Below are 144,179 nucleotides of genomic sequence, written 5' to 3'. Positions count from 1 at the left end.
ACTTGAAATAAGCAGACAAACGCACAGCACTGCGGAGTTATTCAAACTGAAGTTAAAGAAATACGTAATACTTCCTATTTTAAATGAGCAATGTATATGACCAATGTAGCTGCAAATAACCAGAACTGCAGATGGCAATAAATGGTGCAGACAAAAGGATCGCCATATTTCCCCAGTGCGGTGTGTCAACTTGCCATCTACTGCAACCACCAGGTAACAGTGGAACACTCGAAATGAGTTCATCTTATTTCGCAATTTGAGTCTCACAGAAAATTGTTGGAAGTAACAGATGTCTCTGTTTCTATATCAATTCCGTATTTCTGGTTTGTTAACTACATTTCTATAAGCAGGCATGTCTCTAAACCATTTATGGTGAGAAGAGTTCAGAACCAATAACATTTGTGGTAAACCATGGTAAATATGCGACAAAACTGAACAAAATGCCAGACCACTTCCAGACGGTGCCACTAAGGCCAACCACTTCGCATCCTACCTAGATGACACATTCAGCATCCCACATGATTACATGATGGATCCTCTTTTGTATGAACGTACCAGCACAACTGTCCCGCCCCTCACACCAAACGTCCAGTACTTATACAGCACTCCATGAATAGGACTAAATGCGTCAACAACAGTCGGCGACTTTACACAAACACTCACTAGGAAGTGAGTCACGATACAGTTACCTACCGCCCATATTGAGGAATGTCCTAGACCTTATAATGAAGCCCCCGCCATCCTTTACACTACCACCCTGAACACTGTTTTTTACCCAGAGCAGTGGAAAACGTTCAAAGTCCTCATCTTCCTGAAACCTGATAACCCTCCCTCGCAGACCTCATCGTATTGACTTATCAGTGTCATGTCAGTTTTCAGCAAGATCTTTGAAACTACTCATATCCAACGAATCTCTAAGCACCTCACAACTCACCTACTCATTCCCAATACCCAATATGGCTTTTGTCCAAACTAATCCAGCGATGACTAACTTATTTACCTTACCCATATAATGTCCCCCCAACTGAATTAACGGAAGTCCAACATATTTGTCTCTCTCGACATCCAAAAAGCCTTCGACCGGGTACGACATTCTGGACTACTCTTCAAGCTACAGACCTAGTTAACTATGCCCACCTTATATCATCCTTCCTCCAATATCATCCTTCATATGTCACAATCAACCATGCCTGTTCCTACATCTTTTACCCTCCTTCACGTGTGTCTCAAGACTGTGTCTCTCACCACTCCTTCACACCCTGTACACAATGGACATTCCCAAACCGCCACCCCCAACATACCTCCAACAACATGTTGACAACACTGCCTACCTACCCGTTCGTCATATCCTTCAACCATCCCATGTCTCCCTCCAATGCCACCTGAATCTCCTATTTCAGTGGTGTAACACATGGAAACTTCAAGTCAACTCACAGAAAAGCCAAGCCACCATCTTTGGTCACACCATTCAGAGTTTCTGTCCTGCAGATTTCCACTTCTCCATCCACAAACAGGCCATCCCTCTGACTAACACAGTAAAGTAATCAGGACTAACTCTCAACAGAAAACTAACATGGAATGCACATCTCCTTACCATCCAACACAAAGCCCAACACTGATTAAAAGTACCAACAAGACGCATAGGGGGTCTAGATCCTTCTAGAATTATCGTCACCTCATTTGCTACCTACGCTAACATTGCCTGGATCTTTGTCTCACCTAAATTATATAAGTCAATTGAAACCTTGGAAAAATATGTACTCTGCCTCGTCTTCCACATCTGCCTACGTTCCCCAACTTGCGTCCCATACCAACTAATCCACTTCCCACACCTTCTTCTCTTCCTAGAGCACCTTCTAATCTGATACATTAATCGCAAAACACAGTTCCAGCTTCCAATTTACCACCTACTAAACACCAATCCAGTTACCCTGCTGCATCACTACATCTGTATTCCACCTTGTATGAGTCTCCATTCCTCATTCATCCTCTCCCTCCAGAATTTTGACCAACTCCCACTCCCGAACAATGAAGTCCGTCCAGCTGTATTCCCAATGCTTCACCTCACACCATCCTCCCATTTTCTGCTTCCTTCTTCATTCACATTGCTGACTTCAAGTCGCTACCTGCAGTTCTACAGGGCCCCAGAGTTATACTCATCATCGCATTTTCATCATGACAACTTTTTCGCATGTCACCTTGCATCGCTGTTACACTGTGACATCATAACATTTTGAACACGGCTGCATCGTCAGCGACCGTCTACAAAGTAAAATTAAAGCAATAACAGCCCTCAGTCGCAAAAATGAAGTCTTTTGACCTAGATTTCGGAAACTACTAAGAGTGTCATCGTCAGAAGTAGAACATTCAAACTGGCATGTTACGACTAACGCAAATATTAAGCGATAAAGCTTTAGTCACAAAATTTTAAAATAAAAAACATAGGAGGCAAGCCACTATGGGCTGCTCACACGACGAGCTATAGTAGCATCGTACTGAGGAGCTAACATTTCTTAAGTGACACTCATTTTTCACCCACATTAAAATTCGCACAGTTTTTTTTTTTTTGTAGTAACAAAACGATGTTTTGTACAGGATGGAAAAGTTCTATACATGTTGACTGTCAAGTAAATCAAGTTGAAGATATTAAATTTTATGCAAAAATGCTCTCTATGATGTGCTATTTCCTTCAAATTCTAAAATCAGTACATAATATCGGGGCAGACTTCTTTGCTTATGTATTATTGTGTCGAATATACAGAGTATGTTTAAATGTCGAAATGAGTAACATATGTGATGACAAAACATGGCAGAAAGGCAATGGTTAATGTGACAGAAATTCTGACTTCCTTTCGAATGTAGTTTAAAGAAAAGTATTGATAACTGTGTTATAAATAACACAATAGACGGTCTAGTAGAGGACAAATTTTATACTCACTTTCAATGAAAATAAAGTATTGTTAAATGTTACAGCAACTTAACCTTGTCAGCAAAAAAGTACACACTCTCTGTAAGGATTAGATGTATGTACGGGGGTTGGAACATAAATAGGGGCAACCATTTATTCATAACTGATAAAAAAAGAGTTACATGTTTGCACCTGTTATGTCATTCAAAGTAGTCACCAGCGTTGTGTAGAACCCGTTGCCAGTGATGTGGAAGGTGTAGAATACCGTTAGCAGACCCCGTTCTGTTGATGGTGCAAATGGAACCGTTCTGAAGCGAATGCCACAAAGTGGTTCCTTCATCTTTGGAATCAAATCAAAGTCACAAGGACTCAAGTCCGGGGAGTACGGCAGATGGTACAGTACTTCCTAGTCCCACTGACCGAACAGAGCAGCCACAGCTTGCGCTGTATCTGCCCGCGCATTGTCGTGCAATATGATGTCTGGGCTGCGCAGAAAATGTCGCTGCTTCTTTCGCTAAGCTGGTAGCACGTGATACTCCAAAACTGAACAGTTATACTGTGCACTGACAGTCTGCCATGGAGGAATGTAATGCATTAGGATGACACCCTGACAGCCGTACAAGAGAATCACGGTACCTTTCACCATGCTGGGGCTCTGGTGCACTTTCGACTTTCGTGGCGACCCATAATGATGCCATTCGTTGGATTCGCTAGTTCGATGTGGCCCATTTCTCATCCAGTCTTAGGATAGGGTGCAAGAAAGCCTCTCCTTCTCGCTCCTAATACTCCGAGCAGCGTCGTAACGCATCCATTTCTGCATTTCGGTCGAGTCGTGCGGAACCCATCATGATGCAATTTTTTCGCATGCCCCGGCGTTCCCTCAGGATGCTAAGCACAGTCATATGAGCTAATCTGGTTCTGTGGGCGAGTTCACGAGTCGTATGGCGTCAATCACCGTCCACTGGCGCGGCAACAGCCATGCACCTTTTCTTCGGAGACGACCTGCCTGATGCGTGTCTGCCACAGTTTTCCGACCTTCGTTCTTGGCTTTTACTCAGTGTGCCACTGTTCTGTACAGCAATAACAATTACCCGCGCGCCTCTTGAAGACATCAACGATACTGTCGTGCTGTACAACCTTCGGCACATTCAACGTTGATCCAACTCCGTAGTTCCTGTTTCGAAAACGTAGTGACACTGTCACGTTAGACTGCTCACTCACAAGTGACTCAGTTTCCCTCGACTGTGCACACGCCATTGACGTCGGATGGGGGAGTCCATTTGCTCGGAGGTAAGGCAGGTATGTCAATAACGTGTGCTATCAGTGACAAAAGTAGATTCCACAGCATAGTGTCTCCAAAGCAAAGTTGCCACTGTCTAAGTTAGAACCTATGTATTAATATGCAACTCATCTCATTACCTAGTTATGGCGAACTGTTTTCAGATGTCGGAGTCTTCAAAATTTGCAGGAGAGCATATTCGCTCAGTAGTGTGGATTCTTCATTGGTCAGGCAAAAGTTATAACTACCTACGTGATAGCTGGTACGTCGACCTCTGTCGTGGATATCAGCAGCGACACGTTTGTGGCATGGAGGCACTGAAGCCTTGATAGGTTGCTGGAGGGAGTTGAAACCACAACTATACGTACAAGTCACCTAATTCCTGTAAATTCTGGGGAGGAAGTCGATGAGCTGTGACGACACTTTCAATGACGTCCCAGATGCATTCAATTGGATTCAGATCTGGGTAGCTGGGGGCAAGTACATCAGTTGGACCTCACCACTGTATTCCTCAAGCCAGTTCATCACACTCCTGGCCTTATGACATGGCGCGTTTTCTTGTTGAAATAATGCCACTGCTATCAGGAAAGATGTTCAAATGTGTGGGAAATCTTACGGGACTTAACTGCTAAGGTCATCAGTCCCTAAGCTTACACACTAGTTAACCTAAATTATCCTAAGGACAAACACACACACACCCATGCCCGAGGGAGGACACGAACCTTCCGCCGGGACCAGCCTCGCAGTCCACGATTTGCAGTGCCTTAGACCGCTCGGCTAATCCCGCGTGACAAGCGTGGCCGTCATCAAGGGATGTATGTGGTCTACAACCAGTGTACGATACTTCTTGGCTGTCATGGTACCTTGCTCAAGGTCCACTTGGCGCGTGGATACCAACGTGAATGTTTCTCGGAGCACAGTGGAGCTGCCACCGGCTTATCTCTGTGCCACAGTACAGGTGTCGGGGAGCGTCCTTCCGAGGGCACGATGAAGAATGTGTCGAGATTCATCAGGCTCTGCAATGCTCTACCACCAGGCCATCTTCCAGTGCTGAAGGTCACGCTCCATTCCAATTGTAGTTGCTGACGTCTTGGCACTATCATTGGCACACGCACTGGTTGTCAGCTGTGGGGGCCGATTGTTAGGAGTGTTCAGTGCACTGTGCCTTCACACACACTTGTAGTTTGTGCAGCGCTGAAGTCTGATGTTAACTCTGCCACAGTATGCCGCCTGTCTTGTCTTAAACAGGCTGCCCAACCTAGGATGTCCAGTGTCTGTAATGAGAGGTGACAACATCTGGACGTGGTTTCACCTCGGACTGGCCACGTGTTGAAGACACATCACAGCTCTCCTCGAACACCTGACTGGTTGTGGAGTTTCCGAAATGCTCGCGCCGAGCCTCCAGGCTGTCACAATCTGACCTCAGTCAAAGTCTGATAGATAGTGTGCCTTCCCCATTCTACACCTGGACGGCATACTCACTGATTCCCTGCCAGGTGACGCTGCTGTTGCCTAGATGGGTTTATATCCGGGGAAGGTCGTTGGCTACAATGTTCTGGCTGATCAGTGTACAGTTCATCCTCATCGAGTTTAATGTGGACTCTGTACTGCAGGGCAACTTGGCGACTTTTTTTAGCATAAACTAGAAAAAGCTCTTTCACCATCATTCACCACCACTTAATTGGCTGTGCCATTTCTTAATTAAAAATGTTTACTGTACGATACTGAAAAACCATTAATTTACAATGTTGTACAACCCACTACCATCTCGTACTTCGGTGCACCACATCAAACTAAGAATAATTGACAAACGTTTAAACAAGCAAGAAAAAAGAGGCAGTTCCAGTGTACACTTGTATCCACAAGCCTATGTAATCATTCTTTCAAGAAACATGTTGATTTTTCGTTGCAGAATGTTTTATTCCCTTCGGTGCACAACTGTTTCTTCAAGCTGCTTACCGCTACAACGACGGCATTTGTACTGGGAGGCATCATGGTTATAGAAACACCAACATTCCACGAGATTGTGAGAAAGCTGCGGTGGTTGAGAATGTATGGGAACAATGCCACTGTAGGTGTCGAATCCACTATGACAAACCGGAACAATGACACCGTAGGTGACGAATCCACTGTGACAAACTTCGTTCTTCATGTGTACTGTGAAGGAATCCATTAATGATCGAGCCATGGTGACACATCACGTTTGGCTGTTTTGTCATTTACATACTTTATTTTTATTTATTTATTTATTTATTAATTTCATGTTCCGTAGACCCAGTTAGTGAGTCAATCACAAGGATATGGAACGTGTCAAATTGTACAGGTTTCAATTTAAACTTACAATAAATACAAGGGCAATTCAATGCCAAATTGTACCTAGTCTAAGTAAGACATACTATAAATACAGTAATATATACAATGTCAGCTAAATAACATAACAACTATTTAACAGAAAAAAGTTTCAAATAAAGGTTACAAATAAGAGCACAAGGTTAAATCAGACATTAGGCCTACATGAGTAAATACAGGTACAGCCAATTTGTTGTTGCAAAAACTGTGATTATGCTCAAATGCTCAATAAAATCAATTGAACTAGTTCTAGACACATTAAGTTTAGTAATGATGTACACTTTCTTTCAAATATTCATCCACAGTATAAAAAGGTCTCTCTGTCAGGTAATCTTTGAGAACTTGTTTAAATTTTGGCAGTTCTGTATGAACACATTTGATATGTAGTGGGAGAGCATTGAACAGCTTAATGCTGGAGTAGTAAACTCCTTTTTGTACCAGAGTGAGACGTTTCATTTCGACATGTAGATTGTTTTTTGTTTCTGGTGTTATAGCCATGGAATTTACTGTTGTCTTGGAAGATAGAATAATTTTTGCACACAAAGGTCAGCAAGGAAAAAATATACTGTGAGGCAGTTGTTAAGAGACCTATCTTTCGAAACAAGTGCCTGCAAGTGTGTCTTTGATGGACCCCACACATTATTCTGATTGCTTTTTTTTTTTTTTTTGATGGTGAAAACTTTTTTTGCAAGTGGTTGGTTCCCCCAGAACATGATAGCATATGACATCAATGAGTGGAAGTAGCCAAAGTAGGCAACCTTAATGGCGTCAACTTCAGCCACTGAAGAAATTACCCGTAATGCAAATGTTGCCGAGCTAAGTTTCTTACATAGATGTAGAATGTGAACTGACCAATTACATTTACTGTCTATATAAGCACCCAGGAATTTTGTATCTTCGACTTTCTGTATTGGTTGATCTCTACATTTTATGTTAATTTCATTGAGATTACTTTGTGATGTATGGAACCTGATATAATGAGTTTTATTTGCATTGAGTGAGAGACCATTTGAGGAGAACCCATTTAAGATGTCATTAAAGACAGTATTTGTAGTTTGTTCAAGATTGTGATCTATCAAATCATAAATTAGAATTGTGGTATCATCAGCGAACAGGGTACATTTGCTGTTTGTCTCAGAACAAAGAGGAAGATCATTGATGAAGATGAGGAACAGCAATGGGCAGAAAACAGAGCCTTGAGGCACCCCACATGTTATTGTGCCCCACTCAGACGAGTCAGGTTTTCCAGAAGAGCCATTTAGCATTACTGTCTGCTTCCGATCCTTCAGATACGATTGCAGCCACAAGCCAACAGTACCACCTAAACCATAGTATTCTGCCTTTTTCAAAAGAATTTGGTGGTTTACACAGTCAAAGGCTTTCGTAAGATCACAAAAAATACCCACTGGAGACATTTTTTTGTTAATGGCTTCCAAAACTTGGTTGCTGAAAGAGAATATTGCCTGTTCGGTACAAAGACCAGCACGAAAACCAAACTGATTTTCACTTAAGATACTGTGGAATTGAGATGATCCACAATCCTCCCGTGTATGAGTTTCTCAAGAATTTTCGAGAAGGTAGTTAATACGAATATTGGGCGATAGTTTGTTAGATCGTTTTTATCACCTTTTTTAAATAGAGGAATCACTACAGCCAATTTTAGTCTGTCAGGGACAATCCCTTCTTGTAGGGATGTATTGTACATGTTGCATAAGACGGGACTAACAAATTTATCAGTGTTTTAGTATTGTACTAGAAATATTGTCCACACCAGCAGAATTTTTATTTTTTAATGATCTGATTACTCTTATGACTTCACTTACAGTAACTGGAGGTAAAGATAACTGTGGGATTCTGTTGCTAATAGCTTTCTGTAGGAGGGACAATGATTCTTCCATAGAACCATTACAGCCTGTCTTCTCTGCTGCTCTTAAAAAGTGGTTATTAAATATTTCTGCAACCAACTCAGGTTTCTTTATGATACTGTCCCCTGTTATAATCTCTACCTGAGACACGTTCTCTGTTTTCCTGCCAGTTTCCCTCTTTATTACATTCCAAATAGTTTTAATTTTATTTTCTGAGCTTTCAAATTCTGATTTTATGCACATACTTTTAGATTTATTAATAACCTTCTTGAGAATGCTACAGTAAAGTTTGTAGTGTTGTCGTTTCTTTGGATCATTACAAATCCTGAGAGAACTGTATAATATCCTCTTTGTTCTACATGATGTTATTATCCCTGTAGTAATCCGAGACTTGTTGGCATTGCCTGTATGACTATTTCTAACTTTTTTTTTTTTTTTTGGGAAAGATGGACTCAAATAAACACATAAATTCATTTAAAAATGAATTGTACTTTTTGTTTACATCTGTTTCCCTATATACTGTGCTCCAATCTATCTCTTTTAGGCTCTCATTGAATTTCATAAGGCCCTCTTCATTTATTATCCTAAACGATTTCCAGGAATGCTCAGGACTGTTGCACACACTGACGTATTTGAGCCTAAGTAATTGACCACCATGATCAGAAAGGCCAAGGACTGGATGTACAGTGATCTCATTGCATTTAGACTTATCTATAAATATATTATCTATCAGACTTTTACTGTTAACCGTAACCCTAGTTGGGAAATCTACAATTGCCATCAGATTATAAGACTCCATTAAATGTACTAAATCAGCTTTACATACCACTGTCTCTCTCAAAGAAAGAAAAGCCAGAAGGCATGGCTTCCAAAATTGGAAAGATTATGACAATGAGATAACGAGCTGCTCCCTTAATTCGCCTTCAAGAATGGCTGCCTCAGTTTAACGTCTCCACCCATCACAGACGTCGATACAGCGCTTTTGTCGTCTTCGAAACAGGGTGCGTACACGTGACAATGACGTCACACCTGAGTTTGACAGAGTGGATCCTGCTGTGGAGGGACAGATGAGCATCAACTAGCAGGAGGTGGCGTGGAGCCCGCGCTGCCATCTTTTGGCGACAGTCTGTACTATGCGGGGCCAGCTGCTCACCACTCCTGCCCTCTCGCGTCCCTTCCCTACACTACGTGCAGCCGGACGGAAGTGGAATTCCCGCCATAACACCTCCATCTGTCTGCTGCATATATGGTACTCCACAGCCGAACGTGACCGACGGAGCACGGAAATCATTAACGAAAAACGTTCGATACTGGAGCGAGGGAAGACTGATCCTAAATCGGTAGGTACGAACACAGAAGAAATTCATGACGTTTAACCAGCACTTTACGTCGTAAGCCGCTTACTGGCTCGTAGCAGTCAAAACAGGGAGGGGGAAGGGTTTTACATGAAGCACGCACACACATTCTTCCTTTTGAATGGTGGCATTTTGCTGTTTACATCTGGACTAAATGAACCTCAATGAACGAGCTTAGAACCTAAGACAGTTTGAAAGTATGCTTGAAATCCAATTACAACAAAACTAAGATAACAAATCAGTAAGAGTCATAGGAGCTAAGGACGGCTTGTTGTCACTGAAAATCATGATCGGCTGGGCAGGGTAGAAAATATTCAGGAGAGTAAAAAAGATCTGGACCGCTATACTGTGAGCTTAATAGGCTTTGCAAAATTAAGCTGCGGAATTGTAAGAAACGCGAAGTTTAGGAATGCTATGACAACCAGTTTTTACTTGTAGCAATGACATGTGCCAGTGTGCTGTAAATGAGACAACTGTTCAGAATCTGAGGGTTGGTCTAACAGCAGTCTGATAAGATACGTGTTGGCTGTTACTGACGAAGTTACTAAGATACACAAGTGACTCAGCCAGCAGTTTGGAGTAGCACACGTAATTACGGCTGTAAGATAATGAACCGGATGTTGTATGTAGTACGAGTAGCCAGGCATATGGACGGTGAGGTTATTGGCAGCATTCGGACATGTAAGAAAATAAGATGGATATACAGATTTTTCCCTCATTATAACAAGTTACACATTCTTGTTGTAATTACCCACGCTATACCACCCAAACTACCAATTTACGTCTTTTGTTTTTATGGCATTTAGGGGCTCAGATCGGTTGATCCGAGCACTCCAAAAATTTACATAGCTAGTTATTCAAAATACATACAGAAAAACATACATATAACACTAATCGTGGTATAGTTGAAGCATGGTTAAAAGGGTGAGTTAATCAGAGCAGTTGCCATTTTGTTAAATGCATTACCACGAAAGTTGCGGAGTTTGAAATATTATCTTCATAAATAGTTTACAGACACGAACTTTTAAGGTAATTTTGTTAACAAGCTAAAAATAAGTAACTGTTGCCGATATGGACATGTTTGTTACGTGCAGTATCTTCCTGCTAATCTCGTAATTGCGAAATGAAGTAAACTCCTGTCGGGTTCTGCTCTGTTACTTGTCATGGCCGACAGATGGCAGGCGTCTGCACCGTCTGATTGGCTGAAATCGAGTCACATTATACGTTATTGTAGCTAATTTAAAACAGGATATACTGTGTATTTTCGTATATTTCGAGATGAATAATTCAACAGTGTGTGTGTAATTTTCAAGCACAGCAGTAGGGAACAGTTTACAGACTTGATCAATAAGCGCAGATACGGCGAGAAGTAGTATGTGTGGGGATCACAGTCTATATTAGACTGTGGTGTGGATCGTGAAAGCCATCCTCTCCCACCCCAACCCGCTGCCGCGCCTGCATTCCTATATCCCACCTGCTCTCCATCTTTACACCCTCCACACCCTCTCCCTCGGTGGCTTCCGTCAACTCCCCCTCCCTGATGATGCCCTCCTCCCCTCCATCTACCCCTCCTACCAACGTTGAGCCTTACCTTCCCTCTCCTCTCCTTTTCCTGTGGGCACCCTCTCTCCCTTCTCTCCCTCCCTCCCCTCCCCTTTCTCCTTGGGCTTCCACTCCCCCTACCCTCCCCCTTCTCCTCCATCCCTCTCCTCCACTGGCATCTTCCCCTCCCCCTCTCTCTCCTCTTCCCCACACCTTTTCCCCTTGGCAGGCCACGACTCTGCTGTCTTCCATCAGTTACTTTCATCGTCCTACGCCGAAGACCATCGCATGTGTTTGTGCCTCGACTCTCCTGCAGTGTGTTTGTGTTTCGTCGTTTGTGCTCCGCTGGTTCACGTGTGGCCATCTGCCATCTGCGTTTGTGCACCGTGTTTCTCCGCTTTTATCCATTGTGCTACGCACGTGACCGACTCCGTTTTAACTCTGTTTTGTCTACTGTTTGTACCCCGCCGTCTTGATTGTTTTTATATCTCACTCATCTCTGTTCTGTGTATACTCTGAGGCCGAAGAGCGGCATACTTGGTCCGCTGCCGGCCTACCTGTTTGTCACAGGTATTAAAATCACAATAAAGGAAAAAAAAAAAAAAAAAAAAGATCGTGAAAATCCCCAGAGAAAACCTGCAGCTCACAAGGCAACTTCAAGCCTACATCTATATTTATACTCTTTAAATTTTTGTGCTGAACAAACAAAACAAGATGTATTGGTATTTTTTGGCTTAAAATATATTTTATACTCTACTTGAGGGTATTTTAATAATTTTGGGTAATTTAAAAAATTTACCATTGGCAATGCTTGAGGTTTTGTAAACCTTTGTTTTGATGGGTGATTTGTTTACCTCCAAACTTTTCATCCTGAACGAATTTAGTAACAAGATAAACATAAGGCAAGTGTCAAAGTATCATCTTTCGTAATCTGTTACCAGTGTGTGCTAATTGTTTTTCCTTATTCTTTTTTTTTTAAACACTGCATGTTTAACTTTTTGTAAACTTCACCTTAAAATTAATTTTTTGGGGCTACCTACTTTGTACCAGAGCTAATTTGGACTAAAGTAGCCCCATCAATTGACAAATACGTTTTTTACTTCCAAATTAAAACAAAAGTATTTTTATTAACATTGTTGTATACATTACTGTTGTGCTATATTATTTTGGTTGTTTTTGTTCCAGCTGATGATTGCAGAATGATGAGAACCTACAAGAGAGAGCCAGGTTCAAGAAAGTACACTGATTATAATGCTGAGACCTTTGGAAGGTTGTTTGAAGGACATACGAAGTGGAGTAATAACAGAGTGCAAGTCAGTATTACAATGTGAGTAGAAGCACAATAATAAATAAGCTTAAAACTTATGGGTTTCCGGCACGGGTAGGCCTACACCAAAAAATAAATAAATAAAAATAAAAAAATTTTAAAAAAAATATGGCCATCCTACAGTCTTCAATCAAGAAGAGGAACAAGCCTTTGAGGTTCATATCGACAAGTTAGCTACATTTGGATTGCCTATTACTGGTCTTTATTTAAGATATTTGATAAAATAATATTTTGACAAACAGTTGCATACAGTAAAGAGTTCATTTAGAAAACGTCACCCCAAGTTAATGGTGCGTACAGAAAATAACATTAAATGATTAAGAACTGCTATTGATGAAACGGTAGTCAATGATTATTTTGACAGCATGCAAACTGTTCTCAGTAAGGTTCCAGATGAGAAGATATGGAATTCTGACGAGACGAACCTGCGAGATGACCCTGGAGCAAGCAAGATCATTTGTAAAAGGGGGCAGAAGTACATTGAACACAAAATGGAGTCAGCAAAGGCTTGTGTATCATTAAGGTTTTGTGTAAGTGGCTGTGGAGAGCTGTTACCACCCTACATCGAATATAAGTCTGAGCATGTATGGCCTACATGGACTGAAGGTGGTCCTTCAGGATGCAGATACAACATAATAAAAAGTGGTTGGTTTGATTCAGGGACATTCGTAGATTGGTTTATGACCACCTTACTTCCTCAGTTGAAAAAGCTGCCTGGTGTCAAGATTGTGATTGGGAACAACTTAAGTTCCCATTTCAACTTATAAATTGTGAAATCTTGTGAGGATAGCGATGTAAAGTTTATGTGTCTGTTCGACACATTTCACCCAACCATTGGACGTCACCTACTATGTGGTCCTATAAAAATGGAGTGGCGTAAGGTATTGACTTTATGGAAGAAAAAAAAAGGTCAATAATAGGCTTGCCCAAGGATCAATTTCCTAAACTGTTAAAACAGCTGGTTGATTGTTTGTATGTAGAGAAGAAGGAAAATATGATATCTGGGGGAAAAAAAAGATGTCACCTATTGACAGAACCAAAGTGCTGGAGCGCTTGCTTCAACATGGTAACTTCAACAGACCTATGAAAAGTCTAATTGGAGAAAGTTTCATGCAACACCTTGCAGAAAGGAGGAAGAATGTGACAAAAAGTACTAGGTCAACTCAGAAATGTAAGAAGCTGGATGTTCCAGTTGGAAAAAGTTTTTGTTCAAAGTTGTTTGATGAGTTGGGCGAAAATGAAATGGCCTTTGAAGGTGCATCAACTTCTACACCTAAGCAAAAAAAAAAGGGACCTGGCGTGGAAAGCAAGAACCAGCAAAGTGAATCATATAACTCTAGTGCTCCTGATGATGGCTATGACCTTTCTGTAACTGAAAGTGAATCTGAAGATTTTGATGAAGAAGTTGGTACCATCGAACCTATCAAGGAAACACAACTGGTACTGGACTAAGAGTTATTAAACTGTGACTTAAACAAAGGCAACTTTGTTACTGTCATGTGCGGAGGAAAGCACTATCCAGGTTTGATAACAAAACTGTGTAATGGGGGACAGTTAGGCCCTAAAGTAGACTGTATGAGCAAGACCAAAAAATCCAGGAACTGACCCGACAAAAATGATATTCTTGTTTACGAGTGGACTGACATGAAGAAAAAAATCAACCCTCCCAAGCTCATGAAACGAGGACACTTTAATGTTCCTGATTTTGAGTTGGTATAAGAAATGAGCATTAAAAAAGTCGGTAGAACAAAAATAAGTTTTTCATATCAAATCAAAAATTTTGTATTCTTTACAGGTATTTAAATAAGTTAATAATTTTTTTGCTTCTTTGTGTTATCATTTCATTACCTGATCGTTGTGTAAGGGGTTACAATAGTCTGACATGTGATTTGTATCAAAATAAGTGAGTGGTCCAAGGTAGCCTCGGGCAAGGGTTACTTCATTCCAACGTATAAAAAATAGCAAACAAAAAACAATTTCTTTTAAAAACGTTGATACAGTTTACTTCTTTATACTTTGTTAACTGGTTAAAATTCAATTTTGGCGTTTAAAATCCATGTATTATATTTTTTATTAAATAATATCCAAGTGAAAACATGAAAAATTGGCCCAAATTAACCTCAGTCGACGGTACACTTACTCGGGATAGATTACACCTATCTTCAAGAGTCTGCCAGCTCAGTTCCCTTCAGTATCTCTGTGGCGCTCTGCCACGGCTTAAATAAACCTGTGACTTTTTGTACTGCCGTTCTCTGTACACGTTCAATATCCCTTGTTAGTCCTATCTGCTGTGGGTCAGACACACGTTAGCAATACTGGTATTCTAGTGCCAGCCAAAGTGATTTGTAAGCAATTTGTTTTGTAGACTGATTGCACTTCCCCAGTATTCTATTTTTAAACCAAAGTCTACAACCTGCATTAACCATAATTGAACCTGTGTGGCAATTCCATTTCATATCCCTACACAGTGCTACACACAGGTATATGTGTGAGCTGGCTGATTCCAACAATGACTGATTGATATTATAGTCATAGGAAACTAACTGTCGTTCTACGAAGTGGAAAATTTTACATTTCTGAACATTTGGAGCAAGTTGCCGATCTCTGCACCACATTAAAATCTTACCAAGATCTGGCTTAATATCTATGCAGTTTCTCTCAGATAGTACTTACTTATAAGTAACTACATCACCAGCAAAAATCCTGTTTTTACTATTAATATTGTGTGCAATGTCATTAATACAATCATCAACAGCATAGCTTCCCTGGGGCACACACGAAGTTACTTCTACATCTGACAATGACTCTCCATCCAATACAGCAAGCTGTTTCCTCCCTACCAAAAAGTCCTCAATCCAGCCACAAATTTTACTTGATACCTGTATGATCGTACCTTTGACAATAAACATAGGTGTGGTATTGAGTCAAATGCTTTTCAGAAATCAAAAAACGCTGCATTATCTGGTTGCCTCAATCCAAAGCTTTCACTATGTCATGTGAGAAAAGTGTGAGTTGGGTTTCACATGATCGACGTTTTCGAAAACCATGCTGGTCGGCATTGAGGAGATTCAAGATACCTTGTTATGTTTGTGCTCAGAATATGTTCTAAGCTTCTACAACAACTTGATGTCAAGGATATTTGACGGTAGTTTTGTGGATCACTTCTGTTGTCCTGTTTGTAGAGAGGGCTTACCTATGCCTCTTTCCAAGAACTGGGGATCGATTTTTTGTTTGAGGGATCTGTGACAGATTATAGTTAGAAGAGAGGCTAACTCAGCCGCAAATTCAGTACAGAATCTGACAGGGATTCCATCAGGCGCTGGAGCTTTCTTCAGTTTTAACGATTTCATGTTTCTCAACACCACTGACAATAATACTTACTTTATTCGTCTTCTCAATGGAACGGGGATTGAAGTGGGTAATTCTCCTGCCTTTTCCTTTGTAAAGGAGCACTTGTACACGGAGTTAAATATTTTAGCTTTTTTCCCAATTTTAGTTCCCATCTTATCTGCTACACTCTGGACTAACAGGCTTTACATACGACCACAATTTCTTTGGGTTCTATGAAAGATCAATTGACAATTTTCTACTATGGTAGCCATTGAAGGCATCACATATTGCTCTCTTGACAGTGTCTCTCTATCTATAGCCCTACTCATTGTTTCAAAACTATTGTGGAGTAATCTCTGAGTCCTTAGAAGTTTCTTTACAGTGACTGTATACAATGGAGGTTTCCTCCCATTACGAACTCAGATTTCTTGGAGATGACTTAGTTATCTATAATGAAGCTTCTACTAGAAAAAGCTGCACAAATATTCAATCAGATTTTGGAAAGATTTCAGTGTGATGCAGAGATGGGCAACTTGGTTTGAAGGATTAGATATGTAAAACTGCACACTTCACAAAATATGCACTCATAGTAACCTACGATTGTAATTTCAAGAAATTGCAATTTGTATTATTCGGCTCATATTCAAACTGGAGTAACATTCAGTGGGGGTATGCAGTAGAATGATCACATATGTTCAGTCTTACATAAAGCAGGTAGCAGATTTTAGTTCATTGGCAGGATACAAGGACAATGGTCTCTGTTTACAGAAAAGATGGCTTACAGAACACTCATGCAACCCATACTAGATTATTGCTAAAGTATGTGGGACCCATACCCAACATGACCAACTGGGGAACATATATGCATACCAGATTATTCTGCTGATGAAACTGAAAACTATAGAGAAAACCTCAGTTCACTTGTATGTATATTTCCCGATCACACTGTAATCATTGGTGGACACTTTAATCATCCAACAATTAACTGAGAAAATTACAGTTTTGTTAGTGATGGGTATGATAAGACATCATGTGAAACTTTAGTAAATGCCTTCTCTGAAAACTACCCAGAACAGATAGTTACGAACCCCACACAAGATGGAAATATGTTGGATCTAATGGCAACAAATAGATGTGGACTCTTTGAGAATGTCCATATCAAAACTGGTATGAGTGACCACGATGTGGTTGTGGGAGCAATGGTTATCAAAGTGCTTACAGCAGCTATAACAAGTATAGAGATACGTATGTTCAATGAATTAGATGAAACTTTCAGCCCAGATCAGGGGCATGTAGAGGTACTCTGGCTCAAGTTGAAGAGAATAGTTGGCCATGCACTGGATGGATATGTACCCAGTAGAACTGTTCATAATGGTTGTGAATCTGCCAGTCATTAATGTACAACATAAACAACAAGGATCCCGGCAAAGATCCATGGGGTGCATCTGGAATTGCTTCTACTTCTGTTGCCATTGTTTCGCGTGCTACATCCTCCGTGCCGAGAAATATACATAGTAGTTGGAAATTTTGTTTGATACAACATGCGGCCATCCTTATGTTGCTAATCCTGACCAGGTGCCAAGTAAAATGCTTCATCCTTGGGTGTCAGGATGCCGTGGGAGAAAAACGCAAATTAAGTTTTTATTCATGGCTGGTGGTTTTTGAACTGATAGTGATTGGCATGCAGAACTTCGTCCTATTTGATTTACCTCATTATATTTGAGTGCAAAATACAACGCCAGAAAAAAATAGTGCGCCTTTGAAGAGGTTTCCAATCCACTCAAGATCTTCCATTGCCACCGTGCATATGGACTAGCTGAAATGATTACACTTAGAGATCAACGGCAGAAGTGGTCCTGAGGTGCCAGGTATTGATCAGTGCTGAAACACCTGTATGAGTACGTGATGTAGCGTCCACAGATGGCAATTCTGGCTCTGGCATCCAGTCACTCGTACACATGGCCCATACTGCCCCGGGATACGTTAGGCTGTGCCTGCTCGATAAGTTTGTGTAGTTCTGTAAGAGATGTTGGCTGACCACCCACCACATCCCACACGTGGTTGGTTGGAGACCTATCCAGAGATTGTGCTGGCCACGGAATTTGCTTCACATCTTGCAGAGCACGTTGAGTTTCACAGGCAGTGTGCAGGTGAATACTGTCCTGTGCCAACAACACATCACCTTTCTGCTGTGAGAAAACCATTAGAATGGGTCTAACAACATTCTTCGCATGCCGAGCAACGGTCAGTATCCCCTGCGAGAACACCAGAGGTGAACGAGAGTTATAGCTTCTTGCAGCCCAGACTGTGGATTGCACTCCAGTCTATAAGGTCTGGGCTAGGGGGTGTACGTAGTACGTGCAAACGATTATCTTTGCTTGCAGGCAGAATCTGTTTTCATCCCTGAAGAACACTGTGCAGCATTCCATCTTCCAAGTGAGCCTCTGGCGGCACCAGTGTTGCTGTGTGTGTGTCGCTGCTGTGGCATGCGTGGAAGACAGGCTAGGCAACCCTTCTTTCCACGAACAATACGAGACTGGAATAGAAGGGAGAACCGATAGAGGCACTCAAGGTACCCTCCGCCACACACCGTCAGGTGGCTTGAGGGAGTATGGATGTAGATGCAGATGTAGATGTGTGCCTGCTGGTAGTCCCACCGTAAAGAACGGGTTCCAAGCATTTTGTGCTGATACGTCTGGGCTCGCAAGCCCTCTGCTTTGTGGTACCTCTATGATCTAGCACTGCTGCCCTTTGTATTGTATGGAAGCAGGCGCCTAGAAACAACAGAGAGCCTTCGTCCCTGCTTTAGCCCTCAGTGGCAAGCAACTTTACAACAGGCTACAGCAGTCCATTCACCCCACACCGAATGTAGGTGTGCCCGCATCTCGTGGTCGTGCGGTAGTGTTCTCGCTTCCCACGCCCGGCTTCCCGGGTTCGATTCCCGGCGGGGTCAGGGATTTTCTGTGCCTCGTGATGGCTGGGTGTTGTGTGATGTCCTTAGGTTAGTTAGGTTTAAGTAGTTCTAAGTTCTAGGGGACTGATGACCACAGATATTAAGTCCCATAGTCATCAGAGCCAGTTTTTGAATGTAGGTGTGGTTCGGTCACCAGTAGAACCACGTGGGAACATCTCACACCAGATGAGTGTAACCCCAGTGTTTGTGTGGTAGAGCAATTATGGTGTATGCATACGTGGAGACAGTGTTTGTGCAGCAGTTGCTGAGATAGTGTAACTGAGGCGGAGTAAGGGGAACCAGCTTGCATATGCTGATGCAGATGGATAAACACCTTAAAAGCCATCCACAGACAGGCCGGCACACTGGACCTCGATACTAATCCGTCGGGTGGGTTCGTGCCAGAGACCAGCACACCTTCCCGCCCAGAAAGCAGTGGGTTAGGCAGAACGGCTAACCGGGCGGGCACTGCTGCCCTTACAATATGACAATCCTGGCAGGCATCTGCTCTGCGTGGGTGCTTAGAACCCCTCTATGGGTGTGAGAATATTCACGCGACCACCGCTACCAGCATCATTGCACTGCTGACGCAGCATGTCTAACCCACGTGGCACTTGTCAAAAATGACCATCCCACCACCCAGAAGGCCACAATTTGACCACTTTCAGACCTGGTCAGTTGGATGTAGCAACGACGAGTGCATCTCTGTGGCATGGTTGCCTGCTTGCTTCACGTATTTCCACCACACTGACCCTTCTGGTTTGCAAGCATTCCCTACTAAAAGCTAGACACATATGGCGCTCTACTAGCTATGCCACTACGCTATATACTGGTCGAGGATGTCAATACTTTTATTAATACATCTACTATGCCTCATGTGGTATAAGCTATCATCAGATGAAAGTCCACATCATCTTTCCAGGTGTAATAATTGTTTTCTGGCATTGTTTGTTCTAGGAATCTGTCCCAGATGGTAATTTCGCAGATCATTTCCGCCAAATTTCTTGTAGACAAATGTGATGCAAGTTTTCTTCCAGATATTGGGCACAGTTTGATTTTCGAGTGGTCCACGGTGTGTTCTGGTTCAAAGAGAAGCTAACTCGGCTATAAATTCTGTATAGGACCTGACCGTGATTCCATTGAGCCCTAGGGCTTAGTTCAGTTACAACGACATCAACTTCCTCTCAGTGCTACTAATAATAAAAATGGAAATGAGTGTATGGCATCGTTTTGGGGAAGTTCGGCCACCGAGTGCAAGTCTTATTTCAGTCGACGCCACACTGGGGTGACCTGTCTGCTGGTGATGAGGATGATATGATGATGAAGACAACACAACACCCAGTCCCCGAGTGGAGGAAATCTTCAACCTGGCTGGGAATCGAACCCAGGCCTGCTTGCATGAGAGGCGGGCACGTTACCACCCAGCTACGCAGGAGGACTCACTAATACTAATATCCTTGCCATTCAGCCTTGCAGTGATGTGGTGACTAAACTAGGGCAGTAGTCTCGGAGCTTCCTTTGTAAAGTAACATCTGAAAGCAAAGTTTAGCACTTCTTTTTATTACACGAGTATACACGGAGTAGTGATTAGTTTTAAAGTTTGCCCAGGGTGACAATCAACAAAATACTCCTCACTATTACTTTTGAAGTATCAAGTGATTTTTCATTAATAAATTGAAGGTACTAGTAGGGCTAGATTTCTACTGTCTTAGAAAAATCATTAATATGAACTGTGCATCTGTTAAACCGACTGTTAATTTTGTGGCAGTCACTTTCCATATTAGGTCAGCCTTCACAGAAAGTCTGATGTCATTTTTTGTGGAGGAAAGATATCAAAACGTCATTATTCAAATACCAAAAACTTGATGTAATTGCCATGTACAGTAGATGTAACTGTCCTGCTTGTGTAAATATTTGCACAGCGGGCTAGTTTGTGAGACAGGCAGGCCAATCGGCTTGGCAGGTCAGTTATTATTGTTCTCTACCCCTCTCAGCCTGAATGTGCTTTTCAGGTGGTTTCCCACACTTGTGTGGACAAATGCTGGGGTGCTCACCAGTCTCTGCCATAGAAGACACAGCACACAAAAAGTTAAAGTACTGTCACAAACAGAACAAGGTTTACACAGTTTACATGCAGCCAGTGAGATTTCCATGCTCTGTGTCAACTGGTAACAGTGGCAATGGGAAGGAATTCCAAGCACGCAATGTCAGATTTGACTAATTTTTCCAGGTAGTGAATATAGCAAACCTTGTACTATGGGATACACATTACAAAGGACAAACAGTGATGATAATTACTTCTTTTGTAAGTATTTTTTCATGTATCTTACATAACTTGTGTAACAAAATTGCTACTAGATGTATTGTGTTCGTGTTTAAAATTAATAATCTGTATGTTGCTGTAAGCAATTTATAAAGCATATTACAAATTTAAAATTACATTGTAGCAAGATATTATGAAATCACTTTCATCTTGTTCGCTAAGTGTCATTATGTATGCACATTGAGTGTCATCATTATCAGTAATTTTTCTGAAGGTTGTTTTGTTTTACAAATGAATTTTTTTTGCATCTTAAGATAATTGTAATGGGCAGTTAAGAAGTTTTTTACACCTTTAATTACACAGTTGTAATGAGATCAGCTAATACGAATTTTACAGTTTATCAGACACGTTTGAAACAAAGGGAGCTGAAGGATTAGTGGAACTTAAACCAACACCCTAACAAACATTTTTGTCATCAGAAAGCACTGAAGTGAAATGTAGATTGGTGAGTGCCTCCCGGCAGGTAGACCTGATCACCTGGTGCAAGACTTTTGTGGAATTGTATGCAAGGCCATATTGAGAGGAACCAGTGTTTGAAATACTTCTGCCCTGTGGTAACAGGTTACACAGAAAATAACTTTTACAGGTTCAGTAACTTTTAAATCATGGTCATCCTATTGTTTGCTTCCAAATCACAGTTCACGATACCACATTTTTAAATAAAACTAAAAGGCAAGAATGATATATCCCAGCCTGATACAGACAGTCATGCAAATCAGTGAGTGTAAATTTTTAATGGCTATAAAAATAAGTGTAAGATTTAAACTGGAAAACATGCTGTATCTACAATAGATAATTCATGCACGAATGGTTCATCTCTTTGCTTTTAACTATTGGATGCAAATATTCCATAACACACTACTGAGTGGAAATGTGCAAAATGCGTGTGTATTATTTTTTTTTTCTGTTAGGAGACACATATTTCTGGACATTTTAATGACTTCCCTTAAAGTATTGCAGTAGTTTTTGGTGAATACAGTATCATCAGATGTTAATTCGTTCTGGTCTATAAATAAATTCCCTATTTTTTAAAAAACCTGCATTTCTGGATACATGTTTAGCTAAGTTACTGTCAAATATTGACACAAATTTACTGTGGAATACATTGAACTTCACATTAACGTCTCTTTCTCTATATACCTCAGCCCATACTACCTCTTTCAACTTACTCTTAAAACAGTGTACCCTGTTATCAGCAATAAGCCTGATAGTTTTGTATGAGCATGTCTCAGATATGTAATGTGCCACACTTTTTAGTTTTTTTAAGTGTGCGTCATTACAAGATAGTCCATTAACAGTTTGATATGCATTCATTGATCCATAAAGATTTCATCAAGCAGGGTCCTACTACCTGATTGCACACAAGTAGGAAATTTCGACACTGAAATCACCTTGAAACTCCCGAATAATGATTCCAGTTAATTTTATTTTCAGAATCTTTTAAGATATCTGAATTGAAATCTCCAGTAATTACTGACTCTTTCTTCTTGTTTGACAGGCAGCTCAGTAATGCATCTAGATTTCTCCTAAATAACTGAATGTATCATAGAAAGGATCTGTAGAAGCTGCAGTCAGAAGTGTAGTGTTCTGCAGTAACATCTCACAAGTACTTGCTTTGTGGTTATGATCTACAAAAAATAAATGTTTGCTTCAATATATTTGACCTTGTGTCCCACTTTGACATATTTTGTAACTTTATCTTTTAAATCTACTCCAAAGTGATGCTAGTCATTAATCAGGGGCAGTGTCAAGGGGGGGGGGGGGGGGGAGGGAGGGCACCTCCCTCCCCTCCCCCAGTGGAGCATCTTATTACACTGGATAAAATGACTAGAAATCAGCTAATATATTACTTCAACACATTGAATCTTTTTTTTTTATAATTATGTAGCAATATTGGCTTCAATGTATTTTAAAAACATTGTAACAAAAGAATAAGTGCGGCAAATAGTTTACTATCTAAACCAATAAATATCATTTAACTTAATATGGGTGTCTTATTATTTATTAATATACACTGGATGTATATTAATGTGCGAGCACCACTTACAATAATCAAGAAAGATAATCATGCTGGGTGTGCCTACCAACACTTAAATTGCTGACCCCAGACAAAAACTTTGAAATTTGCTGGACATCTGGGTCAAATCGTATTATTTTCCTTGGGCACACACATTCTAAAGACAGATTTTTACCCTGAACTCCAAAACAGTTACCAAAAACTACTTTAAGCAACACCAAATTTTACCAGTTTGTCGGTGGAGGAATCCAGCTCTCCAACAGTTAGGTGATATTCCACTCCTTCAACTTGCAACCCCCCCCCCCCCCCCAACCCTTAGCTCCCACCCTAGCTTGACCGACTTCTAGAATCACCCCTGTTGCTATTGCCTTGTATTTGACTTCTCAACCCCTGTGGTTACATGGTGTTCAGAGAGGTACAGATCTATCACTTCTGAATTTCCCACATGTTACTGATACACAACAAGCTCATGTACCTTGCTTTCTTAGCCCTCTAATGTACTGATGAAACAAACTACTTTTACTTTTCTGGAAACTGTTCCACATATTTTGGTCCTTTCTGTTCCAATTTCTTTCAAGCCTGTCTGTATATAACCACACTCTCTTCTGAAAATCACCTGCAAGATGCTCAGCTAACCTGTCCCTCTCCCTCCTATTCAAGTGTAGGCAACAATTAGTGCATCCCCATTTCACAACTGGAGCAACAGGGACAGCACAGATATAGCCGGCTGCTGCGGCTGAGTGGTTCTAGGTACTTGAGTCCGGAATCGCGAGCCTGCTACGGTCGCAGGTTCGAATCCTGCCTCGGGCATGGATGTGTGTGATGTCCTTGGGTTAGTTAGGTTTAAGTAGTTGTAAGTTCTAGGGGACTGATGACCTCAGATGTTAAGTCCCATAGTTCTCAGTGCTCAGTGCCATTTGAACACTTTTTTTTTTTTTTTTTTCCTTAGTAAGGATCAATCTGCTCATAACTTTGCCTACACAATTGACAGCTGTATTAACTCGGGGCTGGCCATGGTGATGCAAATCCTTGACAAGCCCCACATCAGCATGTTCTGTTGTTTCTCTTGCTTTCTCCACATAAACTTCAATACTCTACACTAAGCTGACAGAACTGTTTAAGTTAAACAAATCTGAAGCTTTTTCTGGTCACTGTGTTTCATTCTCTGTGTCTGTGAATTTTTTTGTGACTTCTGTACAACTTTTGTTATTTGAAGGACTGTAACACAGTTGTTAAAATTTGCTGAAAGAAAAGATGTATATAAAGTTGGTAAACACAAAGGCATCCGTTGGAATCTTCATTAATGATGATAAAAGACTCAGGAGAAGAACAAACACTTGGTTGAAATTCCAAGGAGGTATTGTATTGTGGTGAACTGTATTGTATTGTATCTTTATTGATCCACTCAGTCATTCAATGTATGGAATTGTACAACATAATTTGGGTCAAGTCAAACAGATCGCCGGCGGGAGTGGCCGTGCGATTCTAGGCGCTGCAGTCTGGAGCCAAGCGGCTGCTACGGTCGCAGGCTCGTATCCTGCCTCAGGCATGGATGTGTGTGATGCCCTTAGGTTAGTTAGGTTTAATTAGTATTAAGTTCTAGGTGACTGATGACCTCAGAAGTTAAGTCGCATAGTGATCAGAGCCATCAAACAGATGAGGTAAGAACATCATTTCATTTAGCATACAGCACACTACATATGTATTACACATGCATTCATACTAATGTAAGACCAAGTGTAAGACCGTATATTAATTCTGCTCAAAATCACATGGCAAAAGTTTATGAATAGACAGCTAGTTCCATTTATAGTAAAACAGTTACTTTTGAAAGGCAATAGAATTATATTGGACATATTGATCTGATGGAATTGCATTTTCCAGGAGACTTGTAGGTCTCAACTTTATCTTTGATAAACGTAGAAGCTGAAAGAATAAAAATTTATGCCGAGGCATGCAGCTGTGGTAGCCACAATGCCACAGTGATGTAGCAGTCAGTACATCTGTCTAGTAAGTGGGAGACCTGGATTCAGACTAGGCACAAATTATAATCATTACTTCAGATTCTGTCATTATTGAGTATTCATTAGAAGTACTAATAATGTTTTTCTTTTTTCTTAAATATTTGCTACTCCTTTTGGGAGAAGATTGTAAAGTTTGATTCCCATACATTTAACATTACACTATACAATTTTGTTGAATGGGGATATAATATTAATAACTTTTTGGCCCTGTGTCTTGGTGGTGACTGCCCAGGTTCCTGTACAATCTATTTATGTTTAATAGAAGATAGTAGTTCATATATATATATATATATATATATATATATATATATATATATATATATATATATATATATTGACTAGTGAGGGAAAGTGTGTTTAATTTTTTAAGAAGAGGGTTACAGATTTTTCTTTGCTGTTTGTACAAGAATATTCTAATTGCTTTTTTTTTGCAATTTAAATAATTTCACTGATACAGTACTATGACTCAAAAATATAATTCCATAGGGTAGTACTGAATGAAAAGGAGCATAACACATACATGCCAATATGTTAGCATTTAGCTCATCCATCACAATGTGGATCATGACAGACTTTGTTTAGCCTGGGACTAATCGTGTGGATATGGTTTTTCTATGTGAATGTGTCAGTGATGTGGGTCCCTAAGAATTTCACTCATTGACAAATTCAAGACTTATCTCACTCACTGTTACTGTTTGAACCTAGTTAGTACTTTTCTGAATGGTGTGGATGGTTATGTATACGGACGTTTTTGCATTGAGAAGAAATTTATTTGTTGCAACCATAAGTCTAGTTGGGCTCTATTTCTATTTACTGCTGACAGTAGAGATTAATATATATCTGAGATATGGACTGACAGTATCTTGGCATACGATGGTTCACTGCTGATACTCTAAAGTTCTAAATGATTCAGCTTATTCTTAACTTCCTGTAATTTATGAAAATAATGTTTTGAGGCAGAGTAATGTTTCACACTAATGAATACATTTATGTGTGGCACTGTTTCATTAGTTGAAACAGAATATTTGGACTTGTTTGTACTATTAATGTGAGTTTGCACTTTAACTGAAGTTTTTAAGACTGATCCTTTTTTTAGGGGGAATAGTAAAACATCGTCCTCCTTTGCTGGAGGCCACCTTGGCTTTAACTTAGCACTTTATGCAGCTGATGTTCTTGGTGCCTCTACTGTGGCTGAAGAAGTTGCTGCTGATGGTTTTGCTGCAGAAAACTCTGCTTTTGCTGCCCTGTGTGGTTTCTTTTGTGGCACTGTTTCTGTCACCTCTTTGACATCAGGTTTCTGTGCAGAAACCACTTCTGCATAGGAAGGGATCACGGAAGAACCTGTTCTGTTCGATTTATCTGATTTTGTTGCTGCTTCCTGTGCTGTCCTTGGTTGCAAAATACTTGCTCTTGATTCTCTTTTTACTTCTGGTTGTATTGCAGTTACTAACCCATTAGTTCTCATCAGTCTGACACAAAGGCTGCATCCAACATAAACTTGCACATAAGACAGGAATAGGTTTCACATTCAGAACATATAAGTCCTAAGTTTTAGACACTGTTATTTCTTCAGATCTGTGGATTGGTTTTGGAAGAGTGAAACATCATTATATGCATACTTTTTAGAACTACAACAGAAGTAGCAGATGTTACTATAGCTGCTTTGTAAAAGCAAAATGAAACTGATTCTTCCATAATTAATATACACTCCTGGAAATTGAAATAAGAACACCATGAATTCATTGTCCCAGGAAGGGGAAACTTTATTGACACATTCCTGGGGTCAGATACATCACATGATCACACTGACAGAACCACAGGCACATAGACACAGGCAACAGAGCATGCACAATGTCGGCACTAGTACAGTGTATATCCACCTTTCGCAGCAATGCAGGCTGCTATTCTCCCGTAGAACGATCGTAGAGATACTGGATGTAGTCCTGTGGAACGGCTTGCCATGCCATTTCCACCTGGCGCCTCAGTTGGACCAGCGTTCGTGCTGGACGTGCAGACCGCGTGAGACGACGCTTCATCCAGCCCCAAACATGCGCAATGGGGGACAGATCCGGAGATCTTGCTGGCCAGGGTAGTTGACTTTCACCTTCTAGAGCACGTTGGGTGGCACACGATACATACGGACGTGCATTGTCCTGTTGGAACAGCAAGTTCCCTTGCCGGTCTAGGAATGGTAGAACGATGGGTTCGATGACGGTTTGGATGTACCGTGCAATATTCAGTGTCCCCTCGACGATCACCAGAGGTGTACGGCCAGTGTAGGAGATCGCTCCTCACACCACGATGCCGGGTGTTGGCCTCGGTCGTATGCAGTCCTGATTGTGGCGTTCACCTGCACGGCGCCAAACACAGATACGACCATCATTGGTACCAAGGCAGAAGCGACTCTCATCGCTGAAGACGACACGTCTCCATTCGTCCCTCCATTCACGCCTGTCGCGACACCACTGGAGGCGGGCTGCACGATGTTGGGGCGTGAGCGGAAGACGGCCTAACGGTGTGCGGGACCGTAGCCCAGCTTCATGGAGACGGTTGCGAATGGTCCTCGCCGATACCCCAGGAGCAACAGTGTCCCTAATTTGCTGGGAAGTGGCGGTGCGGTCCCCTACGGCACTGCGTAGGATCCTACGGTCTCGGCGTGCATCCGTGCGTCGCTGCGGTCCAGTCCCAGGTCGACGGGTACGTGCACCTTCCGCCGACCACTGGCGACAACATCGATGTACTGTGGAGACCTCACGCCCCACGTGTTGAGCAATTCGGCGGTACGTCCACCCGGCCTCCCGCATGCCCACTATACGCCCTCGCTCAAAGTCCGTCAACTGCACATACGGTTCACGTCCACGCTGTCGCGGCATGCTACCAGTGTCAAAGACTGCGATGGAGCTCCGTATGCCACGCAAACTGGCTGACACTGACGGCGGCGGTGCACAAATGCTGTGCAGCTAGCGCCATTCGACGGCCAACACCGCGGTTCCTGGTGTGTGCGCTGTGCTGTGCGTGTGATCATTGCTTGTACAGCCCTCTCGCAGTGACCGGAGCAAGTATGGTGGGTCTGACACACCGGTGTCAATCTGTTCTTTTTTCCATTTCCAGGAGTGTAACTGTAACAAAAGACATAAATCATCATTCAGGAATGACATTTGCACAGTTCACGTTGGTGAATACTGTATTACTATACTCTTAAATAGTCCAGGAAATATCTGAGGTGAATAATGTAGCTGAATCACTCCATCTATAAATGGTTCAAATGGCTCTGAGCGCTATGCAACTTAACTTCTGAGGTCACCAGTCACCTAGAACTTAGAACTAATTAAACCTAACTAACATAAGGACATCACACACATCCATGCCAGAGGTAGGATTCGAACCTGCGACCGGAGCAGTGGCCCAGTTCCAGACTGTAGTGCCTAGAACCACATGGTCGCTCCGGCTGGCAACTCCGTATATCGAAACCAGAAACACGAAGATGCAATTAAAACAGGAAATTAAAACTAATTGTTTTATCTAAGATTGTGTGTGTACTTGCCCTTGCAAACTAAGTGTTTTTCACTGAAAATTTAGTTTGATCACATTCGAGGTCCTATTGTGATCAGGTTGTTGCTACACCAAAAACTTGATATTTCTTCTGCAACGAACACATGAAAATAATGTAGAATCAGCTGCTCTGCTTATGTTCCCACTACTGTTCAGGGTGTCCTCTCTGCATACACATCCAAGTGATGGTGGCCTCTTGTAAAGTATTACCCCTTCCTTTCTAGAAAATGGGATGATATAAGGGTTCCTAATAAACTGTACATGTTTTTTTTTAAATTTCAACTTGCACTTAATTCTTTCGGTAAGCCAAATTTTTCTTCTGTAAACACTTTACTATTTTGCATCAACACCCTCTGCACAGCATTCTTTTCACTATCTGTGTATCCTCAGAGTCCTTAATTTTCCACACAGGATGTTCATTCAGGAGGACAACAGTTCAAACCCTTGTCCGGCCATCCTATTGTGTTTCTCTAAACCACTTCAGGCAAATGACACTGTGGTTCCTTTAAAATGGCATGGCCATCTTGCTTCCCCATCTTTCCCTTATATAATGGAACCAATGACCTTACTGTTTGATTCCCTCCACCAAATCAATCAACCAACCAACCTCAATTTTCCATGGTATCTTGATAAAAAGTCGAGCTGTGTTGAAGTGTGTATTTCCACTCCTATTTTCTGCAGAAAAGACATTCCATAAAAGTTTTCATTACATACAAATCTGAATGTCCCACTAGCAAAATCAGTATTTACATTCCACTTACAGAAAGATTCAGTACCCCATTTCACATTTATACTAAGGTCAGGTATCACAAAGTTATAATCTAATTGACATGTTTCTAGTTGCAGTTATAAATATGATCCCTCAAACATGCATTACTAGTACTCAGATGTTTTTAATTGACTCAAAAAATGAACAGGAAACGCCATTTAATTCACTGCTGCTATCCACCAAATATTAAACAGATATACCTAGAATATTAGCTACAATAACAGGATGCTACTATACCTCATTACTCCTTCACACTTTCTCATGGTAATCTGATATCTCTGTTTGAAGTATTCTGCACGAACCATTTCCAACCTCATTAATTTTCTATGTTATTATGCCTGCCTCTCTTGATATTTTAAGTTTCATTTACTTAGCATATGATATGATTTAGCTTCTCTACTATTGTAATTGTTTCTATCCACATGGAGATTTTCTGAAACTAAAGTACACAGTATTTATTTACAGGCGTCTCATTTCAGTATGTTCAACAAGTAGGAGTGTCATATGGAACAACTATCAGTTTAAACTAATGGATCCATAATAATTATTATTCACCACACTTCTGTCACTGGAATTTTCCACACTACTTTTACTTCCATTTGGTCCATTGGCCACCTTGTTGTTCCTTGGACCTCCAGTATTTCTTCCAGACTCTACTCTACTCAAAGGCGACCCCACCTCAGGTGGCCCCTATCTTTAATATTTCTCACAGTGTTTACTACTATGGATCTGAGCCTTCATGCATTCCCCAAGTACTTCAGGAAACCATTAATATTACTCCTCAGAAGAGGCAAATCTCTCCTTTTCTTGTCCAAATACTGAAGTTTATTAATCCAATAATGACAAAAACCAGTAATGGTACCTTTACTTTCATCATATTTATCACCTCCTCCAAATTCTCCTAAAATCCTTGGTTGTTCTTCTGTATAACAATAATCATTAAAAACAATTTCTTAAACTGTCACCATGAATTACATAAATGCACTGGGCAAATGGGCTGCAATATTGTGACACCGGCAGCTGAAATACTGAGCAGCCACTGAGTGGCAGCCAGCTTTAGCAGCCACCTGACAGTCAGTCGTGATCAATCATCAGAGTGAGAGGGATGTGGAAGATTTTATGGTTGCCTGTCTTTTGCCTCAAAAGAAATGCAAATCCAAAGAAAAGATATCGAGCTCAACCTCTACTTCTTGAGTGGTATGAAGAGGGTTTATTTTAAAATTACTTCAAGAATCTTCAAATCTATCTGGATAGATTTTTTTAATGTCAGTGAAATCATTTAATAACTGTTTGGAAAATATAAGAGACTGTGTTATGGGTGTTGCTACTTGGATGCAAATTTGTGTACCTCCAGAAGAGACGTTGTTGATTACTTTGAGGTTAGTACAAATACAAATGTGATGGTCTATTTTTAATAACATTTGAAAATAATGGAAGGATTGAGGGATAAATCAATAAGACACATTTTGATTATTTCTTTTTTGAAACAAAGACAAATTTTCGTCAAAATTCTGTAGCAACTAGCGACACCAAAAATTTGAGGTATCAACTGATAATGGTTGCAAATTAAAAAAAGTTAATGACACTGAAACACCAAAATTGTGGAAAAAGTTATTTAATTGTCTTAGTTTTCTTTCCTGATCCTTCAGTTCGAATGTTATGAAGAACAAATTGAGAAGGGACAGATTTGGAAAACAAATGAGTGTTTGAAAATGGGACAACATATTTGATGATTTAACATTGTTATTTTAATGTTATGTGCTAAATTTTAATAATATTGGAAATGAACTGTAATATCAAAGTTCTTGTTATACTGATGACTGGAACAGAGAAAGTATTTTAGAATTCTGGGTTGATGTGGTTGAGACAGTGAGTGATAACAGCAGTGTCCTGACTTCTACACCAGGCACAGAATAACCACAGTGACTTTCCATCTGCTGTCTGGTGAAGTCTCCCCGACCATCATTTTCCTCTGTTATGTATACACCCTGAAATTGCTGTTGCTGAAGGCTTCTGCTTCATACCTGCTGCCACGTGGTCCATCGACTGATGTCACGTGGTATGTGGTTACGAATAGCTTTGCGATGCGTTTTCAGTGTAAGGATTTGTGCTTTTCTTTGTGACATTGTGGCGGTCATCAACCACAAGAATCGAGTGCCAATGTAGTGTGATATCTTTGAACTACCAGTATATATGACTATTCATAGTAGTGCCGCCATTGCAGTTTGTTCTTCAGTCTTTTTCCGGCACTTGGCATGTGATGGTGTAGTCTGTACACTTTGCTGAATAAATACAGAGTTTATATATAAAATGGTTTTCAGGATTTTAATATGACAATTGTATGACCTGTTCCCCACAGTGTTGACCCTGTGCTTGTTACATACGACCACACACCTGTTTTCACTGCACTAGTTTCGCATTTCCATGTGTCGTAAAGTACTAATGAACCTCCATGTCACGTGTGAGCCAGAAATGGGGCTGAGTTTGCCTACCATCTCTTTCACTGATGAGGTGCTGGTGGATGAGACTTCAATGGTTCTGAGTGCATTTTCACTCCTGTGTGTACCCATGCCAGCACCATATAACCTTAGCAGCACTGTCTATAAGCAATGTTGCACACAGACTGCACCGTATCTACATGTGGAGCAGTTCTCAGGCTTCGTACTGCATCTGAAACAAGAACTACCTTCGCCACAGTACTCATAACATTTGAAGGGAACATATTTACTGGCAACCGTATCAACAACGTGCAACTGCATACACATCTGCAAGGATGCCTGTGCCTCCCATATTTTCTCTCACACCTCCCACACCTTGTGTGTTGTGTGGACAGAAGCTTACTTGTACAGATCTAATACCAGTAGCTGCCACCCCCACTGCCATCTTCCAACGACACTACAACAGCCACCTGTTGGGCGGTTTCCAAAGCTTCCACAACTTCAAGAGGACAACCCTACAACATGGTTCATGCTGGTACATAATATCCTGGACATCCATGGCATGTTGGGAGATGATGCACGCTTTATCCGTTTGATGAGCCATCTACACGTCAAGCCGGACACGGTCATTGATCTATTGCTCACATCACAGAGCCAGCATAAATACGCAAACACAAGAGCACACATCTTCAAGAGTTGAATGCATCCTCCTGCGGAAACCATCCACTCTGTCATTCAATAAATGTGTTTAGGGGGCAATATGCCGTCTCAACTTCGGCGCCACTTATGAACTCAGGTCAGCATAGATGAACTCACCAACCTTGTACTCTGGTCATTGTGGCTCGTGATGTTGCCATCAGATCTTCAGCTACATTCGTTGGCTCATAAAACGCCACCCTGGAGGGAAAGCTGCACCTGTTGGACCAGACATATAGCATCATTAATCACTGCCAATGCACGTCTTCCAGTTTCTGAGGTACACCAGAAGTTGGTAGCACTGCACCATCCTCAAGTCCTGCGTTTCATCAGCTGGCTGGCAGAAGTCGTGCACCCAGCATGTAACAGCAGCTGACAGAGTCACCTGGTGGTGAGATCACTATACCTTCTGCTACTTCTTGCCTAGCTGCCCTACCCACCACCATGTCACAGCAGAATGCCCCATCCACGGTGGCAGCTCATCGGAGCAGGTGCCACAAACAGCACATCCCCTATGTTGGTACCACGTTACGTTTGGGGACGCTGTGCATTCTTGTCGCATGCTCTGAAACTACCCAAACGCAAAGTGCAAGTCCAAATAGGCGCCACGGCTCGCTCCGACATTTCAGGGCGCCAGTCACATCCTTGGCCAACCACTCCCAATGCCCATCACGCTGGCAGACTATACATCTATGACATAGACACCAGAGTCGATGTCAGCGTTATTCCCAAGTTGATCGCCCTGGTGGCGCTCTTGCCATCTGCTATATCACTCCAGGCAGCCAACAACTCCAAATTGGCTCTCATGGCTCAGCTGAACTTCAGCTACATCTCTCATCAGCCTGCATGGCAGAAGTCGATTGCCCTGTTATTGGTATGAATTTCCTATAAAAGTTTGGGTTCTCACCAGGTCTCAAAGCAGCAGCAGCCCTCTTGCACCACACTACCATCAGCCAGATACCAGCGGCCTTTGCTCCCAACCCACCAACATCCACCACAGTTTGTGATGCCCTGTCTGCTGCTACAACTGAATGTACCCACCTCACTGCAGAGCTCGCCACTGCCCTGGCATGCATACCATATCTGCGCTGTGAGACCACTGACCTTCACAACCTAGAACACGCATGTACAACAGCTGATTGCTGCCACATCAGCTGACCTGACACGCACACTTGAGCAGTAGAGGATGTAGCTGCACCGTGGGGACATGACCACAACTATACCGCCGAGGAGCAAATGCTGCAGAACTCTTGCAGTGATACTTGCTGCCACAGGTCAGTGACATCCCAGCCTCCATTGACACCATGGAGGGCCGTCGCCCCCCCCCCCCCCACCCCGTACACCACCAGCCTCAATGCCTTAATGCCACAAAATTGCAACATGCAAAAACAGCTGTACACGAACTGCTGGACTCTGGTACTGTCTACATGTCCAACAGCAATTGGTCCTCACCGATCCACTTAACTACTGAGGGGCATGGTTCATTTCGTTTGTGTGGTGAGTACCGATGACTGAACGCCTGGAAAATCTTAGGCCGTGACATTGTAATTCTGTCAGAGACAGCAAAGGACTTGGAAGAGCAGTTGAATGGAATGGATAGTGTCTTGAAAGGAGGGTGTAAGTTGAACATCAACAAAAGCGAAACGAGGATAATGGAATGTAGAGGAATTAAGTCGGGTGATGCTGAGGGAATTAGATTAGGAAATGAGACACTTAAATTAGCAAAGGAGTGTTGGTATTTGGGGAGCAAAATAACTGATGATGGTCGAAGTAGAGAGGATATAAAATGTAGACTGGCAATGGGAAGGAAAGTGTTTCTGAAGAAGGAAAATTTGTTAACATCGGGTATAGATTTAAGTGCCAGGAAGTCATTTCTGAAAGTATTTGTATGGAGTGTAGCCATGTATGGGAGTGAAACATGAACGATAAATAGTTTGGACAAGAAGAGAATAGAAGCTTTTGAAATGTGGCGTTACAGAAGAATGCTGAAGATTAGATGGGTGGATCACATAACTAATGAGGAGGTATTGAATAGAATTGGGGAGAAGAGAGGTTTGTGGCACAATTTGACCAGAAGAAGGGATCGGTTCGTAGGACATGTGGTGAGGCATCAAGGGATCACCAATTTAGTATTGGAGGGCAGTGTGGAGGGTAAAAATCGTAGAGGGAGACCAAGAGATGAATACACTAAGCAGATTCAGAAGGATGTAGGTTGCAGTAGGTGCTGGGAGATGAAGGAGCTTGCACAAGATAGAGTAGCATGGAGAGCTGCATCAAACCAGTCTCAGGGCTGAACACCACCACAACAACAACAACAACAACAACTACTACTACTACTACTACTACTACTACCCCATACCGCTCAGACAGAATTTCGCCCAATAGCTGCATGGTGCACGGGTATAGACAGTCAGAAAGCGTACCATTAGATCCCAGTGCGTAAGGACGACATCCTCTAAACTGCAATAATCGCCCATTTCGTACTCTATGAGTACTGCTACATACCATATGGCCTAAAAGCTGCCACACAGACTTGGCAGCGCCTTATCATTTCCATGCTATTGTCCCGTATTGGTACACGTATCTAGATGCTAGTCTTATTTCGTCAGCAACCTCCAAGAAGCATGAAGGACGTCTGTCAAGAGTCCTCAATATACTGGCCGAGAATTGCGTCACGGTCAACGACGATAAATCGCAGTTGTGAGCTGCTAGTGTGACTTTCCTAGGCTATACTGTCTACTTGGAAGGGTTCTGCCTCATGTCAGAATGAGTCACTTTTATCTGTGACCTTCCTCTGCCTGCTTGAGACTCTTCACTGTTTCCTAGACATGATAAACTTTTTCCGGCGATGCATCCCACACGCTGCGTCCATGCAAGCGTCGTTGGCTGATGCAGTTGTGGGAAAGAGCACCTACGGACTTCACAAGTATTCATGGTGCAGTAAAATGCAACGCATGTTTGTCGCATTAAAAACTGCACTAGTGAACGCTGTCACTCTCCCGCAACCAGTCTCTGACAGTCGGCTATCGATCACTGTGGACGTGGGTGACACAGCCATTGGCACGTTGCTTCTTCAGCAGGTCTAGGGTAACACACAATCACTTTGTTTCTTCTTGTGAAGGTTGTCTGCCTCCCTGCATAAATGGCCCACTTTCGACAGACAACTTTTTGCCATTTACGAAGCAGTTCGACATTTCTGTGAGGACATAAAGGGTAGGTGAGTGACCAATATACGGACCACAAGCTGTTGGCCGATGCATTTCGTAACCCCACAGCCGACCTCTCTCCCCAATGCATGGACGTAATATGTCAATTTACAATCTGATGTCCATTACCTAAAGGGCACGGTCAACATCCTCGCCGACTACATGTCACGAGTTGGAACAATCTCGTTTTCTTGGGACTAATTAGCGGCCCAGCAACAAACAGATGGTGACATGCAGCAGTTGCTACAACATGAGCCTACCTCATTCTCAACTGAGCCTCGCTCAATTTCGGGCTCTTCCCTACTTGTTCCTCTGGACTGTTTCCACAGGCACGGCTCACCTGCTAGTTCTGGCTGTCTTGCCCCAAAAGATATTTGCAGCTATCCATGACCTTGCACATCCTATTATTCGGGCTGCCACACGCCTAACAACGGAGCGTTTTGTATGGACAGGGGCTAGGTCAGACTGCAAAAACTGGACCTGCGCATGATTACCCTGCCAACACTCCAAGGTCGTTCAACATACGTAACCACTGATGTGCTCGTTTGACATTCCTAATGGCAGGTTCTGTGACTTACATCTTGACCTGGTCTGACCGCTTTCCCCATCAGAGAGTTTTTGATAGATCCTGGCTATCGTCGACCACATTAGCCAGTGGGTTGAGGCCATTCCTTTCACAGATATAACAGCCAACTCTGTCGAATGGGCCTTTGTCACCTCCTGCGTCGCACAGTTTGGCTGCCCGTCTTCTGTCCCGGTTTACCAGGCACGACAATTTGAAGCTGTTCTTTTCTCAAAGCTGTGTGACCAGCACAGTGCAAGCAAACTATGTACAACAGCCTACCACGCACAGAAGCAATGGGTTGGTCGAATGCTGGGACAGCACTTTAAGAGGTGCTTTGATGTGCCAGAACAAGTCCTGGTCAGAGGCTCTCCCCTGGGTCCTGCTTGGCGTCAGTACCGCCTACAAAAAGGATTTAAAAGCCTCCCTAGCCGACTTATTGTATGGGTAGCCCTCTCGTCCTTTCAGCGCAATTTGTGAGAGACTCCAACCATCACGTGCAGTCAGAACTTCTTATATTAGTAGAGTGCATCTGACACTTCACTGCGCAGAAGGGCACATATGGGTCCTCATGTCTTCATGCACAGAGAACTACACGTTTCTATGTGATGTTGCATGATGACACAGTGCTACCCACACTGCAGCCCCCCCCCCCCCCTTGCTCGGGCCCACATAATTACACCACTCGCCACAGACCTTTGACATCCTACTCCACAATAAAAGAGAAACAGTGTCCCTTTCGCATCTCGATCCAGCTTGGTGGCTTGATGAAGATGAAAACTTGGAGGCTGACTCCCTCCCCCCAAGTCCAGTTTGCACGCGAGCCCAGTGCTTCTAATGAGATGGACTCCCTTTCTTGCTCTGATACTTCATGTGATAATGCATGTCCTCCACCCGGTTCGGATGTAGCGTGTGAAGAATCCCCCGCATCTTCCCTCCACTGCCGTGATTCCTCTGACCTGCTGATGCCGTCCGACGACACTTGCGATGCCATCTTCTGAGTCAATCTGTTTCCTTTCTCATCGAGGATCTCTCCCTGCAGCTATATAATGGCACACTGTTTCTCGTTCATGCCCCTCCGCGCATTTGAAACCCCTCCAGATGCAGAGGAGACAGCCATCACTGCTTCCATTGCCGATGACAGCCACCTCTCTACTCACGTGCCACTCATGGTCCACCATGCCCCCCCATCACTGGGCCACGTGATCCTGGTTTCCCGGATCGGCAGCCTGCTCTGCCCACCGATGTGGTAAGGTGACTTCATCATTAACGGGATCTATACCTGCAGGGACATCTTTAGACACGAGCACAGACTGAGTGCCACACCAACCTACATCACCACTTCTCCCCACGCTCTGCATTACGGAGGGGGAGGGGGGGGGGGGTTCTGTGGCAATCATGGACCACCAGACTACAGTCTTTTTCTCTGGTGTATTATGTGCAGTGTTCTTAATAAATACAGAATTTATATATGAAGCGGTATTCATTTTTTTAATACGACGATTGTATGACATTCCCAATAATGTCAATTACCTCCATTTTTGTAGTAAGCTTGCGAATTTCCAGAATCTTTTTGATATCCTCTAGTAATGAAAACAGTAATATTCGATCCTAATCAGATTCTTGCTTCCTTTCATGCTCTTCTCTAATTGCGATACTCTCTTGTAGTACATCAACCAGTCTGTCTTCGACAGGGTTCGGTTTCTTTTTGGTAACAGATGAACGATTTTGTACACTGTTGCACCCATTGTTACTTTCAGCAACGTCTATTTCATCCAGGATAGCTCGAGTTGTGTTGTTTACTACTATTTCCTTATCGAAATATGTGTAAGGCCTTTTACACAATAGTGCCGTGCATTTTAATTTCCTGCTGGAACTTGTCCAAATGTTCTTTTACTTTTGGTGTAGATATTTACCTGCAAAGAAGTCTCAATTATCGCTGCTAAGATCGATTTCGGGATATTTATGTGAAAAATCAATTAAAACAATGTACTTAAATTCCTGACACAAATATGTGGGTTTTCATGTTTGTGTTTCAGATATCTGGCTACAGGATGTAATATGGCAGTGCTGCATTACAATTTTCAGATCAGATATACCTCTGTCCAAGATATGATGTATGAAACTTGCTTGAAAGTTTGGAAGAGTATAAGACAAATGGCATTTCCAACATTAAATAGGGGCAGAGGTAGCAAATTGTGTGAATAGGAATGCAGACTTCCCCAATTGCTAGCCTGGGTGGCCGAACGGTTGTAGGCGCTACAGTCTGGAACCGCGTAACCACTACAGTCACAGGTTCGAATCCTGCCTCGGGCATGGATGTGTATGATGTCCTTAGGTTAGTTAAGTTTAAGTAGTTCTAAGTTCTAGGGGACTGATGACCTCTGAAGTTAACTCCCATAGTGCTCAGAGCCATTTGAACCATTTTAATTTCCCCAGTTGTTTTCTGCAATAAATGGGAAACATGTCAGACCAATAAGACTCCATCCTCCAAATTCACTTTAGAATAATTATAAAACTTATTTTTCTGTCCTTTTACTTGCTTTATCTGCTGCGAAATACAAGTTAAGAAATGAAACTTCCTGGCAGATTAAAACTGTGTGCCCGACCGAGACTCGAACTCGGGACCTTTGCCTTTTGCGGGCAAGTGCTCTACCAACTGAGCTACCCAAGCACGACTCACTCCCGGTACTCACAGCTTTACTTCTGCCAGTATCTCGTCTCCTACCTTCCAAACTTTACAGAAGCTCTTCTGCGAACCTTACAGAACTAGCACTCCTGAAAGAAAGGATATAGTGGAGACATGGCTTAGCCACAGCCTGGAGGATGTTTCCAGAATGAGATTTTCACTCTGCAGCAGAGTGTGCGCTGATATGAAACTTCCTGGCAGATTCATTCAGGAGTGGTAGTTCTGCAAGATTCGCAGAAGAGCTTCTGTTAAGTTTGGAAGGTAGGAGACGAGATACTGGCAGAAGTAAAGCTGTGAGTACTGGGCGTGAGTCGTGCTTCGGTAGCTCAGATGGTAGAGCACTTGCCCGCGAAAGGCAAAGGTCCCGAGTTCGAGTCTCGGTCGGGCACACAGTTTTAATCTGCCAGGAAGTTTCATGTCAGCGCACACTCCGCTGCAGAGTGAAAATCTCATTCCAAGTTAAGAGATGTTGGAACATACAGAGAATTCAGTGACTTGTATATTTTTAAGGATTGAAGAACCAATGCTGTACATAATTATCAGAGATGAGGCATTTAATATATCTGTAAATCTAGTGCGTCGTTATGAATAGAGGAAGGAGTTTAATAAAGAAGGAAAAAAGTCTCTAACCATTGATTCTTTCGGGCCAGGCATTCTGGCAAATAAATGGAGAGCTTTCATCGCCTGATGGATGTTCGAGAAGAGTTGCAATTGCCATAATAGAAGCATGCTGTGTTTTACATAATCGTGTGCAAAAAAAAAGGAGATGGTTGTAAGTTTGAAGACATGCCGTAGGTCCCTCAAGAGCTGGAAGTTGCCCCAGGTCATACAAGCAGACGGTGCCAATCATCAGTACATAGGGACTTATTTGCAGATTATTTTACAAATCTGCTGGAATGGCAAACAAAATTCATTGTCGTAGTAATTAAGTGTGTCAATTACATTCTGCATGTAACTATTTCTGCACCCATAGGAATTAGTGTATTTGTTGTTAAGTTTATGGCGATACCCTCCTTTCCATTATTGTACGTATAGTAAATTTGTATATCGTTATAAATAAAAAAAGAGTTATCGAATTCATTATTCTCATTTTCAATCATATTCTCCTCACAACATTATGTCTGTGACTTCCTCTCATCTCTTTCCTTCATATCGCAATCAATGTATTTTTCACAAGACATCTCCCAGATTGCTTTTCAGCTTTCAGTTTCACGAAAGTTTCTGCACACCGAAAGTCACCCCGGCTTCGATTTCGGGTGCAAACGATCTGTGACTACTTCTACATGTGTGCAGAGGCTGGGGCTACCACGACGTACTGGGACACGCTGCTCGCAATTGACTGCACGAAGACAGGTCTGCTGTGCATTTGGATGTGTTCTGATGGCTGCCACAGCCAGCAAATCCTGGATGCGTATTACTCCGTTCACCATAAACGTAAACTACATGTAAACATTACACTGTGTATTCTTGTGAGTTTGCTGGAATCTCATTGTATTTCATTCCACGTGGAGGAGAAGCCAGCCTGTCTCGCCTACTGTCAAGTACAGTCAGAGGAAACGTTTTGTGCTGTGCGTTACACGTACATCGACAGAGCGATAATGCGGGACAACAGCTCTATCAGCGCATTTAATTTGTAAAGCACTGGCCACACACCTGGTCCAACTAAGGTGCAGTGGTGTTAATAGTCGTAGTAAAGGCGTGAAAAGAGACGAGCGGAGAACAATATAGTCTTGAATGTCATTTAGTTTTTGAACAGAAGGAAATAACGATAAAATTCAGGTGATAGGTTTCTTTGGTGATCTGCAGGCAAACGTGGTCTTGATCTTAGCTAACATAGTACTGTAATTAAAAAAGAGAGTGATGAAAGATCCTGACTTTAACAAGGATAATGTTTCTGCGGCGTATAATCACACTGCTGGGATTTCACCATGTACGAGGGTTAACTGACAAGTAATGCCTCCACCTTCATAACTCTTCAACAGTTGGCAGCATTGGTATGCGGCAGATAGTGGCTTGTTCCGTAACCTCTTCTATACAGCTCCAGTTGGTGGGAAGCCTTAACATTGAGAGATTGTGTTGCTACAATGTAATGTATGGAACCCTGCGCAGACTGTCGCCCAATGCGATCCAAGCAACGTGCAGTCACTGAATTCTTGACAGCAGAAGGTGCCACTCTAAAGAAGAGTCATCAAACAGTGAAAGAAGTATATGGTGATTGTGTTGATGTGAGTACTGTGTGTCGTTCGGCGAGTAAGTTTAAAGATGTTGAGGCGGAAGCATCTGACCTGAGTGACAAACAAAGAGTTGGACGTCCTGTGATAGCAACTACCGAGTTTCACAAGCAAAATGTTGACAGACCGTTTCAGGATGATCGTCGTATCACACAGAGAGAAATTACTAGCACAATCGGCATTTGACAAGAGCGTGCGGGTCACTTTATTGCTTTGCTTGGCTGTCGGGATACCTGTGTACGATGGGTACCCCAGATGCTGACTCCGTAAATGAAAGAGCACAGACTTGAAACTTGCCAAGAACTCCTCTAGTGTTACGAGAATGAAGGTGACGCCTTTCGCCATTAAACTGTGACAGGAGACGAAACGTGAGTACAGTATTACGACCTGGAGACAAAACGTCAGTCTATGGAATATCGACATGAAGACTCGCCCTAGAAAAAGAAATTCAGGACGCAGCCCTCAGCTGGAAAAACCTTGGCCACAGTGTTCTGGGACGTAGATGGTGTTATCCGTGTTGATTTCTTTGAACAACAATAAATTCAGAGCAATACATTACAACGCTGCGAACTCTGAAATGATGGCTAACAAGGGTCCAAAAGGAAAAGGGAAATGTTTTCCTGCAGCACGAAAATGCCAAAGTACACACTTCACGTGGTAGCACAGCAGAAATTCAGAGACTAAATCTCACCACCATACAGCATCATCCATACAGTCCAGATTTAGCACCGCCTGACTTCCATCTCTTCCCAATAATGAAAGACGATCTGTGGGGCATAATTATGCTTCTGACGAAGATGTTGAGAGGACTGTGAGATTGTACTTGTGGAAACAGAGTGTCAACTTTTCCCATGACGGCTTCAGAAAACTTTTTCGTTGTTGGCATAAATGTGTCCAATTGGCTGGTGATTATTTGGAAAAGTGAACATTGGTTATTAAAGATCACATTCTAAGGATTATTTATGCATTTGATTTAGTAAAATACTCCCATACAAACCCAATTAACGATGGTGGAGGCATTACTTTTCATTCAACCCTTGTAGTTAAATATTGAAGCCACTGAAGCTGTTACAGTCATTCGTCTGATAATCTCTGAAATTCTTCCATTATCAGACTGTGACGAAGGCGGTACATTTCAGTACTGCTACGCTGATACTGAGGCGTTCAACAATAGAATCCCAAGCCACCAAAAAGTCCAAGTTTCCTCCTCCTCCTCTTTTATCACATGCTGTTCTGCGTTTCGCCATCATTTGGCAATGGCGTCTAATACAGCTTCGTCTTGTTATTTCATATGACAAATCCCTTAACTTGGCTCCAGTTCTATTGGGTTCACATAGCATTGCTACGGTGACAACTGTAAAAATGCAACATTTGTACAGTGTCCTCGACGCCTTGAAAGTTGTTTTCTGTGTTTCTGCCACACTTATCACTCTCATGTGAGATCACATCTGTCCTATAAAACAGTGGGAATATTCAAACAAACAGCATTTGATTTTTCATTTTTCTCCAAAAACAGTAATTGTGTAATGGTTTCTGTAACAATGTTTTATAGTAAACTGATAATTAAGGATGTGTGTTTGCAATGAAAACCAGAACTCTGCGTGTGGTATGTAATTAGACACCATACGCGCATTTTTCTTGAAAAAAAAAATGTGGTTAAGTATGAGTTAATTACCACATATTGATAAACTTCATATTTAAATGATTTTGGTATTCAAATGGAACAAAAAAAAGTCAACCCGCTGGTGAACAACGACGTTACCGATTATACTGAGTTTGCAATGTCAGCCACGTTCCTTTTACCTAGCATATCATGTCTCTCAATAAACGTCAAAGCTCATTTTTCCCTGTAATGTTGTGGAAAACATTAACAACACTTTGGTTCTAGCCATTAACGATGTTCCGCGTGAATGTTTCACTTTGACGCAGGAAGCAGTGTCATCCATTTTCGCTGTACATATGAACAGTGAGACAATCAATGCATGAATAGCACTTACTGTGACTCTGACTGTACACGATTTTTAAAATAAAAATTGTATTGCTAAAGTATGATTAATACTTAATACCAATCATCGCATTTATGTTTTGCTTGCATCGCGTTTATTCTTATAATGACCGTGGGCTGTAATCAAGCGTCATTGTTTTATTGTCTGCCACAGCTGGACTACCTAGTAGATTACCAGCCTAAGAATTTGCTTTCGAAAAGCCTCTCTCAAGACATTTTCTCTCTGTCACTCCAGTTTTCATCCAGATCATTAAATTCTCTTCTGAAATCCAGAGAATGTGTGTCATCATATGATCCAGCATATTAGAGCTAAAAAACGAATCCCCATTAGATACAGCACAAACACTCTGCTTGACACTTTGAACCTTACTGACTTTCCTTTCAGTTTCAACATATTTAGAATCTAACATTTCATGGAGTTCTCTTAGCGTCTTTTCAGTAACAGCCATTCACTAACCTTCTGCTTCTCTTTCTACTGTTTCTATTTTACCATCAAAATACGTTTTTCTTTGATCAGTTTGACTTTCAAGCTCCTCCCTGTTGACAGAACAAACTTCTTATGATTCTGAAAAATTCTAATTATATGATTTGGGGACATCTTCCATTCTCTTTTCACCTATTTCGCTAATTCTTTATTGGTTTCACAAGCTCTGATAACATATAATTTTACCTGTTTGTCTTGTACCACTTTCCCTAGCCTGTTTTCGTAACAACTTTTTACAGGCTGAATTTTCCTATCCAGGTTTGTAAGCATGATATAAATCACACCATTTTCTCTCTTCTTCAAACTACTCATACCTGATCACGGTTTTCATTAACATCAACAACAATTTATAGTCTTCAGCCATAGATTTTTCCTGTACTCCTTGACTTATTTCACATGATTCTTTCACCATGTTAACTCCTCCCATCAACCCTGAGCTGTCTTTCTTCTTCATATTACAATAGTCAGTGGATGAAACCCGTAGGCTCATCATAAAACGAAGATTCATCTAATTCTACCGCAGGGTAACCTTCAAGTTCATCTTTAGCTGTCACATTCTGTCTATCTTCAGAGTTAAATTCCTCTATTCTATTCCTAAGAACACTACCTTTTTCATGTACATGATGTTCACCTGTGTAGCACTACCTACGACACTGTTGTGAGGTGGCAGGTAACAATAACTCGTTTGTTTGGTTTTAGCTTTATAAGATGAAATGTTTTGTAATCTTGTGCGATTTATGTGATACCACAGCCATCTACAAGGACATGAAAAGTACTAGCGCGAACAGCCAGAAAGTGATAGAAAACACACTGTTTGTTGTGTTTAGTCCACAGGTCTGCTATTCAGCTCTCTGAAAAAGAAATAAAATGTTGTGATTCTTAAAGAATGATGCAGATGTGTCAGGAATCACACTGATAAATGAGTCTACTGTCGTTCAACTGAGCAGTATATTTTGACGAACGTTCAGTCACTAGAAGTAGTTTTAAAAATTATTAAATGTTTTCTTTGTCGTACTCGACTCAGTTCAGAGACGATTTCTACTCATTGTTCCTAATTACATAAAGTTAATCGATTGCGTATTAGTGAAGAATAATCTCAGACACTTGCCATGTGGTTTCGAATTACATACAGGCCGGCACATCGAAAACTAAACGCGGGCTTTTCAGTTAAATTCAGCAAGTCAGTCGATATTTTCCAAGACAGACAGCTCCGTCTTGATACACTCGTGGTGTGGACAATGAAGGAAACAGTCGCTCCAAAGTTGCTTTCAGCAGTGGCAGCAGTGATCACCCAGCACCATTTTTTACTAATATTATTTGTATCATTGTTCACTGAAGACTACAATGACCCCGATTTTTCAGTAAGTAAATATATGTTGTCTTTATATCGTATAAAATTCTCAGCCTATTAGCGTTTAAACTTAAACATCTAGAATTTTTCAAACGGCACTGAAGGTAGATAGTGGCCTCTGAACTCTCTCTTTCTCATTTCTGTGCCGGTTGTTAAATTAACATTATGACATTGAAAGTTGGTACAGTTTAAATTTACTTACATCACATGCAGTGCAGTCTTTTAGCTTTGTACTTTGTATAGTAAGTTAATCAAACTAGAGGGGAGGGGACCAAACAGCAAGGTGATCGGTTCCATCAGATTAGGGAAAGATGAGGAAGGAAGTCGGCCATGGCCTCTCACAGGAGCCGTTCCGGCATTTGCCTGAAGAGATCTGGGGAAATAATGGAAAACCTAAATCAGGATGGCTGGACGCGGATTTGAACCATCGTCCTCCCAAATACGAGTACAATTTTCTAACCACTGCGCCACCTCACTCGGTATCAAACTAGGACTTTCAATTTTTGGCGCCAAAATTGGCTATTAATCACTCAAAAAGTAAAGGAGATACCTTCATGGAAACCTCTACTGTACCTGTTTATGTTAAACTGAACCTAATTCCAAAGGTGGAACCTCAACATTGCATGCATTTTAACATTCGAAAAATGTGGAATGATTCAGAAAGGAAAGGAGGTAGCCAGATGAAAACTTCTACAAATTTTAATACTGAATGCTCTTAAAAATAGCAAAATCCGGAATTTTGAATAAACTGTTCAGATCATGCTGACAGCGAAACTCACAACCTCTCGCCATAGGCTTAGTTTTACATAATCTAGCCACCTTTTGTAATTACACTTAAAGATACAATTTTACATGAGATTATTATGAAATCTCTTTGTTCATTCTGTCATGGCATGTGTTGCACTATTCCATCTTGGCCTTGGCCAATGGACAGAGTAAAATCAACATCTTGCATGCCAGAGTACACATAGCAGTAAGTGGTTCCTTCCCCACATTACATCTTTTTTATTATGTGGCAACACTTCTAGAACAGACTCACATATTGGATGCAATTACTTACTACAAACCCATTTTCCTACTAAAATCTGGTATTAGGAAATTGTTCTTACTTATCAGTAGAAGACTTACTACTTTCTTCTCTTATGCTAAAAGAATGGTGCAGTATTTACTCTGGGGAATTGACTGCTACGAATATGGAACATCATGGGCCTAAGTATGCCCGCTTAGTGCATAGTTCTTTTTTTAAAGGGTACTCCTGAGATAGCCCACTATGTTTCTAGCAGAGCTATGAGCTACTTACAGAGGTCTTGATCATTGTACATGTTGCCAAGTTGTCGTAAGAGCTCATTGTCTGATTTTCAGGACTTCTGAATTTCTTGTAGAGTAAAGTACCTTTTGTCTTGTCTGCAGCTTTATGCAGGTAAACCACCAGAAAATTGAACAGGATATGAAGATTCAGCTAAGGGCTTTCTTTTGAGAGGTTTGCATTTTGTGCAGATGTGTGCAAGCTGCATTGCCCCACACTGTAGAAGTTTAGTTCATCACAGGATGGATGAAGAGCCTGAATAGATTGAGAACACTTTCAATGAACAACTCCGAATTTGCATTCAGTAAGAGTAGAGGGCACTAAGGCAGTCCAATATTTGTCATTTGACATCACTGATGTAGTGTACCCAAGTCCGTTTGCTGTCCAGGGTAACACCAAAGTATTTTGCAGTTGTAGTACACTTAGTTGGCTCTACAATGTGATGTATCAGCTGCAGAGCTGGCATACGCCGTCTATTGAGCAGAAGCCCCTGGCTCTTGGATGCATTACAACCATTCCCCCACCAAGCTGCCCAGTATTAGAAAGTGACACGACCTCCTGCAGTAGCCGAAGCACAGCTTGCAGCTGTCTGTTTCTGGTATAAAGTACTATATCATCAGTATATATCGTCAACAGCGGGTAAGGAGAATTCTGACGATTTGTTTCTGCAGGTTGCATATATTAGGGGGGGGGGGGGGGGGAATAATACATTCTGGGTCAAATTATCCATAGGATGTCATAAATCAATTAGCATAACAATGTGTTTAAGGGAGCAGGAGGGAGTTAATTTGCCCTCAATGTATGCTGACCACTGAATGTATGCAACCCACACAACAAAATGCAGCAGAACTCACCTTATCTCACTACTATCACTTTATTAGATCTCAGTGACAGAGGAAGCTCTGACGTGAAAACAGTCTACTGTCTACCAGTAGACACACAAAACAATAAAATTATTGGTTCGTATAAAACACAAATAAAGCAATTATAATGTACTTCAATATAAGTATTAGAGAAAATTTTACATTTTCTTCCATATAGCTATCCTTTTCATTCAGATGAAACTAGCATTCAAAGAAAATATTTCACTTCGTTATTTAATCCACCAGAAAGAAATGAAGTGAAACATACTGCACCCACACAACTTTGTTGCCCTTTGTTGACGGATCCGTACTGTGGTTGCCCGCCTGCTTCCCACCACCAGTAGTTTCTGTCCTCTAGTACCAATCTCCTACACTATGTGCAGCAGGCTGAGTTTCCTGGTTACTTCTAAAACATATGTCCTCACTCTGACAAGGCGATCTCGTTGCTTTCACATTGGTGTGGAAGAAACTAAAATACTAAGTTTGAAAGTTGGGTCGAGATTCAAATATAGCAAGACTAAAGTAACTTACAAGTCAAAAAATAGATAAAACTCATAGAAGCTAAAGATGAGCTTTTATATTTATGGAAATTGAAGATGATATTCGAGGATTGCTGCCTACATCAACATCCATAGCCGCTCCCCTGCCACCGTTCGGCAGTGGCATCAGTTCCTCTCCACGATCCAAGGTGACCTTGTTCCCCTTCTCCAGCACACCCGTCCTGAAAGAGACACCACCTCCGATGTTGTCATTGCCTCTGTGAACCTCCTTGGGCATATCATCGTCGACATCCCCAACCTCACATGTAGTGACCACCTCCCCGTCCTTCTCTCCGTCACGTCGACTCACCACCTCCCTCCGGCTCCTCACCCTACACCCTCTCTCAAGGTCATCCATGACTACCATCGTGCCAATTGGGATGCCTACCGGGAATCCATCGCCACCCAGGTCGAAAGCCACCCTCTTACTTATCACCATCCGCGCCTCGTCCTTGATTCAGAAGGTAATTACCGGCGCTGTGGAGGCCCATGTTCCTACTAAAACAACCCACCCCCAACGTCCCACTATCCATCCACGGGCTGTCCTCCTCCTCCGTGAATCCCACCGCCTCTATCGTTCCTTCCTGCGCACTCGTCACAGGGATACACTCCAATGCTACTGGCAGATACAGTGACATGTATGGAACCTTATTACAGCAAAGAAACGCCGGGATTGGCGCCAGGTCTGCGCACTACGCAACTCCACCCTCCCTATCAACTTCTCCAAGCACTGGTCTGCCTTCCATCGCCTTACTGGTTCCTGGTGACAGGAGGCATGCTGATCTGGGGTGTTGTAATAAGTCCACTTCTTTCTAAAAGATTCAGAGCCTCATTTATAGAACCATTACACACTATTTTATCCACTGCAGTCAAAAAATGCTTGTTGAAAATTTTTGCAGCACTTTCACCTTGATCAATGACATTCCCATTATGTCTGACTTCAATATTTTCTATTACCCCCTTCTCCATAACGACCAGGCTCTTCCTGAACCTCAGTAAAGCCAACCACTTTGCTTCCCACCTTTCTGAGGTCTTCTCTCTCCCTGATGATCTCCAGTTATTCTTTTTTCCCCACCATCATGGAATGTGCCAATACATCGGTCACTCCATTTGCTCCTAGTCTCCAGTACTTGGGGCAGTTGACCCCCTCTGACATCAACACTCCAATCACAGCACAAGACATTAAATCTATCCTCTGGTGCAAACACAATACGGCCCCTGGCCACAACCATGCCACCTTAGAGAAAGCCCCTTCTACTTCCTGACTGTCCTTGCCCATCTGTATTTATTTATTTATTTATTTCATTTGTGTTCTGTAGATAAATCTCTTGGGTGTAGAACGTGTCATTTACGTAGATGTGAGACACTTGTTTATAATGATATCTTATACAATGAATAATATATTATATAGAAAAAAATGTTTACAAGAATTGTTTTTTGTAAAAAGTTACAAATTACATTGAACAGACTTAAAATAGATCAAAATCAATTCACATAATGTCATACATAAATTCGTCCAACGAGTAAATGCTTTTACTTAGAAGATACAGTTTAAGTTGATGTTTAAAAATAGGTGGATCAGTAACTGACATTTTTATTGCCTGAGGGAGAGCATTAAATATTTTATGCAAGAGTAGTGTACTCCTTTTTGAACCGTATGTAGATTCTTTTGTTCAAGATATTGGATCATTTTTTTATCCTAGTGTCATAGTTATGATACATGCTGTTCATTTCAAAAAGGGAATGGTTTTTACACAAGAAACACATGAGAGAGAGAATGTACTGAGATACTGTTGTGAGTTCTTGGAAGAGTTTCCTGCAGGAATGTCTGTAATTGACACCACACAGAATCCTAATGTCTCTTTTCTGGGCTATGAGGATTTTGTTTGCCTTTGGCTGGGTTCCCCAGAATATAATTTCATAGGCCATCAGGGCACGAAAATAACCAAAATAGGCAGCTTTCAAAGTATTTAAGTCACTGAAGGAAGTAATTACACGAATAGCGTAAATTGCTGAGCTTAGTTTTTTTTATATAGGTGAGGAATGTGTAAGGACCAGTTTAGATTGCTATTAACAAGTAGGCCCAGGAACTTTGCTGACTCAATTCTTGCTAAATTCTCATCATTGTATTTAACATTAATCTCCCCTTCGATATTTTGGCTTGTATGGAATGGAATCAATTGAGTTTTTTCAAAATTTAGTGATAATCCATTGGAGGTAAACCAGTTAAAGGTCTCCTGAAAAATAGCATTTACAGTGATCTCAAGATTAGTATTTGTTGAATTGTCTACCAGAATTGTTGTGTCATTGGCAAAGAAAGTAAATTTTATCTTAGCCCTTGTACACATTGGAAGGTCATGTATGAAAATAAGCAAAAGTAGAGGACCGAGAATAGAGCCCTGTGGGACTCCATAGTTTATTGTGCCCCAAGAAGAGGACACTGGTTCCCCATTAGTGTCGTTTACCATGACATTCTGTTTCTGGTCCTTTAAATAGGACGCAAGCCATGTCCCTGCTTCTCCAGTTAACCCATAAAATTCTGCCTTTCTCAGAAAAATCTCATGGTTCATGCAATTGAACACCCGGGAAAGATCACAAAAAATTCCAGTTGGAGATATTTTATTATTGATTGATTCGAGAATTGCATTAGTGAAAGAATATATTGCATCTTCTGTTGAGATGTTTTTCTGGAAAGGAAATTGACGTTTATTGAGAATATTGTGTTTACTAAAATGTTCAAGAATCCTTCTGTGTACAAGTTTCTCGAGAATCTTGAAGAAACAAGTTAAGAGTGAAATAGAGCGACAATTGGTTACTTAGTTTCTGTCACCCTTTTTGTACAATGGTTTCACTACTGCATATTTAAGTCTATCAGGGACAATTCGTGGTCTCAGTGATTCATTAAAGATGTGGTACAGGATTTCATAAATGAAAATGTGTGTGTGTTTCAACACTTTGATGGAAATACCATCAATACCAGTTGAGTTTTTGTTTTTCATGGTCCTTATTATCTTCTTAATTTCCTCAACAGTGACAGGAGGCATGCTGATCTGGGGTGTTGCACTAAGTCCACTTCTTTCTAAAAGATTCAGAGCCTCATTTATAGAACCATTACACACTATTTTATCCATTTGCAGTCAAAAAATGCTTGTTGAAAATTTTTGCAACACTTTCACCTTGATCAATGATATTCCCATTATGTCTGACTTCAATATTTTCTGCATAGTTTGAATAACTACCAGTTTCTCGTTTAGTAATACCCCAGATGGTTTTTATTTTCTTGCCAGAATTATCTATTTCTGATTTGATGAACATACGTTTTGCCTTTATCAGAACTTCATTTAAAATCTTGCAGTACCTTTTATAATGAGCTCTTATTTCAGGATCATTTGTATTACTGAGAGAAACATAAAGCAGTCTTTTAGTCCTACATGATGTTTTTATTCCTTTCCTGAGGCACTGTTTGCTAGTACTCTGCTCTGGTACTTGTTCTTCGCAGTTCTTAGAGGTAAGACAGCTTCATTTATAAATAGGTTAAACTTGTCGTTGACTTTCAGTGCTCTATAAATAAGACTCCAGTCAATGAGTTGAAGATAACTGTTGAAGATCATGAGATTTTCATTATTAATTACCCTAAATGACCTATTACAGACTTTGTCCTTCTTGTGTGGGCATATATCATTGATAGTTAGCAGTTGGCCATCATGGTCTGAAAGACCATTTAGGACTTGTTTTACTATTGCATTTGTGTTTCTATTCTCATCAATGAAAATATTATCTATAAGACTTGAACAGTAGTTCGTAACCCTTGTGGGGAGGTCTACCATGGGTGTGAGGTTGTATGTGTTGATTATATGTAGCAGGTCAGCTCTACTACTATCATAATCTAGAAAGTTAATGTTAAAGTCTCCTAAGACTACAGTAGTTTCATTTTCTGAACATAGATAGAAGAGATTCGAGTTGCTTAAATAACATACATTGCTTTCCCTGTGGGGCCTTATACACTGTTACTAAAATGATTGACAGGGTCTTGGTGCTAATTTCTATACCACAAGCTTCAAAATGCTGATCAAAACAGTATTTTGTGAGCTCTGGAGATCTATACATTAAATTATTTTTTACATATGTAATTACACCACCCTTCTGCACAATGTTTATACAAAAGTGGGATGCAATATGATAGCCATCTATATTCAGCATATTCACCCTCCTTTGCATGGTGTTCAGTACAACAAAGGATATCGGCATTATCAATAGTATTACTGTCACTAATATTCATTGTCAACAGTTATAGTTTACTTCTTAGGCCCCTTATATTTTGATGGAAAATACACAGTTTGTCACATTTAGTATTGACTTTTTGAGGAAGTGACTTGCCAGGTTTCAAGATGGGTGAGTGATAATTGATCTTTTGCTGAGTGTCATTTCTGACTGACTTACCTAAGTCATGGTTTTCCCCTTTTTGTTGCGAAACTATAAAAAAATCTTGATTTAGTAGAGCATGTTTCCTAGGCCTCAAGCTCCTCTTTTGATTGTAGACAGCTGCAGGCCTTGGTGACACTACAGTAGTTTTGATGGAACTCTGTGATCTAATTGTTGATCCTGCAGCAGTTAATGTTTCAGGTGCTGTAGTTGATGTATCTCAAGTTGATGACACTTTCACTTTTTTGGTTGATGACACTTCCACTGAGTCATTGACACTTCCACTCTTTTGATTGTAGACTGCTACAGGCCTTGGTGACACTACAGTAGTTTTGATGGAGCAGTGTGATCTAGTTGTTGATCCTGCTGCAGTCAATATTAATGTTTCCAGTGGCGTATTTGCTGTAGCTAAAGTTAATGACACTTCCACTGATGACGGGACTGTTGATGTAGTAGAAACTGAGCTTGACAAATCATCTATGTCCATTTCTTTACTTGAATTGTTTCTCAATTTATCCAAAGTCACTGCAGTTGTACCACTCTGTGATCCTAGATTAGGCTCCACCATACTTACTGCTATTGGAGGATACTGTGATTCATTGAATTGATTTAGGTTTTCCAGTCTTAAGTCACTCGATCTAGATTTGCCACTGCTGTTCCTGTGCATACCATGCGTTGTGAAGTCTTCTCTTAGATTGGCAGCTTTAAGAAAGCTCACGTTGCAGAACAGTTTGCACATTTTCTCAATTTTACGATTTGCAATTTCTATTTCTTTATTTACACAAGATGTTTTTGTTAGGTCATGTCGCTCAGGAATACTAATAATAGTTATTTTGAGTGCTGGCACACACACTAGAATTTTCTTCAGATCTCTTATTACACGTTTTTGTAAACATCATTTGCTCCAGCTATTATTATAAACAAAGTTATTTGAACCCGAGTCTTTGTAATTGTGGATATCTTTCGTAATAACTTGCAGAGGCGCATAGTTAAAATTTTGGTAGTACAGAAATGTGTTGTAAGGTAATAGCTCCTAATTTTTTTATAATTAAACTCTAAGTGTTTTTTTTAAAATAAAACAAACTTTATTGTACAGAACAATTACATACAGGGTGTATATAAAACCTGGGAACACTTTCAATTATTTATTGCAAAAGAATTTAACATTGTACAGATATCATACATACTGCATTTTGAAGAGAAACTCTGAAAGCTTTTTTTACAAATATTCGATATGTGAACCATGATAGACCCAACAGATGTCAATACGGTAATCAAATTCTTGCCATACCTGTCCCAGTAAGTCATCATCGACTGTGGCAGTCACTTCCCGTATTCTCCCAGAGCTCTGATACATCACGTGGCAGAGACAGTAGATACACCAGATCCTTAATGTGTCTCCACAGAAAAAAGTCACACGGAATGAGATCTGGTCATCAGGGAGGGCATTTCATGAAACAGCTGTCCGCTTCTGTAGCATGGCTGATCCATCGATGCGGCAGCTCCGTGTTCAGGTATCCACGAACTTCACGATGAAAATGGGATGGAGCCTCATCCTGCTGAAAGATGAGTCCGATTGCATTTGAGGCATCAGCCATTGCTGCAACGTGTCAGAGTAGGAATATCCAGTGACAGTGCTCTCGGCGATGAAGAATGGCCCGTACAGCTTTCGACATGAAAAGGCACTAAAAACATGTACTTTTGGGGAATCACGCTCAAATTCAATACATCTGTGTGGATGCTTTGTACCCCAGATCCGATAATAATGCCTGTTCACATTCGCATTAGCGTGAAAAATGGCTTCGTCGCTAAAAATTAAGCGATCAACAATGGCATCCCCATCCTCATTCCATTGTTGCAACAGCAAACAAAGCTCAAAACGATTGTCTTTGTCGCCGTAACTGAGCTTCCACACTAGCTCCAGTTTGAATGGTTTCACAGACAGCTTCTGTCGCAGGACTTCCCACAGTGCCAATGGAGCCATTTCGAGTTCATGGGATGCACTACGCTCCGATTCTTTTGGACTCCTTATCAAGGTCTCTCGTACGCGCTCCACATTCACTTCACTCATACTGGGACGTCCGCTTCTCTTTGCCGGCACAAGCAACCCGTCGTAGCGAATTTGCAGCGCCAATTTGTAAATGGCATTCCTTGTTGGTGGCTTCTAACCGTACTTGGTTCTAAACATCCGTTGGACATCTGTAGCACACTTATTCGTATCGAACTCCAACACACAGAAAGCTCGCTCTGTACCTAAACTAGCCATGTTTGCGACTAGCGCTGACTATCGGCAAATTACCAAACTATCCTGTGGTGGTGTACATGGAAAAAAACTTTCAGGGTTTCTCCTCAAAATGACATATGTGTGATATCTGTACAATATTTGGTTATTGTGCAATTAATAATTGAAAGTGTTCCTAGACTTTATGTACACCCTGTATAACAATTCGATTTTCGATTTATTACTTAGATGGAATCATCCTCATTAACTTCAAATTCTGATTCTGTGGATTCACTGTCAGAGATGTGTTCCATCTTAACTTTAACTTTGCTCTCTTCAATACTTCCCATTTTTAGTAGTCTGTTAGCAGCAGTTAACAAATACTTTAAATGTTCTTGACCTAACTTAGATACTGGACCTCGACGAATGCTAACGTTCCAGTGTACCAGCAAACGCGATGTGACGTGTCGCGACGTAAGGCAGGCAGCAGCAGCAACTGTGGCGGTAAGCATGGCGGCAGGCATCGCCTACTGCTGTAGCTCCAGTGTGTGTGTGGGGGGGGGAGGGGGAGGGGGGGGGATCTGGACACCAGTGAGGGCACGCAGCAGCTGGCAGGTGCCTTGCCGCGCCACGCAGCTACGTGCTAAAGCTCCATCTTCTTCTATCTTCAGCGCCGTTGATAGCGGCGATCTAATGTCGTCTTCTTCTTTCCATCCGTCACGATCAATGTTACTGTGGCTAACATTCAAAGGTATTTTCCAGACTCGCGAGTAAATCTTAGCACTGTTCTCGCACTGGTTTCTGACTATTTCACTTTGGTATCCTGTTCGCATTCGCATTCGGAAGAGAAAGTTGGTGACTGAAATTTCGTAAATAGATCTCTCCACGACGAAAAACGTCTTTGTTTTAATGATTTCCATCCCAACTCGCATATCATATCTGCCACACTCTCTCCGCTATTACGTGATAATACAAAACGAGCTGCGCTTCTTTGCACCCTTTCGATGTCCTCCGTCAATCCCACCTGGTAAGGATCCCACACCGCGCAGCAGTATTCTAACAGAGGACGAACGAGTGTAGTGTAAGCTGTCTCTTTATTGGACTTGTTGCATCTTCTAAGCGTCCTGCCAATGAAACGCAACCTTCCCCACAATATTATCTATGTGGTCTTTCCAACCGAAGTTGTTCGTAATTTTAACACCAAGGTACTTAGTTGCATTGACAGCCTTGAGAATTGTACTATTTATCGAGTAATCGAATTCCAACGGATTTCTTTTGGAACTCGTGTGGATCACCTCACACTTTTCGTTATTTAGCGTCAACTGCCACCTGCCACACCGTACAGCAATCTTTTCTAAATCGCTTTGCAACTAATACTGGTCTTTGCATGACCTTACTAGACAGTAAATTACAGCACCATCTGCAAACAACCTAAGAGAACTGCTCAGATTGTCACCCAGGTCATTATATAGATCAGGAATAGTAGAGGTCCCATGTCGCTTTCCTGGGGAACACCTGATATCACTTCAGTTTTACTCGACGATTTGCCGTCTATTACTACGAACTGCAACCTTCCTGACAGGAAATCACGAATCCAGTCGCACAACTGAGACGATATCCCATAGGCCCGCAGGTTGATTAGAAGTCGCTTGTGAGGAATGGTGTCAAAAGCTTTCCGGAAATCTAGAAATAGAGAATCAAACTGAGATGCTCTGTCGATAGCGGCCATTACTTCGTGCGAATAAAGAGATAGTTGCGTTGCACAAGAACGATGTTTTCTGAAACCATGGTGATTACGTATGAATAAATCGTTCCCTTAGAGGTGATTCATAATGTTTGAATACAGTATATGCTCCAAAACCCTACTGCAAACCGACGTCAATGATATAGGTCTGTAGTTCGATGGATTACTCCTTCTACCCTTCTTGAACACTGGTGCGACCTGCGCAATTTTCCAATCTGTAGGTACAGATCTATCGGTGAGCGAGCGGTTGTATATGAGTGCTAAGTAGGGAGCTATAGTATCAGTTAGTGCCTATCGAGTTCGTCGCTTCCTACCAACCACTTTCACGTTTTAATTTCCCGGCCGATGCACCATATTTGGGGCAGCGGTTTAACAATAAAAACTTATAAGTAGTAAGTAATATTAGAATATTGTTGGCCATCTATATCTACATTTATACTCCGCAAGCCACCCAACGGTGTGTGGCGGAGGGTACCTTACTTGCCACTGTCATTACCTCCCTTTCCTGTTCCAGTCTCGTACGGTTCGCGGGAAGAACGACTGCCGGAAAGCCTCCGTGCGCGCTCGAATCTCTCTGATTTTACATTCGTGATCTCCTCGGGAGGTATAAGTAGGGGGAAGCAATATATTCGATACCTCATCCAGAAACGCACCCTCTCGAAACCTGGACAGTGAGCTACACCGCAATGCAGAGCGCCTCTCTTGCAGAGTCTGCCACTCGAGTTCGCTAAACATCTCCGTAACGCTGTCACGGTTACCAAATAACCCTGTGACGAACCGCACCGCTCTTCTTTGGACCTCCTCCATCAACCCGATCTGGTACGGATCCCACACTGATGAGCAATACTCAAGTATAGGTCGAACGAGTGTTTTGTAAGACACCCCCTTTGTTGATGGACTACATTTTCTAAGGACCAGGCGTGGATCGTAATTAAAGGCTCTGAGGCGGAGCCGCCCCAAAATATATGTTAAAGTAAATTTCGCAAGAACGTATTACATAATTTAAATTATCAGGACGAATTTCGCATATTTCCCATTCCGATTAAAAAAACGACGGTCAACGTTTTTGGAAATGTCTGTATCGATAGATGGTTTCCGAACAGTTAGTAGTGTTTATGCTGCGCCTTGGAACGCCCATAAGCTGCATGTACTAGCAATTTTGGGGGCGTGGCTTCTACATAGTACAGCTCTTTATGGGAGACCAGAAGGCTCAGAGCTTGCAGCCTATGGGTGTCACACGAACCACCAAACGTTTTTCACGTTCCACTATCTACGTAATAAAGGAATGTAGAGTGGCCGATACTTCGCTATTCAATCTCTGCACATCTCTACTATGCTTCGATGTGTCATTAATGGACGTTTAGTATTATTGCTTTGGTCATGTTTTACATAGATGTTTTGTTTTGTTTCTCCCAGTGGCTGTTTTATCCACATTTAGAATAAGTTTGCAAATATCCCGCCAGAGTGCACTAGACTACAGTAAACTAACAGCACTGCCATCTAGCGAGAGTTTCATAAGAGGACAAAGCGCGAAATTTGTCCCATTACTTTACTTTCCTTGCTTGTTGATTTGTGTGATATTAGCAACATTCCTTTTCGGGGTGTATTTTGCAAGATTTTAGTGAGCTTTACTTGCACGAGACCTGTGACATCACCAAAACATCACAGTATCGTCATGCGAACTCCTAACCTTCGAGCTTTGGAGGTAAACCACAATAAACGCCTTAAGTTTGGAACTGAAAACACCTAAAATGTTAAGAAGGCGCAAAGTTAACATTTGTCGCATTAAAGATCTCTCCGAAACGCGTCTTTTCATATGATTTGCTGCAAAGTGTCAGAAAATGTAATGATGGCGTATAAAAACACTAACGAAAGATTTTAACTCGAAGTTAGCTTGTAATGATATTTAATACCTGATTATAGGCGATACAGTACGTAAAATTATGGGTAGAGAGTGGTATGCCCACCCCCCTCCCCATGAATCCTTAGTTGTTTATGTCAGGCTAATCTGTAGCGAAACCCGAGGTCTATGTTGCCTCCGATCGATAAATACCGCATTCTTCCCCAGTACACAAAATACGAGCCGCGCCTGCTAACGACTCTCCCACTGAATCTCAACCTCGCACCTGCCTTTTACGAGAGCCTGGAAATTATTTTTTTGTGGTCAGCCAGAAAGCGATGGAGAACGTACTGACATAGTTTCCAGTCTGCAGGTCCACGTTCTTGACCATCCCACTGAAGGAAATTTTTCTATTCTCTATTTACTTAGCAGGATCAGGAACTATGATTATAAATGGAGATTTTGAGTTCTAATTGATAGATATATTTGATAAACTTTCACACACACATCATAGTATTCATCACATTAATGCTAATAATAAATCTCTCTAAGGTAAACATTACTATGGGCAGTTAAGAGGCGACCTCTATGGTAAGTTCCCATTAAATCGTCTTTCGCCCTGACTTCTGATAATCAAAATAATTGCTCGCCAGAAAGTGGAAAATAATTATCACCACTTGCCATGCGTATTTGTTAACATTGTGGGCGGCACACTAGCAGTTTCTGCGAAATCTAAGCCATCCAGGACGGTGTATTGTCCTTGCGATTCAACTTCCTATTTGTACTGAAAGCATGAGTTTAGTTGCGGTCTTGCTGTGACATCATCCGAGGCATCTCGTACTCCGACGTCTGACTGACGTAGACCTACGGTAGCTAGGTGCGAAGTGAAGTCTTTTCAAAAATGTAAACCATCCAGGATGGCGTACAGTCCTCGCGGTTTCACTTTCTATTATTACTGAAAATATGCGTTTATTAAAACAGCCTGTCTGTGACGTCATCCGAGGCAGTTCGTACTCTGGCGTTTGACTGACACGGATCGTACGTTAGCTGGATGTGAAGTCAAGTCAAGTCTTGCCTCTCAGGCTGTATTTATATGCAGGTGCAGCAGACGGCCAAGGGAACATCTGCTGTTATCTGCTCTAAGCCCAAGGTAGTAGATTCTAAACGGCCGCTTTCTCAGACACACAATATTTTATATCAGTGTCATAAATCAATTTAGAATCTTTGTAATTTCTAAATGAACGTGATTAAGTTTTAGTTCGCCTGTATTTAATTTTTGCTTTCTAGCATTTTTAGAACGGTACTGATAGTAGAACATAACCTCTGAACTACAACTTTAAGGGTCCTTTTATTTGTTATTATTTACATACAGGCCTTGAAACTTGCTATAGCTCTATTGTTTAATAAGTTTCACCATGTGCTGTAATCAGAACTTTCTAGCATTAGTAAAAGAAACACTTAATCTACTACAAATAAGGACTTTTTGCTCCAAATTTAGTTTTCAGCAAATTACTCGAAAACTATTAGAGGTAGCTCAATGGGGTCACGTAGTTTTGTGTTGAACTGAAGCTTCATACAAATTTTCATATTTCTAAGTCTAATATTTAGCACCTTCAATTTTTCTTAAAAACGTGAATTCTCACTAAAATATTGCTTTAATCACATTGAGACATGTAACAGTTAATTTTGACATACACCTGCACATTATGACCAGTTTTTAGCTTCCTAGCCTTATTATTTAGGACCACTTGTTTTTTTTTCTTAAAACCGCGTATATAGGCAAAGATATACACCTGATCAATCTGAGATTTGGAAATTTAATCGTTAATACAGTGAAGCACATGGGGGCAAAGTATGGAAAAGCAACTTTAACTTTTAATATCATTCTAAAATTGTGGTGCAATACTTGTGCGCTACGCACAGACCTGTTGTGGTGGCGTGGCGCTACCGGCAGTGAACTGGGGTAATTCCCAAGCTAGAGGTGACCACATTTTCATACGCCTCGTACTGCCAAAATCCTTGACACATTGCGAACTCTGGTTCTCATCCAATAACATTGGGCACTGTTGGAAAGGATGAGATGGACAGTGTGGCCAGGTTAAGATTTCCCTAGTTTTTAAGCGGAATAGCAATAGAAATAAATGCACAGAATGAAGGCTTTCACGACCGAATGATACAGTTGTTGATTATTTTTCCAGGTAATATGGCCGTGGTCCATGGAATACTTCTATTCCTAACGTTTCGTCCAATACTACTCAGAGGTATGGCTGGTCCTGTTGAGTCCTGCCAACAGACGAGTCGGAGAGCGGCCTAAGTACCGAGGAAAGTGGGCGTGGTCTAGCTTGCACATAGTAGCAGAGAGAAAACCCACAGCAAAAAAAGAGGTGTAATCAAAAGTTTAGTGGACAGGACAAAACGGATTTGTACACCGGACCATCTGGATACGGAACTGAATCATCCGAAACAGGCCTTCACATCTACATCTACATCTACATGACTACTCTGCAATTCACATTTAAGTGCTTGGCAGAGGGTTCATCGAACCACAATCATACTATCTCTCTACTATTCCAATCCCGAACAGCGAGCGGGAAAAACGAACACCTAAACCTTTCTGTTCGAGCTCTGATTTCTCTTATTTTATTTTGATGATCATTCCTTCCTATGTAGGTTGGGCTCAACAAAATATTTTCGCATTCGGAAGAGAAAGTTGGTGACTGAAATTTCGTAAAAAGCTCTCGCCGCGACGAAAAACGTCTATGCTGTAATGACTTCCATCCCAACTCGTGTATCATATCTGCCACACTCTCTCCCCTATAACGCGATAATACAAAACGAGCTGCCCTTCTTTGCACCCTCTCGATGTCCTCCGTCAATCCCACCTGGTAAGGATCCCACACCGCGCAGCAATATTCTAACAGAGGACGAACGAGTGTAGTGTAAGCTGTCTCTTTAGTGGACTTGTTGCATCTTCTAAGTGTCCTGCCAATGAAACGCAACCTTTGGCTCGCCTTCCCGACAATATTATCTATGTGGTCCTTCCAACTGAAGTTGTTCGTAATTTTAACACCCAGGTACTTAGTTGAATTGACAGCCTTGAGAATTGTACTATTTATCGAGTAATCGAATTCCAACGGATTTCTTTTGGAACTCATGTGGATCATCTCACACTTTTCGTTATTTAGCGTCAACTGCCACCTGACACACCATACAGCAATCTTTTCTAAAACGCTTTGCAGCTGATACTGGTCTTCGGATGACCTTACTAGACGGTAAATTACAGCATCATCTGCGAACAGTCTAAGAGAACTGCTCAGATTGTCACCCAGGTCATTTATATAGATCAGGAACAGTAGAGGTCCCAGGACGCTTCCCTGGGGAACACCTGATATCACTTCAGTTTTACTCGATGATTTGCCGTCTATTACTACGAACTGCGACCTTCCTGACAGGAAATCACGAATCCAGTCGCACAACTGAGACGATACCCCATAGCTCCTTCGAAAAGAATGGGTACTCAAACAAAGAAATTAATAGAGTTTTAAGACCTAATTACAGCAGGCCAAAGGACAAGGATGGTAGACAACAATGGAAGAACACGGTGTCTTTACCTTTCATTAGTAAGGTCACAGATGGAATCAGCAAAATTTTGCTGAAATATAAAATGAAACCGGTATTCAAAGCTACCAAAAACATTGGACAAGTACTTCGTTCTGTTAAAGATAGAAGACCACCATTATCATCTAGCGGTGTGTATAAAATTCCGTGTACCTGTGGCAAGGTCTATATTGGTACTACGAAAAGAAGAGTGAATACGAGGGTAAAGAAGCATAAAAGTCTTTGCCAACTGTGTAAAATACACTCCTGGAAATGGAAAAAAGAACACATTGACACCGGTGTGTCAGACCCACCATACTTGCTCTGGACACTGCGAGAGGGCTGTACAAGCAATGATCACACGCACGGCACAGCGGACACACCAGGAACCGCGGTGTTGGCCGTCGAATGGCGCTAGCTGCGCAGCATTTGTGCACCGCCGCCGTCAGTGTCAGCCAGTTTGCCGTGGCATACGGAGCTCCATCGCAGTCTTTAACACTGGCAGCATGCCGCGACAGCGTGGACGTGAACCGTATGTGCAGTTGACGGACTTTGAGCGAGGGCGTATAGTGGGCATGCGGGAGGCCGGGTGGACGTACCGCCGAATTGCTCAACACGTGGGGCGTGAGGTCTCCACAGTACATCGATGCTGTCGCCAGTGGTCGGCGGAAGGTGCACGTGCCCGTCGACCTGGGACTGGACCGCAGCGACGCACGGATGCACGCCAAGACCGTAGGATCCTACGCAGTGCCGTAGGGGACCGCACCGCCACTTCCCAGCAAATTAGGGACACTGTTGCTCCTGGAGTATCGGCGAGGACCATTCGCCACCGTCTTTATGAAGCTGGGATATGGTCCCGTACACCGTTAGGCCTCGGTGCCAATGATGGTCGTATGTGTGTTTGGCGCCGTGCAGGTGAGCGCCACAATCAGGACTGCATACGACCGAGGCACACAGGGCCAACACCCGGCATCATGGTGTGGGGAGCGATCTCCTACACTTGCCGTACACCTCTGGTGATCGTCGAGGGGACACTGAATAGTGCACGGTACATCCAAACCGTCATCGAACCCATCGTTCTACCATTCCTAGATCGGCAATGGAACTTGCTGTTCCAACAGGACAATGCACGTCCGCATGTATCCCGTGCCACCCAACGTGCGCTAGAAGGTGTAAGTCAACTACCCTGGCCAGCAAGATCTCCGGATCTGCCCTCCATTGAGCATGTTTGGGACTGGATGAAGAGTCGTCTCACGGGGTCTGCACGTCCAGCACGAACGCTGGTCCAACTGAGGTGCCAGGTGGAAATGGCATGGCCATGGCAAGCCGTTCCACAGGACTACATCCAGCATCTCTACGATCGTCTCCATGGGAGAATAGCAGCCTGCATTGCTGCGAAAGGTGGATATACACTGTACTAGTGCCGACATTGTGCATGCTCTGTTGCCTATGTCTATGTGCCTGTGGTTCTGTCAGTGTGATCATGTGATGTATCTGACCCCAGGAATGTGTCAATAAAGTTTCCCTTTCCTGGGACAATGAATTCACGGTGTTCTTATTTCAATTTCCAGGAGTGTAGATATATCGGCCGTTTCGGAACATGCACTTCAGTCCGGTGACCATGTAGTTAAGTTTTCTGAAACTACAGTTTTAAGTGCTACCACAAACTATTATCCACGACTGTATAGAGAGGCTATTGAAATTTATAAACATGAAGATAATTTTAATAGAAAAGAAGAGGCCTTGAAATTAAGCAAGATATGGACAGTGGCGTTACTAGTGGCGTTGACTAGTTTTCTCTCTGCTACTATGTGCACGCTAGACCACGCCCACTTTCCTCGGTATTTAGCCCCCTCTCTGACGCCTGACTCGTCTGTCGGCAGGACTCAACAGCACCAGCCATACATCTGAGTAGTATTGGACGAAACGTTAGGAATAGAAGTATTCCATGGACCACGGCCATATAACCCGGAAGAATTATCAACAACAATAAATCCACTGATATGAGTGACTGTAATCTGCAACTCCTGAAGCATAATGTTGAATATCTTAATTACCTTAGGATCAAATTAATTACTTTAAACATGTGGCCACTCAAAAATAAGGAATTAAAAACTGTTTTAACAAAGAACTAAATGTATTTTATTCTGAAGCATGATTTGAAATTACAGATTTCACAAATAAGTCACTGTGTTCCTCGATCCCTACAAGAAGTTTGTGGGCCCAGAGCGAGCACAATTGGCACTAAATTCACTGTTATTCTAGGCTCAAATATTTCTTTGCAGTACATACCAGTCACCGTCTTAATTGTTCTCATCTAAAGTGAGCCGTTCTATGGGCTGTGTTTCATGATGTTTGCACTTTTCTCTTCTACTGACTTTCTTCTCTTTGGCTGCTTCCTGGTTGTTCCTCGCTTTATACTTTTCTTCTTTTCTTTCATTACTTGCCACTTTGGGATCACTCTTCTGAGAACTAGCTGTTAGGTATCGACACAGAGTCCTTTGGGCCACTGCTTTTGTGTTTTCCCTCTACACGGTGTGGCGAGAAGCCATTGCCGGGACAGCCCCGTTGTTCGCACTCACGTCTTTACACGAGAGCTGTATACCTTCTGGTAGCACAACCAACTTTTCAGTAACTAAGGTAGGACATGGTGTCAAAATATGATGTGTTAAACTATTTCATGGAAAAGAGATAAGTCAAATTCCCTCTCTGCAATAAATATACAAACTGACCTCTTACCTTACATCAGGTACTGCCTAGGACCACCAGAAAGAATAAGCTAAAGCTTTTAGACAGCACTTCATAGCCCCCAATGGCCGTTCTGCCCGGCCCTCTCAAACTTGGATGGGCGACTGTCTGGATATGCCGGCTGCTGCTGCCTCAGGGACACACAAATCACCAAAGTGGCAGTCAGTTGAAACACATGTACCAGACTGGAGGGTCATACCTCATTACTATGATTACATTGTTTAATAATTATTTTGGAACATAATATTGTGTACTCAGGTTCTTAACAAAATATGATACAGTCCCCAAGACAACTGGCGTCCCAGATACCACACTGTAAAGTATAATACCAAGTACTTCAGTGTGAATCTGCACAATATATGAATGTGTACTTTAAACCACATTGTGCATTTGTAATATGCTTTATGAAGTACCAATACATTTTGTTGATTTAGTTGCATTAAACATACTAATAATAATACAGGGCACGTAAAATATACACTAGACAACAATTTCTTAATTTTACAGTACACAGAAAATAATGACAGAAGTATGTAAGTACTGACATTCTAAGGTAAATACAAAATAGTTTACAGTTAGGAGTAATTTAATACTACCAGTCATCTTTAGAGCACTTTTGAAATGCTGAGGTATTGTAGAAAGCCTTTACTTTCAACCATTTTTCAAACTCCAATGTCCTTAAAGTAGTCTCTGATCTCCTGTTCTTTTATGACATACCTTGAACCGGGGCTACTTTACTCCTTAGGGGTAACTTTGGACCGTTTTTAGAAAACTATTTGTAAGACTCTAGTGGTGTCTGTGGGAACTAAATCAATTTGTTTTCCCCTTTCGTCGATAGATAGCATGCAAATGCAATGAGCATCTTTATGTACCTTCATTGTTGGAGTTAGTGAACACATGTATCCAGTGAGTGAAATACAAGTGAAGCTAATTATCACAACCAGCGTGAATAACAAGAAAGTAAGATTCATATCAAATTACTACTCATTTATTTATTCACAATGTCTGATATAGTTTGTTAATCTCATGTGAAAGTATAGTGTGTCAGAGAACAATTAGTCAACAAGACAGATTTGAGGCTAATATGGCGTTACTTTGCACCAATTATTGAAATTAGATTATATTATGGCATTTGATTTTTATGTTAAAAAGTAACATCCAAAAATATTAAACTGCATTCTTTAACTTACTTAAATTTAGATTTGTTTTCTGTTCCTCATTTAAGACATGCCAAAAGTATACAAACGTTGCTTAAGTTCCTGAACATATAATAACTACTCACAGAAAACAATGGAGGTTTGTCTTGAAGCAGTTAGAAATGGAAAAATGACCCAGAAGGCCGCTGAAGCTTATTTGAAAATCCCCAGGAGGACAATTAATTATAAAGTGAAGGACAAGAAGCCCAGAAAACCAACAAGTTTTTCACCTCAAGAAAAAAAAACATTTGTTGATTGTTATAAAACAGAGTAACTGTGGGTTCACAATCGATGCATTCGATCTAAAGCATATTGTTAAATTTGTTAAGTATTATTTGCAAGCCAGCGGAAGGTGTATACCCCAGATCAAGAACAGCTTGCCAGGTAATGGTTGGATTAAATATTTTATCCTGCAAATATATATGTATATATATATATATATATATATATATATAAAAAGCAAGAGCTGGCATCAGTGAACAAGTTCTACAAGACTATATAGGAAACTTGAATGAAGTTGTAAAAGATGTTCTAAAACAGAAAGACTAGAACTATGATGAAATGAACTAGACTGATAATCCTGGTTATAAGTAAGTGCTTACCAAGAGGGGAATGGAATATCCAGAGATAATACGAAACATGTCAAAAATTAGCATCTCGTTGATGTACTGTGGCAATGCAGATGGAGAACTTTTCCCCCCTTATGTCGTATACAAGGTTGCTCATATGTGGTGTACATGGACTGAAAATGGACTAAAAGGTGCCAGGTACATCAACACTCCAGGTGGTTGGTTTGACTCTGTGATACTTTTTGATTGGTTCCAGTCTATGTTGCTTCCAAGACTTAAAAAGTTAGACGGGAAGAAAGTGGTGAGAGGAGACAATTTGTCCTCTCACATCAAACAAGATGTGCTAAGCCTATGCCTGCAAAATGAAATCTATTTTGTGTGCCTGCGCATCAGTAGCTCTCATCTTACACAGCCTTAGATGTTGCTTTCTTTGGACCAATGAAGAGAAAGTGAAGATGTATTTTGTCCCAGTACAAAAACAGCGCAATAAGAATACAAAATTCTGTACTTCAAAAACAAGATTTTCCAGTGCTTTTGAAGGAACTGCACGAGACAATAACAGAAAATGCTGCGGCTAATCTGAAATCTGGTTTGTTAAAGTGTGGAATATACCCATGCACTGATGCTCCCCTATTAGCACAACAACGAGCATCAAGTTTCGATGCAAAGGACGTTGAATCGAGTTTCACTAAATACCTAGAAGAAAAAGGAAAGGTAGCTCGCTACTTAGCACTCATATACAACCGCTTGCTCACTGATAGATCTGTAACTACAGATTGGAAAATTGCGCAGGTCGCACCAGTGTTTAAGAAAGGTAGTAGGAGTAATCCATCTAACTACAGACCTATATCATTGACGTCGGTTTGCAGTAGGGTTTTGGAGCATATACTGTATTCAAACATTATGAATCACCTCGAAGGAAACGATCTATTGATACGTAACCAGCATGGTTTCAGAAAACATCGCTCTTGTGCAACCCAGCTAGCTCTTTATTCACACGAAGTAATGGCCGCTATCTAGATTTCCGGAAAGCTTTTGACACTGTTCCTCATAAGCGACTTCTAATCAATCTGCGGGCCTATGGGACATCGTCTCAGTTTTGCGACTGGATTCGTGATTTCCTATCGGGAAGGTCGCAGTACGTAGTAATAGACGGCAAATCATCGAGTAAAACTGAAGCGATATCAGGTGTTCCCCAGGGAAGCGTCCTGGGACCTCTGCTGTTCCTGATCTATATAAATGGCCTGGGTGACAATCAGAGCAGTTCTCTTAGGTTGTTCGCAGATGGTGCTGTAATTTACCGTCTAGTAAGGTCATTCAAGAATAACAAGACTAGGAGGTATACTTGGAAAAGGCCGGGAGATACGGGAAGATTTCAATTAGATAACATCATGGTCAGACAGAGATTCCGAAATCAGATACTGGATTGTAAGGCGTACTACAATGTAGTAGTGATGAAGAGTAGGCTGAAGTTCAAGACATTAGTCAGGAAGAATCAATACGCAAAGAAGTGGGATACGGAAGTTCTAAGGAATGACGAGATATGTTTGAAGTTTTCTAACGGTATAGATACAGCAATAAGGAATAGCGCAGTAGGCAGCACAGTTGAAGAGGAATGGACATCTCTAAAAAGGGCCATCACCGAAGTTGGCAACGAAAACATAGGTACAAAGAAGGTAGCTGCGAAGAAACCATGGGTAACAGAAGAAATACTTCAGTTGATTGATGAAAGGAGGAAGTACAAACATGTTCCGGGAAAATCAGGAATACAGAAATACAAGTCGCTGAGGAATGAAATAAATAGGAAGTGCAGGAAAGCTAAGACGAAATGGCTGCAGGAAAAATGTGAAGACATCGAAAAAGATATGATTGTGGGAAGGACAGACTCAGCATACAGGAAAGTCAAAACAACCTTTGGTGACATTAAAAGCAACGGTGGTAACATTAAGAGTGCAACGGGAATTCCACTGTTAAATGCAGAGGAGAGAGCAGATAGGTGGAAAGAATACATTGAAAGCCTCTATGAGGGTGCAGATTTGTCTGATGTGATAGAAGAAGAAACAGGAGTCGATTTAGAAGAGATTGGGGATCCAGTATTAGAAACGGAATTTAAAAGAGCTTTGGAGGACTTACGGTCAAATAAGGCAGCAGGGATAGATAACATTCCATCAGAATTTCTAAAATTATTTGGGGAAGTGGCAACAAAACGACGATTCACGTTGGTGTGTAGAATATCTGAGTCTGGCGACATACCATCTGACTTTCGGAAAAGCATCATCCACACAATTCCGAAGACGGCAAGAGCTGACAAGTGAGAGAATTATCGCATAATCAGCTTAACAGCTCATGCATCGAAGCTGCTTACAAGAATAATATACAGAAGAATGGAAAAGAAAGTTGATAATGCGCTACATGACGATCAGTTTGGCTTTAGGAAAAGTAAAGGCACGAGAGAGGCAATTCTGACGTTAAGGCTAATAATGGAAGCAAGACTAAAGAAAAATCAAGACACATTCATAGTATTTGTCGACCTGGAAAAAGCGTTCGACAATATAAAATGGTGCAAGCTGTTCGAGATTCTGAAAAAAGTAGGGGTAACCTATAGGGAGAGACGGGTCATATACGATATGTACAACAACCAAGAGGGAATAATAAGAGTGGACGATCAAGAACGAAGTGCTAGTATTAAGAAGGGTGTAAGACAAGGCTGTAGCCTTTCGCCCCTACTCTGTACATCGAGGAAGTAATGATGGAAATAAAAGAAATGTTTAGGAGTGGAATTAAAATACAAGGTGATAGGTAGGATATCAATGATACGATTCACTGATGACATTGCTATCCTGAGTGAAAGTGAAGAAGAACTAAATAATCTGCTGAACGGAATGAACAGTCTAATTAGTACACAGTATGGTTTGAGAGTAAATGGGAGAAAGACCAAGGTAATGAGAAGTAGTAGAAATGAGAACAGCGAGAAACTTAACATCAGGGTTGATGGTCACGAAGTCAATGAAGTTAAGGAATTCTGCTATCTAGGCAGTAAAATAACTCATGACGGACGGAGCAAGGAGGACATCAAAAGCAGACTCGCAATGGCAAAAAAGGCATTTCTGGCCAAGAGAAGTCTACTAATATCAAATACCGGCCTTAATTTGAGGAAGAAATTTCTGAGGATGTACGTCTGGAGTACAGCATTGTATGGTAGTGAAACATGGACTGTGGGAATACCGGAACAGAAGAGAATCGAAGCATTTGAGATATGGTGCTCTAGACGAATGTTGAAAATTAGGTGGACTGATAAGGTAACGAATGAGGAGGTTCTACGCAGAATCGGAGAAGAAAGGAATATGTGGAAAACACTGATAAGGAGAAGGGACAGGATGATAGGACATCTGCTAAGACATGAGGGAATGACTTCCATAGTACTAGAGGGAGCTGTAGAGGGCAAAAACTGTAGACGAAGACCGAGATTGGAAGACGTCAAGCAAATAATTGAGGACGTAGGTTTGCAAGTGCTACTCTGAGATGAAGAGGTTAGCACAGGAAAGGAATTCGTGGCGGGCCGCCCCAAACCAGTCAGTAGACTGATGATAAAAAAAATAAAATAAAAAGCAGCTGGCAGTTGACGCTAAATAACGAAAAGTGTGAGGTGATACACACGAGTTCCAAAAGAAATCCGTTGGAATTCGATTACTCGATAAATAGTACAATTCTCAAGGCTGTCAATTCAACTAAGTACCTGGGTGTTAAAATTACCAACAACTCCAGTTGAAAGACCACAGAGATAATATTGTGGGGAAGGTTGCGTTTCATTGGCAGGACGCTTAGAAGATGCAACAAGTCCAATAAAGAGACAGCTTACACTACACTCGTTCGTCCTCTGTTAGAATATTGCTGCGCGGTGTGGGATCCTTAACAGGTGGGATTGACGGAGGACATCGAAAGAGCGCAAAAAATGGCAGCTCGTTTAGTATTATCACGTAATAGGGGAGAGAGTGTGGCAGATATGATACGCGAATTGGGATGGAAGTCATTACAGCAAAGACGTTTTTCGTCGCGGCAAGATCTTTATACGAAACTTCAGTCACCAACTTTCTCTTCCGAATGCGAAAATATTTTGTTGAGCCCAACCTACATAGGTAGGAATGATCATCAAAATAAAATAAGAGAAATCAGAGCTCGAACAGAAAGGTTTAGGTGTTCGTTTTTCCCGCGCGCTGTTAGGGAGTGGAATGGTAGAGAGATAGTATAATTGTGGTTCGATGAACCCTCTGCCAAGCACTTAAGTGTGAATTGCAGAGTAGTCATGTAGATGTAGTTACGACAGGTGGAGGGCCAAAACGGGCCAGGAAGCGAATACAAGTAGAAGCAGCTAAGTGCATTGCCCATGCATGTGACGGTTGTCCTTCCTACACATCTACTGCAATTCAGCCATCACCATCAGCCTCTAACATTTCTAAGACAAATAGCAAGGGCAGGAAGAAGGTAACAGACGACTCGACTCTGATTCTGAATATATTGACAAGTACCTTGCATTTCAAGAATCTTCCGATTCTGAAGTCAATTTTGGTGATGATGCAAATGAAAAGGAAGTTTGGAAACATGTCAAGAGGATTTGTGGGGAATTTGTTGTCTTCCAGTACTAAAGTGAAACATTAACTGGGCAGATAATGGAAGTTAAAGAAAACTGTGCAGTTATCAAGGCAATGCAGAAATCCTTCTAATCATGGAAATGGCTAGAAAGAGATGACATTATGGAGTACCAATGGGAGGTCATACTCGGCGGAATTAAACATCCCAAACAAATATCTAGAAGATGTTTGTATTCTCTCCCAGAAAGTTTGCCTAATTGTTTACATAGATATTTGTGTTAAGAAACCAAATACGTTAACCATATTTTCCTTACTGTATCAACTTAGAATATTATTTTTGCATTTCTCAAACAAAGACTTTTTGATTTGTCAATAAGTCAATGTTTGACTTTTGTTGTTGTTTTCTGCACCTGAACCATAATACATTGATTACTTAATGATTTTAAGGTGCAATGTATGACTCAGATGGCCAAACACTGCACTATCTCTCATGAAGAAATAGCAAAGTTATGTTGGTGCAAAGTAGCCTCTTCCTATAGGTAACTTTATAACATTTTAATACATTATAAATATAAAGCAAATTTCATTTTCGATAATATGACTGATTAATCATGTTCCTAAATACTTCTTGAGGGTTAAAAAAATTTCATCTAAAAATTCTCACTATAACTATCTCATTATGGTCAAAAGCAAATTTTTGACATTAAACTTGTGCAAAGTAACCCCAGTTTATGATACTGTATGATCTCTTAATGCCATATATGTATGGACATATCTAAATGTTCACCTGAACACGACTAAGCAGGCAAATTTGCTAAGTACTTTTAAATAAAATATTTTGTTTGAAACATATTGGCAGCTTTAGCCTCCGTGAAATACATTATTATTCAACCCCGAGTCATGCTTCAATTATGATACCTACACTAGGCTGACATCATTTCTTAATTTGTGTTGTCTGAAATTTGTATAATGCCATTCTTTCACAAATTACAGACGGGGAGCACACTGTGTTTTATGATTGTGTCTCTGAATATAGCTTTACATTTATTCCTAGAATCAGCCCCCGATCTACAATATTTCCGAATCGGGACAAAATCTTACTGGCGCCCCCCCCCCCCCTCCCCCTCAAGCTTTGGAGAGATGACGTCAAAAAAGTTTTTGAAAAATAGATTTTTAAAAAATATATTTATTTTGTAGCGCATGTTTTTCTAAAAAGTTTGATATGTGAAACGTATATGTTTGAGGAAATTTACGACATCTTATGTGATCCAATATTTCTACGGAATCGAAACTGATCTTCCCCAAGGGTGGCTAATTTTTCCATTCGTCTGTAAAGAATTCGCGTTAGTATTTTGCTGCTGTGGCTTATTAAAGTGATAGTTCGGTAATTTTCACATCTGGCAACACCTATTTCCTTTGAGATTGGAATAATTGTATTCTTCTTGAAGTCTGAGGGTATTTCGCCTGTCATCTTTACCTATAAAGGGACTGAATGTAGAAACGTTGCAGAAGTTGCGCAGCTACGGTGACATCGGAAGTGCGTACTCTGTATTTGCTCTCCTCCTACGGTTTTCATCGTATTTCTGTTTTGGAATTTTGTGTGCCCGATAGGGCATTGCGCGACTATGTGTAGCGCTCTTGCATGTTGTTCGGAGGGGACATGTGGAGTTATTGTACTTAGGGCAGTTGTCTTATTACATCGTATCCAGGTAAGGAACGCGAAATAAACAAGCAGTTCGTGGCATAATGCTCATTTCAAAACTAGATTTTGCAGCTCCAAGTACTCTAAATTTTTGCTTTGCGATGACTTTCGTATAAATTTGTTATTAGTAGTCTCCAATACTGTTGTGTACCAGTTCCAATCAGGTTTACATCTACAACAGCACTGCAAGAAGCTGGTATGGAGGAATACAAATTTCCTGCAAAACAGAAAAAAAGTTTGCTTTTTTACACACCAAAACTAAGGACGATAAATTATTTCACTACTATTTCAAACGGTATGAAAAAAATTAACAAGATTTTCTGTGAAAACAAGAAACTGTACAACCAACAGTTTACGTTCTATTCTAGGCGGGCCCAGAACTATGGCGGTGTGTTGGGGGGGCGGGGGGGGGGGGGGGGGGGAGGGCGGCGCAAACCGGCGAATCCGCTCCGGGCGGCAAGATCAGGGAGCGCCAACTTCATATTCTTGAAGAAAAAAAAATTGTTACACAAAGCGCCTAGCATACAGCGCACGTTGGTCTATCGACTGTTCGTATCATTCTGAACGCATCACCGTTGGTTTCTGTACATTTTTGAACACACTGATTTATGAACGAATCGTAATTTCTGAGTGCATGTACAGTGTACGCGATGTCTCTTCCCCGTCGCATCAAGATACAAAAAACTTTCCCGCAGACAAAAGGGAACGGCGATATATGAGCTGAGCTGAATAAACCCGAACGGATGAATGCTAATCACTGTTTGCTTATGTGGTTGACTGAGTATGCTAATGATAACCATTGTTATAATCTTTAGTGAAATCCATAGATTCAGGCTACCAGAGTAGAAATAAACGTCTAACATGAATAACAGGCTGGAACGGTATATTGATAATTTTTACTTACAGACCGTCTGACAGCAACTGAATAAAACATTATTTTAGTGCCACTGAAGATGACTTGCAGAAAATAAAGGCGAAACGCGTATGGAATTAAAATTGTGCTTTATTCAGTTGCTGCCAGACGGTACATAAGTAAAAATTACCAATATACCGTGATACTGCACGCAGCTGAGGAGGACAGGACTACAAAAGTTGAAGATGTCAAAAACAGACCAGGAAAATTACCCATTATCTTCTCGGTGTATCGAAGAAAACAAAATTTTAACATAACATTTTTGCCACATCGCTAAAGTTACTAAGGGCAAGTTGTACACTCCCGGGTTAGCCGCCGCTTAATTCTGTTCTCGGAATTGCGCGGAAAACTCGTAATAACGTAATAACGCCTAACCAGAGAATGAACGGAGGAAACTAAACCGATGATTCTGGCAGGGTTGGTGAAGTTAACCGGATAATAAGTGTTGATAATTGCAGGAATAATACAGAATAAGTGATGACAAGATTGTTTGTTAGAACATCTACATCTGAATCTACATACACTCCTGGAAATTGAAATAAGAACACCGTGAATTCATTGTCCCAGGAAGGGGAAACTTTATTGACACATTCCTGGGGTCAGATACATCACATGATCACACTGACAGAACCACAGGCACATAGACACAGGCAACAGAGCATGCACAATGTCGGCACTAGTACAGTGTATATCCACCTTTCGCAGCAATGCAGGCTGCTATTCTCCCATGGAGACGATCGCACAGATGCTGGATGTAGTCCTGTGGAACGGCTTGCCATGCCATTTCCACCTGGCGCCTCAGTTGGACCAGCGTTCGTGCTGGACGTGCAGACCGCGTGAGACAACGCTTCATCCAGTCCCAAACATGCTAAATGGGGGACAGATCCGGAGATCTTGCCGGCCAGGGTAGTTGACTTACACCTTCTAGAGCACGTTGCGTGGCACGGGATACATGCGGACTTGCATTGTCCTGTTGGAACAGCAAGTTCCCTTGCCGGTCTAGGAATGGTAGAACGATGGGTTCGATGACGGTTTGGATGTACCGTGCACTATTCAGTGTCCCCTCGACGATCACCAGAGGTGTACGGCCAGTGTAGGAGATCGCTCCCCACACCATGATGCCGGGTGTTGGCCCTGTGTGCCTCGGTCGTATGCAGTCCTGATTGTGGCGCTCACCTGCACGGCGCCAAACACGCATACGACCATCATTGGCACCAAGGCAGAAGCGACTCTCATCGCTGAAGACGACACGTCTCCATTCGTCCCTCCATTCACGCCTGTCGCGACACCACTGGAGGCGGGCTGCACGATGTTGGGGCGTGAGCGGAAGACGGCCTAACGGTGTGCGGGACGGTAGCCCAGCTTCATGGAGACGGTTGCGAATGGTCCTCGCCGATACCCCAGGAGCAACAGTGTCACTAATTTGCTGGGAAGTGGCGGTGCGGTCCCCTACGGCACTGCGTAGGATCCTACGGTCTTGGCGTGCATCCGTGCGTCGCTGCGGTCCGGTCCCAGGTCGACGGGCACGTGCACCTTCCGCCGACCACTGGCGACAACATCGATGTACTGTGGAGACCTCACGCCCCACGTGTTGAGCAATTCGGCGGTACGTCCACCCGGCCTCCCGCATTCCCACTATACGCCCTCGCTCAAAGTCCGTCAACTGTACATACGGTTCACGTCCACGCTGTCGCGGCATGCTACCAGTGTTGAAGATTGCGATGGAGCTCCGTATGCCACGGCAAACTGGCTCACACTGACGGCGGCGGTGCACAAATGCTGCGCAGCTAGCGCCATTCGACGGCCAACACCGCGGTTCCTGGTGTGTCCGCTGTGCCGTGCGTGTGATCATTGCTTGTACAGCCCTCTCGCAGTGTCCGGAGCAAGTATGGTGGGTCTGACACACCAGTGTCAATGTGTTCTTTTTTAGATTTCCAGGAGTGTATATACTCCGCTAGCCACCAAGCAGTGTGTGGCGGAGGGCAAAATTCGGGCCAAAGTCATATTTCCCCCCTGTGCTCCACTCGCGGATCGCACCAGGAAAAAACGACTGTCTGAACGCCTCAGTACGAGCTCTAATTTCCCTTATCTTTGAATGGTGATCATTGCGTGACTTGAAAGTTGGTGGTAATAATATATGCTCTACACCCTCGGACAACATCAGGTTTCGGAATTTGGTGAGCAACCACTTCCGTGTAGCGCACCGTCTATCTGCAATTGTGTCCCACTTCAAACTTTCTGTGAGATTTGTTAACGCTCTCGCGATGGCTGAATGTACCAGCCACAAATCTTGCCGCTCTTCTTTGGACCTTCTCAATCTCTTGAATCAGACCCAATTGGTAAGGATCCCATACAGACGAACAATACTCCAAGACTGGACGAACTAACGTATTGTAAGCGATTTCCTTTGTTGGAGGACTGCATCGCTTCAGGATTATACAAATAAACAGCAATCTAGAGTTTGCCTTACCCCTTACTTGTGTAATCTGATCATTCCATTTGAGATCATTTCGAATAGTCACACCCAGATACTTCATGGATGTTACCGCTTCCAAAGACCAGGCATTTATTTTCTACTCCTACATTAATGGTGATTTTCGCCTTTTATACGCAGTAGGTTAGACTTACTAATATTGAGAGATAACTGCCAGTCATTACATCACCCATTTATTTTCTGCAAATCCTCACTGATTTGTTCACAACTCAACGTGTGATATTACTTTCCTGTAGACTACAGCATCGTAGGCAAACAGTCTAACGGCGCTGTCAATACTATCAACCAGATCGTTTACGTAAACCGTAAAACCAGCTGCCCTGGGGCACACCTAAGTTACGCTTGTTTCTGTTGAAGTCACCCCATTCAGGACGACATACTCCCCCATGTCTGTCAAAAAACTTTCTATCCAACCGCATATGTCATCGGATAGACCGTAAGCGCATACTTTTTAGAGCAAGCGTCCGTGCGGGACTGAGTCGAACGCCTTTCGAGATTCGAGAAATATCACATCAACCTGGGAGTCGGTGTAGCCTGTTGTATATCATGCACAAAGAGGGCCAGCTGTGTCTCGCATGACCGCTGTTTCCTAAAACCATGCTGGTTTCTGCAGATGAGCTTAGAACGAGGAAGGAGGAGAAACAGGGACATAAAAATTATATGGAAGAATATGATGAGTCCAAATTTATACTACTATTTGATCTCATGCTTGAAAAATTGAAGCATATGGACGAAATGTGAAACTATTTCCTAACATAAAACTTTTTGCTTGTAGTAAGCCTAATAGGCGTTTGATTTTGGTCAGTGTTAATTATATTCCGTCGTGTTATTTATGCAAATGAGGTAGATAAAAATGATCAAAAATGGTTCAAATGGCTCTGAGCACTATGGGACTCAACTGCTGTGGTCATTAGTCCCCTAGAACTTAGAACTACGTAAACCTAACTAACCTAAGGACATCACACACATCCATGCCCGAGGCAGGATTCGAACCCGCGACCGTAGCAGTCGCACGGTTCCGGACTGCGCGCCTAGAACCGCGAGACCACCGCGGCCGGCTAAAAATGATCATTTGTGGCAAAACAGTCTCGCTTATTTGGCGCGTGGTGCATTTCCTGCAAAATTAGAAAGGCATGTTTTGTTTTACCTAGCAGACAATGACAAAATAGAAATAATCAGATCGAGAAAACATATCAGCCTTAGATACTACTCGTATTAACAGCTTTTTCGGAATTAGACAACAACAAATTTTAATTTCTCACGTAGCAAAACGTTTGACGAAGTTTGATAGGGTAGTAAGTTTTTTTTAGAAAGGAATGCACACCGTGTAAAGCTGTAGCAAGATTAACGAGAAAAAATGCTGGGACCTAAAGACTGAAGAAATTTGTACTATCTTTCTTGTCTCTCATCTTTACTGATTTTATGTTTCCTATATTTAATTTTATGTCACACAAAAGAGAAAGTTATTAGCTAATGACCAATAAAGAGTGCAAATTTTCTGTTGTTGTTGTTGTTGTTGTCTTCAGTCCTGAGACCGGTTTGATGCAGCTCTCCATGCTACTCTATCCTGTGCAAGCTTCTTCATCTCCCAGTACCTACTGCAACCTACATCCTTCTGAATCTTCTTATTGTATTCATCTCTTGGTCTCCCTCTACGATTTTTACCCTCCACACTGCCCTCCAATACTAAATTTGTGATCCCTTGATGCCTCAAAACATGTCCTACCAACCGATCCCTTCTTCTAGTCAAGTTGTGCCACAAACTTCTCTTCTCCCCAATCCTATTCAATACCTCCTCATTAGTTACGTGATCTATCCACCTTATCTTCAGCATTCTTCTGTAGCACCACATTTCGAAAGCTTCTATTCTCTTCTTGTCCAAACTATTTATCGTCCATGTTTCACTTCCATACATGGCTACACTCCATACAAATACTTTCAGAAATTACTTCCTGACACTTAAATCTATATTCGATGTTAACAAATTTCTCTTCTTCAGAAACGCTTTCCTGGCCATTGCCAGTCTACATTTTATATCCTCTCTACTTCGACCATCATCAGTTATTTTACTTCCTAAGTAGCAAAACTCCTTTACTACTTTAAGTGTCTCATTTCCTAATTTAATTTCCTCAGCATCACCCGATTTAATTTGACTACATTCCATTATCCTCGTTTTGCTTTTGTTGATGTTCATCTTATATCCTGCTTTCAAGACACTATCCATTCCGTTCAACTGCTCTTCCAAGTCCTTTGCGGTCTCTGACAGAATTACAATGTCATCGGCGAACCTCAAAGTTTTTCCTTCTTCTCCATGAATTTTAATACCTACTCCGAATTTTTCTTTTGTTTCCTTTACTGCTTGCTCAATATACAGATTGAATAACATCGGGGAGAGACTACAACCCTGCCTCACTCCCTTCCCAACCACTGCTTCCCTTTCATGCCCCTCGACTCTTATTACTGCCATCTGGTTTCTGTACAAATTGTAAATAGCCTTTCGCTCCCTGTATTTTACCGCTGCCTTTTTCAGAATTTGAAAGAGAGTATTCCAGTCGACATTGTCAAAAGCTTTCTCTAAGTCTACAAATGCTAGAAACGTAGGTTTCCCTTTCCTTAATCTTTCTTCTAAGATAAGTCGTAAGGTCAGTATTGCCTCACGTGTTCCAACATTTCTACAGAATCCAAACTGATCCTCCCCGACGTCCGCATCTACCAGTTTTTCCATTCGTCTGTAAAGAATTCGCGTTAGTATTTTGCAGCTGTGACTTATTAAACTGATAGTTCGGTAATTTTCACATCTGTCAGCACCTGCTTTCTTTGGGATTGGAGTTATTATATTCTTCTTGAAGTCTGAGGATATTTAACCTGTCTCATACATCTTGCTCACCAGCTGGTAGAGTTTTGTCATGACTGGCTCTCCCAAGGCCGTCAGTAGTTCTAATGGAATGTCGTCTACTCTGGGGACATTGTTTCGACTCAGGTCCTTCAGTGCTCTGTCAAACTCTTCACGCAGTATCGTATCTCCTATTTCATCTTTATCTACATCCTCTTCCATTTCCATAATATTGTCCTCAAGTACATCGCCCTTGTACAAACCTTCTATATACTCCTTCCACCTTTCTGCTTTCCCTTCTTTGCTTAGAACTGGGTTTCCATCTGAGCTCCTGATATTCATACAAGTGGTTCTCCTTTCTGCAAAGGTCTTTTTAATTTTCCTGTAGGCAGTATTTATCTTACCCCTAGTGAGATAAGCCTCTACATCCTTACATTTGTCCTCTAGCAATCCCTGCTTAGCCATTTTGCACTTCCTGTCGATCTCATTTTTGAGACGTTTGTATTCCTTTTTGCCTGCTTCATTTACTGCATTTTTATATTTTCTCCTTTCATCAATTAAATTCAATATTTCTTCTGTTACCCAAGGATTTCTACTAGCCCTTGTCTTTTTACCTATTTTATCCTCTGCTGCCTTCACTACTTCATCCCTCAGAGCTACCCATTCTTCTTCTACTGTGTTTCTTTCCCCCATTCCCGTCAATTGTTCCCTTATGCTCTCCTTGAAACTCTGTAGAACCTCTGGTTCTTTCAGCTTATCCAGATCCCATGTCCTTATTTTCCCACATTTTTGCAGTTTCTTCAGTTTTAACCTACAGGTCATAACCAATAGATTGTGGTCAGAGTCCACATCTGCCCCTGGAAATGTCCTACAATTCAAAACCTGATTCCTAAATCTCTGTCTTACCATTATATAGTCTATCTGATACCTTTTAGTATCTCCAGGATTCTTCCATGTATACAACCTTCTTTTATGATTCTTGAACCAAGTGTTAGCTATGATTAAGTTATGCTCTGTGCAAAATCCTACCAGACGGATTCCTCTTTCATTTCTTAGCCCCAATCCATAATAACCTACTATGTTTCCTTCTCTCCCTTTTCCTACTGACGAATTGCAGTCAGCCATGACTATTAAATTTTCGTCTCCCTTCACTATCTGAATAATTTCTTTTATCTCATCATACATTTCATCAATTTCTTCATCATCTGCAGAGCTAGTTGGCATATAAACTTGTGCTACTGTAGTAGGCATGGGCTTTGTGTCTACCTTGGCCATAATAATGCGTTCACTATGCTGTTTGTAGTAGCTTACCCGCACTCCTATTTTTTTATTCATTATTAAACCTACTCCTGCATTACCCCTATTTGATTTTGTATATATAACCCTGTATTCACCTGACCAAAAGTCTTGTTCCTCCTGCCATCGAACTTCACTAATTCCCACTATATCTAACTTTAACCTATCCATTTCCCTTTTTACATTTTCTAACCCACCTGCCCGATCAAGGGATCTGATATTCCACGCTCCAATCCGTAGAACGCCAGTTTTCTTTCTCCTGATAACGACGTCCTCCTGAGTGGTCCCTGCCCGGAGATCCGAATGGGGGACTATTTTACCTCCGGAATATTTCACCCAAGAGGACGCCATCATCATTTAATCATACAGTAAAGCTGCATGTCCTCGGGAAAAATTACGGCTGAAGAAATCTTATTCTCACGGGTGCAAGTAAGCCCACCCAGTATTGATTGTGAGTTTCTTTTAAGTGGGGGCAGGGAGGGGGGGGGGGGGGTAGATGTCAAACTGGCCTTCTGGGAACAAGAGAGGCGCCACGGGACATTTTAATTTCCACTGTCCTGAATAGGTTCGATGGCTTCCATTACAGTATATACATATTTGAATTCCACAGAGCGAAATACAGTGATGTACAATAGAAGAGTGCTGTGTGAAGAGGCATGGCACTAATGAGGAGGTATTGAATAGAATTGGGGAGAAGAGGAGTTTGTGGCACAACTTGAAAAGAAGAAGGGACCGGTTGGTAGGACATGTTCTGAGGCATCAAGGGATCACAAATTTAGCATTGGAGGGCAGCGTGGAGGGTAAAAATCATAGAGGGAGACGGAGAGATGAATACACTAAGCAGATTCAGAAGGACGTAGGGTGCAGTAGGTACTGGGAGATGAAGAAGCTTGCACAGGATAGAGTAGCATGGAGAGCTGCATCAAACCAATCTCGGGACTGAAGACCACAACAACAACAACAACATAGGTAAACTATCTAATCCATGACTGGTTACATTGCCCTTCAGTTTTTGTCAATTAATGCTAGTATGGGCAGAATAGCACTTTACGCGAACGTGAGAATATGTCTCCCGCTGTTGATGCTTCAAGAAAGTGACGTCATGAGGAAGCGCTATGGAACTCTTATACTGACTTTCTAGTAATGACAAAACTATTGATTGTGGCGCTCTTAACATGTATATTCTATTATTTAATGTTTTTTTTATTAGATACCTCATATCCTGGCACGCTTCAGTCCGTTTTCAAGAACAGGGTGATTCAAAAAAAAATACCACATTTTTAGGAATTTAAAACTCTGCAACGACAAAAGGCAGAGCTAGGCACTATCTGTCGGCGAATTAAGGGAGCTATAAAGTTTCATTTAGTTGTACATTTGTCCGCTTGAGGCGCTGTTGACTAGGCGTCAGCGTCAGTTGATGCTAAGATGGCGACCGCTCAACAGAAAGCTTTTTGTGTTATTGAGTACGGCAGAAGTGAATCGACGTCAGTTGTTCAGCGTGCATTTCGAAAGAAGTATGGTGTTAAACCTCCTGATAGGTGGTGTATTAAACGTTGGTATAAACAGTTTACAGAGAATGGGTGTTTGTGCAAAGTCTGCAGCTGATAAGATTAAAAGAATCGATTTCTGTGATTTTATCCTTGCTCAAATGGAAACAGATGAATCTTCCGTTTCAAAGATTGTGTTTAGTGATAAGGCAACTTTCCACACTAACGGGAAAGTCAACCGTCACAATGTCTGTATATGGGGCACTGAGAATCCGCGGGAAACAACTCAGTATGAACGTGACTCGCCTAAGGTGAACGTTTTCTGTGCCATTTCAGCCAATAAAGTTTTTGGTCCCTTTTTCTTCGAAGGTGCTACTGTAACTGGACCACAGTATCTGGAGATGTTAGAGAATTGGCTGTTCCCTCAGCTCGAACAAGAAGCACAACAATTCATATTTCAGCAGGATGGAGCGCCACCACATTGGCACTTATCTGTCCGTAACTACCTGAACGTCAACTACTCGAGGCGATGGATCGGCCGCCAGGCAGCCCGTGACAGAGCACTTCATCACTGGCCTCCAAGGAGCCCTGGTCTTCCCCCCTGCGATTTTTTCTTATGGGGATATGTTAAGGATATGGTGTTTCGGCCACCTCTCCCAGCCACCATTGATGATTTGAAACGAGAAATAACAGTAGCTATCCAAACTGTTACGCCTGATATGCTACAGAGAGTGTGGAACGAGTTGGAGTATCGGGTTGATATTGCTCGAGTGTCTGGAGGGGGCCATATTGAACATCTCTGAACTTGTTTTTCAGTGAAAAAAAAAACCTTTTTAAATACTCTTTGTAATGATGTATAACAGAAGGTTATATTATGTTTCTTTCATTAAATACACATTTTTAAAGTTGTGGTATTCTTTTTGAATCACCCTGTATTATACAGGGTGTCTGAAAAGTCTTTCCCTGATTACATAAATTGATAACAGGCTAGAAGTAAGACACAAATATGAAACTTGTGTCGAATTGATTACAACTATCGAAGTTCTTTTTTTGTTTTAGGTTCACAGTACGTAAGTAGTGGATGAGGTGCAGTGCCCAAGAAGCCATATTAACCAATCAGGAGAGGGCACAGTGTGACCTGTGGTACCATGAGTCATGATCACCAACCACAGTGCAGAGACACTTCCAGACAACATTTGGAAGGAATCCACCTGATGCCAGAGCATTAAAGCCTGCTATGAGAAGTTCAAGAACACTGGATCAGTTGCTGTCCTTGCGAGGTCTGGTCGACTAAGAACCTCAGTAGACACGGTAGAAGCTGAAAGGCAGTCTTTCCTGCGAAGTCCAAAGGAATCGGTGCGCAGGGCCTCACCTGAATTACAAAAATGGTTCAAATGGCTCTGAGCACTATGGGACTTAACTACTGTGGTCATCAGTCCCCTAGAACGTAGAAATACTTAAACCTAACTAACCTAAGGATATCACATACATCCATGCCCGAGGCAGGATTCGAACCTGCGACCGTAGCGGTCACGCGGTTCCAGACTGTAGCGCCTAGAACCGCACGGTCACTCTGGCCGGCCGTGAATTACAGGTGCCAAAAAGCTCTCTCCATGACATTTTACACAAACGAGTATTGTTTCGTGCATACAAAGTGCAAATCGTTCAGGCCTTGTTGCCCAGTGACAGTACACGTCGATACGACTTTGCCGTCCAAATGCTATCACGTATTGAGGACGATGATGGTTATCTCAGACGAATTGCCTTTTCCAACGAATCGATCTTTTTGTCAGTCGAGTAGTGAACCGCCATAATGTGCGCATTTGGGGTTCACAACCCCCTGACGAGGTCGCGGAATGCACCAGAGGCAGTCCAAAGGTGAATGTTTGGTGCGCGCTATTGCATGATCGAATTATCGGGCCATTCTTCTTTGCTGAGGCTACCGTCACATGTGGAGTGTATCTGGACATGTTGCAACTGTGTGCTGTTCCTCAGCTGCTTCAGTATCACCCTGATGTCTTGTTTCAGCAAGACGGAGCACCGCCTCATTAGGGTTTGGACGTCCGTGCCTATGTCTTTATGACCTTTCATGGGGGATGGATCGGTCGTGATGGGCCAACAGTTTGGCCTCCACGCTCTCCTGACATAACCCCATTAGACTTATTTTTATGGGATTATGTCAAGAACGAGGTCTACCGAACACGTGTACCAGATCTTGAAACCCTGCGGCAACGGATAACCACAGTCGTTGACTCGATCCCTCCAGTGATGTTGGCTAATGTGTGGATGGAAATTGAATACCGCCTAGATGTGCTACGTGCTACTAAGGGTGCTCATGTGGAAGTTTACTGATGTGTGAAAAAATCTTTGATAGTTTGTAAACAATTAGACACCAGTTTCATATTTGTATCTTACTTCTAGCCTTAGTTATCAATTTATGTAATCGGGGAAAGATTTTTCAAACACCCTGTACAAGTTTCAGTCGTATGTAAACGCAACAATGACAGGAGCTTTCAGTTTAATGAACATATTTTTTGCGTCACAGTTGGAAACAGTGTATAACACTTCTCGTGCAGATAAAGTGTGACAATTATTGAACTATATGAAGAAAAATGTAAATTAGTTACAAACTATGGCGTGCACACATATTATTCAGTATGTAAACAGCAGTAGAGATATTCGGATTTGGATTTTGACATGTTCGATATGCCTGCCATCATTGCCGATTGTGTGGCGCAGATGAATAGCGAAACTCTGCATGACTCACTGAAGTGTCAGAACGTTGATGCTGTCGATGACCTCATGAATAGTTTTTGGATTACTGCTGCACACCTTGACTTTTGACGCGAATATGTCGCAGATGTGGGTAGAAATGCGTAAGACTGCATAAGATGAAGTTGTAGGAAAGCAACCTAACGTCAGCCAGGGCGCTGGGAAGCAGAACAGTTTGCGTTTTTGTGGCAAGGGACGCTGGAGCTAACGTGACCAGCTACGACAGAATGTTCTGGGAGGACGACAGGACACGGGAGGCGAGCGCGATGGCGGGGGATTGCATCAGACGAGCCTACACAGGGTGTTACAAAAAGGTACGGCCCAACTTTCAGGAAACATTCCTCACACACAAAGAAAGAAAATATGTTATGTGGACATGTGACCGGAAACGCTTACTTTCCATGTTAGAGATCATTTTGTTACTTCTCTTCAAATCGCATTAATCGTGGAATGGAAACACACAGCAACAGAACGCACCAGCGTGACTTCAAACACTTTGTTACAGGAAATGTTCAAAATGTCCTCCGTTAGCGAGGATACCTGCATCCACCCTGCGTCGCACGGAATCCCTGCTGCGCTCATGCAGCCCTGGAGAATGGCGTATTGTATCACAGCCGTCCACAATACGAGCACGAAGAGTCTCTACATTTGGTACCGGGGTTGCGTAGACGAGAGCTTTCAAATGCCCCCATAAATGAAAGTCAAGAGGGCTGAGGTCAGGAGAGCGTGGAGGCCACGCAATTGGTTCGCCTCCACCAGTCCATCGGTCACCGAATGTGTTGTTGAGAACCGTACGAACACTTCGACTGAAATGTGCAGGAACTCCATCGCGCATGAACCACAAGTTGTGTCGTACTTGTAAAGGCAGATGTTCTAGCAGCACAGGTAGAGTATCCCGTATGAAATCGTGATAACGTGCTCCATTGAGCGTAGGTGGAAGAACGTGGGCCCAATCGAGACATCACCAACAATGCCTGCCCAAACGTTCACAGAAAATCTGTGTTGATGACGTGACTGCAGAATTGCGTGCGGATTCTCGTCAGCCCACACAAGTTGATTGTGCAAATTTACAATTTTATCACGTTGGAATGAAGCCTCATCCCTAAAGAGAACATTTGCACTGAAATGAGGATTGACACATTGTCGGATGAACCATTCGCAGAAGTGTACCCGTGGAGGCCAATCAGCTGCTGATAGCGCCTGCACACGCTGCACACGGTACGGAAACAACTGGTTCTCCCGTAGCACTCTCCATACAGTGACGTGGTCAACGTTACCTGGTACAGCAGCAACTTCTCTGATGCTGACATTAGGGTTATCGTCAACTGCACGAAGATTTGCCTCGCCAATTGCAGGTGTGCTCGTCGTTCTAGGTCTTCCCCAGTCGCGAGTCATAGGCTGGAATGTTCCGTCCTCCCTAAGACGCCGATAAATTGCTTCGAACGTCTTCCTGTCGGGACACCTTCGTTCTGGAAGTCTGTCTCGATACAAACGTACCACCGCACGGCTATTGCCCCGTGCTAATCCGTACATCAACTGGGCATCTGCCAACTCCGCATTTGTAAACATTGCACTGACTGCAAAACCACGTTCTTGGTGAACACTAACCTGTTGATGCTACGTACTGATGTGCTCGATGCTAGTACTGTAGAGCAATGAGTCACATGTCAACACAAGCACCGAAGTCAGCATTACCTTCCTTCAATTGGGCCAACTGGCGGTGAATGGAGGAAGTACAGTACATACTGACGAAACTAAAATGAGCTCTAACATGGAAATTAAGCGTTTCCGGACACATGTCCACATAACATCTTTTCTTTATTTGTGTGTGAGGAATGTTTCCTGAATGTTTGGCCGTACCTTTTTGTAACACCCTGTCTAAGCAGGGCCGCCGGTGTTGCTAGGGAGATGCCTTCAACAGTTGCCTCAGATGCTGGACCTAAGTTACTCTGCTGCCGTCGGGACAAGACTTACTTTCTTGGGCACTTAGTTGCACAGGGTACATGGAGCATTGCACAACTTACATTCAATATTTTTGTGCCTCTTAGGGTTCGACTGTGGTCTTATCCTACCTTGTGTTTCGTCTCAGCTATTTCATCGGAAGTATACGTCCTTTACACCACCGAGTTCCCTTATCTGCAAAGAATCTCCAGCTTATTTTCCAGCACCAGGACTTCGAGTTGGACGAGCCACCTCATTACTGGATTTAGCGTCTAGATTGTATCCTGATCCGCTCGCAGGAAACTAGAGATGTGACACTTTAATATAGTCCCTCAGAAGGGAGTCACACGTGATCAGATCCAGAGAGTATGGCGGCCAGTGGCCTCTGGGTACCCCAGAGCCAGAATGCGGTTCCCGAAGTGCTCCTCCAGGACATCAAACACTCTCCTGCTTTTTGCATGAACCACATCTTGTCGAGATCAGGGTCACTTTGGATAATAGGGATAAAATCATCTCCCAAAACCTTCACGTACCGTGCGGTAGTCTCCATGCCATCTACAATTATTCTGTGACTGGACATTGCACGCCACACAGTCACCCAATGAGGGTGAAGAGATTTCTCGATCGCGAAATACGGATTCTCAGTGCCCCAAATGCGCCAGTTTTGCTTATTGACGAACCCATCCAACTGAAAGTGGGCTTTGTCCCTAAGTCAAATTATGCATCTGCTTACTAATTACCACCATGCCCCGTGGCAAACAATACAGTTTGAACGTCTTAACACAAACCATTCAGAAGTTATGACGAGTTTGTTTCATATACAGGGTGTTTCAAAAATGACCGGTATATTTGAAACGGCAATAAAAACTAAACGAGCAACGATAGAAATACACCGTTTGTTGCAATATGCTTGGGGCAACAGTACATTTTCAGGCGGACAAACTTTCGAAATTACAGTAGTTACAATTTTCAACAACAGATGGCGCTCCAAGTGATGTGAAAGATATAGAAGACAACGCAGTCTGTGGGTGCGCCATTCTGTACGTCGTCTTTCTGCTGTAAGCGTGTGCTGTTCACAACGTGCAAGTGTGCTGTGGACAACATGGTTTATTCCTTAGAACAGAGGATTTTTCTGGTGTTGGAATTCCACCGCCTAGAACACAGTGTTGTTGCAACAAGACCAAGTTATTAACGGAGGTTTAATGTAACCAAAGGACTGAAAAGCGATACAATAAAGGACCTGTTTGAAAAATTTCAACGGACTGGGGACGTGACGGATGAACGTGCTGGAAAGGTAGGGCGACCGCGTATGGCAACCACAGAGGGCAACGCGCAGCTAGTGCAGCAGGTGATCCGACAGCGGCCTCGGGTTTCCGTTCGCCGTGTTGCAGCTGCGGTCCAAATGACGCCAACGTCCACGTACCGTCTCATGCGCCAGAGTTTACACCTCTATCCATACAAAATTCAAACGCGCCAACCCCTCAGCGCTGCTACCATTGCTGCACGAGAGACATTCGCTAACGATATAGTGCACAGGATTGATGACGGCGATAAGCATGTGGGCAGCATTTGGGTTACTGACGAAGCTTATTTTTACCTGGATGGCTTCGTCAGTAAACAGAACTGGCGCATATGGGGAACCGAAAAGCCCCATGTTGCAGTCCCATCGTCCCTGCATCCTCAAAAAGTACTGGTCTGAGCCGCCATTTCTTCCAAAGGAATCATTGGCCCATTTTTCAGATCCGAAACGATTACTGCATCACTCTATCTGGACATAATTCGTGAATTTGTGGCGGTACAAACTGCCTTAGACGACACTGCGAACACCTCGTGGTTTATGCAAGATGGTGCCCGGCGACATCGCACGGCCGAAGTCTTTAATTTCCTGCATGAATATTTCTATGATCGTGTGATTGCTTTGGGCTATCCGAAACTTATAGGAGGCGGCGTGGATTGGCCTCCCTATTCGCCAGACATGAACCCCTGTGACTTCTTTCTGTGGGGACACTTGAAAGACCAGGTGTACCGCCAGAATCCAGAAACAATTGAACATCTGAAGCAGTACATCTCATCTGCATGTGAAGCCATTCCGCCAGACACGTTGTCAAAGGTTTCGGGTATTTGCATTCAGAGAGTACGCCATATTATTGCTAGGCATGGTGGATATGTGGAAAATATCGTACTATAGGGTTTCCCAAACCGCAGCGCCATCTGTTGTTGACAATTGTAACTACTGTAATTTCGAAAGTTTGTCCGCCTGAAAATGTACTGTTGTCCCAAGCATATTGCAACAAACGGTGTATTTCTATCGCTGCTCGTTTAGTTTTTATTGCCATTTCAAATATACCGATTATTTTTGAAACACCCTGTAGTTCAATAAGTGTCACCCTCTATTAAATAATAAGGAAACGCTGTAAGTCCAGATACTTGACACATTACGAAGCCTGACGACACAGGAGCTAGACGATTAGTTACCTCATTTTCATCAATTTCAAGAAGAATTTACGTACTTGATCTGATAAGGAGTAAACCACAAAAGCTCTTCACCAGTGTGCTATTTTCTGCTGCTGCTGTTTGGCCATTTGTGCCTTTGCTGATGTGTTGAGGTGTCTTCTCAGATCAAGGTTCCGGTCTTAGCATACATTCTTAGGATACACTGTGATGACCTCTTGAGAAATAGCTGGAAATTTCAAGTGGGTCAAATGGCTCTGAGCACTATGGGACTTAACTTCTGAGGTCATCAGTCCCCTAGAGTTTAGAACTACTTAAACCTAACTAACCTAAGTACATAACACACATCCATGTCTGAGGCAGGATTCGAACCTGCAATCGCAGCGGTCTCGCGGTTTCAGACTGTAGACATTTCACATAAATTTTCTCAGCATGTTATAGTCTTAGGTGGAGATTTCAATTTTTACAGATCTAGGCTGGGACACTCAGATGTTTAGGACTGGTGGTAGGGACAGATCATCGAGTGACATTATACTGAGTGCACTATCCGAAAATTACCTCGAGCAATTAAACAGAGAACCGACTCGTGGAGGTAACATCTTGGACCTACTGATAACAAACAGACCCGAACTTTTCGACTCTATGTGCAGAATAGGAAATCAGTGATCATAAGGCCGTTGCAGCATCCCTGAATATGGAAGTTAATAGGAATATAAAAAAAGGGAGGAAGGTTTATCTGTTTAGCAAGAGTAATAGAAGGCAGATTTCAGACTACCTAACAGATCAAAACGAAAATTTCTGTTCCGACACTGACAAAGTTGAGTGTTTATGGAAAAAGTTCAAGGCAATCGTAAAATGCGTTTTAGACAGGTACGTGCCGAGTAAAACTGTGAGGGACGAGAAAAAACCACCGTAGCACAACAACAAAGTTAGGAAACTACTGCGAAAGCAAAGAGAGCTTCACTCCAAGTTTAAACGCAGCCAAAACCTCTCAGAGAAACAAAAGCTAAACGATGTCAAAGTTAGCGTAAGGAGGGCTATGCGTGAAGCGTTCAGAGAATTCGAAAGTAAAATTCTATGTACCGACTTGACAGAAAATCCTAGTAAGTTCTGGTCTTACGTTAAATCAGTAAGTGGCTCGAAACAGCATATCCAGACACTCCGGGATGATGATGGCATTGAAACAGAGGATGACACGCGTAAAGCTGAAATACTAAACACCTTTTTCCAAAGCTGTTTCACAGAGGAAGACAGCACTGCAGTTCCTTCTCTAAATCCTCGCACAAACGGAAAAAAGGTTGACATCGAAATAAGTGTCCAAGGAATAGAAAAGCAACAGGGATCACTCAACAGTCAGGTCCACTGGACCTGACGGTATACCAATTCGATTCTACACAGAGTACGCGAAAGAACTTGCCCCCCTTCTAACAGCCGTGTACCGCAAGTCTCTGGAGGAACGGAAGGTTCCAAATGATTGGAAAAGAGCACAGGTTGTCCCAGTCTTCAAGAAGGGTCGTCGAGCAGATGCGCAAAACTATAGGCCTATATCTCTGACGTCGATCTGTTGGAGAATTTTAGAACATGTGTTTTGCTCGCGTATCATGTCGTTTTTGGAAACCCAGAATCTACTCTGTAGGAATCAACATGGATTCCGGAAACAGCGATCGTGTGAGACCCAACTCGCTTTATTTGTTCATGATACCCAGAAAATATTAGATACAGGCTCCCAGGTAGATGCTATTTTTCTTGACTTCCGGAAGGCGTTCGATACAGTTTCGCACTGTCGCCTGATAAACAAAGTAAGAGCCTACGGAATATCAGACCAGCTGTGTGGCTGGATTGAAGAGTTTTTAGCAAACAGAACACAGCATGTTGTTATCAATTGAGAGACGTCTACAGACGTTACAGTAACCTCTGACGTGCCACAGGGGAGTGTTATGGGACCATTGTTTTTCACAATATATATAAATGACCTAGTAGATAGTGTCGGAAGTTCCATGCGGCTTTTCGCGGATGATGCTGTAGTATACAGAGAAGTTGCAGCATTAGAAAATTGTAGCGAAATGCAGGAAGATCTGCAGCGGATAGGCAGTTGGTGCAGGCAGTGGCAACTGACTCTTAACATAGACAAATTTAATGTATTGCGAATACACAGAAAGAAGGATCCATTATTGTACGATTATATGATTGCGGAACCAACACTGGTACCAGTTACTTCTGTAAAATATCGGGGAGTATGCGTGCGGAACGATTTGAAGTGGAATGATCATATAAAATTAATTGTTGGTAAGGCGGGTACCAGGTTGAGATTCATTGGGAGAGTCCTTAGAAAATGTAGTCCATCAACAAAGGAGGTGGCTTACAAAACACTCGTTCGACCTTTACTTTAGTATTGCACGTTAGTGTGGGATCCGTACCAGGGCGGGTTGACGGGGGAGATAGAGAAGATCCGAAGAAGAGCGGCGCGTGTCGTCACAGGGTTATTTGGTAAGCGTGATAGCGTTACGGAGATGTTTAGCAAACTAGAGTGGCAGACTCTGCAAGAGAGGCGCTCTGCATCGCAGTGTAGCTCGCTGTCCAGATTTCGAGCGAGTGCATTTCCGGATGATGTATCGAATATATTGCTTCCCCCTACTTATACCTCCCGAGAAGATCACGAATGTAAAGTGAGAGAGATTCGAGCGCGCACGGAGGCTTTCAGACAGTCGTTCTTCCCGCGAACCATACGCGACTGGAACAGGAAAGGTATATAATGACAGTGGCACGTAAAGTGCCCTCCGCCACACACCCTTGGGTGGCTTGCGGAGTATAAATGTAGATGTGGATGTAGCGCCTAGAACCGCTCGGCCAGCAGATTGAAATTTCCTAATTAAAATTCTCGTCAGGTTTCTAATCACATTGGCGTCTTTACACAGGCTGCTGCCACGAAAACTTAAAAACAGCACCTCCAGCTGCTTAAAAACTTCAAACCACTCATCTGGAAGGACGATTAAGCCACCCCGAGAGAGTTTCTCAATCCACCCAGAACTCGTAAGCTCTCCCGACACATCCATTATCTTGCGACTAGGAGGCCAAGTGATTTGTCTATGGAGGCGCATCTGAAAGCAACTTAGCGGAGACTTTCTAGGAAAAACACTGAAGCTTCTATCAACGGTGACACAGTTAAATCATCGAGTGTAATGTGTCTCATTTCTTGCTCACCTTCTATCATTGACAACGCTTCTTCCTCAGTGCCCAGCACAAGTCCTGTAAACAACTTGCAAGTCAGATAGTTTGACTGGTGAAAAATTGTGTAACTGAATGTCAGCAATACTTTTGTTCATAATTAAGATACGTGTATGGCATTCGAATCCACTAGTAAGGGATGGTCAAAATGGTTCAAATGGCTCTGAGCACTATGGGGCTTAACATCTGAGGTCATCAGTCCCCTAGAACTTAGAACTACTTAAACCTAACTAACCTAAGGACATTACACACATCCATGCTCGAGGCAGGATTCGAACCTGCGACCGGAGCGGTCGTGCGGTTCCAGAATGATCCGCCTAGAACCGCTCGGCCACAACGGCCGGTTAAGGGATGATCATAGGCCATGGTAATTGCTCGTATCTGGGAAAATTTTTCTGAGCAGTCTTGGTTGAACTTTGAGGTCAAATTGTAGACTATGTTTCATATTAGAGAAACAACTCAGTGGTGACCGTGTCGAGACAAGTAACCATTTTGGAAATATTATGATTTCCTACTCTCATTTTTTTTCTCAGATGAAGTAGCATCTGCGAAGAACTTCCTCTAGTGTCTCCATACACAATCAAAAGCACTTGAAATTGGTCACTTGCCAACAAGTACCCTCGAATTCACGACGTCAAACGTATCATTTTCCAACCTAAAAACTTCTTTTTCTTCAGACATTACGAAAGAAATTGCCTCTGACACAGTGACGGAAAGAGCTGGCAGGCAAGATGAACACACTTTCGTCCCTCCCGGAAACTGTCAGATAATGAACAGTACGTTTAGGGCAAAGTTTTAACTCGCCATTATCTTTCAACAACAACTGCTCGATTACGGGTTTTGTTGTTGTTTATCCATCGATTAATGAAAAACCTTCATCCAAAAAGTGATTTAAAAAAGTTTCACCATATGTGGTAGGTCTGAAAATACCCAAACATGTTTCATTTCATCGTTGGGGTTGATGAAGCATGGTTTTATGTAGTCGATGTGGAATTCTTCTACACTTTCCCATTTTTGCATCCCAAATCAGACACTACAACAAATCCTACTTTCTGGGTCTGTTTGATTATACTGGCCAGTAAATTCCGATTCATCATAGTGTCAAAATTATGATACACATGCTGCTTCCAGGTTCCAGATAAACCACGTGCCATAACAACCTGTACCTTGCTATGTGGCCCGTACATGGTGTCGGTTTATTGATCTTAGTAATGCGACTGTCCACATTCATTTCATCAAAACTCAACATTCACAGTCTCTCCGCTCCATTTTAGCCTGTTGCTTGCTTGCTCAATAAGAGCAACATATCTGTGAAATGCTAAGAAGACAGCGAAAAGAATCAGAAATCTATCTTTTTAACATAGAAAATGCCAGTAATGATACACCCATTACGTTCCTCAAATAAATGTAAGTTTTTCTGCACAGAGAGCGCTGAAGTAATGCTTCGCTTACATCTTTCTGACTCCAACGTGTACGCTTACTGGACTTCATGACATATTTATTTCGTGTGTCTGTAAATATTTTTTGTAAAACTTGCTGTACTTTAATTATACTTTAGCATTTTGTCGACACTGAAGGCTTTGACACTACTTCCTGTGTCAGCTTAATGCATGAGACACTAATTTACTTTTCATCGTCAATGTATTGTTTTCAGCTATTAAATGCTGTTTTTCTGTAATTAGTAATAATTATTATTCAAGTCTCTTCATTTCAACCTAAATATGGCCTCTTTCTGTTTTTGTGCTTTGATCTCCCTTCTTTCCCATCGGTCTTAAAGAAGCTAGCGCGTTAAGTGCACATGTATGTATTTCACGATCTTTTCTTCTGTCACTTCTTTGTTGGACAGAGGATTCAGCAGCAACAGCAGGAATGGCTTTAATAACATGCAATGTAGGAACTGCGGTCGGATCTTTATTGGCTCAGAGATAACGTAAATAATAGTCCTCTTTAAAATATATGCTACAGATAGCAGCATTTTTAATGTTAATACTATCACGAGTGCTGTTTTTCTGGGGGGAACACTGGGGGGTGCGTACCCCTAAACTTTTTCGCGGACAAAGTAATCTTTTTACGATGTCGAAAATGTGGAACAGTGCCAAAGATTTATTTCACGGACATAAATTTTTTATTTCATTTTGTGTTGGTAATTGCAATACGAACGGTACCAGTGCAGTTTTTTTGGTGTGAAAATCGATGTCATTGACTGTTTCAAGCATTTCGAAGCTGCGGCAACGGTTCTCCACAACTGAATCGCTGGCAGCCAGTTCGACAAGCATGTACTGCCCTCGCCCGCTAATAGTGGGCGATGGTAGTACTAAACGGATATGCGTACACTCAGATCGCATGCTTCATTTGAGGTGATGTAAACCGAAGTGTTCGATACCACATTCCCTTCTATGTCTGTGTGTTTCTCGATATCGCCCGCTTCATTTGAGCTGCAGTAAAGTCAACTGAAGAGTCTGATACCATTTTTTTGTAGTTCGACACGTTGACGACTTCATGGGTAAAAGCAGATGGATGGTATCTTTGCTTCAGTTATAACTAATTTTCGCTGCACTATATCCCATGCCGGAGTACCCTCAAACTTTTTTTTAGAATAGAACACTGAGTATCACTACTTCTACAGAGCCGAACCCAAGGAGCACATAAGTCTTCTGATTGTAGCTTTTGTATAATTATGTCCTGTGTACTCTGTCCAATTACTATTGCGCAGTGTTTGTACTGTACTACATCATCGTATAACTTATGGACACTCGCTCTTAGAAATAAGTCCTGTATCATACTTTATTTTTGTGGTGCTTATTATGTATACTATAGATAACTGACATTATTTTATTAGTATATACCCGTATAAATTACTACAACCTGAATTATTCGAAAATGACGAAGCCTATTTCACTGTAAAATTATCAAAATTGAACAACAAGTTTTGATCTTATATCTGTTTCTGGACGTCCATTCCAGTCGAGTACATTAATAAATATTTCTCCACCTTCAAATTGTGAAATTTAATTACAATAGTTTTTGCCCCATTGGCAAATTCAGTCTACTACAAGGAATGTTCGATAAAAGCATGAAGCTACTCGTGAATTACTGTAGTTTACAAAATGATAAACTGGACATAACGAGAAAGTAAACAACAACACGAAACTTACTTCAACTCGCATGAGCGCGCGCGCGATCTGCTCACGTATTGCGCAGAACGGTAAAAATCTGTGTTCTGCGCACGCAATCTGCGCCCACGCCCCTCCCCCTTGAAACTTGTGTCGATCGGATGAGCCGACAGGTTGCGCTCGGCTGTTCTTGGAACTACATGTCACTGCGCTTCGTGGTGGCAGACAGCGTAAGGTTACATTCACCTGTTGGACAAGAAATCGTTCGATTCATTCCACGCGAATTTCAAAATTGTTAATTACTAGAGTTTTTTAACCCCGGTAAGTTGTCACTATGTGTCGAAGTACCTAAGCCGCTTATGCAGTTTTTAGGACATCCGGTACAGTTTACTTTACAAAAAAAGTTCTCGAAAGTATGCCCCACAACTAAGAACGTAGTTAGCTACAAATAATTTTTCATCAGAGAAGTGTTGCAGTTCTTATTATCATAATTGACTAATTATACACGTTTCTGAGCGAAGAGGACAATGCAGATAGATTGATGTAAATCCCGTGTTTATTATCGATGTCTGCACAGACATCATTGCGATAGGTTTCCTTCATTAACTCGGAGCTGTTTTTGATGTATAAATGGCGGAGCTTTATGTACTTCGATCGAGAAGTTTATACACAACTACAGCAATTCACGAGTAGCTTCATGCTTTTATGGAACATTCCTTGCAGTAGACTGAATTTGCCAATGGGGCAAAAACTATTGTAATTAAATTTCACCATTTGAAGGTGGAGAAATATTTATTAATGTACTCGACTGGAATGGACGTCCAGAAACAGATATAAGATCAAAACTTGTTGTTCAATTTTGATAATTTTACAGTGAAATAGGCTTCATCATTTTTTAATAATTCAGGTTGTAGTAATTTATACGGGTATATACTAATAAAATAATGTCAGTTATCTATAGTATACATAATAAGCACCACAAAAATAAAATATGATACAGGACTTATTTCTAAGAGCGAGTGTCCATAAGTTATACGATGATATAGTACAGTACAAACACTGCGCAATAGTAATTGGACAGAGTACACAGGACATAATTATACAAAACGTAGAAGCACAATTATACAAAACATAAACACGTCACATTATGATACAGTAGACTATGGGGAAATTTGTTAAATGCTAATATCTTTCTCAGATACCTAAGAGGGGTGAAATGTGTGATCTGAAAGCCAAGCCATACCATTCAGTTTTAAAAATTTTGAGATCCATAAACCAAACATAAATTGGCAATTTGTTGAAAATATTCAGGGGTTTCACTTTGTGACAATTTCCAGTTCTTGCTAACCTGTACCTTGGTATATCGAAATTATGTATAAAACGCATGTTTGACCACTGGCTGCTTTTATTTTAAGCCCAAATATTGACTTGGTTTTAGTCATGGGCCATCTTCACAGATAATGTTTAAAATGGTTTAAGTCACAACATTACATTTATCATTACTTAAATAATGTGTGTAGCATATCATGAATATCAATATACGGCACAGGACTTTTAGAAGTAAACATTCCAATACCAGTTCTGCTCTGTGTACATTTGGTATTAGAATGTTTGCTTCTAAAAATCCTGTGTCGTACATTGATATACATGTTGTTGTTGTTGTCTTCAGTCCTGAGACTGGTTTGATGCAGCTCTCCATGCTACTCTATCCTGTGCAAGCTGCTTCATCTCCCAGTACCTACTGCAACCTACATCCTTCTGAATCTGCTTAGTGTACTCATCTCTCGGTCTCCCTCTACGATTTTTACCCTCCGCGCTGCCCTCCAATGCTAAATTTGTGATATTCATGGCATGCTCCAAATATTAAGTAATGACAAATGTAATGTTGCAGCTTAAACCATTTTAATACTTATCTGTGAAGATTCGCCATGACTGAAACCAGTTATTTAATATTTTAAAGGTGTGTAACATGATGAATTGCCTGTAGGGTACATTCTGTTGCAGAAATACAGGATTCTTGATGTTAAGTGTACTTTCAAACAACGGCGTGAGTTTAGAAAAAAAATTTATCATCATTAGCGTTTTGGTAATAAATAAAAAGTAAACGAAGATTGTCACTGCTGATGACAGCGAGTTAAAAAATTAAAGCAAATTTTCAATGCATATTTTTTATGTAAAGAACCATTATAAAATAAGTGACATTATGTTTCTTTGATACGATTTATAAAATTATAAAGGTCTCAGAAACGAGATATTTAACTTGGACATAGGGCAAATGAGACATTCTGTATCAGTTTCTTCATATAAATTCGGTTTCGATTTAGATGAAATTTTGTATTAATTACACACTTGAGAAGCCTGATATCTGGTATGTGGGAAGAAGAACGTTGCGGCAATATTCTTTCCATAGTTTTCTGGAAAAGCAAGGTTTGAGACATTCAAGATCACAAGTAAGGAAAATGATCTTGAAATCTGTAGTACGGTCATGCAGGTTTACGCGAAACCTCTATTTTTCAGCTTCTCAAACGATTGTCACTCTCCGAAAGCAAAGAAAAAAGTTTTTTGGTGTTATTAATTTTTTGGAAATTTTTATTATCATGCCTGTATCTTGGACAAATTTGCGATTTGCCCCATGACGTAGTGCTCAAAATTCAACCATATTTTTCCATTTTCGAAATAAAAGTTGTATTGAGATAAACAAACGCCCAGTAACCAAAATACGTGACCAGTACGCAGTAGCATACTCTTATAAGGGGCCTGCACACGTTCAGTATTTATTGACAATACTAGCTTGCCAGATCTTCAGTATATTGAAGTGACCTCACACCATCAATAATACTGACAAAAATCATCAGTCGACAACTCGGTTTTACAAGGGCAAACGTCGAACGCCCAAAAGAAAGCATGTATTACAGCTATATAAGCTATAGCTTGCTAGCAACAAAAGACACAGAAAAAGACGAAATGGGTCCGAGAACGGTTGGAAAAAAAGGAGCCATGGCCACATGTTAATTTACTGGCAGTCATAACCGTATACGGGAAAGATTTCATACTTTTTTCCGATGAGTGCTGCACCGTACGGGTACAAATTATTAATACTGAAACGAGATAAAACTGGGAAGCAGACAACTGCAGTCGACAAGAGATTAGGAGCAACTTTTGAGATTTCTGGCGACAGGCAGATCATTCGAATGCCCGATGTCTAGTTCTATAACAGCAGCAAACACAGTTCTAAAAATTCTATGGTAATCTGTGATCAATAATATCTGCCTAGCCGAATGGAAAAACAAACAGTGCACACTAACGCCGTGTAGCTGATATGTGAAACTAACAACATCGGAGTGGAGCATATTGGCAGACCGTCAATACTTGTCCTCACATGTTCAGTATGTATTGACAACACTGAGGATATTTTGAAGACCATCCATACTGCTCGTTCATATTTGTAGTACTGTCAGTACATCGATATCCGCCCTCAGACGGTCAATAATTCGACGACTGACAATGTTGCCACAGTCTAACTTTATGTTAGACTGTGATATTGCAGAACTTGCAACGATCTCTTTAGCTTTCGCTGTCTGCCACAGGACAGCGCTAGGAGTATTGTACTATGCGCTCTTGGGCCAGCGAGCACAATCGATCTGCTCACACGATCAGCACCAAGATTTGCTGTTCCTAGACCCAAGAAGCTGCACTTGCATCTGTTTCTAGCGCTCCCCGGTAACCACTCGAACGAATCTTAAAACAGACGTTTTATAGACCAGAAAAAGTCCATTGTTTTATTAATGCATGTTATCTGACATTTATAAATATAATAAAGTATCCGTGTAATCTATCTTATTGCATTGCATTTCGTCGTAAACAGTTGGCGACACTGACAGCATGTAAACACTAAACATTGAAAAGTATAATGTATGATGCCGGTTGCTGTGTTATACGTGCAGAGTACTGCTGCGAAATATTTCTTCTGATTTGAGGAGTCTATGTAATTTATTTCTTGATGTACATGACTTGCCAATCATTGTAATCACAAAGGAAGTCATCTGCAGCTTTGTCTGCAAAGTAAGTGTCGGTGAAGTTGGCTTTGTGTGTAAAAAAGCAAATTGTCATCTGTAGATTTTGTGTGAATAAATGGAACTTGAATATTTGTTCCACGGTTTCTGTGCACGATGATTCGTTGTGTGTAATGTTTCCAGGCACTACAGTGTCAGTACATCTGAAACGTTTCAAATGACAATATGCCCAAATAGGTTTATATATATCTAGCGGTAAAAATTAAGTACGTAGGGGGCACACCCATGCAGTTTTATTTATGTTTGATATATGCCTATAATATGCTTCAAAATACTAGTGAACAACTTCCTCGTTACCGTGTATTGCGATATTGCTATCAAGAGCGACGAGTCGTTAAGTGACGTATGTTAATATCTGCTGGCACGTCACTTTCGGTGCATATATTTATAGTTTAGTCGTTATAAAGAATGGGAGAAAAAATTTGTTGTGATAACACGTTGATCTTCAGCCTAGCCCGAGGTATATATTAGCTTGATATGTGACAGTTTGATTGTGAATTGACGAAGCCGACGAATCTGGTACTAAAATAAAAAAAAAAAGAAAGTGTTTCTAGTGACAGTCTGAGCAGTACCTTCGCCCGTTGGAAAAATCAATAACGTCACGGGGGTGTGGCCATATTGTTGGCGGCGTTTGTCGCTTGTTCCTGTCACCGGCAGAAGCTGACACTAGTGACGAATAGTGCTAAGTAGAAATGTTACCTCTACACTCCGTGCATGACGACAGCGGTACGGGTTATATTACTGCCACAGTTGTGTTAGACTGTGCTACTACTACGAGAGATGTTTTCAGCTGCTAGCCTATATTGCACTTTATGTTTAACAAGTTCTTATCTGAAACGAACGAAATTCTGCGACTTTATCTACGGAATAATTGTTCTCTTATTTTTGTGGTCCAGTGTATTTTTCATTTTTCTCCCCCTCCTCTCTCTTTATCTTTCTCGCCCCTCCCCCTCCTCCCCCCCCCCCCCCTCCCCTCGGACTTTCCATCAAATCTCCTTGAAACTTGATTCGAAATTAGCCAAAACTGTGCATTGTCTGTACAAATACCAATACCAGCGTAGGGGAATCAAGGAAAGGTTTGGGAAGATAAACCACTGTGGAGTGTGTGGCAGACACTACATTCCCTTATACCAGTTATTAGGGTGTCTTCCCATTACATTCAGATATGGGATGTGGAGGAATGATTTTGAATGCCTCTGTGAGTCCTGTACTTATTCTAATCTTATCCTTATGTGTGCGATACAGAGTTAGTTGGAGTATATTCCTAGACACCATTTAGAGTAAGTTCTTGAAACTTTGCTAAAGGTTTTCTCAGGATAGTTAACGTCTGTTTTCAGGAACCTTGCTGTCCAGTTTCTTAGGCATCACTGTAACACTCTCCCAGGGGTCAAACACACCTGTGCTGCCCTTCTTTGTATACATTCAATTTGCCCTGTTTAGTCCTATTTGGTTCAGGTCCCACACATTTGAGCAGTATTCTATAATGAGTGACACATGTGATTTGTAAGCTATCTCGTTTGTAGACTCGTTGCCCTTTCCCAGTATTCTGACAGTAAACTAAAGTCTATCACCTGCTTTACCCACAACTCAGCCTATGAGATCATTCCATTCAATATCCCTACATAGTGCTACACCCGGGTACTTGTATGAGCTGGCCAATTCTAGCAGTAACTCCATTCATTTTATAGTCATAGGATATTATGTTTTTTCTGTTTTGTGAAGTGCACAATTCTCCATTTCTCAACAACTGAAGCAAGTTGCCAATCTTTACACCACTTTGAAATCTTATCAAGATCTAACTGAATATTTGCGCAGCCTCTTTGACAGTACTTCATCATAGATAATTGCATCATCTACAAAAAGTCTGCAGTTACTATTAATATTGTCTGCAGTGTGCTTGATATACAACATGAACAGCAAGGATCCCAACACACTTCCCTAAGGCACACCCGAAGCTACTTCTACATCTGACGATGACTCTCCATCCGAGATAACACGCTGTGTCCTCCCTAAAAAATTAAAAAAAAAAAAATCCTCAATCCCGTCACAAATTTCGCTTGACATGCCATACGATCGAACTTGTGACAATAAGCATAGGTGTGGTACTGATTGTGAATAAATTACTATTCGGAAATCAAGAAATACTGCATCTTCCTGCCTGCCTTGATCTAAAGATTTCAGAACATCATGTGAGAAAAAATGCTCGTTGGTTCTCACGTGATGTTTCTGGAGTCCATGCTGGTTGGGATTGAGGAGGCGATTCTGTTAAAGACATCACATTATGTTTGAGCTCAGAATATGCACTAAGATTCTAGAACAAATATCTGTCAAGGATATTGGATGGAAGCGTCAGATTCCAGCTGTTTGCTATGACCCGAGACATATTGGTGTTGTGTGTGTCACCACTTAGCTGCGGTGTTTTTGAGTTGGTTGTATTTTACCCCTGCCACCTTCAGAATTTCAAAGACGGTATTCCAATCAACATTGTCAAAAGCTTTCTCTAAGTCTACAAATACTAGAAATGTAGGTTCACCTTTACTTAATCTTTCTTCTAAGATAAGTTGTAGGGTCAGTATTACCTCAGGTGTTCCAGCATTTCTATGGAATCCAAACTGATATTCCCCCGAGGTCGGCTTCTACCAGTTTTTCCACTCGTCTGTGAAGAATTTGCGTTAGTATTTTGCAGCTGTGACTTATTAAACTGATAGTTTGATAATTTTCACATCTGTCAACATCGGCTTACACTATGATTAGGCAAATTACCTACAAGTAAACTGAGGTTCTCTCTGAAGTTTTTGGTTACATCAGGAGATATGTCTCATGGGTGACAGAAGGACCCAATTATCGTTTTGTGCCCATCCCTGAAGTAGAGCTCTGAGGTGGCACAAGATGTGGTTGTGTTTACACAAAACCTCAGTTCTGTTGCATTTGGACTGAGAAGTGTACCACAGTGTTGGCCTGTAGACAGGTACACTTTCACTCTGTTCTGTCCCGTTATTGCATAATCTTCTGGGGCATTGCAGATAATGTGAGAAACATGCGTATTCCACGATGGTATAGAATAAGACTGGGTGTAAAATTAATAATTGAACGCCTTGTAGGAGCCTACACTTGTGTACCAGCACGTATCCTTCCTAAGGGTATTTGTGTGTAATAAGGAGAGTGAATTTAGGATGTACTCAGCAAAACATAAACACAATACAAATGTTCAAATGTGTATGAAATCTTATGGGACTTAACTGCTAAGGTCATCAGTCCCTAAGCTTACACATTACTTAACCTAAATTATCCTAAGGACAAACACACACACACACACCCATGCCTGAAGGAGGACTCAAACCTCCGCCGGGACCAACTGCACAGTCCATGACTGCAGCGCCTTAGACCGCTCGGCTAATCCCGCACAACTAATCACAATACAAAAAGTAGAAACAGTTTCCCTATAGACTATGGATTTCTCACTAGTGTTGAGAATGGATAGTTTTTGCATATTATGGTGAAAGTCTATAACAGGCTGGTAGATTTGAGGGAGGAAATTGAAAATTGCCGGATATTAAAAAAAAAGCAAAAGAATAACACAGCAGGCACTCCTACAACTTGTGAAAATAGTAGGACCTAAGAAAGTAAATTCTGCCTAGTGTATTAGGTAAATACTTTGCAAACACCTGTATCACCGCTCTAAATGCTGGCAAAGTTATGCAAATGCTTTGTTTGCAGTATTAGATCAGAATAGTTCTCGTAGTATAGGAGTATGAAGAAGACTGGCTTTATGCAGCTATCCATGCTAAACTGTCCCGTGCAAGCGTCTTCGTGTCCAAATAATACTGCAACCTACATCCTTCTGAATCTGTTTACTGTATTCTTCTCTTTGTCTCCCTCTATGATTTTTACACCCTTCCCTCAGATTCTAAACTAGAGTGCCCTCGATCTCTCAAAATGTGTCCCACCCTTCTTTTAGTCAAGTTGTGCCACTAATTTCTTCTTTCCCCAGTTCTATTCAGTACCTCCTCGTTAGTTACTTGGTCTACCCATCTAATGTTCAGCATTCTTCTGTAGCATGGGATTTCAATAGCTTCTAATCTCTTCTCGTCTAAACTATTTATTGTCACTGTGTTTCACTTCCATACACGGCCACACTCCAGACAAATTTCTCTACATCAGAAACACTTTAGTTGTCGTTGCTAGTCTACATTTTACATCCTCTCCATTTCGGGCATGACTAGTTATTTTGCTGCCCATATGGCAAGCATCATCTACTGCTTCAAATGTCTTGTTTCCTAATCTAATTCCCTCAGCATCACGTGATTTGACTACATTTAATTAGCTTTAGCTTTGTCTTGTTTTTGTTGATGTTCATTTTGTATCCCCCCTTTGAGGCACTCTCCGTTCTGTTCAGCTGCTCTTCAAAGTCCTTGGGCATCTCTGACAGAGTTGCAGTGTCATCAGCAAACCTCAAAGTTTTTGTTTCTACTGGACTTTAATTCCTTTTCTAAATTTTTGTTTGATTTTCTTTGCTGCTTGCTTAATGTACAGATTCAGTAACATTGGGGTAGGCTACAACCTCCCCCCCCCCCCCCCCCCCCCCTCTCTCTCTCTCTCTCTCTCTCTCTCTCTCTCTCTCTCTCTCTCTCTTCCCAACTATTGCTTCCCTCTCGTGCCCCTGGACCTTCATATAACTACCGTCTGATTTCTACACAAGTTCCAAACAGCCTTTTGTTCCTTGTGCTTTACCCAAGCTACCTTTAGATTTTCAAAGACAGTATTCCAGTCAACATTGTCAAAAGCTTTATATAAGTCTGCAAATGCTGTAAACATAGATTTTACCTTTCCTCAGCCCTTCGTCAAAGAGAATTTCACACCTGTCAGCAACTGCTTTCTTTGGAATTGGAATTACTGCATTGTTCTGGAAGTCTGAGGGTAGTTCCCCTGTCTCATACATATTGCACAACAGGTGGAAGTGTTTTGCCATGGTTATCTCTCCCTAGTTGGTCAATAGTTCTGATGAAATGTTGTCTGTTCCTGGGGTCTCATTTCGACTTGTCTTTTAGCGCTCCATCAAATTCTTCTTGCAGTATCGTATCTCCCATCTTCGCTTCATTTGTGTCCTTTTCCATTTCTGCAGTATTGCCTAAAAGTTAATCCCTCCTGTATAGACCCTCTATGTACTCCTCTCACCTTTCTCTTCCCTACTTCAGACTTTTACCTGTGAGCTCTTGATATTAATACAGCTGCTTCTCTTTTCTCCAAAGGCCTCTCTAATTTTCTTGTAGCCAGTATCTATCTTTCCCATAGTGAAATATGTTTCTAAATCCTTTCATTTGTCCTCTAGACATTCCTGTTTAGCCATTTGACACTTCCTGACGACCTCATTTTTTAGAAGTTTGTATTCCCTTTCAGCTTCATTTACTGCATTTTTTATATTTCGTTCTTTCAATATATCCTGGTTTATTCAAGGATTTCTACTAGACCCCGTCTTTTTATCCATTTATTTCATCTCTCAAAGCTACTTATTTGTCCCCTACTGTATTCTTTTCCCCTATTCTAGTCAGCCATTCCCTAATGCTCCATCTGAAATTCACAGTCTGGTTATTTCAGCTGATCGAGGTCCCATTTCCTTAATTTTCTACCTTTTTGCAATTTTTTCAGTTTTAATCTACATAACCAATAACTTGTGGCCAGAATCCACACGCACCTGGAAATGTCTTACAATTTAAAATCTGCTTCTGAAATCTGTCTTACTATATTATAATCAGTCTGAAACTTACTGGTGTCTCCATGTCTCTTCCACCTGTACAACCTTCTTTTGTGATTCTTAAAGCATGTGTTATCAATTATTAAATTATGCTCTGTGCAAAATTCTACCAGGCGGCTTCCTTTTTCATTCCTTTCCCTGAGCCAGTAGTCACCTATTACTTTTCCTTCTCTTCCTTTTCCTATGTCGTCATACATTTCTTTAAACTCTTTGTCATCTACAGAGCTTGTTGGCATATAAACTTGCACTACTGTGGTGGGTGTGGGATCCGCGTGTATCTTGGCTACTATAATTTATTCACTCTGCTGTTTGTAGTAGCTAACTGGCATTCCTATTTTCTTATTTTTAAACCTCCTCGTGCATTACCCATATTTGATTTCATATTTGTAACTTTGTATTCACATGACCAGAAATATTGTTTCTGCTGCCACGAAACTTCATTAATCCCCATTGTATCTAATTTCAAACTATCATTTCCCTTTTCGAATTTTTTAACCTAACTGCTCAATTAAGGGATCTAACATTCAAAACACTGATTGGTAGAATGCCAGTTTTGTTTCTCCTAATGATGATGACAGCCTCCTGAGTAGGCCCCAAATAGGGGACTATTTATCTCCAGAATATTTTACCCAGAGGATGGCATCATTTAACCATAAAGAAGAACTGCATGTCTTAGGGGAAAAATTATGACTGTAGTTTACCCTTGGTTCAGCCATTTGGAGTACTAGCACAGAATGGCCATTTTGGTTGGTATTAAGATTCCAGATCAGTCAGTCATCCAGCCCCTGTTGCCAATGTAATTACTGAAAAGGCTGTTGCACCTCTTCAGGAACCACACATTTGTCTGGTCTCTCAACAGATACCCATCTGCTGTGTTGGATGGTACAGCCATATGTATCACTGAGGTATGCAAGCCACCCCACCAATGGCAAGGTCGATGGTTCTTTCGGGAGGAGGGGGTGAGCTGTGGTCGTAATTTGCTGTTACTATTCTCTAAAGTGGCTGTTTCTGCTCATTGCTTGACTCATTCCAAATATCTAAAAGATGTTCTTAATGATAGCATCTACAGAATAGGATTCGTGAATCAGTGAACGAACATGTGAACAACAGAGCTTCTCAATCCTTGAAACAAGATTCATGACAGAGCACAAACTCAATTCTGAAAGCTCGACAAGAAGGCAACACGGAAATTATTTTTGTGTTTTTCTTCTTTTTTTTACTATGATTGGGTAAATTACTGTTCTGTTGAATCTGAATTTTAGTGTCGGCCTCAAAAACTGTTAATACATTCCAGTTGGGCTACAGTAATTGCTGCAGTCCCCAGAAGTCGTAAATATTTTTGACTTCTTTGTGTGGTTCCTGCTTATAAGACAAAAGAGAAAAGCAGATTTCTGTCTGTTTCAGAAATGCTATCGCTAGTTTTGAAACTGCCTTCGTTAAATTTGGAGCCAAATTCTTCAAGCAGTCCCAGAATTTCATCATAGCATGGCAAACTTTTGCGATGAAGACATCTACGGAGGCACATTGCGACAGCTACTTTGTGGTAACTGATCACGCCTGTAACATATTTTTCAAGTCACATAGCAGTTGTGAAAGTTGGAACATCCATCTGGCCGCTCTCCGAAGTACGAAAAAAGCAAACAATTGACTTTGAGCCCTCACTTCTCAGAACTAATGCATTGTGAAGTGAAAATTACAAAGACTTAGCTCTGAGATTCTTAGAGTGCTGATTATCAGGGAAGCCAAACACACCTGTAGTCTCTGCGGGCAGCGACTGGAATATGTTAAAGGGTCACATGTGAACAGCACGGTGGCATAATGTTTTGGATTATGAACAAGATGCAAAATTTATATTTTTCTGTATCTAAAAGTAGTTGAAAGCTGTCTAGTGAACCCACTTGTACAGTTGCAGGTGACATGATGTATGCTGAGAAAAATTGCAACAAAAACTCAGAAAGTATGCCAGAAACAGCGGCAACAATCATAAAACTGTGTGATGGTGTGTAGTAGATAAGAATCAAAATAACCACTGATGAAGGCAACATATATGTCAGTGAAGCTAGTCTGGCAACAAATAAATAAGTAAATAAAACAAAAAAAAAGTAATTGCATCAAGGTGGACCCACAGTCCCATATTGTTGGCAAAAAGTGTGTTTCTTACACACAAGTGTGTACCCTAAGGGTGGCAATTCTTGTAGAAAACCTGGAATTCTCAGGAATTACATTTTACCTGGAAAAATCACAGAAATCTTAGGGAATTTTGTGTTTTTAACCTAGCATTGAAATTGGATTTTATTGAGTTTTTTAAATCACCAATTATAAAGTACTTAATATCTCAGAAGCGTGTCAATTATATGAATATTATTCCATATAAATTATCAATGTTTAAAAACAATGGAGCATGAGTGCATGTTGTGGAAGGAAATGGGCCATTTTCTTTTATAGGGAAGCATTGCAACATTTGCTTTTATCGATGTAGGGAAATCACTGGAAGCCTAAATGCAGGTGGATGTGCAGGGATTTGAACTGTTGTCCTCCAAAATGCGAGTCCAAAGCCTTACCCCCCCCAGCACCTGGTCACTCGGTGCATGAGCATTTGAGAGAAGTGTGAGGAACATTACGGTTCCTTATGTTGATGCAATCATTACTGCGTCACCCGTACCCCACCACCCACTTATGGGTGAGCCTCTTCTTGTTAAAGTTAATAGGATTTGCAGTTGGTATTTTCATAGGAATTTAATGGAATACTCTGAAATATAACTACAGGATGTACAACAAAACGTACAAACAGTATACTGTACATTTTATTCAATTACAACTGTTTACGATAACATTTTACATTATACTTTGTCACATAGTGTTTGTTAAAACATGCTAAACACATTTGAGGTGATGTTGGACTATTGTAATAATAGGTCATAGCTTTTTCACATTTTTCTGTGCTTTTTGGGGTTTGACAATTTTCCCCCTTATTTTGGTAACATACACCACACATCCTTTGTATAGGCTTGCCCTGCTGATTCAGAAGAGTCTCTAAATGATGGGACACATTTCTTGTTTTATTTATGATACTGTTGGTCATAGCATTTTCCATGGACAACCATTTGGTAACATGTTCCCCAAATTTTCTTATTTCTACTTGTATTTATGGGTTTCTGGTACATGGTGTGAGCATTGTTCCTAAAAGCAAATGTAATGGTGGTTTCAAATACCAGTTTGTACCCTTCGGTATCATTGTGTCATATGACATCATGCATTCGCTTCTGTCAATGCTAGATTTTCCATTGTTATATGCCAATATTTCCAAAGGTGCCCATTCCAGAGGATGATTGCAGTGTGTAGACTCTGAGCTTGATGTCGTAATAGGTTTGTTTATTGTTGATATCATCCTAACATTGTGAATATCCTTCCACAATACCATTATCGTCTTTAGGTGCTCTCGTAAATGGGTACAACATTACAAAATGTGGCGTAAATTTTTTGTTGTACCATGCAGTTCCAATGACAAGCATTTTGAATTTTAGACATTTGACTGCTAATTCATAGCTCATGTAAAAGTTGTCAACAGAGTTTCCTTCATTTAGCAATTTAGCTGAAAGTTCAGTGGAGATATTTTTGGCTATGTCAGTTCACTTTCTTCCACTGGTATCTCATCCAGAATATACTTACTCCCACTGGTATCTCATCCAGAATATGGTTTCACAGACCATGTATACCTTTCGGTTTTATACTCTACTCATGCAATTTTGTAGTATGTATTGACTGAACCTTAGTCACACCCTCCAACGAACCGTTGTCTCGTCAACCACAGTATCTTCGCCTGGCAAAAAGACTTTTTGATAGTTGTCGTCAGTATGTTTAGGAGTGGTAAAACTTTTCAAAGTCTGTTACTTTCATCTGTCATTTCATTATATGCAAAATGAAAGTTTGCTAACAGTAATTCAAAATGATTACAGGAAATCCTGCAGCACATAAACGAAAAGTTGTAAATAGGGTTTGCTGACAAACTTCTCTGTACTAGGCCCATCTAAATCATCAGTCCAACAAAGTTAGTAATTTCCTTAGATGTGATAGGTTTCTGTCTGTTCAGTCAAGCACGTTCAGTCATTTCATGATGATGCAGTTTCTGCTCTGCGTATCTATTAGTCTCTGTGACTAAAAGGCTCACCACTATGTCATTTAAGAATAGCAAAAGCACTAATATCAGATGACAAATCCATCAGACGCCCACGTTTCCTGGAAAACAGAAGCGACCTGCCTGTTAGCGAGTTCATTCCGCTGGATATTGTCCAGTAAGTCATCAACAGAGTTCAGTTCCCCTTCTTTCTGCATCAAATTCATCCAACATGTTGTCAAGGTTTCCACTTGATTATGATTCCTCCAGATCAGGGTCTGAACTTATTGAAATTCTATTTGGAACTTTCCATCTAAAATACACTACTTTTCACGTAAAACACACTACTTTGTCACTACTATTCACCTCACTTTCATTTATTCTTTTACGTCGTCTGAGGAACATTATGAGGATACGAAGGTCATCTACGTGCGAGTCACTGTATGCTTCTTGACTCAGTGCCGGATCTGGAATAACTGCAGTGAGATCACAGGCAGTTCTCTAGCTGAAGTTCGTATTACTTTCCCCGTTGTGTAACTGGACACTTTATTCTTTGTAATGAATCAAAGGTTCTGCGACATAGATCACGGGCAACTCGAGTTGCATTGTTGCTATTCCTGCTTATCACTCTGTTTATGGAATGAAATTTTCACTCTCCAGTGTAGTGTGCACTGATATGAAACTTCCTGGCAGATTAAAACTGTGTACTGGACTGAGACTCAAGCTCGGGATCTTTGCCTTTTGTGGGCAAGTACTTTACCAACTGAGCTACCCAAGCACGACTCACACCCCGTCCTCACAGCTTTACTTCTGCCAGTACGTCGTCTCCTACCTTCCAAACTTCACAGAAGCTTTGCGAACCTTGCAGAACTAGCACTCCTGGAAGAAAGGATATTGCGGAGACATGGCTTAGCCACAGCCTGGGAGATGTTTCTAGAATGAAATTTTCACTCTACAGCGGAGTGTGCGCTGATATGAAACTTCCTGGCAGATTAGTTTTGCAAGGTTCCCAGGAGAGCTTCTGTGAAGTTTGGAAGGTAGGAGACGAGGTACTGGCAGACTTAAAGCTGTGAGGATGAGGTGTGAGTTGTACTTGGGTAGCTCAGGTGGTATAGTACTTGCCCACAAAAGGCAATAGTCCCGAGTTTGTGTCTCGGTCCGGCACACAGTTTTAATCTGCCAGGAAGTTTCACTCTGTTTATGTTCCAGCAGTCCGACAATCGGATTTGGTCCCTATGTGAAATTCAGCTGAATTGTGTTGGCTGACGAATGTGTTAAAGGTTTAATTGGTAGGCCTACTATTTGGATGGGCACCTGCAAGAATTTATCTTGGGGGGGGGGGGGGAGGTTTTGGGTGTCAGTCTTCTGAAATTGCCATTTTTGATACAACTGATTCATGAAGTTTGAGAACGTATAGCGCCCCAATAGTTAAATTACATCTACATCTACATCCGTACCCCGCAAGCCACCTGACGGTGTGTGGCCGAGGGTACCCTGAGTACCTCTATCGGTTCTCCCTTCTATTCCAGTCTCGCATTGTACGTGGAAAGAAGGATTGTCGGTATGCTTCTGTGTGGGCTCTAATCTCTCTGATTTTATCCTCATGGTCTCTTCGCGAGATATACGTAGGAGGGAGCAATATACTGCTTGACTCCTCGGTGAAGGTATGTTCTCGAAACTTTAACAAAAGCCCGTAATTACTCAACAGCAGCATTATTGACAGCTTTTATGTTTGTCACTTTGCTATCAAGATGGTAAGCATATTTTATTAGTATAAAGAAAGTACATATTGTTCATATTATAAATATGACTATGAATACCACTATATTGGGTCAACAATCTTTTAATCTTCTTAAATTCATAGCATTCGGTGGGTTTGTCACAAAACATTTGCTTGTTCATTCATGTACAAATAATTTTAGATTTTCACAGAAAATTGTCTCAAATCAAAAAAAAGTCAGAATTATTGAGAAAATGCTATTGGTTAGCAACAGAAATAATCAGGAAAAGGTCTCAGGTTATTACTCTGCAAACTGTAGAGCCAGAAGTAAACGTTTAAAAAGGTCAAGGTTTTCTCCATCACGATTGGCAATGCTAAATCTGCAGTTTAGTAGAGTTGTAGGCAGTCATTGCTAGACACATTTGTAATGAATATAACATTGTGCCTGAGATTGTGGGAGGAGCCAGGTGCCCCTCTTGACCATCCTTGTGAACATCTAAGACTACTTGTAATCACAGACTTTTCACAGTTATCAGGAGAGTCGTTTTAGGAAACTAGTAATTTTTACCGCAGTTTAATCTTGTTTTGTGTGCCGCCTTAAATTGTTACAAGCAATCAGCAATGTTTTAGCTCCACAGATTAAAAGATAATCAGCAGGCTTAAGTTAGTTATTTTTCTGCATCCTTTTACACATTGCACTGGCCAAAATCGAGCCCCACTGTGAATGCTGTTCCCAAACACGGCATGAGTTGGTTGACACTCGCAAGCAGCTCAAAATCGCCCTGACTGCTGTCAAAATATTAGCAGCTGCTGCGATTCGGTGTGTTGGAAGAGCTCCCGAGAGTCGTGTACCTGTGATACCTGTACGAGAGGTGCCTCGAATATTATCTTCTCCTGCAGAAACTACAGGGTCTGTCAGTACCCGTCCACTTGACTGTGAATGGCGTGTCAATGGTAGATCCAGGTGTCCTGTATGGGGTTGACAGGGACCAGGGAGGACTTGAGGTGTTGTACCAATCACCCTAACTGACAAGTTTGAGGTGCTGTCTTTCACTGAAACTCACCCTGTGGGACTCACTTCATGTGTTGTGGGGAAACCTGTGCTGTCCAGTGTCAGGAAGAGGCAAACACAAAATGGTAGGGTTCTGATAGTCGTTGTTGTTGTTGTTGTTGTTGTTGTCGTCATCTTCAGTGCTGAGACTGGTTTGATGCAGCTCTCCTTGCTACTCTATTCTGTGCAAGCTTCTTCATCTCCCAGTACCTACTGCAGCCTACATCCTTCTGAATCTGCTTAGTGTATTCATCTCTTGGTCTCCCTCTACAATTTTTACCCTCCACGCTGCCCTCCAATAGTAAATTGGTGATCCCTTGATGTCTCAGAACATGCCCTACCAACCGATCCCTTCTTCTGGTCAAGTTGTGCCACAAACTTCTCTTCTCCCCAATCCTATTCAATACCTCCTCATTAGTTATGTGATCTACCCATCTAATCTCCAGCATTCTTCTGTAGCACCACATTTCGAAAGCTTCTATTCTCTTCTTGTCCAAACTATTTATCGTCCACGTTTCACATCCATACATGGCTACATTCCATACAAATACTTTCAGAAATGACTTCCTGACACTTAAATCTATACCCGATGTTAACAAATTTCTCTTCTTCAGAAACGCTCTCCTTGCCATTGCCAGTCTACATGTTATATCCTCTCTACTTCGACCATCATCAGTTATTTTGCTCCCCAAATAGCAAAACTCCTTCACTACTTTAAGTGTCTCATTTCCTAATCCAATTCCCTCAGCAGCACCCGACGTAATTCGACTACATTCCATTATCCTCATTTTGCTTTTGTTGATGTTCATCTTATATCCTCCTTTCAAGACACTATCCATTCCATTCAACTGCTCTTCCAAGTCTTTTTCTGTCTCTGACAGAATTACGATGTCATCGGCAAACCTCAAAATTTTTATTTCTTCTCCATGGATTTTAATATCAACCCCGAATTTTTCTTTTGTTTCCTTTACTGCTTGCTCAATACACAGATTGAATAACATCGAATCCTGTCTTACTCCCTTCCCAACAACTGCTTCCCTTTCATGTCCCTCGACTCATAACTGCCATCTGATTTCTGTGCAAATTGTAAATAGCCTTTCGCTCCCTGTTTTTTACCCCTGCCACCTTTAGAATTTGAAAGAGAGTATTCCAGTCAACATTGTCAAAAACTTTCTCTAAGTCTACGAATGCTAGAAACGTAGGTTTGCCTTTCCTTAATCTTTCTTATAAGATAAGTTGTAAGGTCAGTATTGCCTCACCTGTTCCAACATTTCTACGGAATCCAAACTGATCTTCCCCGAGGTCGGTTTCTACTAGTTTATCCATTCGTCTGTAAAGAATTCGTGTTAGTATATTGCAGCTGTGGCTTATTAAACTGATAGTTCCGTAATTTTCACATCTGTCAATACCTGCTTTCTTTGGGATTGGAATTATTATATTCTTCTTGAAGTCTGTTTCATACATCTTGCTCACCAGATTGTAGAGTTTTGTCAGGACTGGCTCTCCCAAGGCTGTCAGTAGTTCCAATGGAATGTTGTCTACTCCGGGGGCCTTGTTTCGACTCAGGTCTTTCAGTGCTCTGTCAAACTCTTCACGCAGTATAGTATCTCACATTTCATCTTCATCTACATCCTCTTCCATTTCCATAATATTGTCCTCAAGTACATCGCCCTTGTATAGACCCTCTATATACTCCTTCCACCTTTCTGCTTTCCCTTCTTTGCTTAGAACTGGGTTTCCATCTGAGCTCTTGATGTTCATACAAGTGGTTTTCTTATCTCCAAAGGTCTCTTTAATTTTCCTGTAGGCAGTATCTATCTTACCCCTAGTGAGATAAGCCTCTATGTCCTTACATTTGTCCTCTAGCCATCCCTGCTTAGCCATTTTGCACTTCCTGTCGATCTCATTTGTGAGACGTTTGTATTCCTTTTTGCCTGCTTCATTTACTGCATTTTTATATTTTCTCCTTTCATCAATTAAATTCAATATTTCTTCTCTTACCCAAGGATTTCTACTAGCCCTCGTCTTTTTACCTACTTGATTATCTGCCGCCTTCACTACTTCATCCCTCAAAGCTACCCATTCTTCTTCTACTGCATTTGTTTCCGCCATTCCTGTCAATTGTTCCCTTACGCTCTCCCTGAAACTCTGTACAACCTCTCGTTCTTTCAGTTTATCCAGGTCATATCCGCATTACTATTTTCCTATTCATTAATAAACCTACTCCTGCATTACCCCTATTTGATTTTGTGTTTATACCCCTGTAGTCACCTGACCACAAGTTTTGTTCCTCCTGCCACCGAACTTCACTAATTCCCACTATATCTAACTTTAACCTATCCATTTCCCTTCTTAAATTTTCTAACCTACCTGCCCGATTAAGGGATCTGACATTCCAGACTCCGATCCGTAGACCGCCAGTTTTCTTTCTGCTGATAACGACATCCTCTTGAGTAGTCCTCGCCCGGAGATCCGAATGGGGGACTATTTTACCTCCGGAATATTTTACCCAAGAGGACGCCATCATCATTTAATCATACTGTAAAGCTGCATGCGCTCGGGAAAGATTACGGCTGTAGTTTCCCCTTCCTTTCAGACGTTCGCAGTACCACAACAGCAAGGCTATTTTGGTTAATGCTGCAAGGCCAGATCAGTCAATCATCCAGACTGTTGCCCTTGCAACTACTGAAAAGGCTGCTGCCCCTCTTCGGGAACCACGTGTTTGTCTGGCCTCTCAACAGATACCCCTCCGTTGTGGTTGCACCTCCGGTACGGCTATCTGTATCGCTGAGGCACGCAAGCCTCCCCACCAACGGCAAGGTCCACGGTTCATGGGGGGAGGCTGATAGTCATCAGCAGCTGAAATATGTGGAAAATGATGGTACTCGTTTGGGAAATGGCTGCAAGGGACAGGAAAGGACACCTGTTGCACTCAGTATGTATGCCTGGGGGCTTCATTCAAGATGTTGAAGAGGCTATTCCAGCGGCCACTGTGGGAACAGAGTGCAACAGCTGCAGATTCCAGCGCACGTTGGGACAAATGAGCCTGTCGTTGGGCTCTGAAGTCATTCTTGGGTCATTCCAGTGACTGGCAGAGAAGGTTGAGAAGACCAACCTTGTGCGTGGGGGTTTCAACGAAGCTCACAGTTTGCAGCATTGTCCCCTTGTAGTGGGCAATAAAAAGAAAACAAAAGGTTGAAAATGTGGGTAGAAATAGTGAGTAAAAAGGGGTTTTAAAATCGTTATTGACCATGAAAAATGGAAAGAATGAAGTGCAAATCAGAATTCGTATTACAGAAAAGCTATTGGACTTCCTGATTCAGGAAAGATATTGTTTGGGTGGTCCTTGTGGCGTTTCTGAGCAAAAGTCGAACCAATATTATTTGAAAGAGAACAAAGCATAACAAAATGTGATTAACAGGGGGAAATGGCGTAGAGAAGAGTTCATTCTTTACCGTGTAAACATGTCTTGTCTCGTGCAGCGTCCAGGTCTTGTTCTCCAAGAATCTCCTGCTTCATTTCTGTGTCAAAAGTCTGCTCCGAAATCTTGCAATAAATTTACTAATGTATACAATTAAAACCATCTTGATATTGAATGCAATGTATTTTACGTTGCTGCTTCCATCCTCCAAATTTCATACAAACTTCCACAATATGTCTGCGCATTAATAAGTTTTTTCATCTTAATCCGACCAAGACTAGCTAATAAGTTTTTACGTCTGAATCATATTAAGACTAGCGAATAAGTGAAATTAACCTTCTGCTCTCAACAGACAAGAGCGGGTAGAAAACAAAAAGTTACAATTTTTGTACCTTCATTTTCTTATATATTTTTTAATCTCTGCCATCAAGCGCTCATACAGCTGCGGCGGTATAATTTTTATCTGAGGGAACGAGTGTAGCGCGGCGAAATTCAAAGTCCCACTACATCCCCTGAACTGATAGTGGCCCTTTGGTGCTGAGTTGAGTGGAAGGACTTTGAAAGTTCTGTGACAAGCTAGGCTGTGACTTCCTGGACTTGTGCCCTAGGTTGAGGACTGTAGGGTCCCTTTAAATAGGTCAGGTGTGCACTACACATCAGAGGCTGCTGCTCAGGTAGCTGAGTGTATGTGGGGTTGCACACAAGGGTTTTTTAGATTTGGCAACTCTCCATCCAATCCAGATAACGATGTTGTTGTTGTTGTTGTTGTTGTTGTCTTCAGTCCTGAGACTGGTTTGATGCAGCTCTCCATGCTACTCTATCCTGTGCAAGCTGCTTCATCTCGCAGTACCTACTGCAACCTACACCCTTCTGAATCTGCTTAGTGTACTCATCTCTCGGTCTCCCTCTACGATTTTTATCCTCCACGCTGCCCTCCAATGCTAAATTTGTGATCCCTTGATGCCTCAAAACATGTCGTACCAACCGATCCCTTCTTCTAGTCAAGTTGTGCCACAAACTTCTCTTCTCCCCAATCCTATTCAATACCTCCTCATTAGTTACGTGATCTATCCACCTTATCTTCAGCATTCTTCTGTAGCACCACATTTCGAAAGCTTCTATACTCTTCTTGTCCAAACTAGTTATCGTCCATGTTTCACTTTCATACATGGCTACACTCCAAACAAATACTTTCAGAAACGACTTCCTGATACATAAATCTATATTCAATGTTAACAAATTTCTCTTCTTCAGAAACGCTTTCCTTGCCATTGCCAGTCTACATTTTATATCCTCTCTACTTCGACCATCATCAGTTATTTTGCTCCCCAAATAGCAAAACTCCTTTACTGCTTTAAGTGTCTCATTTCCTAATCTAATTCCCTCAGCATCGACCGATTTCATTTGACTACATTCCATTATCCCGTTTTGCTTTTGTTGATGTTCATCTTATACCCCCCTTTCAAGACACTGTCCATTCCGTTTAACTGCTCTTCCAAGTCCTTTGCCGTCTCTGACAGAATTACAGTGTCATCGGCGAACCTCAAAGTTTTTACTTCGTCTCCATGAATTTTAATACCTACTACAAATTTTTCTTTTGTTTCCTTTACTGCTTGCTCAATATACAAATTAAATAACATCGGGAGAGGCTACAACCCTGTCTCACTCCTTTCCCAACCACTGCTTCCCTTTCATGCCCCTCGACTCTTATGACTGCCATCTGGTTTCTGTACAAATTGTAAATAGCCTTTCGCTCCCTGTATTTTACCCCTGCCACCTTTAGAATTTGAAAAAGAGTACTCCAGTCAACATTGTCAAAAGCTAGAAACGTAGGTTTGCCTTTTCTTAATCTTTCTTCTAAGATAAGTCGTAAGGTCAGTATTGCCTCACGTGTTCCAACATTTCGACGGAATCCAAACTGATCGTCCCCGAGGTCCGCATCTACCAGTTTTTCCATTCGTCTGTAAAGCATTCGCGTTAGTATTTTGCAGCTGTGACTTATTAAACTGATAGTTCAGTAATTTTCACATCTGTCAGCACCTGCTTTCTTTGGGATTGGAATTATTATATTCTTCTTGAAGTCTGAGGGTATTTCGCCTGTCTCGTACATCTTGCTCACCAGATGGTAGAGTTTTGTCAGGACTGGCTCTCCTAAGGCCGTCAGTAGTTCTAATGGAATGTTGTCTACTCCAGGGGCCTTGTTTCGACTCAGGTCTTTCAGTGCTCTGTCAAACTCTTCACGCAGTATCGTATCTCCCATTTCGTCTTCATCTACTTCCTCTTACATTTCCATAATATTGTCCTCAAGTACATCGCCCTTGTATAAACCTTCTATATACTCCTTCCATCTTTCTGCCTTCCCTTCTTTGCTTAGAACTGGGTTGCCATCTGAGCTCTTGATATTCATACACGTGGTTATCTTCTCTCCAAAGGTCTCTTTAATTTTCCTGTAGGCAGTATCTATCGTACCCCTAGTGAGATAAGCTTCTACATCCTTACATTTGTCCTCTAGCCATCCCTGTTTAGCCATTTTGCACTTCCTGTCGATCTCATTTTTGAGACGTTTGTATTCCTTTTTGCCTGCTTCATTTACTGCATTTTTATATTTTCTCCTTTCATCAATTAATTTCAATATTTCTTCTGTTACCCAAGGATTTCTAGCAGCTGTCATCTTTTTATCTACTTTATCCTCTGCTGCCTTCACTACTTCATCCCTCAGAGCTACCCATTCTTCTTGTACTGTATTTCTTTGCTCCATTCCTGTCAATTGTTCCCTTATGCTCTCCCTGAAACTCTGTACAACCTCTGGTTCTTTCAGTTTATCCAGGTCTCATCTCCTTAATTTCCCACATTTTTGCAGTTTCTTCAGTTGTAATCTACAGGTCATAACCAATAGATTGTGGTCAGAGTCCACATCTGCCCCTGGAAATGTCTTACAACTTAAAACCTGGTTCCTAAATCTCTGTCTTACCATTGTATAATCTATCTGATACCTTTTAGTATCCCAGGGTTCTTCCATGTATACAACCTTCTTTCATGATTCTTAAACCAAGTGTTAGCTATGATTAAGTTGTGCTCTGTGCAAAATTCTACTAGGCGGCTTCCTCTTTCATTTCTTAGCCCCAATCCATATTCACCTACTATGTTTCCTTCTCTCCCTTTTCCTACACTCGAATTCCAGTCACCCATTACTATTAAATTTTCGTCTCCCTTCACTATCTGAATAATTTCTTTTATTTCATCGTGCATTTCTTCAATTTCTTCATCATCTGCAGAGCTAGTAGGCATACAAACTTGTACTACTGTGGTAGGCATGGGCTTTGTATCTATCTTGGCCACAATAATGCGTTCACTATGCTGTTTGTAGTAGCTTACCCGCATTCCTATTTTCCTTTTCATTATTAAACCTACTCCTGCATTACCCCTATTTGATTTTGTGTTTATAACCCTGTATCCACCTGACCAGAAGTCTTGCTCCTCCTGCCACAAAACTTCCCTAATTTCCACTATATCTGACTATAAGCTATCCATTTCCCTTTTTAAATTTTCTAACCTACCTGCCCGATTAAGGGATCTGACATTCCACGCTCCGATCCGTAGAACGCCAGTTTTCTTTCTCCTGATAACGACATCCTCTTGAGTAGTCCCCGCCCGGAGATCCGAATGGGGGACTATTTTTACCTCCGGAATATTTTACCCAAGAGGACGCCATCATCATTTAATGATACAGTAAAGCTGCATGTCCTCGGGAAAAATTACAGCTGTAGTTTCCCCTTGCTTTCAGCCGTTCGCAGTACCAGCACAGCAAGGCCATTTTGGTTAATGTTGCAAGGCCAGATCAGTCAATCATCCAGACTGTTGCCCCTGCAACTACTGAAAAGGCTGCTGCCCCTCTTCAGGAACCACACGTTTGTCTGGCCTCTCAACAGATACCCCTCCGTTGTGGTTGCATCTACGGAATGGCCATCTGTATCGCTGATGCACGCAAGCCTCCCCACCAACGGCAAGGTCCATGGTTCACGGGGGGGGGGGGGGGGGGGGGGGGGGGGGGGGGCAGATAACGATAGCTGTAGGAAACCCAGAAGTATAGGTTAAGACTGAAAGTAATTCCTCCCACAGGTGCGAGTATTAAAATACTAAAGGTAAACTGCTGAAGCATTCACAACCATGTGCCAGAGTTTGAAGTGTTCATGAAAAGTAGTGAATCTCACATAATACCAGGTACAGAAAGCTGCTTGAAACCTGAAATTGATAGCAGTGAGATTTTACAGGAAAATTTAAATGTATATTGAAAGGATAGCCAAGTGAAAAATGGACGTGGCTTATTTGTCGCAGTAGACATATAACTCAAATCCACAAAGGTAGAAATTGAATCTGCATGTGAGATTGTTATGGCAGGACTCAGAATCAGGGATAGGCATAAAGTGACGATTGTATCCTTCTGTCACGTACCAGACGTATCTCCTGATGTAACTAAAAACTTCAGAGAAAACCTCAGTTCATGTGTACATGATAGGAGGGAACCCCCATGGTATACAATCACTGTAAAGAAACTTCTAAAGAAACAGAGATTACTGTGTAATAGGTATAAAACAAAGTGTAGGACTGTAGATAGAGAGATGCTAAATGAAACATATTTGGCTATCAAGAGAGCAATGCGTGAAACCTTCAATGACTACTGTAGCAGAATATTATCAAATGACATTTCACAAAACCCAAAGAAATTCTGGTCGTATGTAAAGGCTGTTATTGGCACCAAAGTTAGTATCCAGTCCTTAGCGAATGAGACAGAAACTGAAATTGAGGGTAGCAAAGCAAAACCTGAAATGCTTAACTCCATTTTCAAATGTTCCTTTACAAAGGAAAACCCAGGAGAATTGCCCCAATTTATCCTCATTGGTGTTGAGAAACAGTTGAAATCATTAAAACTGAACATAGCTCTGGGCCTCAATGGAATCTCTGTCAGATTCTATACTGGATTTGCGGCTGAGTTAGCCCCTCTTCTCACTATAATCTATTATAGATCCATAGAACAAAAAATTGTGCCCAGCTCTTAGAAAAAACACACAAGTGACATCTGTCTACAGGAAGGGTAGTAGAAGTATAGAACATATTCTGAGCTCAAACAAAATGAGGTATCTTGAACAGAATGACCACCTCAATGTCAACCAGCATGGTTTTCAATAACGTGAATCATGTTTTTTTTTTTTTTTTTTTTAAGGGAATTAAGGAAAGGAGATAAGGATCTTTATTGTCTATAATATATCATACAATCACCGTTAATCTTTATTTTACAATTGCCATTACCAACTTTGGCCCATATAAACAAGTACTCATCAGCGTTTAATTTCTTCTTCTTTCTTGTACTCAAAACAAATGGCATGCTTGGAACTAGAGTACCATAAGGCTGCTTAGCCAACAGTCCTGCAGTCTCAGATATACTCCATGTCTTCCAAGTCAGAATATTAGCATCAGGAAAAGCTTCAAGCCCACCATAATCTGCTTGATTGCCCCACACAACAGCAAGTGTGAGCTAAGTACTACCTCAAAACACTGCCTGTACATCACAGGTAAAGTTCAGATGTAGTCCACGAAATACATTGGGGCCTCCAATTAACTGCTGCTTATTAAATTGACCAGCAAGGTCAATATCAATAGCCTCCCACTTTTCTCATGACATACTGAAAGTTTTGGATCAAGGCAACCAGGTAAATGTCGAGTTTCTAGATTTCCAAACAGCATTTGGCTCAGTACCGCACCAATGCTTATTTGTCAAAAGTATGATCGTATGGAGTATCATTTGAAATTTGTGACGGGATTGAGGACTTTGTGGTAGGGAGGACACGGCATGTTATCTCGGACGGAGAGTCGTAGTCATAGATTTAGGAGTAACTTCAGGTGTGTCCCAGGGAAGTGTGTTGGGACCCTTGCTGTTCATGTCATATACAGTGAAACTTCTATATAACGTTTTTCAAAGGACCACAAATTCTGAACACTGTATAGAGGAAAACACTATAAAGAGGAAGGCTTCCAAATAGTAATTATAGGGCATTACTGAAGTTTGGGATACCACTAACCAGCTTTGACAAATGGTGCCACAAGTGACATTTTAAAATTTTTACAACACTGTAATACGATATTGATTGCAAATGATCAATGTATCAAATGATTAGTTTTTGTGATTAAAACATGGGGCCCGGTAGGTGGATGGGTGGAAGTAAATGGCTCCAAAAAGATAGCAAGCAGAATGTGCGTCACATGTCGCATGAGCTTTCCGAGCCGGTGCAAACTGTGAATCCACAGAATGGAAAACAATGCGTCTACATCCAGTCACTTAAACGTTATAAAAAGGTAAATAATTGACCAGGGTTCCAAAAATATGAATGTTACATGGAGGAAATTGTAATACAGAGGAAACACAGTAAAGAGGAAAATTTAACATTGCTTATAGGGGCTTTTCGTCAGGACCGAAAAAAACAGATGTAACATAGAGGAAAACATTATATGGAGGAACGATATAAAGAGGTTTCACTGTATTAATGACCTCCCGGACAATATCAGCAGTAAAATCAGGCTTTTTGCAGATGATGCAATTATCTATTATATAGTACTATCTGAGGAAAGCTGCATAAATATTCATTCAGATTGTTATAAGATTTCAACATGGTGCAGAGGTTGGCAACTTGCTCTAATTGTTCCGAAATATAAAATTTTGCACTTCACAAAATGAAAAAAAAAAAAGCAGTATCGTATAACATCAATGCTTCACTGCTAGAATCGGCCATCTCAGACGAATTCCTGGGAGTAACACTTTGTAGGGATATGGGATGGAATGATCAAATAGCTTCGGTCATGGTAGAATACTGGGGAAGTGCAATCAGTCTACAAAGGAGACTGCTTACAAATCACTTGTGCGGCCATTTCCAGAATGGTGGGACCTGTACCAGGTAGGAATAACTGGGGCTGTTGAATGTATACAGAGAAGGGCAGCACAAATGGTCACAGGTGTTTTTGACCCGTGGGAGAGTGGTGCCGACGAAACGTGACTGCCAGGCTCCTGAAGACAGATGTAAACCATCCCAAGAAAGTCTATTAACAAAGTTTCAAGAACCAGCTTTACATGATTACTCTAGGAATATGCTACAACCCCCTGCATATTGCTCTCACTGGGATTGTTGATATAAGATTAGAATAATTGCTGCATGCGCAGAGGCATTCAAGCAATCATTCTTCCCACGCTCCATACGCGAACGGAACGGGCAGGAACCTTAGTAACTGCTACAATGGGACATACTCTCTGCCATTCACCTCATGGTGGTTTGCAGAGCGTGGCTGGAGATGTAGAAATGATGTCAACAAAGCGATTAATTCTACTGAATGTTGATCGCTGTTTTCTCAGTTGCATTGGACATAGCAACTCTGTGATCAGATTAGGACACGAGTTTCAATTCAGGTCCGCAGTTCTGCCACAGTTCAGTAATTGGTCACTTGAGAATCATCTGTCGACAGAGTGTCTCCCGTTTCCGTCATACCTCGCATTACACATTAACAGCATTTGTGAAGTGACTCGCTGTGTTTGTATGTTACCTATAACTGAGACTGGTAGCCCACAGCGGATGTGGCAACACTGTGACAGCTGTCAGTTATCAAGTAATTTTAATCAACTGTAGAAATCTTTGACTTTTAGGTTATCTTGTACTGAGAAAGTACATTAGTGAATGTCACATTTATTTATTTACTATGTCAAAAATACACAATATAAAACACAAAGAAAAAAAAAGTTTTACAACTGCAAACCAGAACTCGGCAATTTCTGGTGCACTAATCATCAGGGCTGCACCGACACATTGCATTGCCCTGGGCCAGACGCTTTTCAGCCCCCAGCCCCATTTGTCCTTATGCCACCTCATTTGCTATGGACTTGTAGGCATCTTTAGTTTTCATACTTTTTTTGTTGCCCTCCTAAATTAAGCTTCCACATTAATCTTCATAATAATAATTACGGACTTGAAATAAATGCAACGTAGGTAGATAACATGAAATTAAGTAGTAAGGAGGCGGAATTGTCACATTTGGCAGCCAGCTGCTACAAGTATCTACAGCTACATGCATACTCTGCAATGGCCTGTGAAGTGCACAGTAGAGGGTACTTCCCATTGTGCCAGTTATTAGAGCTTCTACTTCTACATCTACATGATTACTCTGCAATTCACATTTAATTGCTTGGCAGAGGGTTCATCAAACCACAATCATACTTTCTCCCTACCATTCCACTCCCGAACCCCTAAACCTTTCTGTTCGAGCTCTGATTTCTCTTATTTTATTTTGATGATCATTCCTACCTATGTAGGTTGGGCTCAATAAAAAAATTTCGCATTCGGAAGAGAAAGTTGGTGACTGAAATGTCGTAAATAGATCTCGCGGCGACGAAAAACGTCTTTGCTGTAATGACTTCCATCCCAACTCGTGTATCATATCTGCCACACTCTCTCCCCTATAACGTGATAATACAAAACGAGCTGCCCTTTTTTGCACCCTTTCAATGTCCTCCGTCAATCCCACCTGGTAAGAATCCCACACCTCGCAGCAATATTCTAACAGAGGACGAACGAGTGTAGTGTAAGCTGTCTCTTTAGTGGACTTGTTGCATCTTCTAAGTGTCCTGCCAATGAAACGCAACCTTTGGCTCGCATTCCCCCAATATTATCTATGTGGTCTTTCAACTGGAGTTGTTGGTAATTTTAACACCCAGGTACTTAGTTGAATTGACAGCCTTGAGAATTGTATTATTTATCGAGTAATCGAATTCCAACAGATTTCTTTTGGAACTGGTGTCGATCGCCTCACACTTTTCGTTATTTAGCGTCAACTGCCACCTGCCACACCATACAGCAATCTTTTCTAAATCGCTTTGCAGCTGATACTGGTCTTCGGATGACCTTACTAGACGGTAAATTACAGCATCATCTGCGAACAGTCTAATAGAACTGCTCAGATTGTCACCCAGGTCATTTATATAGATCAGGAACAGCAGAGGTCAAAGGACGCTTCCCTGGGGAACACCTGATATCACTTCAGTTTTACTCGACGATTTGCCGTCTATTACTACGAACTGCGACCTTCCTGACAGGAAATCACGAATCCAGTCGCACAACTGAGACGATACCCCATAGGCCCGCAGCTTGATTAGAAGTCGCTTGTGAGGAACGGTGTCAAAAGCTTTCCGGAAATCTAGAAATACGGAATCAACTTGAGATCCCCTGTCGATAGCGGCCATTACTTCGTGCGAATAAAGAGCTAGCTGCGTTGCACAAGAGCGATGTTTTCTGAAGCCATGCTGATTACGTGTCAATAGATCGTTCCCTTCGAGGTGATTCATAATGTTTGAATACAGTATATGCTCCAAAACTCTACTGCAAACCGACGTCAATGATATAGGTCTGTAGTTAAATGGATTACTCCTACTACCCTTCTTGAACACTGATGCGACCTGCGCAATTTTCCAATCTGTGGGTACAGATCTATCGGCGAGCGAGCGGTTGTATATGAGTGCTAAGTAGGGAGCTATAGTATCAGCGTAATTTGAAAGGAACCTAATCAGTATACAATCTGGGCGTGGAGACTTGCCCGTATCAAGCTATTTGAGTTGCTTCGCAACCCCTAAGGTATCTACTTTTAAGAAACTTACGCTAGCAGCTGTTCGTGTGTCAAATTGTGGTATATTTCATTCGTCTTCCCTGCCAATTCACGTGTGGAGTGCAGGAAGAATGATTGCTTAAATGCCACTGTGAGCACTGTATACAACCTAATCTTTACTTCACAATCGCTACTGGAGCAGTACTTTGTGGGTAGAAGAATATTCTTAGATTCATCATTAAACATGGTTCTTGAAGCACCGGGTGTGAGTCGTGCTTTGGTAGCTCAGATGGTAGAGCACTTGCCCGCGAAAGGCAAGGGTCCCGAGTTCGAGTCTCGGTCGGGCACACAGTTTTAATCTGCCAGGAAGTTTCATGGTTCTTGAAGCTTACTAACTAGGCCTCCCTGGGATATGTTGCATGTATCTTGAACTGTCTGCCAGTTCAGTTCTTGAGCATCTTTATGGGACTCCTCTATGGGTCAGACAAACCTGTGACAATTCGTGCTGCCATTTACTGTATATGAAATTACAATGAAATCTAGACCTTTAGCTGCTTACAGGCAGGGAACAGTTGAAAAGTATGTGCCTCAACCAGGACTCTAACCTGGGACATCCTGCTTACATGGCAGACACACTATCTGACTGAGCCACCGAGGACACAGAGGATAGTGTGACTCCAGGGACACGCTCCCCGTGAGACCCACACTTCCAGCTTTCCGTCCACACACTACATTTGTACTGCCCCTGCCCACTATAGACAATCTACCGATCCACGAAAGAGTTTGAGCAATGTGAGTGCATCTGCACTGAAGAACATCATTGGCCGGTAAGCCTTATCTCTATGAAGATGGTGTCGCAGTCGCAATATCCTCTGTGTCCTCGGTGGTTCAGTCCGATAAAGCATTTGCCATCTAAGCAAGAGATCCCGGGTTCGAGTCCCACTCGGGGCACACAATTTTCAACTGTCCCCGTTGATATTTATCAATGCCTGTAAGCAGCTAATGGTCTGCATTTCATTGTAATTTCATTCTCAGAGAGCAACAAAATCACCAATGCTATCTGTACAGATACCAGCTTTGTGTATTCATATATTCTCTGTATATATTCAGTACCCCCCTTTTAGAGCTTTTTCTACGGGTTCAACACATTCGAACAATACTCTAGGGTCTCACAGTCTCCTCTAACTGATTACATTTCCCCAGTATTCTACAAATGAACTGAAGGCTGCCACCCACATTACATGTAACTGAGTCGGTGTGACTGTTCTATTTCATATACCCACAGATTGTTACACCAAACCATTTATAGTGTTGACTGGTACCGACTGTGACTCATTGATGTTACAGTCGTAGGATACCGTGTCACCTCTCCCCCACCCCTATTTTGTGAAGTGCAAAATTTTATATTGGTGAACATCCAAAGAAAGTTGCCAAATGTGGCATGAAATTGGAAACTTATATTGTACTGCTTTCTTTAAGACTTATACTTCATTACAGACAAGTGCACCATCTGCAGACATCTGAAGTTACTAGTAGTATTGTCGGCCAGGTCCTCAATGTACAGTTCGAACAGCAAGAGATCCAACACAGTTCCCTGGGGCACACCTGACATTACTTCTACCTCTGTCAACGGCTCTCTGTCCGAGATAACATAGTGCGTCCTCCGTACCGAAAAATCCCCAATCCAGTCTCAAATTTCGTTTGATACCTGCATATAGTTGTACCTTTGATGACAAGAGTAGATTTGTTGATGTCACATGCTTTTCAGGAAGAAGGAAGAAAAATAAAAACACCCGATTGCCTCAGCCGATGGCTTTCTGTATGTCACAAGTTGAAGGGAGCAGACCCAAATACTCAGCCACTTAATGTCAGTTGTACAAGCAAATCTTGTGCTCTAAACTAGCTGGCAACATTGTCACTTGGCACTGACCTATGTCAATCACAAAGTTACTTACATGAGCTGTAGTCTCAGTGGAGAGGATAGTGTTTTTGAAAATAGCTATAAGATGAACACCAACAAAACTGAAACTAAGGTAATGGAGTGTAGCTGAATTAAGTTATGTGATGGTGTGGTAATTGCATTAGGAAATAAAGTAGTAAATGAGTTTCACTATTTGGGCAGCAAAAGAATTGACAGTGGCAGATGTATAAAGGATGTAGAATGGAACCTACAAAACTGAGAATAGCTTTTCTGGAAAAGAGAAAAGTGTTAATTTAAATGTTTGCCGAAGATGGAGTGTGCCCGTATGAAATAGTGATAACTGCTACAAACAAAGACAGGAAACAATCTATTTGAAGTATAGTGCTACTGAAGGAAGCTGAAAATTAGAGGGTTAGTTCTTTTAACTGATGAAAATGTACTGCATTCAGTCACTGAGAGAACAAATATATGGTGTAATGTAATGGGATAGAGAGAGAAGACAGATCCTGACACATTAAGGAATAGTTATGTTGGCAATGGCAGGAAGAGCAAGCGGGGGGAGGGGGGGGGGGATTAAAATTCAGGAATAGGCTGAGGCTTGGCTACAGAAAATGGGTTTTAGTAGTTATAGGCTGCATCTGTTATGTAGTGTGTGTCCAAGAAGTGCATGTACCCCAACGTCAAAGGAAGTGTACTCTATATTGGGCTACTTACATGTAAAAGCTATGAAACATCTGTATCTGTATGAGCATATCATGGCTTACACAGAGATCTAAGTGTCTCTATGTGCTTCTCCACATCTTGCAGAAGATCTCGGGAGTTATACTTCTGAAGGTTTCTTTCTACATCTACATGGTTACTATGCAGTTCACACTTAAGTGCCTAGCAGAGGGTTCATTGAACCATTTTAATACTACTTCTCTACCATTCCGCTCTCCAATGGCGCTTGGGGAAAAAGGAACACCTAAATCTTTCCGTTCAACATCTGATTTCTGTTATTTTATTATGATGATCATTTATCACTATGTAGGTGGATGTCAACAAAATATTTTCTCATTCGAAAGAGAAATTTTGTAAATAGATCCCGTCGCAAAGAAAACTGCCTTTTTTTCAGTGACTGCCACCCCAACTCATGTATCGTTTCAGTGAGACTCTCACACCTGTTGCACAATAACAAGAAACGAGCTGCCCTTCTTTGCACTTTTTAGAAGTCCTTCGTCAATCCTAACTGGTAAGGATGCCATCCCGCGCAGCAATATTCCGACAGAAAAGTTTAATGTAGGCTCTCTTTAGTGAGTTTGTCCCATCTTCTAAGTGTTCTGCCAACAAAGCGCAATCTGTGTTTCGCCTTCCCCACAATATTATCTATGTTTACTTTCCAATTTAAATTGCTCGTAATTGTAATTCCTAAGTATTTAGTCAAATTGACAGCCCTTAGATTTGTGCAATTTATCGTATTCTCAAAATTTATCGGATTTCTTTTACTACTCATGTGCATGATCTCGCACTTTTCTTTGTTTAGTGCCAACTGCCACTTTTCGCACTATACAGAAATTCTCTCTAGATTATTTTGTAATTGGAATTGACCGTCTGATGATTTTGCTAGACAGTAAATTACGGTGTCACCTGCAAACAGTCTAAGGGTACTGCTCAGATTATCACCTAGATCATTTATGTAAATCAGGAACAGCAGAGGGCCTATGACACTACCTTGCCGAAAACCAGATCTCTCTTCTGTTCTACTCGATGATTTACCGTCTATCACTACGAACTGTGACCTCTCTGAGAGGAAGTCATGAATCCAGTCACATAACTGAGATGAAACTCCATACGTACACAATTTGATTAATAGTCGCATGTGAGGAATGGTGTTAAAAGCCTTCTGGAAATCTAGGAATATGGAATTGATCTGAGATTCCTTGTCGACAGCACTCATTACTTCATGGGAATAAAGAGCTAGCTGTGTTGCACAAGAACGATATTTTCTGCATCCGTGTTGGTTGTGTATCATGAAGTCATTTTCTTCAAGGTGATTCATAATGTTCCAAAATCCTACTGCAAATTGAGGTCAGTGATTTGGCTCCGTAATTCAATGGGATACTTTTTTTTTTTCCTTCTTGAATTTGATGTGACCTGTGCTACTTTCCAATCTTTAGGAACAGACCTTTTGTCAAGTGAGTGGTTGTATATGATTGCCAAGAAAGGCGCTTATTGTGTCTTTATACTCCGAAAGGAACCTGATTGGTATACCATCTGGACCGGAAGACTTGCCTTTCTCAAGTGATTAGAGTTTTTTCGCAACACCTATCTACTTTCATGTCACTCATGACAGCTGTTCTGGTTTCAAATTCTGGAGCCTTCTTTCGTGAAGGAATTAAGGAAAACTATTTAGTAACTCCGCTTTAGTGGCACCATCATCGGTAACATTTCATCTCTATCAAGCAGTGATGGTCTTGACTGTTTTTTGCCACTGGTGTACTTTACGTACGACCAGAATCTCTTTGGGTTTTCTACCATATTTTGAGACTGTTTCATTGTAGAAACTATTAAAAGCATCTCGCATTGAGATCCGTACTAAATTTCGACCTTCCGTGAAACTCAGTCTTGGGGATATTGTGTTCTTCTGAATTTGGCGTGCTTCTTTCATTGCTTCTGCAACAGTGTTCTGACGTGTTTTGTTACCATGGTTTATCAGTCCCGTCTCTCGTCTCTTATTAACTTATGCAGTATGAATCTATCTATTGCTGTCGATACGGTATCTTTGAATTTGAGCCATATCTGGTCTACACTTACATACCTGTATTTAGCTTGGAAGGAACGGAGACTCTCTCTTAGGAAGGCATCAAGCGAATTTTTATCTGCTGTTTTAAATAGATATGCTTTGTGTTTATTTTTAGTGGTTTTGGTTGATATGGTTTTGAGCCTCGCTACAATGGCCTTGTGTTCACTAATCCCTTTATCTATTGTGATGCGCTCTATTAGATCAGGATTATTTGTGGCTAAGAGGTCGAGTGTGTGTTCGCAACCATTTACAATTTGTGTGGGCTCATGAACTAATTGTTCAAACTAATTGTCAGAGAAAGTATTTTGTACAATTTTAGAAGATGTTTTCTGTTATCACTGGCTTTAAACATGTATTTTTAACAACAAATCGAGGGTAGACTGAAATGTCCACCAATTATAACTGTATGAGTGGGGTACTTATTTGTAATGAGATTAAAGTTTTCTTTGAACCGTTCAGCTATGATATCATCCGAGTTGGGGGGGGGGGGGGGAGGGGAGGAGCCAGTTACTATTTTGGTATGGCTGTTGAGTATAACCTCTACCTATAATAATTCACAGGAACTATCTATTTCAACTTCACTACAAGATAAACTACTACCAACAGACACAAACACACCACCAACTACTTTATTTAATCTATCCTTTCTGAAGACGGTTTGCACCTCTGTAAAAATTTCGGCAGAATTTATCTCCGGCTTTAGGCAGCTTGCTGTTCCTGTAACGATTTCAGCTTCATCGTTTTTTACCAGTCCTTGAAGCTCTGGTACTTTTTCAACATAGCTACGACAATTTACAACTATAATACCGACTGTTGCTTGGTCGATTTTTGTCGTCTCTCTGCCCTGTATCCTTTGATCTTTCCAAAGACTGTACAACCTAAAAACTGCCCAGTCCACGCCACACATCTCCTGCTACTCGTGTAGCTGCCTCCTATGTGTAGCGGACTCCAGACCTATTTAGCGGAACCCGAAACCCCACCACTCTTTAACATGCGGGCTCACCCCCTCCATTTTTAGTGTTATACCAATGTTGAGGCACATTGGTTCAGTTATTCCGCATTATGAGTTATCTGGCATGGCGAGGTCAGGGCTTCATGGCGGTCATTTAGACAGGCCTGGAGATGTCACTGAACCGCACCCGGTGAAGCGGCGGGAGCACCGTCCTGGTGTAGCTACACATGATCCACAGTTCCCTTGTCTCAGAGCTGTGGTATTAACCGCATTTGCAACAGCTTCAAATAAGAATTTTTATTCAAAAAAATATAATCCTAATTCATATTGTGATGACATCCCAGTCCACATTGTAATATTCTACCGTATCTTCCTTTGCCGTCGTCGTCGTTACCGTGAGACACCGTTATACCAAGAGGAAAGGCGCGTCGATCTTAGAGCATGAGATATGATGACCTTAAGCCATTGACAACACACAACGGTCACGGTAGCACCTGATTCCAGAATAGCTGCAGTAGTTAGGATCTACGAACTACCCCCTCTTGACCAGGTCCCCAAAACTTAACTCGTAATGAGATCCCTTCAAAGCAAATTGTCATAACGATCGTCTATAAAGGCTTCGTACAAGCAGAAGAAATGTTACAGTTTATTGAATAATAACAGATATGACCATACTGTCTTGTCTCTTCTGCTTTATTCAACATAACTTCGTTCACAGTTTCATTTCGCATTCACCACTCATTCACCGAAATCCTTTGATGAACAGTTTTGGTTGCTTGACACCAACAGTCAATGACAATGATACAGCTTTTCTCCTTTTTATAAATTGAAGCCCGCTCTCCGCGATATAATTAAAAAAAAAAGAAAGAAAAGAAAAGGCGGTCTCAAACCGCGTCCATCGTGAGATGCTAATAGACTTATCCTGGAATTGACTGCCCTGTAGGTGTACTCAGTTTAATGACCACACTTCGCTATCCGCTATTTCGCGTAACTGAATGTCCATTTGTTTGTTTGATTATACACTGTAGCTATTTAAAATTCGCCCCTATATTTTTCACAATGCACAATTAGCACTTTATTACTTTTTTTTTTTCCCTAAGAGTAAACGGGAAAAAAAGACGCCATATCATCGGCTTAGTCAATATAAAGCAGAACCCCTTAATATGCACAATTTTACCTCTTCTTATAGGATCGGCTACCTTACTCATTAATTTACTACATATTATTTCCAATAACACTAAACAGGCATCACCGTTATATTTTAATTGTATTCAAAAGCATGTTACTGTTATTATGACCGACCAAATCGCACGGCGTGCGTTTTTAACGTTAACTTTACGCCTTTCAAGTTCAGTTACAGCTATCTTGACTCGTAATGTTACAATATGAAATGGGTTCCTTTTCAGTCGTTAAACATAATGCATATTTTCATAGACTAGAAAAAGACATTCTATGCATGGGATGCAATACATCACAAGCTGGCCGTAAAATAATACTCTAGAGTGCGATATAGCTTTTGGAACTGATGTTGACAAAAAAGGGGAAGTTGCAACTCGCTGCTATATGTCGTCGTTGGATAGTTCGTTTATAAACATAGGTCTAAATGGTCCCGTTTCTTTCATTTTCAAATCTTTTTTGATAAGGTCATGAATTGTTTATAGTGGTACCTCAGATTCAGCTGCTCTTTTGTGAATGGATTACATTGGAGACTGCCAAGTCGACTGACCGGCAGCGGCATATATTTCTTGTCGTATTTCTCAAAATTCAGTATATGATATGTTTTTGTCACTGCCTAGGACAAAAGCGAGTATGCTTTATGAGATGGGGCCTTGTCAAAGCGATGTCTTATAAGTACTCATTATTTCAGTCATTGTCTGTGGAAGTTTGTGTGCCCAAACACACGCTGCTTGTCACTCCTTGTCCATGAATCTTTGTCCACTTAAATTACCCATGGCTTTGCGGCTGAAATAATGCAACTCTGAAATAAAATAAGACAAAATTGAGAACTATACTCTTCAGGGACCACAAAGCAAAGTTAAAAAAATAGGGTTCATGCAGTGCCATATAGACATTAGTTTTTCCCTCACTTTACGAGGTGCGTTCAATTTCTAAGACCTCCGATTTTTTTTCTAATTAACTACTCACCCGAAATCGATGAAACTGGCGTTACTTCTCGACGTAATCGCCCTGCAGACGTACACATTTTTCACAATGCTGACGCCATGATTCCATGACAGCGGCGAAGGCTTCTTTAGGAGTCTGTTTGACAACTGGAAAATCGCTGAGGCAATAGTAGCACGGCTGGTGAATGTGCGGCCACGGAGAGTGTCTTTCGTTGTTGGAAAAAGGCAAAAGTCACTAGGAGCCAGGTCAGGTGAGTAGGGAGCATGAATCACTTCAAAGTTGTTGTCACAAAGAAACTGTTGCATAACGTTAGTTCGATGTACGGGTGCGTCGTCTGCGTGAAACAGCACACGCGCAGCCCTTCCCGGACGTATTTGTTGCAGTGCAGGAAGGAATTTGTTCTTCAAAACATTTTCGTAGGATGCACCTGTTACCGTAGTGCCCTTTGGAACGCAATGGGTAAGGATTACGCCCTCGCTATCCCAGAACATGGACACCATCATTTTTTCAGCACTGGCAGTTACCCGAAATTTTTTTGGTGGCGTTGAATCTGTGTGCTTCCATTGAGCTGACTGGCGCTTTGTTTCTGGATTGAAAAATGGCATCCACGTCTCATCCATTGTCACAACCGACGAAAAGAAAGTCCCATTCGTGCTGTCGTTGCACGTCAACATGCCACACGGGCAGCTGTGTGGTCGTCTGTCAGCATTCGTGGCACCCACCTGGATGACACTTTTCGCTTTTTCAGGTCGTCATGCAGGATTGTGTGCACAGAACCCACAGATGTGCCAACTCTCGAGGCGATCTGTTGAACAGTCATTCAGCGATCCCCCAAAACAATTCTCTCCACTTTCTTGATCATGTCGTCAGACCGGCTTGTGCCAGACCAAGGTTGTTTCGGTTTGTTGTCACACGATGTTCTGCCTTCATTAAACTGTCGCACCTACGAACGCACTTTCGACACATCCATAACTCCATCACCACATGTCTCCTTCAACTGTCAATGAATTTCAATTGGTTTCACACCACGCAAATTCAGAAAACGGATGATTGCACGCTGTTCAAGTAAGGAAAACGTCGCCATTTTAAGTATTTGAAACAGTTCTCATTCTCACCGCTGGCGGTAAAATTCCATCTGCCATACCGTGCTGCCCTCTCTGGGACGTATTGACAATGAACACGGCCTCATTTTAAAACAATGCGCATGTTTCTATCTCTTTCCAGTCCGGAGAAAAAAAATTGGTGGCCTTAGAACTTGAATGCACCTCGTATTAGAGAGTGTATCAAGAGAGGAATTGACCATAATGGTACAGGGTACCCTCTGCCATGGACTGTACAGTGGATGGACCATACAGTGGCTTTTGGAGTGTGTAAGTGGGTCTAGATGTAGAAGCAGCTAGAAGAGGGGTGCAGAGCGTTATCAGACACACTGTAGAGATGTAAGGATTTGTGCAGTATAGACTTGCATGGATATTTGTATCAAGCCACAGTAACAACATAGCCACAATTTATTATATTCACATACATACCTCAAATGAAACTGACTTGCCTAAAATCCGCAGCAAAACTTACTCTGGGGAATAACTGGTAACTTTGTGTTTACAGAAATGGCAATGCCGTCGCTCAGCCTCGACGGCAACGTGCCAGACGACATCCTGTTCTCCATCTTTTCCTTCCTGCCCATACCGGATCTGGTCCGGTGTGCCACCGTGTGCAGGCGGTGGCGTAGAATCGTGTCGGAGTATTCCCACGTATGGAAGGGGAAGAGGTACGTCAGCAACAGAAGTCCGAGGGAATCGACCGAGGTGTGCGCCGTCTTGTGCATCGTGCCGCTGTTGCAAGAACTCGATGTCAAAGTGACCAAAATGTTTGAGGTGAAAATTATCTACCCACAGTTGTTTTTGTCAGTAACAAACGTCTGTGACCTGAGAGCTGTGCGGGACTGCCAGAGAGTGGGGTGTACGTATCTATCGACCGATCTCAACGTCGCAGAGGTCATCTTCTCTTCACAGTCGCTTATCGATTTCACTGCCCTCCGGAAGCTGCAGATCGTCGGAGGGAATCCGACGCTGACACCTTTCAAGCCGGACACCAGGGCGGAATGCGCCGTCGGCTCTGCCCTCGAGCTGTGCCCGAATCTCAGAGAGCTGAACATTAACGTGGAGGCCCTGTCGGGAGACTACGTGGACTGTTTGGAAGGGGTCAGCCGGCTGCAGACTCTCAGAATCAACTGCCGCGGCCTGGAGGAACTGACATTCCTGCGGCACTGCTCGGACGCGCTGGAGGAACTGGAACTGGAAAGTTGCGACGACTTGCCGCCGGCTGCGTACTCGGAGCTGCGGCACCTCGGCAACGTGAAGAAGTTGCGGCTGTGCGACTGCCGTGCGGAGGGAGAGGCCCTGGAAGTGGCCGCGGGGGGCCTGAGGTCCCTCGTGTCGCTGCAGCTGGACCGCTGCAGGCTGCTCTCGGACCTGTCCTTCCTGCGGCTCTGCAACCAGCTGCGGGAGCTCCGCGTCGAGGCTAAGGACGGGCCGCCGACGGGCCTGCAGTGCCTGCCCGCCGGCGTCCGCTCGCTGTGCCTCGTCGACAACGCCGCGACTGCCGACGAGCTGTCCGACGTGCTGCAGCGGCTGTCACTGCGCGAGGAGCTGAAGCTCTGCAAAGTGGAGCTGGCCCACCTGGGCTTCCTGCGCCACTGCCCCCGGCTGCACCGCCTCTACCTCGAGAACTCGACCTGGCCCGACACGTCGGTGCTGTCGAGCCTGTGCCACCTGACGCGGCTCGAGACGCTGGTCCTGAGGAGGTGCAGGGTCGACGCGGACGTGCTCTCCCAGACGGTGTCATCGCTGCCGCAGCTTCACACTCTGTCGCTGGCCTACGTGGAGGACGTCACCCACTTGCGGTTCCTCAGGCACTGCCCGCAGCTTCACACCTTGTCGCTTTTCTGCGTCTTCGGGCTGGACTCGAATGCTTACTGGGAACTGTGCCACCTGAACAACCTGGAGCAGTTGTGTGTCAGTGTGTTAGTGCGCGACGTCGTCAGTGATATCATCCGACCGTGTCTGCCCCGAGTGAAAATTTATTGCTCGGAACAGTTTATATAAACTTCTGCTAAACGAGCTTTTCTGAGCTGAGAACAAATGTTGTGCTGTGGAGCGGTGTGCGTGCCATTTCCGATCTTATTGGCAGATTAAAACTCTGTGCCGCACTGGGACTCCAAAAGTGCACCACACCTTTTGTGATGAGAGAGAGCGTACCGACTCGAGTCTCCTGTTAAGACTGGCAACCGGCCCTCACAACTCTCCTTCACCGAAGATCCCTAGCGTACCTTGCCGGATCGACGCCTTTGGGAAAAAGGATATTGTGGGGATACCATTTCTAAAATGAATCTCTATTGCAGAGTAAATGTTTAACGTTGGAAACTACCACTAGGCTGTGGCTAAGACATTTTTCAGAAGTGCTTGTCCTGTGATATATGCAGAGGAACTTCTGTGAAGTTTAGACAGTAGGGGAAGAAGACGGCTGTGAGCAGGTCGCGAGTCGTGACTGGAGAACTGACTTGGGAAGAGAGTTGTTCACGACCGGTGAGGTTCTCTGGTCAAGTCCCGGTACAGAACAAAGTCTTAATCTGCCAAGAACTATCTCTGCAAGTGATGTCTGAAAGAATTCTCATTAAATATCTGACCCTCCCCCTGGTGTAATCTGTCTCATTTATGGATACTGTACACATGTAAATTTTTTAATTTTTTTTATTTTTTTTATTTTTTGCCAGATATCTTGGCTCAAGATTTCCGTTCCTCCATTGTGGTGCCCTGTGTCAGCCTAAAAACTTACTCTGTTTCTTTTTAGTACATATATTAATTGCCCATTATGTTCACATTCCATTTGGCATATTTTTTTAAAAAAATATTGTCTAAGGTAGTTTTAAAAAAGGCTAAAATTAAGAGACAGATACTCAGTCATTTAGTCATAAGGTACATTTCGCTCTCTTAATGCTGCGTCGTACAAACCTTTTTCTTAGCATGTAGAGGGATCCACGAGAAAGACAGGTTTGAGACGGTAGTACCTCCTACCTTACATGGGCCATCATATCACCATGAGAACTTACTAGTTTCTTTTTATATCTCTGCGCAAACATCGGAATAATGAGCTCACTTCCCCTTTTGGTATTTCACTACTGCCGTGTGACTCCATTGTAAATGTAACAAAGTGTTCACTTGTTGCTCTTGTCGTATGTGTACACTGTTGCATTCCAGTGTGTTTTAATCACTTCATAAAAGCTACGCGATATCTGTGTAGTATACATCCTGAGAAATGAAGGAATAGCTGATTAGGTAAGAGAAGGAAGTGTGATGATGCTAAAAGCTGTAGAGGCAGACCAATTTCCGACTACATTGTGCATTTGTGAGTGGCTATAGGCTGCAATAGTTATGCAGTGGTGGAAAGGCTTGCACAGACTAGACTAGCAAGGACAGCCAGTTTTTGGTCTGGAGACCACATCAGTAACACTAAGACCACCGCCTCGAATGCTATTAACTGAGGAAATTAAGAACACCTCTGTTCATTTTCCTTCAAATTTATCTTTTGAATACTTTATCCGTGGCTATCACTTTGATGAGTTTCTTACTAACCTGACATCAATATTCCAAACTAAGAGTGTGTGGACAGCGCTTCTGTGTCATTTGCCTCATATTGAAGTCTTTGTAAGTGATATACAGAGTACTTTCCACTTACTAGGTGTGCAGAAGTCGTGGTCAGTGATTTTCTTAGAATTACTAAATCTCGCTTGTGGTTACAGACAGATCGGTGATGTAGCTCGAGGCCTAGGTTAGGTTGGAAAGTGGTGGTCTGGTTGTGTGTTGGTCAAGTTAAGAAACTTAAAAATATATATTAGCCGCTTACAGCACACAATTGATGTAACACATTATTCTGGTTTCTGAGTATTTATTGCTTTAATAGGATTGTTATAACAAATTCAACAGTACTTTCTCATGTATGTTACCAGAATAGGCCTTTAAAGTCAGCATAACAATTTCAATAACTTATAAAATTATAAACGTGATGCAAGGGCCTAAATGAAGTTACACTACTAATGATGTAAACAGGTGAAAGATTTTATTTGGTATCAAAATATACATGCCAGTCAACAACACTGTATTTACATAATCTTTGTTGCTCATTGCCACTACTATCATTTCCATTCAATCTGCCATTGGCTTCAGCATTGTCAGAAGAAAGGAGATTCTCTTTTGTAACAGCTTTCCTTGAGGTATATAATAGAGGGAAACATTCCACGTGGAATGTTTCCCTCTATTATATTCATATCATTAATTTGAACCCAACAATTACGTTTCCTTGAGGTATGTTAGACAGGGTAATTGAGCGTGGTTGTTTTCCTAGCTTGGCTTTAAAGTCCAGCTTGTGAAATTCCACTTATGTTGGAAGAGTTCCCTTGAAGACGAATTTGAATGGATTACACTTTTGGTACCGAATCCACTGCATCTTTAGCCATTACACAGGATGTTGTTTAGTGTCATTCTTCCTTTTGGTGATTGACTTCAACAAGTTTTCCACAGACAAGAAGTCAGTGTTATTACAGTGGCTTGAAAGGGATTTTTTTTTTCCTTCACCTGGTAATAATATTTTACCTGTTATCGGGACAAAATATCTGTTGTTTTGCTGTAGTTTCCTATTGAGGCAAAATAACCTTCCTAGGGAAGATAGGAATGACCACTTGTTAACTTCTCGGTCTATGACTACGATGTTATTTTTATCACTTAAAACTAGTCTCATTAATGTTTTGACTATTTTCCAATTCCTGTTCTTCCTTGTACAAGTATCACGGTACACAGCGTGTTTTGCAGGCAGTGCTCTTATTTTGACGTAAGCACACAAATTTCATTTGTAATAAGCTACTTGATGTGATGCTGAGCTTCTTCATTCTTACACACACAGATCCAATTTGTGGGCTTGTTGAAGCCATACCTTTTCTTGCTCATCTGTTGAGTCCTTGAGTCTACCAGCAAATGCATCACAATGTAAGCAAATGTCCTTGTGAGGTGCATGAAAATGCATGTTGAACTCATTGTTAAAAGCTCTACAATAAATTTGTAACAATCATGTTACTGTAATGTCTTAATTTATTTGTTGCTATTATGTCATATTGGTAAAAGCATCCAAACACAAGAAACTATAAATTTTCATGTAAAATAACAACACAATGAGAAAATAAACACCACTGACCCACACTGGATAACTCTGAATGTGATGGAAAAGAATTCATTGCTGGAGCCATTATTATTCCAGATAATTGGTTCCCTGATAGTGTCTTTATTACTATAACTTACGGTGAATCACACTAATCACAAATCAAGTAATTAAACGAGTAAACTTCTGTAACCGGAACAGCCACACGTTGGAACATCCGCATCGAATTGCGGTGACTCAGAATGGTAGCAGGCACCTTGGTTTCACTGACAACTACACCACTTCAGGGGACATGTAGGTGTGTGTGCACCACTGCGGTTGTTATGCGAGTTACGAATTGCACCATTTTCTCTGTTAACAGAATGCTTCTTGCTGAGAAAGATCCTGGTACTGTCTAAAAAAGAAAAGAAAATGGAATTACACCTTATGTGCTGTAAGCGTCTCATAGCAGGAGGGAAGCTATTGGGGGGGATTAAAAAGTTTCTCTCTGAGGTCATTGCTGTAGCGTATATGCAATTTAGTGCAACACTGATGTGGTGCGTGTGGTAAATGCGGAAACGTGAACTGTTGCAATGTCATTACCAAATTCCTTCAAACAGGACCAACATACTGTTGTTCTTTTCTTGGTTGGCGAAGGACAAACGCGGGTAGACATTCATCTGGAAAGTTACGCCAACCCGAGTGAGGCATTCAAGCACCGGCGCCTTTGGTCCCTTGCAGAAGGCCTTGAAGGGTCAACAATTCGTGTCAGGCGAGGATATGCAGCAGGCTGTCACACAGCACAGGACAGTGTTCTACCAAATGGGTATCTTCAACCTGGTTAATCGGTGGAATGCTCACGGTTAATGATGCCACTTCTTGTCCTCCCTCACGGTTCAGCTCCTACGTTTCTGTAACTCATCAAATGAAGTCGTTATATAGTGTTACACGGAACACAATCGGCAGTCTATATACAGGCACACTCTAATCTTGTTGTGTTTAGCAGGAGTTACATACCCAAGTCCAGCGACTCCTACAAATTGTAGGAGGGGTGACTGATAAAGTAGTATTTTTACTTCAGTTTTGAATATTTTGGGATCTCCAATTTCATGTGTGAATAAAAAAAAAAAGCACACACTTCTGAAGACTATACATGGATGTGTAACCTATATGGAAATTGCTTTTCTTTCTTCCAATATTGTCCTTAGAAATTTTGTAGTTCATCCTAAGTTCCTTCTCATTAACCACCACAGAAGCCATTTGGGGGCGTAAATGCATTGAAATGTAAGTGTAGGAATCGTGGATCCCTATAGAAACTTCTAGAGGTGTTTAGCTATTGTATTTACATGATATTCTTGCTACACACTTTTGTAGAGTAAATACTATTCCTTTGCCCCAGATTATATGACAGGCCAGCATTGACTGAAAGTATGCTGGCAAACCTCTCTGCAGGCTGAAACAATGAGACATATTTCTGAGTCCAAAGCAGGCAGAACCGATCTTTCTGCTTAATTTATCCGTGTGCTGGTGCCACTTTGATTGTACCTACAAACATTGTGCAGAGAGATTCTTTTGTGCGTGCCCATTCATCTTTACCTCTGGCAAGTCAATTTCATTTATTTGCAGTTTTGTGATGCAAGTGTGAGTGAATCTGTCTGCTGTGAACTGCCTTTGTCAGTGTACTTGGCTCATCATTTTGTATGTTCTTACTCACAGTTGGGAGTGCGGCCATAATACTACCACCTATAGTCAACCCCTGTTAGAGGGCCCTTCCTAGACCAAAATGTAAAATGTGTAACTGTAACTAATAGATTTGTGTGTCTAGTCTGTAGATATAGTCTGCATGCAATTATAAAAATACAGTAAAAAATTATACAGTATTTTAAGATCTTGGTGTGAAAATGTTTTTAAATGAGTAAAATTGCATAGTTATCATTATTTCCATTAAAGTTCCCATGTTATTGGTCACTACAGATACAAAGTAGAAAACAAATATTGTTGCTTTATAAGTGAAAATATTATATTCTACAGCTGTCCTTCTACGAAAATAATTACTTGAGAAGCAGTGGATGTTATTGGCAACAGAAAGGAAATTTCATTATTTGTTCAAGGTTATAATTCCATACCAGTTTTATGTATACTTTTTTTTCATTTCATTGGCATCATTCACTTTCTTGTTCTGTAATATGTTGACAACAGAATGTAAAATGCTTGTGGTAAACCCTTACACTGCAGTTTGTTTCATTTGGCATTGTCTACAGATTGAAATGCAGCAGTATTATCTTCAGTTATTTTGTTACAGATGTCGCAAAAGTGCAAGTTATACATTTAACATCAATGTATAAGATTAGCCGCTTCTGTCAGTAGCAATTATAAAGCTGTATGGCTCTGTCAACTTAGTTTCTGTCATCAGTAAAAGTTTAGAGTACTACCATCAAGTTTTAAAAAAATATAATTACATATAATGTAACTAATAATGTAATAAAGAGACTGCAAGGTATCATCAAAAATCTCAATGTCATTTGTATTCATTTTAACATTTAAAGCTTGTGAAAACTGAATTTGTTTGTCCACTGTAAGGATTCATTGGAAGAAAATAAAGTTCTATCAACTTATTTCAAAACATATGTACTTCATAATAATCCAGTGCTACCTTCCATATTTTAGATACCTGACAAACAGAACCTGTGGTTACCATCACATACCTTCAGGTGCTTTGCAAACCTTTCTACTAAATTAACAGTTATAATTAACACACATGCACTTTCAAATAGCACCATATCTCAAACGTGCAATTATTGCCCCACAATCAACCAACAAGTTTTCATTTTTTTAAATACATAATTGCAAATTATATTACTTCATTTTAGTTTCAAACTCGTCTGAAACAATAAACCTGTAAAAATTATTGAGCAACTTTACTTTAGAATGCATATTAAGAAAATCTGTAATTTCCAAATCTCGCATCAGCAACAACATTTTCAATCGCAACAGAAACTAGTGGTGGTCTGCTTCTAACAGTTTAGAAACATTACAAACACTATTGCTACCATTTATCAGGATACGTGATTGTCTCACAACTGTGGGAATAACTTATGGCAAAATATACATACATGCCAGTGTAGATTACACAAGTACTCAAAATTCAGAACACACAAAAGAATACAAATGCCAATCTTGTGTCCAGATATCACTAATATTTACACAGCTATAGCTGTTTAAACTTTGTAGAAGTTGTCTTATCCCCTCTGCAGATTAATTTTACAGGAGTAGTGTTGCCTACAGTGCATCAGAATGTATTTCAACAATTAAATATAAGTATGATTTTTCACTGGCATTTGTAGCTGTGAATGCTGTCATTATCCAAGAAGAGAACACCTGTTAACAATGAATTTTTTTAAAATTTTATTTCTCTCTTGGAACAAACTTCAATTATTGCTGAAAACTTGCCACGTTACTGGGTGAGAATAATTAAACTGATGGAGATCAGAGTGTTGCAATGCGGGCTGTATAAATCGTAGGCTACTAAGCATCGTATGTATATTCATCTATCAGTGAGCTTGCAGTATGCCGAAAAAAAAAGTAAAAAAGTTCCAATTTCTGCCACGGATGAAAAAATATCACGGTAAGCAGTAAGAATCTAGTGTGGGTACAGGAAAAGGAGAGGAACAACCAGACACATGATAACAGTTGTTCTGGCATGTTTATTAGGGTACGGCCACAAGTTACAACATGTGTTCTGTATGGTCTCCTGACTCGGCAACATGCTGCATCCATAACACAACACGGCCAGCAGTTTCTCGCAGCATATCCAGTGTGATCAGAGTGATACGTCATCGTACGCTATCCTTCAGATCAGGAAGAGTACAGATACATCCCTGATAGACAAAATCTTTCAAATGTCCGTACAACCATGAAAAGTCACATGGATTTACATGAAGCGATATGGAGGACCACACGTCTTAAACTGCATAGAGATGGTGGCCATTACTGAACGTTTCTTGACACACATCTTTCACTGGACAAGCAAAATGTGATGTCACCCCATATTGATTGAATGAATAGAATAGAATAGAATCTTTATTGTCACAAAACATGTTATATACAATCATTTGATTGAAACAATGGTGACTCGTGAATCAATATTTCTATGCCTACCTAAGTATACCTAAAACAAGATACATTAAAATAACACATATGGGTGCTCCCAGAAGCACATTACAACATAGAGAAATAATTACATGTTAGATTTCTTCATTTTTCTTAACATTTCCACAGTGGTTTGAAATCATTCTTTTAAAGTGCTTTTCATGTTTGTTTTTGTAGTTTATAAATATGGACATTCTTCAAAGACCACATACTTTCATAAAAGTAGTATACATGTTTACATCTAGCTCTTTAGATACATAGTTCACATGATACATAGTTTATAAATATGGACACATATCGAAACAACATATACCTCCATTAAAAGGGAACATCAGCGTACACATAGAATGTAATGTAGGACAACAAAACTCGTCTTTCTGGTTTATAAAATCATCCACAATGTAGTAGCATTTGCTTTTTAAACATTTTACAATGTTTGAACAGGTGGATTCTAGCTTGCAGTCCAACTTTGAAGGAATTTTATTGATAACCTTCAAAGCCATGTAATATGGAGTATTTTCAAATAATGTTAGTCTGTGGCAAGATAACATGTAATCTTGTTTGCACGATTCTCTATTATTGATTGCAGTCGTAGCTCTGATAATTTTTTTATGTAGCTTGAACACACTGAGGCAGCTTCCTTTTTCAGCTCCACAAAAAATTATGCCATATCTTAGAACTGATATAAAATATGCATGATACAAAATTTTCCTAAAAGCCAAGTCACCTACTTTCTTCAGAACCCTCATTGTGTAAACAAAACTATTTAACTGCTTCAGTAAGTAATCCACATGATAACTCCATGTCAAGTTTTTGCTTATGGTTACTCCCAGAAATTTGACAGATTCTGCAGTTATCAGTTCTCTGTCTTCATAACTTAACTGTGTTACATATTCAACAGTTTGTTTGGTCCTGAAGTGTACAATTTGTGTTATTGTTAGGAGAGCCAATCCTGACAAAACTCTACCATCTTGTGAGCAGGATGTATGTGACAGGTGAAATACCCTCAGATTTCCAGAAGCATATAATAATTCCAATCCCAAAGAAAGCTAGTGTTGACACATGTGAAAATTACCGAACTATCAGTTTAATAAGCCACGGCTGCAAAATATTAACACGTATTCTTTAGAGATGAATGAAAAAACTGGTAGAAGCCGATCTCGGGGAAGATCAGTTTCAATT

The 144,179-nt window shown here is 41.6% G+C and overlaps 1 protein-coding gene and 1 long non-coding RNA gene across 3 annotated transcripts; both read left to right on the top strand.

Annotated features, from left to right (window-relative positions):
• The first annotated feature begins 9,617 nt into the window (after positions 1-9,617).
• Positions 9,618-38,667, top strand: LOC126295138 (uncharacterized). 2 transcript variants are annotated; one of them, XR_007552390.1, is made up of 3 exons: positions 9,618-9,741; positions 12,484-12,625; positions 38,535-38,667. It is a non-coding gene; the product is annotated as an uncharacterized LOC126295138 (long non-coding RNA). The 2 variants fall into 2 exon arrangements; XR_007552391.1 differs by lacking the exon at positions 38,535-38,667 and adding an exon at positions 20,178-20,395.
• A 60,078-nt stretch (positions 38,668-98,745) lies between these two features.
• LOC126295137 (uncharacterized) lies at positions 98,746-141,463 on the top strand. The gene is made up of 2 exons (XM_049987419.1): positions 98,746-98,836; positions 134,268-141,463. The coding sequence occupies exon 2, from the start codon at positions 134,270-134,272 to the stop codon at positions 135,764-135,766; it is 1,497 nt and encodes a 498-aa protein (XP_049843376.1). The 5' UTR covers positions 98,746-98,836; positions 134,268-134,269; the 3' UTR covers positions 135,767-141,463.
• Positions 141,464-144,179: the final 2,716 nt, after the last annotated feature.

The sequence above is a fragment of the Schistocerca gregaria genome, chromosome 11 (genome assembly GCF_023897955.1).
Source record: "Schistocerca gregaria isolate iqSchGreg1 chromosome 11, iqSchGreg1.2, whole genome shotgun sequence".
Lineage (NCBI taxonomy): Eukaryota > Metazoa > Arthropoda > Insecta > Orthoptera > Acrididae > Schistocerca > Schistocerca gregaria.
This window is presented reverse-complemented; position numbering and strand designations above follow the sequence as displayed.

Bases quoted from the DNA above. Each gene is read 5' to 3' on its own strand.
- LOC126295137 (XM_049987419.1), top strand. From the start codon at position 134,270: ATGGCAATGCCGTCGCTCAGCCTCGACGGCAACGTGCCAGACGACATC.